The sequence below is a fragment of the Tetrao urogallus genome, assembly GCF_951394365.1.
Source record: "Tetrao urogallus genome assembly, chromosome: 1".
Lineage (NCBI taxonomy): Eukaryota > Metazoa > Chordata > Aves > Galliformes > Phasianidae > Tetrao > Tetrao urogallus.
In genome coordinates, this window is record NC_136813.1 from 20,318,105 (window position 1) to 20,453,920 (window position 135,816).

A 135,816-nucleotide genomic window follows, 5' to 3' on the forward strand; every position below is an offset into this window, starting at 1 on the left:
AAATTTATTCATTTTTGATATTATTTGCACCCAGAATAGCATAAAGGACCAGGTAAATAATTTAATAGAAATTGTGTTCTATTAATTACCATTTAGTTCGTAACCTCTGTAAAAGTGTGTTGTATGCAAGCTCTGTATGCCACCCACTGTTAGCTCGGAAAAAAAGAAGATGAAACTTTAAAATCGATCAGCTCGAAGTATCACTGAATTGACCAAAAGCAAAAAAGGAAAGAAAGTTCCCTGTTATTTGAATTAAACTTTGTCTAAGCGAAGTGACGAAAATAGCATCACGGGAAACATCTATAATTTAAGGAGCATATCAAACTTGCTCTAAACACAACCATCGCCTTTTAAAAAATGTTTGTATGTTTTCCTGCTAGTCAGAAGCATTTACATTTATGCAATTTTTTAATAGATTTTTTTAAAAGAAATTGTGTTAAAATGCCTGAAGTTTCAGGAGTGTATTACTTTAGGTTATTTACAGTATAATTTTTGTATAAAGTTCTGTTCTTTGAACCACAGCTTTATTATGGTACGCTACACTGGATACAGATACAAAGACACTGTTAAGAAGATTAACTAAACACAGCAGTTGTCTGGCATCAAGAGCTTTTCAAGTTTTACAGCCTGAATCTGGAGGGATAATGATCTGCTGTGCCTTTGCAGTCACTGCTTAGCCCAAAGTAATATTACTTTTGATAATACTCAATACATGAATATTCCTGAAGTAATTCAGTCTCAAAAGTCTGGAATTTTCCTCCTCAATTACCTTTCTAATATTTGGACGTGCAGTTGTCTCCAAACTTGGGTATTCATGGGATTTCTAGTTAAACACCTACACTTTGATACTGAAGACTGCCAAATACGTAGGAATTTTCTTTCTTAAAGCAGTAGTGAAGACTGTATCTATCCTTTCCCAGCACTGAATGTTTTAATAGCACTGGGTGCTCACCATGGAGAAAATGTGGAAACTCAAAAGGTCAGGACAGACTCTAAGCACTTGCAACTGATGTTACTGGCATCGATTTTAATAATTCTCAATATTTGTAGTTTTCAGAGAAGTTTTTAATATTTCTCTGTCCACTTTTGTAAGCTTTAAAATGATTCTCCGCCTTGAGACTTGCATCAAGGAAAGCAACTCTCATCACATCGAAAGCTTTGAAGACTAGGGACGTGCTTTACACATTTTAGAAAATGTGGTTGAATCCACATAAGGTAGCATCAGTTGTTGAGTTTAAAGGTCGATTATTGTTGCATTTGATCAAATGAATTTTAAAAGGAACATAATGTTTAATATTCAAACGATAACAGTTGCCAGAATGTTCTTTTTAATGTAAAAGGAACAGGAACTTTGAGAAGTGAACATTAAAAAAAGAAAAAAAAACAGTCTTTTATCATTAGCTCATGTATTTGAGGAAGAGCAGCTGTCTTTTATATGTTTTTTGACAAATCATATTGTAATTCTTTTGTACAAAAAAGAAGTACTTGTATTCTAGAAGAAATATGAAATGCTTAATTTATAAGCGGGCTGAGGTTTTTTCCAGTATTGTTTTCTTTGAAAATGAAAGGGGATCATCTGTTCAGTTGTGGGGTTTGGGAACCTTTGAAAATTTAATTTGTGGACCAATATTTTGTGAAAGTGTAAGGCAGGGGTAAAATAGGGCTTCAATTCTCATCCTTTTTAGACCAGCAAACCACCCTCTGCAAGACATGTCTAAATTGCAAACCTGTGTGTATTTGCATAATGTCAGTTTGCTTCAGCCCCTGTTAACCACAGGACTTGGTTTAAAAACAAAAAGGTAGACAGCTAATAAGTTTTCATACATAAATAATGTCAGCCAGAAAATATTTGGTGTCAGGCAATACATAACATGATAATTAAAAAAAAAAAAAAAAAGTTGAGCTTTGTTTTTTTTTTTTTTTCCTATTTATTTCATTTGGTTTGTATTTGGGAATGATTTAAACAGTCTGAAGTTTAGCTTGGGTGTTTTTTGGGGGAGAGCCCTTCTGCCCCATTTTAATTCCATTTAGAAGGTTGTCCTAAAGTTCTAGTTCAGTCCATTCATAGGAAGAATTATATGTCTGTATTTATAAAGAAGAGCCACCAGGATGTGTCCTTCTAGATGGGAAATTTAATTCTAACCTTTCTATTCTTACAGCTAAAAGCACAGGCGGGGCAACCTTTGAAATCATGTGATGTTGGTCATTTTAATTTTTGTACTGGTTTTAAATTCTGTTGCTGTATTTACTATATTGTAAATATTTTGTTGAGGGGTATCTATATATTTTTTGATTTGCCCTTGTTTCAGTAATTCAGGTGTCAACTCCTTCCCCTAAAAAGCACCAGTATGTTAAGTTCTGATGTCATGATCCCAATATGTGTTACTCATCTTTAATCCTGTTTTCATTCTTCATGTGTACAGCAGTATTTTTAATAAAGAATACCAGAAACAACGTGGCCTTTTTTTGACAACGTGAAGTATTCAAGTATTTGGATATGCAGCTTTTCAGCTCTTCTGCTGGAACTGTATTCTGTTCAGCCATATTTCTTCTGTGTTTTGTTTCCAGTGCAAAGTTCAAACAGCTGTGATTCACAAATAGTTTTTAGTGCTTGCCACTTGGAGTACATGAGTTATCCTAAAACGTACAGATGCTGATTACCCAAGTCACACTAATACACACTTCCTCAACTCTGAGTCAACTCAGTAGCAAATATATTATTTTTTTCTTGAGAATTTGCATGTCAAGTAATTGGCAGCTTCATCTAACAGGATTTCTTTTCTATACTGTTAATGTGCAGTGGTGAGATGACTTTTGGATTGACGTAGAAGAACTCACTCCAGTCCTGACTATGCTTATGTAACATGAAACTTTGTGCAATACATATGAAATAGTTGGTAATTAGTATTCATTTAGTAAGGAGTTCTTATCCCTTAAATTGCATTGTTTCTAGAAATTCTATTGTATGGAGACTTCATTGCCAGGCCTCTCTCCATCATATTTGAAAAGTCATGGCTATCATACAGTGTCCCTGGTGACTGGAAAAAGGTAAACGTGTCACTTGCATTTTTAAGAAAGGGAGAAAGTTGGATCTGGGGAACTACAGGCTGGTGAGCCTCACCTCCGTGCTTGGAAAGTTCTAGGAGCAGATCCTCATTAAAGAGATGTTAAGGCACATGAGGGAGGAGCAGGTGATCTGAGACAGCCAACATGGCTTCACCAGGGGAAGGTCGTGTCTGACCAACCTCGTGGCCTTCTGTGATGGAATGATGGCACTGATGGATAAAGGGAAAGCAAGTGATGCCATTTACTTGGACTTCTTCAAGGCCTTTGACATGGTCCCCCATCAATGTCTAAATTGGGCAGAGATGGATTTGAAGGTTGCATTGATCAGCAGATAAGGAATTTATTGGATGATCTTGGCCGGAGGATTGTTGTCACTGGCTCTGTGTCCAGGTGGAGGCCAGTGAAAGGTGTCCCCCAGGGGTCCATCGTAGGATTGGTACTCTTTAAAATATTTATCAGTGACACAGATGATGGGATTGAGTGTGCTCTCAGCAAATTTGTTGATGACACCAAGCTGAGCGGTGCAGTTGGTATGGGAGAAGGAAGGGATGATGAGTTTGTGAGAGGGATGAGTTCCTGGGAGAACAGTTTGTTGAGCATCCCTGCCAAGGTGAATGTGGGTGCCATTGTGGCTTCCATTACTTAAGGGAAGCTTATAAGAAGGAGGGAGATCAACTGTTTATGGGAGAAGGTGGTGACAGGACAAAAGGGAATGGTTTTTAATCTAAATCTCCCCTCTTGTAGTTTGATGTCAGGGGAAGTTATTCACTGACAGAGTGGTGAAGTGCTGGCACAGGCTGCCCAGAGAAGCTGTGGATGCCCCATCCTTCCCTGGAGGTGTTCAAGGCCAGGTTGGATGGGGCCCTGGGCTAGTGTCTGATTTAGTGGTTGGTAACCCTGCCTGTGGCGGGGGGAGGGGACTAGACGATCCAACTTGATGGTCTTACAACCCAAGTCATTCTATGATTTAAAACTAAAGCTGTGCTAAGCTCAGTGGGAGCTCTTGTCCTGTAGCTTTTCTTAGTAATGTGCAGCAAGAGCCGCAGAGCATCCTACAGCTGTAGGTAACATCACTGTGTTCTGTGTCTCTGGAGAAGATACCATGTCAACCTCCTTTCAGCATGGCTTGGAGATGCAGTTAAGTCATAAAATATGGCAGAGAGCCTTTGATAGACACCTAAGTAGAGGCAGCTTCTCTGGGCTGTGCATCTGGGGTGGGGATTTGGAGGTTTTCTGAACAAGAGTGAACAGCTACTGGGCCTGAGCTGCTAGCTTGTGACACTGCCAGTTCAGAACAGGCTTTGTTGGTGACAACTAGCTTTGTGTGAGCAGAATGGGGACCGTTAAGGAATATTTGTCACTGGGCTGATTTGTCTCCCCCCACAATGAAACAGTGGCTTTCTTGGAGGCAGAGTTGAGTTTTTGTCTCCAGACAGCAGTAAGCATTTCTTAGATACGCAGAGGTGAGTGGATTTCTCTGGCACAAGGAAGGAGTACAGGTGTCTGTCACTGTGTCAAGTTTGTTGTGTGGAGCGTGCTGTCTGTGCCATTGCTCCATGTTCCTATTTGCTCACAAGACTGGTGCATTTGGTGTTTTAGTGCTGCTCAGCGCTGAGCCATCTGTTGCAGTAATTTCTGATGCTGGATTAACTAATTTGGTAGATTCTTCCAAAAAGCAAACTTTATTGCATGAATTTAGTGATCGAATATGCTATGCGAAGACAGAAAATGCAGGATAAAATATGGGTTATTCACATCACAGAAACTTAGGGGATTCATATAAAAGTAATCTTTGTAGATCAGTTTTCTTAAATATTTATGCAGAAAAAGCATATTTATATATTTACATTGTGCAAACACTTCAGAGGTGCATTATCCCATAGTTAATTTTTTTGCTGAACTGGACTTAAGAAATTGTTTTCTGAATTTATTTTTTATTTTTACCAGAAAGAGGTGGTGCAATAGTTTGTATTTAAAACTGGTGATCTTTTGGGAAGGAGGAACTGGAACTGATGTACAGTTTAGAAGTAGCAATACATATTTCTTTTACTTGCATACACGAGATCATTTTCATTTGTAAATATACAAAAGATCGCTTGCCTTTAGGTCTGTTAATGAGTTAAGTTCACAGTTCTTAAACTGACTCAAGAGATCAGAATCCTATGTAACATTTTCAATGATTCAGTGCTGTTAAATGGCCAAATCCTTGTTAACATTGAATTCAAAGATAAAAGGGGGTAGTATATCCCTATGCACTTTGAAGAGGGAACATTCACGTCCTTTCTGAGATGCTATACAAAAATCTGTTATAAATCAATGATGCATTTTTAGTCCTGTACATATTTACTATTAACTAACCTAGAAATTCAACTGCCTTCATTAAAAAAAAAAAGCTGCCCTAACTCTCTAAACAGATTGCCGTGTCAGTTCTAAACAATCCCATTGCACTCTAGACACTCTCTAGAAATTAATACTTTGCTTTAACTATATGCAGTTTAGTAGCCATAGTGTCTTTTTCAGACAGAGTCCCATAAACAAAATATACTCAGTGCAGTGTTAGAAAGGCCATTAGATTTCACAGACAGAGCTTGGCTTTAGTGTATCTTGTTTGTTTCCAGTGTGTATGTTGGCACATTGACAAAGTGCAAAACTTCAGCAATATTTAGTTTACCTGGTTCCAGTAGGATTGACCAAACTGAGTTGATCTGCGTTCCCTCTTATCATAGTACTGGCTTTGATCTTAAGTTTTTTGTATCCTTGCAAACTGTGTTTTGAAATTCCTGCTTTGCAAGGCTCCCTCCCTCTTTTGTCCTCTGGAGCAGTAAGACGTGTGGTCTCTCATCCCAATCTGACTCATTCAGAGGAATGGCCTTCCCCAGAGGATCTCAAAGTAGCGTATGACCTGCTTCTTATTGTTCTCTTCTCAGAGCATCCTTCATTTTTCAACCCTACACAGATAGCCTCATAGACCCAAGCAATAGGGTGCAAATTCCAAGATGCTTTATGCTATGGACTCCCCCCAGCTGCCTCTCCCAACTGGAGGCTGGATTAGTGCAGCATTGCGTGCCCCTCTGCTGCCAAGGGACCAACCGTGAACTTGTTTTGTTTGTAATGATGACTGTTCTGGTTGTCAGAAGCACTGGGAAAGTTATTACAGCTATTGCTGTTCAGCATTAGGAAAGTCAAGGCCTAAGCAGTATTTTGCTATGTTTTGTACATGTATATAGTGGTCTGTAGAAACAAAGATCACTTAGATTGTCAATGATATCCTCTTAAATTTTAGCATAATTAAAATTACTTGGGTCAACATGTCTAAACTGACATTATTTTAGAGAAATCTTTTTAAAAAATGCATATTATGAGGACTGCTCTAAAAGTAATGCCTCCTATTTTATCATGCTGGTCTGTGACATCAGAGATGGGTGTTGCAGGTATGGCAGCAGAGGTTGAACCTTCCCAGCAATATTCTGATATGTATTGTGGTGTGACAGATGGCAGCACAGGGGCAGTCTGACAGGACGGCATCTGACATGAAAGTGTGTATAACACAAAGGTGCCATGGAGATCCTCCATGCAGAAAAAACGGCACCCACTGACATTCATAGAAGCTTGCTGAACATTTATGGAGATCAGACAGTGGATGTGAGCACAGTGAGGCAGTGGGTGGTGCATTTTGGCAGTGGTGACAGAGACATGAAAGAGAAGGCATCATCCACATGGCCTTGCACAGCTGTCACACCGCAAAATGAAGAGTCTCAACCAGCTCATCCACATGAACTGACCAATGGTGATGACTGTATTGAAAAATAACATTTTGTAGCTGAGAATTTGCTGTACCAAATACTGTTATTGTTCTCATTGTATCTGTTGTAGTTTCCATGAAAGAAAAAAAAGAATAGGAGGCATTACCTTAAGAGCAAGCTACATAAATCTTAGCCCAGAAACACTTAAATGGATGGCTGGGAGTGATGGACTACTGAGCTGTAGTCAGGAGGGGGAGAGTGGCACGCTTTCATTTTCTCCAGCACTGTGTTTCCGTGAGTGTATCTTCTCTTGGAGTCGCTGAGTTGGTCACAACTGAAACTGCAGAAGCTTCTCGGCTTTGCTATTCCAGAAAGCCCTGACTCCTTGCTCCTACTGACGCCTTTCATGCTGAAATAGAGCAGCATCGTTGTTAGCACATTTAACATGTACCAGCATTTGTTACAATGACTTAAGCAAAGACACACTACAGGAAACAGCTTTATAATCAGAGAAACAGCATTGATGCAGATGGGATTGCTTAGTGGGGCAGCAGAGCAGAGGACTGAAAGAGCCCTTCTGTGTCCCCATTCAGTCCCCTTATAAGCATAGATGCTGTGACCAAACATCTTCATTAAAGTGACTGTACTCATTGTATGTATTAATCTTGGTGCATACGGGCAAATATCTGAGCGTTAGCCCTAAGTTCTGTTGTTCGTTTGTGACTGCTGGAGAGCGAAACGTCATTGTGGGGCAAAGTAGTGTGCAGTGTCTGCCTCCTGAACTGTGGGTGCTGGGAGGGTCTCCGTCCTTTATAAAAGAAGATTGAGCCGGAGGAGTGAAGTAGTGAAAGGTCTCAACCTGCATGATAAAAGCAGAAAACTGCCAGCTTAGATGTATTCAGAGCCCCATACAGTGAGTTTTTAGGACAAGTCGCCAATGCTTTTGAGGAAGGGCAAAAGAGCTGGGTGTCTCCTATCTCTACCCGCTCTCAGCAGCGAATACAGACTGCTGGTTTTTATTTAAGGCATTCATGTCCCACAAAGAACTGGTTATCCAGTAGGCTGCCTTTTATACAATGCCCTTTAGAAGAGAAGGCTTAATGTCTTCCTAGATGAGCCGCTGCTTGAGATGCTGTTTGCCTCACAGCACTTTCTTGCCCTGATTCTTAAGAGTTCCAAGCTTAAAAAGTTCTTTCAAATGATGAACAAAGTTAAGGCAGGGAGAAGTTTCACGCTATTGAACTTAGATGCCGAAGCTTTACCTGTAGGCACAACAAGCCAGGACACTTTCCATCATTGATTAAATGTGAAATCCCAAGTTAAACCTATGTTGGACTATAATGCCTAAAATTAGATTCTCTCTCCCTCATGTTTATAAGTTCACAGGTGCTTTTGCTCTCTCCTTTTAGACGGTCAAGAACCTTGGCTGTCCTACTCTTGAATTCCATGTAAAACAGAACATCTGTGAAGACTTTGAGAACCCAGGATTTTACTTTTAACTGGCTTTCTTGGATCTTTAGCTCACAAGCCCATATGTTTTGTCGAGTGAGGTCTGTACAGTATGAAGCTTGGAGGGTCCTCCCAATCAGACCACTCCATCTTTGTTGGTAGGTGGATGGAGTTCATGAGGAGTCTTCATGATGAGTATTGCAGATGCATCGCATGTTTTTACATTGCGTCTGTTGGCAGATGGACAAGTGCTCTGAAACAAATTCCACAGCTATGTGACAAGGTTAGTCACATCCTCGGTGGACTTTTAAAATGGTTTCGCAAAGAAATGCTTCAGTGAGTCACAATGTAATTGCTGAGTCTTAAGGAGCAATGGGCTGGCAGAAGTGCAGTGTGCATGCTAACTTATGAGCCTTAAAATCACTTGGATCTTCTTATTCCTCATCAGGCTTTGCATCCTGTGAACCTGATTTTTCTTGCAGCCACACATCATAATGTTTTGTTGCTGTAGCCCTAGCTTATTCAGAGAGATTAATGCTTTAACAAACAATACCTCGTATCTCAAGGCTGACTGGAAGGCCTGAAGCAAGATTGTGAGCTAAAATAAAGGAAGCTTCAGTGCTACACTCAGCCCCTACTGAAGCTAACTGACCAACCTTTGTACCAGTAGAGTGCATCTGTTTGTTTTACCTTGAGTGCACTGGTGTACCTGGGCTCCCACAGAGTGCTCTGAGAGCCTGCAGAGTTGGGCATCTGTGGTCTGGCTTTGTACTGAAACAGAGCTTATAGCCAACAAAGGCTTTCTTTTGCTGTGAGCTACTTCCACAGTGGGAATGTAAATTAGAAAATATCTACTTGGATTTTAATTGAGATTGTTTGTTGGAAGGAATGGCTGCTTTTTCCCTGTCAGCCTGCATTCAGGATCTCAGTGAAGTAGGAGTTTGACTGTGGCTTTTGAGATGCTTGTTCCAACTCAAAAATTATGTTCTCGGTTATTTTTCTGGCTTAGAAATTTGCTTTGACTTGGGGGCTTGCTCCACCCTCAGAATTTTGGCTTACATGGGTTGGCCTTTTTCACCAATACTGAAAAGCTAGAAGAGAGGTGCAGCTGAGATTCTGCCCACTTGCAAAGAAATGGACCTCAGAGTACTGCTCTGTCTTTGCCCCTAGACCTGTCCGTTGGGATCTCGTAACTTGAGGAACTGGAAAGATTTTTCCCACTGTTTGCATTAACACCTGTTTTCACCTTATTGCCAATAGCAAGTCCAGGGCATGTGACAGCCATGTCAGTAGTTGGGCTCCCTGCCACCACCTGGGCCTGAAAGGCTCATCAGACCTTGGGGAGATGCTCCTGTCCTGTACTGAGATGGGGTGAATGAGGACATTGCTCCTCCTGTGTTGGTCTGCATCTGCATCCCAAACTTCAGCATTGAGGTGGATGGAAAGGGGTGAGGAGTGCTCCAATTCTGGCCAGGCATTGCAGTGAATGTGGTCAGGGACCACCTTCCTCATCCTGGAGCTGGCACCAGCTGCCCTGGCTGTGAGCTGTTCCTGCTTTCCGGGTTTATTTCAGGGTCATCCTTCTGATAATCCAGCAACCTCAACCAGCTCACTACAAGGCAAAGCAAGCAGAACAAAGAGGGCAGGAGCACAGAGCAGGACACTTGAGGTGCACAGGAAGAGGTAGCGCTATTGAGTTAGATCAGCTTACATGTGTGGATGTCTACAAGCTCTATCTTGTCCAGTATTCAGTGCTGTGTTTAGAGGTATGTATGTACTGCTCCAGCTTCACCTAAGTAAAAGATGCTTAGCTAAAAAGCTGACACTTTTAGGAATGTGTGCACACCAAGGGGTTGCTGTTAGCATACATGAATGCTTTTCAGGTGTAATGCTGCAGCAATGCTTGTTTAGCTTGCAGCCAGATGACCTTGTGTGTTCTCAGCCAACTGCTCTGTTCCCCGAGGATTTGTATTCTAGCAGGCATGGCCAAGTTCCATTTTTTTCCTACCCCAGCATTTTTCCCTTACGGAGCCGAGCAGGCTCCTTAAAGCCATTCCAGAGCAAAGGCTAGGCATGCTCCATCCTGCTTGTGCCACCCAGAGGAAGAAGCATTGTGTGCATTTCGACTGGGGAGGCCACGGTGTTGGCTGTAGGACTGAGAGCAGCGCCTGCAAGGAGCTGTGTGTTTTGGCTGTGCAAGCAGGCCTGCCTGCGTGCTCCCACCCCTGTGTATCTGTGTGCTTAAGCACTGCCCTCTTGGTCACTGGAGTTTTTCTCAAAGCACAACCTCCCCACCTTGGTTTCAGCTGCTGCAATTGTTTGCTGAGACAATACCAGGCTGCCTGGCGCAGAGATGGTGACTGGCCCAGCGTGGCCAGGCTGGCCTTGACCTCCTGCCAAGGTAGACCTGGGCCTTCCTCAGCCTCGTCCTGCTGTCAGCTCGGTGGGCCCAGGGTAGGCTTGGGCTGGCTGTGAGCAGAGAGCTGGAACCAGCTGCAGGCACTGCCAGCACTGAGAAATAAGCATTGGTGCTGGTACAGTGCGGTGCTTAGCACAGCACTCACTCCCTGCTTGGGCAGCTCTCAGGAATTAGGTGGAGGAAGGTGGCCAGTATATTACAGTGCTTAAAGGCAGGAAGAGAAATGAGGCCCTCACATCCATCTATTGTAAAGTTGCCTCTTTAGCATCCTGAGCCCATGGGTGTTAAATGGACCGTGCTTAGCTGACTCATGTAAAACAAGGGCAGCAATGGGAGCCTTGTCCCGGCTCGGGTGCCCTTGGGGACACGCAGGAAAGACCGCAAATCCTCCTCAGCTATGTGTTCCTCCTCCCCCTCACCAAGGGCTGGTTTCCTGTAGCCTCTGCCTCCGTGGCACGTGCCTGCCCAGCCTGGCACGGAGCTGATGGTCAAAGTGCTAACTGATCCTAAGGGCGATGGATATGGAAGGGGCTGAGGGCTGCTTGGTCCACTGAGGAGGGCAGGGTGTGGGAGCTGATTGACTCTTGACCCAACTGCTTACGCAGTTGGCCTTACTGGTTACTGGTTGGGCCAGGTCACATCCAGAGGTCCCTTTCCACTGCAGTCCTCTTCTGCAAGGACCATTGGCAGGGCCTGGGCGCACCACAGCTGATTTCATTAGGCCTGATTCAGCACAAGGATCTTGATTCCTTCTCTGACCTCTAACGTAAAGCAGAAGGGAGTATAAAATACAGACCCAAAGAGTGTCCACTTCTGCTTGCTGCCTGTCCACGTGAAGCGCTTCAGTTCATCTGAGGCCAGCACCATCCCGCTGTCTGCTTGGTAGTCCTTGAAGAAAACAGAAACCTATTAGTTGTTAGCTGTAAGAAACTGCCAGGCTTGATTCCTCTTTAATAGGTTTTCTTGTTTCTTTTCCAAACTGTCCTCATTATAGGGTGCAGTGAATGCATACACATGCTATTAATGCAGGTACAGAGTGATAAAAGAAAGGTGCCTGTAAGCAAGGTGAGAGTCTGGCCAGCCACCAGATCAGCCATGAGAGCCTTTTCCACCTTCCATCACAAAATGTGTATATTTTGTCTGTATTACTAAAACTGCCCACTCACTTGAGCAGCACAGTGCACATGTCCTGTCAATAGACATGTACCGAGCTTGTCAGCTTCATACCAGAATTGGTTCATTCTGGTGATCTGCGGGGGAAGCACGACCCCCAAGTCTCACTTCTGCACTAATATTCGAACAGACACACAAATCCAAAGGATTTTAAGCAGCAGTCCCATTCCAGTGGGATCCAGGCAGGGCTGCTGCCAACAGCCAGATCAGGAAGGGAGTGCTTGCTAAAAACAGAGCTGATTCTGCACCTCCTGTCAGTAAAGCTTGCAAAGCAGTACAACTCCTTGATTGTCTTTGTATGTATCTGCCATGCAAATAAAAAGAAATCAGTTGCTTATTGTTTTGCCAAGTGTCACTTACATTAAATACAAGTGTTTCCTTGATGGGAAGCTCTTCAAATGTCTTTATGCGCTGGGGTGGCTTTATTTTGAAAGTATTTATGTATCTGTTGAACAAAAAAAGAACAGCTTTGGGTGAGAGAGTGTGAAGTGCCCAAGCAGAACGGCTGTTTTTCTTTTCAATGTTTCTTTCTCTATCTGATTAGCAGCCACCATAGTGGTTTGCAAAAGGAGACCTCAGGGCTGCCCAGATGGCAAAGCTGCTGGAAGCTCAGGCTGTTTTCAGGGATTTCTCCTGCTCAGGGCCTAGCTGTGCTGCGCAGCAAGCTGCAACACCCATCAGACCACCCAAAGCACACTCTTAATCCTGCGTATCTCACCTCACTCTTTCCGTGCTTCGGCAGCTTGGGCTTGGAACAGGAAACTTCTCATTGCACAAAGGATCAGATGCAGGGGGAAGCCCACTTTCAGTTGTGAAGATAGTGTTGAGGGGGATGTAGTCCTTGCCTTCCTAAAAGTGGGCAGGAAAGGGCAGCGTTACCCCTGTGGACACAGGCCGGGTAGCATCCCATGGGCTCCCATGTACCTGTTGCACACTGGCCTGCAGCAGGTCACCCAGCCGCTTCACCAGCTCCGAGAACCGCGGCCGCTCGTTGGGGTTGCTCCGCCAGCAGTCCAGCATGATTTGGTAACTGTAAGGGCAAAAGGAGCATATGGAGGGTTAGGGCTTCCTTTAATGCGAGGCAGCACAGGCTCCAAAAGCTTCACATCGATAGAGTTAACTCCTGAGCCCACGCAATTTCATGAAGGTACTGTCCATCACTTGCCAGGGCCTATTACTAAAGAAGTGAGCTTTCCAAAAAAAGAGGCGAAGGATTTCTTCCCACAGGACACCAGGAAGACGCCATCAACTGAATAATTTAGCCCAGTAGTCATACTTTCTTTTTTCTATCCCTAAACCTTTCATTAAGCCTTTGAATAAAACACCTATTAACTGGCAATGTTTAAGTTAAGGCATCCTTAGATGACTTATATGAATGTGTCACTTCCTTGTGTTGGCTGAGCCAAGCTTTCCTTCCTGCAATAAAATATGTGGAAGAGCACTGTCACTGGGATAATAAAATTAGCCAATGGTTAATGCTTCCAGATAGATGTGGCTGGCTTGCATCCTTTTGCTGCTCCCAGAACTATTTTTTGGCAAGTGCTGCTATTTTGAGTCATGATGCAACACCCAAAAAGGCACTGAGGACATGTCTGGAGGGCAAAATACCCTGGATACTTGTGCTTCTAAGTGATATACCCCATGAGGTGCGTGTTTAATGTGCTGCGGTTCACTCTCATGGGAGCAGATGAGGGTAGGGCACTCCCTGCTGGGGGTCTGCAGACCTGGGGCCTCAGCTGATCCCTAGCTTCCAGGAATGCTGTGTAGCAGCAGCTGGCGGCAGGAGCTGATGGAGGCTGAGCATGGCTGGGAAGCTACGGTCCCCGTCACCTTCCTCTGCCACCAGACAGTGGCTCCAGGAAAGGGTGGGCCCTCACCAGTGGCATGTTTGCAAGGAAGCTTCTACTGCTGCTTCCGAAGTTCAGAAAATGTTCCTAATGTCACATTCCTCCAGCACTTATCTGTGCGCACGTCAGTAAATGCTAAACCTGGATGGGAATGGGTGACCTTCCTTCTTCTGCCCAGGCGAGCCGAGGCTGCGTGCTGTCCTGGCTGCACGGGAGGATGGACACTAAGGCACTGACCCTGCCTTCGCACAGTTGCTGTGGACCCCTGGCCTTGGGCCCACATCCCACCATGAGTGGCCCTCCCAGGGTCATTGTGCAGTTCATCCACACTGCCCCATGGGAAGGCCAAGAAGATGGCCAGGGCAATAAGAAGATATGAGACCATTAATTTTCTGTGTTTCTGTGGGGTGCTTTTTTGCAGAAGTTTATACATTATTAATGTTGCAAGGCAGCCCCAGAGGGTGGAGGGATGCAGGGCAAGTAGAAAAAGACATCTTACATCTCCTCGGTGGCTTGCTCTGGGGCACGCATCCTTGTGCCTTCCTTTAGTTTGCTGCAGAAGTCCTCATCTATTTGGACTCCGGGGTACGGAGAGGCACCTGGGGCAACAGTGGGAGAAGAGAATCATCCATGATTGCATTCATTTATCCATCCATATCCTTCCACCCATCCATCCAACCATCCACAATCGTCCATTCCATCCATCCATCCATCCATCCATCCATCCATCCATCCATCCATCCATCCATCCATCCATCCTTCCATCCATCCTTCCATCCATCCATCCATCCATCCATCCATCCATCCATCCATCCATCCATCCATCCATCCATCCATCCATCCATCCATCTCTGAGGTAGGAGGGGAATTGCCTCTGCGCACGAGGACTCAGCTCTCCTGGCGTATGACATGCAAGTAGTAGTCCCCATCCCTGCAAGGGCACCCAAGCACTTGAGTGTGCAGCATCTGCCTGCAGGGCACAGGGCATGGAGAACAGTGATGAAGAACTGATGATGATGCTAAAGCCCTGCTACTTGCAATGTAGCAGGGTCAAACCCAGGGCTATTGGTGGTGTTCACCTGACCTGAATGCAAGAAGATAAACATGAATTTGACTTGAGAAGAATCCCTTAGGAAAAGATAAGTCTGATCTCTCTGTGGTTTGGATCACCCCAAATTCTAGTTAGTTAATAAGATCCAAATGCTTGAAACTACCTTGAGAGTACTAAAATTGTAGCTTAAAATCAGATGACAGCACATTTGCATTGCTTCTCCAGTTTCTGTGGTTTTAAGGTACAGCCTGCTGCTGCTCATGGTATTTTATTTTTCTCTTTCCTGGAGAAAAGACGGCATCAGGAAAAGGGGAAATAAAAGAAAAAAAAGCCCCCTCTGAGAGCCAGTCACTGGGTTCCAGGAGCTGGGGCTTTTAGGAAAAAGCAGCAGGTATTGTGCAGCTGACCGTAAAATGACACTAGTTGGCAGGCAAACCAGCAAGTGTATTAAAGTAATAAATGATTGTTTGTCCTGCTAATTGTATCTTATTATTTCTCTGCTGTTCTCCTCATTTGTCAGTCTCTGTTTTAAACCCAATTAAGATTCTTCTGTTATGAAGGTCATTGTTATTCCCTTGCAGTGTGTGTTTTGTATCCTCTGTTTTCAGTATGGGGAAAATAAAAAAGAAGAAAGAATGAAGAAGAAAGCCTCAAAGGGTGTTCATGTTAGAATGCATGCTTCAGTTTATCCTGCAGGATCTGTGTGGATGTGTGCACCTGAGGAGGCTGCTGTGCTGGCAGTGGGTTCCCTTCAGGTATTTATAGGCATTGAGGAGATTGCCCAGAGCCTTCTATTCTCCAGGCTGAGCAGTCCCAGCTCTTTCAGTCTGTCCTCACAAGAGAGGTGCTCCAGGCTCTTCGGCATCTTCATGACACTATGTTTGACCCTCTCCACCACGTGCAGGCCTCATATGTTTTGAGAAATTGAGGGAAACCTGGGGTTTGGAATGGCAGAAAGAGAAGTGCTCTGATAGCCGTGCTAACCTTCATGGCTTTCAGCCTGGCAAGTCAGCTCTCTTGGAATCATAGAATCATTAAGGTTGGAGAAGACCAATAAGATCATCTACTCCAACTACCAATCTATCCCTACCATGCCCACTAACCATGTCCTTCAGTGCCACACTCACACCTCCAGAGATGGTGGAACACCACCTCCTAGGGCAGCCTATTCCAATACCTCACCACTCTGAGAAGAAATTTTTTCCTAATATCCAGTCTGAACCTTCCCTGGTGCAACTTAAGGCCATTACGTCTTGTTTGCTTCCTTGCTGATGCCTTTACAGACACAAAGAATTCCATTTCTCAGAGGCATGATGTGCACCATTCTCTCTGCCTGCTTCCCACCTTTGTCTGATTTCGGTTTTTCCTTATTAAAGACTCATGGCTGACATGACACACAGGTCTGGCTCTGGCAGCCTCTTCTTGGCCCCTTCCCAATCCCAGGAGCAGGTTTAACATACCCAAGGAAAATATCTCCCACAGCAACACCCCGTAGGACCACACATCGCTTTTGGTGTTGTAGATTTTATCAAAGATGGATTCCGGAGCCATCCACTTGAGAGGAAGTCGAGCCTGGAATGAAGTGGACAGACCTGACTATTATTTTCAGAGACTCAAAAGAATTTAATCCTAGATGAATAAACTATATATTGCAACTATATATTGTCATGTAAATAACTGCTATTCAAACAGGAACCTGTGGGATTTCCTTACAGGCATCCTAAAGACAGGGGAGAGAACCCCGTGGCCAAAGACAAATCACTTGGTGTTGGTGTTGGAAAGTTTTCAGATACTGCACCCACGGAGCCCCTCAGCACAGCCTGTTAGTGCCTCCTGAGTGGTCCTCAAGCCACGTGAATAAAGTTTCACAGCTAATACATAGTGCTGTCAGATTTGAAAGCTACTTCCAAGTGAGGGTACAGCTGGCAGATAGGTGAGACATGCAGGAGGAGAGCCTTGTTTTGGGGGGACTGGTTTCCTTGAAGGAAAGTCACTGGGCACAGGTGTCACACTGAAGAGCTAGCCAGGAGACAAACGTCAGAAGTACTATCAAACAAGAGCTATGAGCTAGTTGCAGCGCCGGAGCATTCTGCTTGAGGACAGACCTGCTTTCTGATATATGCCACATCACATTTGCATAAAAACGTGATGGCTTTCGAGCTCTTTTAAGTTCAGGAAATGCGAACGTCTTCAGAACGTTCTGGTGGACAATTTGAAATGGTATTATAAGCATTTGGATAAAGAAACAGCATCTTGACTTACATCTCCTTTTCTCACATAATCAGGATTCTTATAAATATCTCTTGCGAGGCCAAAATCACAGATCTTCACTACATTGTTCTCAGATAAAAGGACGTTTCTGGCTGCCAGGTCACGATGAATGCACTATAATAAAACAGTTTCACAATCAAGCTGCATTTCCTTAATCCTGCCCACAAATTTCCTGACTGTCTCCCATATCCTTTTTAAAAATAATGTTATTTGAGAGATCAAGTTAATATTTTTTTTTAGGGAAGTCAACTATAGTTACATGAAATTGATGCAAACAGTGATAGTTCTATTTAAAAAAAAATAAAATTTCTCAAGTCCCAAAAGTCATATATTTTTAAGCCTCTTGATGTTTCCAAGGAAAACGAAGATTCGTCTCAGGCTCCTACATGATGTGTGTTGAAATTGAGGAAAAAAAAAATCACACCTGAAAGATCGTCTCTGAATGAATGAGCTTGACCCACTGCCTTCTGCCATGATCCTGTGTTTATGGACTATGGAGACTTGGATAAACACATTGTTATATTTATAATGCTGAGAGGAAAACGGCTCTTCCTTTGGGACCTCTCCCAAGGAAGGTGTCTCTGAAACACAGACATAATTTCACCTCTATATCCCATCCTTCTGCAGGGAAAAGTCCCTGGGGCAAAGCTCACCTTTCTGGAGGAGAGGAACTCCATGCCCCTGGCCACTTGGAAGCTGTATGAAATCAGGTCCTCCATAGTGAGGGGCAACTTGTAGAGCTCAGCAGCATCTGCACAGGTAGAAAACAGTTTGTTGCAAAGCTCACTCATGAGGCAGTTATTTTCCCCCTCTCTTACTGATAAAATTGCTCTCATAAATTCAGTCTTCATAGTCGTATTTGAAGGTCAGCCCACTGTCACTGGAAACAAAAATAGTGCTTGCTTTATACCCCACACTCTGGACACTGCTGTGTTTTCCCCAAAGATAAGGAGCAGTCAGAAGAAACAATCACACATTTTCCTGTCAGATTTAGTAACCCTGGAAATAATCTTTTTTTAAATCTTGTACCCTCTGGACATGACCCTGTGAGTGTCTCCCACGGATGTTTATTAGGGTGATAAATGAGGAAAAAAATTTCAGGGATGCACAGTATGTTGTAAAAATATCACAGACCATGTAGGGACAGGAAGGAACTAATACCTACCCTCCTCGTCCTCCTCCTCATCGCTCAGACTTTTATCTTCCTGAAACCCAGAGCTTGCAAAGCTCTCGCTGCTGGTAACACTGGCCAGCCTTTGTTTCTTGCCTTCCATTGCCTCGATACCCTTTTTGTCTTTCGTCAGCTCTCCTTGTAGAGAGGGCTCCTTCAAACAGGCAGAGAAGAGGTACAACATCAGAGGAGTAAGAGAGAAGCCAGTCACTTCTTGTTTGCACCAGGAGAAGATGCTCGCCCGTGGCACATGTGGTCTCATCTCCCCTTGGGGTAGGGACCCAACGCCACGTGGTGGGGTTTTGCATAGCATTGGGTGGACACTTGCCCCGGACTGTGGCTCTTCTCAGCCTAAGGACATCTGAAAGAACCTTTAATTTCCACTTGGAGACAAGGAGCATGGTGGTTGAGTTGAGAAGAAGCTGACACAGTGCAGATGTCCCAGCCCTACCAAACTAGTGTTGGCTTTTGCTCTCAGACTGCTGAAGGACTTGCCTCTGAGCAGTGTTTGGCACAGGGCTGTAAGCCCAGGTTTCCAACAAGAAGCAAAAGTACTTGAAATACAGTTGCTGAAGGAACAGCTGTTGTCTTTTTCCTTCACCTAGTGCTTTCATGCAACAGTCAGTGGCAGTTTAATGGGACACATAAAGCACTGCTTGGAAAACGCTTTCTTTGTAATCTGGAGAGCACTCTAGCTGCATGGCCAGGCTCCTCCATGGCCATCTCTCTTCCCTGCCATGCTCCATCCCCCTTTGGAAAAGAGGCTCAGCCAAAGCCCTTTGGAGGGGGCTACTCCTCAGCATGCTCTACTGCTGCATTCACAGGACCTTTGTCAAAAGTAATGAGATGCCTCTGAGCTCTTGGCAAGGCTGAAAAAGGATTTTGAGCACTGCAGCTCTGGAGTCAGGTTCCTGAATGCCACCTCAGATCTTTTAATCTTCTGGGGGATTTGGCTGGATGTACAGTCAGGAACATAGTTGGCACATTTAGGTTCAGGTTTGTAATAAGAAGCAGGCAGCAGATTTGATTCAGAGGGCTGTGAGATGTGAGGACAAGACTTTAATCTCTTTTCCTCTGGGTAGCACTGCTCCTCACACAATAAGAAGATTATTGTCGAATCTCTGAACATTAGGATGTCTTGGAACATTGGCTCTAAATGGCATTATCTTGTTTGTGTTCCCAGCAGTGCTGAAATCACTGGGCAAAACCACTTCCTTCAGCTTCACTGACACGAGCCTCCAAAGTGACCGCACGCTCAGCAGGAATGGGTTTGTCAGCAGAGGGGCAAGAGCATGTGGGGACATTTTGGATAGGATTCACTTCCTCCCACTGGAGATGGCTCCGTCCACATTAATCACAGCAGGCTCTTTGCATAGGCAAGGGGGAGAAATGAGCCATTTCTTAATGCGTTACATCCTGCATCAAACATTCAAAGCTGGTCAGGTGAACTGCATCCAAAAGCAGTTTCTCTCCTTTGGTATCAGAGAGGCTAAGGAGACCAGTGCAGAGGCTGACATCTGCATCCCTGTCACGCTGGGTGTGATGAACCCTACCTGAGGCATCTGCCTCCTTACCTTGGTGGGGCTGAAAAAATTCCTCTTGCTTTTCAGATAGTTTGATAAATTCCCATACTTGCAGTATTCAACAATCACCATCAGAGGCCCTGGGAAAAAAGGAAGTGCATTTTAAGCATCGTAAAGTAATACGTGAGAGTTTTAGTTCTGAGAAGATGAATAGTCTTTCCTACCCATAGATATCACGTGTCCTAAAGAAGTAGAAAGCTGTTTGGAGGACACTGGACATGCTAGCAAAAACAGCACAGTTTCTGAAAAATAGGGATGGGCCTAATTTTGAGCGCTGTGTCATGACCCTGGGTCCTGAGGGACCCTCTGTTTCCTCTTTGGTCAGTCTGAGTTCAGACTGGAGTCCAGCAGCCCACACATCATCACTGAACTAAAATAGGTGACATATCTAAAATAAATGCCCACTCTCACTGGCTCTTTGATTCTCCTAGTGGAATATCATGAAGGACTTCACAATTGTTCCCTTGTGACTCATCACTCGGGGCAAACAGCTGATATCCCAGTCTGTCCAGATCATGTTTAACCTGAGACGTAGCACTGCAGTGGGTGAGATAAAAGACAAGTGGCTCCTTATTCAGCATGGTCCTATATTTGCTCTTCTCCTGTTAACACCCAAAGAGAGTTTAAGTAGGGAAAAGGATAATCACTTCATCAAATAACTGGAGATCTGTTTCTCTCTTCCTCTTTTCTTGCTGAGCACAGGATGAGCTCCAGTATTTCAAGTTAGTAACTGGACTTCTGGATGGAAAGCAACACTTCCATGGGAGATCGTTCAAACCATTTTCAATGCAGTGCACATTTTTTACCTCCATTTTTTGTGCAGGCTCCCAGCAAATTCACAATATTCAGATGATGGCCAATGTGGATCAGGATTTTGAGCTCAGTCATCAGTGCTTTGTACTCACTCGCTGTGGCCCCTTCTGTAAATGCAAAACAAGGTCAATGTGACAAGGCAAAGAATTGGTCCCGGTGAGCTTTACCACTTACTGTCATGTTCCACTGAAATAACTTTTATTAACAAATGCATTTCACATGCTGATATTAATTTCTATTCCTCCCTGCCAAGCATCCTATGAATTGCAACAAAACCCATAAAAAAAGTCAGGCAGTCAACTTCCTCCCAGTAGACTCTGATATATTTAGAAATGAAAGAATTTTTCACATGTTTTGTAGTTGCAGCCAAAAAAATGAATGCAAAAAAAAAAAAAAAAAAAAAAAAAAGAGGCTACAAGAGTAAAATTAACTCCATCTAGAGTAGCTTTTTTAGCTGACCTGACTTCAGCCAACTAACAGTTATATATTAGTCTGAACTAGTTAACTTTCCAAGGAGCCAGTGGTAAAACCAAGGCATTTCCAGAGGCTGATCAGTACTGTCCCCTGTTCAGGGAAGGGATGAACCACCTTTTGGAGAAGCTCCTCTGAATCTGTTATCACACAAGAAGCCTGGAGTATTAACATAGACTGGACACGTACATTTTAAATGGTTGAGCTGAGTAGACTACATCTTACTCTTTCTGAATATAACCAATATTAATTAATAGTAACAGCAGTGATGTAGGAAATCTCACAACTAAACATAAAAGTTTCTACTTAGTGTAGAGCAAAATGTTTCATTCTATCCAAGCAGTATTCTCCTGCAGAATTTTGTTTGGGCAAGAAAACAAGGAAAAAGAAACAGTGTTGTTTTTCATAGACCCAAGAGGACTAAAAAACTTGAGTGATGCCGAGAGTGAGAACTGTCCGGTGAAAAAACCCCGAGTCAGGCCTTAAGGGGCTTGGTTTCAACATCATTTTGGAAGCAGATTTTCTTGGTGACCCCCCACAAAACTCATCATCTAATCAGTAACTCACTGTTCATCTATCCCACCTCATGGGAATTCTGCATGTACAAAGCTCATGAATGCCTCTGTAGTTCCTGGATAATCAGGTGAGGACACAGGGCACGAGACAGATCTTCCCTATCTTCAGTTAGGGAAAAGTGCCCAAAAGTGAAGAGGCCTGAGGAGGACGCCGTCACCGTGGGCTCTATTCACAAGCAACAGAACTAAATAAGTGCCCAGAACAGCAAACTGAGGGATCTGCCTGAGGATAGGATGAACTGTTCTCATCAATGACAACAAAGGGAGTTTGAGCGACAAACTCAGAAACAAGAGCCTACTCTGCATGTGCATTTGTGAATCCCACCATGAAGGATTCTTGCAGCTGCCAACTGCTCCCACCTGTTCTAGGAGTACCTGCTATTTTGATGGTGCTGGCTGGCACAAAAAGCCCGTAGATGTGCATAAAGAAATGCTGAATGTGGCAAACCACTGCTGGATATTCAGTGAACTTATCTGTCTGTGTGTTGGCAAAACACCTGTTACCCAGGGCCAGGCAGTGACCCAGATGGCAGGCCTGCACTGAAATCAGTGACATGGACAGGTACTGGCCCTCTACTGCAGAAGTTATGCACAGGGACCAAAGTTTTAGTTTCCTCCCATTTCCCAGAGATGCTTACTGGAAGATAGTTGCTCCTTGGTGTTGCCAACAAGGCTTTTCTGTGCTTTTTGAACTAGAGAGAGGAGGGAGGTTTGCAACCTTGTCAGCTAAAAATTTCCCCCTTGGGGACAATCCTGGAGTTAGGAGCAGCAGGTGCCACTTGCACAGGTTCCCCAGTGCCCTCTTCAAATTGGTTAGAGTCTTCATCCTTCCTGCTCCAGTGATAAAGATGGCATAGAATGACTGGGAGATGATTTCACCTTGGGATGAGCACTGGTGTATGGAAATCTCATCACCCAGCCTGGGCATCAGCATCCTATCACCATGTAATGAGGATGCAGGTGGCTCAGGGAGGACACACCTGCACACCTGTTTAAATTGCTCAATCTGTTTAGCTTAATAGAAGGGCCTTCATGTAGAAAAACTGCTGGGCCCATCCTAATAGAAAATGTTAGAACGAGAAGCTAAAGCCAGACAGATGCAAATGAGGTACAAGGCAGTTGTTTTTAACAAGAGGATTAATCATCAGAACTAATGACCAAGGATAATGTGGAAGCTTCCACCCAAGTGTCTTCACATCAAGGTGGATGCCTTATGGCTCAGCTAAATTCCATGTACTGTGCTCAGTGCAGGGTCAATGCAGCATAATGGCTCAACACAAGATACACAGTAGTTCCCCACTCTGATTCCACAAAAGTCACTTTATTCTTTCTTTGAAGTAGTGGAACAAGATTTTAGAAAAATCAGACAATTGGGTTCTTGATGCATCTGAAACTTTCTCCTGTTCCACGTGACAATTTATCTTTTCTACTGTGGACATCATTATTTCAGAGTTCTGCTACTTGGATGGAAAATCCTGGTGGCCTTGAAACTGAATGTGCACATTTTGGATGTTTCAGACAGTAAGGGGCAGAGGGTAGCATCACACAATCTTGCTTTCAACAGAATCAGACTAAAAGTGAAATATGATATGATAAAGAGAGATAATTTTTTTCCAGCCCAGCTTGGCAGCGAGATACCTTTCAGCATTTTTACAGCAACAATTCTGCATGTTGGTGATTTCTTAATTCCAAAAGCAGATGCTTGTACCACCTTCCCGAAGGCCCCATGTCCAAGCGACTTTCCTGAAAAGAAAACAGATTGGAGAGAGACATTCTTGTAAAGAAGAAACTTTGTCAGCTAAAGGATTGATAAATAAGGAAGGAATTGGGAAAAAAAAAAAAAAAAAGTTCCTTACAATGAGTCCTGCATGTATATTCCTAACATAACATGGAGTTGTTTTGGTATTGTTTGGTGGTTTGGGTGGTTTTTTTTTTTTGTTGTTTTCAGTGGTTTTTGTTTGTTCAACATAATTAGACAAATCAGAAGACACAGAGTCACTGTAGGGAACAAGCAAAATGACTGAACATGATGCTAGGTGAATACAACCATTCCATGGATGAACACTGTCTTCTGACCCTACTGTTTCAGTCTAGCTCTGCCCAATTGTTGCCCCCATTCTTGAGCATATCTGTGCAGGATGCTCTCCCCTAGTAAAACCTCATAGCTGGAGATAAATGGTGGGTGCTGAGAAGCTTTTCAAATTAGACATTTCCATTTGCAAAATAAGATATGGAGGGGTTCAGTGAGATTCAGTGGGAAGGGACCAGAAGTGACAATTATTCATAGAATCACAGAACAATAGAATCACAGAAATGCAGAATCATAGAATGGCTTGGGTTGGAAGGGACCTTAAAGTTCATCTGGTTAAACTCCCTGCTTTGGGCTCAGGCTGCCCAGGGCCCATCCAGCCTGGCCTTGAGCACCTCCAGGGGGCACCCACAGCTTCCATGGGCAGCTGTGCCAGTGCCTCACTGCACTCTGAGTGAAGGATTTTCTCCTAACAATAACATAAGTCTCTTCTCTTCTAGTTTAAAGCCACTGCCCCTTGTCCTACCACTTTTAGACAGTGTTAGGTTGTTTCATGGTGGGTAGGATTCTTCTAGAACAGCCATTTGTGGCATGGTATCACTGTTGTGCTGAGCAGACCTTAGGAGAATAATCCAGGGGCCCTTGAAAGAAATCTGTAAACATAAATGAAATTCTCCAGCAGTAATATCTGATGGTCCTTTTCTTTCACATCCAAACACACTCCTGATCTCACGATCTTCACAGCCCCATTTGTGACTGCTGTATGGGGCAGGCAGCACTGACTTTGATACCATGCTCACACAGCCAGTTCTGATCAGTGAGATCTTGTCAGTCAATTCATTAGTAAAGAATGTTACAGCCAGGCAATTCACTTAGACTGCATTTATGCTTCACCTTCATCAGAATCCAGGTACCGACATGTCTAGCCAGTGTGTAACAGCAGGCTTTGACGAGCAGAAGAAAGGAGCAGAAAATGAAGTCCAGCATTCCACAAAAAAAAAAAACAAAACAACAAAAACCCACAAAGGAAAAGCTGTGACTCTGAGGCCACATTTATTTCTCAGCTGTGCACCTGTGACACAGCCATTTTCACAGGCAATCTCTTTTCTCTGTGATGGACATCTGAAGCAGAAGAGATGAATCACTTCAAAGGGGGCTGCTGAGTGGCTTTGACTTGGATGTCTACCTTGTGAGACTCCATAGCTGTGAGAAATCAAACCCATCCAGACACTCACAAGAAGAGAAAAAGAATTGCCTCTAGTTCTAAGATAACTAGATACTACCTTTTTCATGTGCAGCATTTCTAAGCTGCAATTCTCAGCAAACAGAAGGCGAACAGCAATGTTACTAAAGCAATGGAAAGATGAAGTGGAATACTCAAAGCCAAAAAACCTCTAACATTTATTTCCCCTTCAATGTGCAAAAGTGTTGCTTTTTTTACAGTAAATACAAGCCATGAAGAACTTCATCTACATGGCTGAAAATCACCCTCAGAGTGAGCCTTGGTGTGTGAAAGGCACTGAGTTTCATATACAAATACAAGTGGAGCAGCACGTGTTTGAAAATCTGTGGTCAACTTCTGTTCCAGCTACTGCAGACAGTTCATTCAGCACAAAGACCAGGGAAGAAATGTTAAGACAAAGTCTGTTTTCTTGGGAATTGATGTTCATCTTTAATGTACTGACTGCTCATGGGTTGTACCAGGTGAGGTTGCAGATTGAGGTGATGTAAAACCCGCTGTAGCTTCATTTAATCCATAACTTCAACAGTTTCCATTGCTGTTAACACTTCCCACATCAAGATAACCCATGCAGTCACTACTTGGAAAACACACAGGTTGGCTTATAACACTCTGCAGAGCTGCCAACATTTTATGAAGGAGAATGACCACTGGAAACACCACATCCTTCTCTAAACAGCATTTATGATTTAATGGGGAATGGTTATAACACTTAATGTATTGCTCTTTGTTACTCTGCTATTGTTTTATATCATGCTAAATCTTAGCACAGAATAGGCCTTCTGTGACTATCCACTGCATAGCTCAAACCTGTGGTTGATTATGTACACTGCATAAAGGATAAATGTAACACTAACAGATTGTCCTTGCAAAAGCCCCTTCTGCTGTCACACAGTAATTATGAAACTGTTAAACAGAGCAATTAAACAGGAGAATATGAAGATGGCCACCTGAGAGGCCAACTTTTCCCAGCCCTCCAGCAGCTTCCATGGCCAGGTTCAGTGTGTGCTATGACCGTTGCAGCATTTGCATACAGACCAAGGAAGCTCAGTGCTCTCCTTACATTTTCTCCAGCTGACTTCAGTTTCTTGGTGGAACTGAGAATCCACTGAAGTGAACAGGCCTTTCAGTCAAAGAATTTAGGATCAGCAGGTTTCTATTTCCATACAACCTTGATAAGGTTCTTCAAAAGATGTGTGGATATCAAAGTGTATGAGTAGCTGGACCAGAAGAATCAGCAAAAGGCACTTGCAAGTTCCATGCTCCATGGATGAGTGCAGAGGCTCAAAGATGTGCTCATTGCTCAGGTCCTTGGCTGTGGTTTGAGTCATCTGGGCTTCACTGTTGGTGGCTCCCTATTCTCCGTTGTGTGAATATGAGGGCTTGGCACACAGAGGATGGGAGCAGTGTGCCCGGCACAGCAGCTGAGTTTGGGGACATGGTGGGAACAGGGCTCAGGGAGCCATGTGCCTAACTTCATGCAGAGTGGGGCAGAGTCTGACCTCTGGTAGATCAGGAGCGTCGAGCCCAAGATCAGCATTTATGCTGATGCAGCACTGTACCGACTACATTGAAAGTGATTTATAACACCAGCACTCTTCTGGGTAATGAAAAGATGACATTTAGATCTCAGCCAGCCCAATCTACATGGAATGTTAATTATATTGATTTCCGTGGTGCCCATATGGTATTTTCTCTAACATATGTTGCTGTGCATGAAGGGGGAGTCCTGTCACACAAGTACTGCATCACACCTGTGGGCTGTGTGTATGTGTTGGAGGAACACAAAGCAAAGGAGACATGGGCTAAAAGCAGAGACTTGCTGCAACAAACACATACCTTTGAGGATAAGTAGGTGGAAAGAGAAAAACATGCATCTGATGCTGAAGGAGTTGCATTTCTAAGTAAAAATGTTTATAAAAAAACACAGAGGCATATTTTGCTCATGAGATGCTGATCCTTGGAGACTGCCAAGGTATTCAAAGGCTGAGCCAGCTGCCATGTAAGCAGGGCTTGCACTGAGATAATCTCGCATGCTGTGCATACCCGGCTTCACCAAATCTGGTTCTCATTCATTGTCAGCATTCTTTATTTGTTTACACCAGTTCTTCCACTTCTAGCTCGTTCCCTGGCCATCATTCCTCACCTCCAGACTCCAAACACCAGCCCTGCAAGATGTGGGTTTTTCTCGGTGTTTACATTCCATTTCTGCTTGATTCTTTCCATGGGATTTACACACAAATAAAGCATCATATAAAGCAGAGATCATGCTGTCCGGACATCAAGATCTTGGTCCATCATTGCAAGAAAACTATTGGAAGACTGAAGGCACTCCAACGCAAGGTTATGTTTCAGCATTCCCAGAATTGTGTACAACAATAATAAATGACTTATCCACATCTGGTCACCTTGTGCCTTCTATCAGGCGAATTAAGCATGGTGCTAATTGTACTCATGTTTTAATTATCCATAGTCCCCTATCCCCAGGGGGCAAGAAGAGTCTGTCATGGCTTTTAGCTGAATGCAGAGGTTTACTAGCCCCAGTGTAGGACCCATCTGATGCATGCCTGAAGGAACAAACAGCACTATAGCAACAGGCTGAGTTTACAGCTGATTTTTTTTTAAAGTATTGACCCTCTTGCTAAAGTCCCTGTGGTTTTTGGAGGGACTTCTCAGCTCTGCAGTCTGGTCCCAACCCTCCTACCTCACAGCCAGCTCCAGCCAGCAAGGACATCATGCTCCTGAGCCTGTGCCTCACATTGGGGCAGGTGAGCTGCAGGTTCAGGGTTTGTGAGGGTATTTATTTGTGTGTGGATTGGTATGTCACATTCCTGCACTTTATGGTGCACTGACAAGAATGTCTATAAATCTGCGGCACAGAGGGAAAACGGAGACGATGGGCTGGAGAGAGGAGAAAAGGAAGCAGCTGGGAGGGGAAGGCTAGAAGGGCTAATTTCTGCATAGTCATTTTCCAGTTCAGCGTGTAAGCAGGGAAGAAATTTACAGTAAGCCTCAAAATATAGAGACAAGGAAAGTCAAACAGGCACAGCCCGCTGTGATTCAGCCACAGGGGATGGGGTGCTCTGCAGGGAGCCTGTAGGACATGGTGCTGCATGTCCAAACCACATCCAGCACCCGTGGTCACATGCATAGCTCACCCAGCAGCCACAACCGATGTGCAGAATGCCAACATTACCTAGCTTCAGTCGTTCCCGTGCAATCTCCCACTTGCTGGCATCGTAAGGCAGACGTTCACATTGCTCATCTAAGGGCACTTCGTCCGGATCCATGATGATCGACAGGTAATGATTCATCTTTGTTTCAGAAAAATAAGGCTACAAAACAAGAATATTCCAATATGAGAAACAGGAGAACAGCACCCGTTGGCAGCTCCCTCTTTGGATCAGGGGCTCCCGGTTAATTCTGTCTGTGGGGTGGCACTGAACCCAATAGAGGGTTCAGTTATGCTACCTTTGGTTTATTTCAAAATTGCAAGCCTTTTTTTTTTTACATAAAAGAAACTCCTTCCTCTCTCTTTCCTCTATGTGATCCATCAGTTTCTTGAAATCAATGTGGGTCTGTATTAACATATGGTGTTACGACACAGACCCTCTGCATAATCAGAACTATTTTCTTCACATGACTAAACGTTGTTGTTAAAAATAACTTTTCTTCACGATTGTGCAAAGTGGCCATATGCAACAGATGGAGTTCAACTGCCTGTATTTATTGTTTCCATATGCCCAGCAAAGATAGGTCATATGTGGTTACAAGTTGTGCAAGAATGGTTGCCAGGAAACTGATGTTATACATTTCTGAATCTGTTTACAAATTTTTAGAATTTTTTCATTTCTTTGGTGCCATTTCTAACAAGTTCACTGAAATAATGGGATTTGGAGGTACTCATCATTACCTGCATTCAAACACATTGTTGGCAATGAATTTTCCAGGAGCTCAGTTTCTACTGAACAAATGGATCACCCACTTCACAAGAGAAATGTTAAGGAAAGTTGAACCTAATCTCAAAGTTTTCTGCAGTCCATTGATTTCCACTTTGAAAAATATTTTCCTTTAAAAAGCACTGAGATTGGCACTCTAACCCACTGGACTTTTCTCGACACACAAAGTGCTGATATTTCTAGAGAAAAAGTCTGTTTGCTTTAATTTCCTGTCTATAGGTTGGAATTTATGGAAAATCTGTTGACTGAGGCCACTGACATTCCTTTCCCAAAGCACATGGAAATGGCACAGAGATACATGTGCAAACACACACACACACATATATATGTACACTTCTTTATTGCTCTTCTCACTGTCCTCTGTGGCTTTCAACTTTCCTCCTCTATAGCTCGGGAGTACATTCCTAATAGTTGCATTTCCAGGCATCTGTTGGATACTGCTGGCTTTGTCTGCTTTGGTTGCAAATGTAACTAGATTAAAATGACAGTAGCTAACAGCTCCTGTTGCACTTGCCTTTCATCATCTCACAGCTAGTCCCAAGGAGGATTACAGTGGAGTTTGGACAAAAGTCAGGTGGCACAAAGCCTGGCTCCCAACCCTCCACTGTCCCTGGGTGGGTCCTGCATAAGTGGGATATAGATGGAAAAAGAAGTACATGAAGTTTTCCAAAAAACCAGCATCTGTTGGTAGGAATGTGTGTGTCTGACTGCTACTGGTCTCTTTAGAAGAGCTTTTGGGTGGACTCATGCCCAAAGAGCAAAAGGAGAGTGGGAAGGTGCAGAGAGCTTCATAGAATCATAGAACTGCATAGGTTGGAAGGGATCTTAAAGATCATCTGGTTCCAACAAACTTCCAGGTTTCTTTGTTCAGACACAAAGAATACCAAATCTTTGGCACAACTGGAGCTTTGCAACTACATTTGTAATGGTGAAGAAGTGTTAAATATATCATTTGTAACAGACAGGCTTTCAGAAAATTCTCTGTTTCTGAAGGAGCACAAAAGATTTTTTTCTACTGTGAACACATCATTCGTATACAAAATTTAATTTTAAGCTAATTCCAGACATAAATCATTGAAAGAATTTGTAATAGGAACACAGAGAAGACCGTAAACATTGACTAACATCTGTTGGAAAGACTTGTCTGGAAAGAAGACTTCACTTGTCATCTAGTTTAAATCCCTTGCTCTGTAGCAAGAACAATTATTCTTGTTAACAATCTAACAAGTGAAAAAAACCCAATAACAAAAAATTCCACATCTCTTGGCTAATTTGAAAACTTACATTTCTCCAAGGGCTGACCCCATAGCCTTGCAGTCCTCTTACTAACTATTTTATGATTTCTGGTGAGCAGACAGAACAAGTCCCACTTTTTCAGTTTCTCTACATCTGCAAAGTTTCTCCACAGCTTTAGTCTCTGTTTTTCTCACCCCACATAAAATTTCCCATATATTTCTTCTTACAAAAGCTTGCAGCAGCAGGAAGGCAGAAGCATGGCTGCCGCCATACAGAGTGGGTCCCGTGCTCTCAACTGTCAATAAGAGCTCTTGGTGGGAAACGTAAATCATGGGCTAGATGAGATAACATGGTTTTACCTTCCATGGGGAGCTCACACTGGAGCACACTCAGTGGCAGGGCTGAGGATGCTCACTGCCCCCCCAGCTGGGCAATGGAGGGCAGATGGAGATCGGTGTATTGGGAGTGTGGGAGAGGGGCTCATCCTGGTCTTCTATCCCACACTGGCCCACTACTTCTGCACACATCTGTACCCACAAATTGCTCCAAGAGCTTTCTGCACCACAAAGGATTGGATTTTCTGCATTAAGCTATCAGTGCACGATGTGCACGATTGCACCAGGCAGTGAGGATGGGGGCTATCAGCAGAAAGGAGCACTAAGCCACCTCTTGGATATGGAGGAAGGGCAGACAGCATCACCATGCTGATACAGAAGCATCTGTGCCAGAGACTGAGCTGCTAAAATGACTTCAGTGAAACATTGCTTTGCAAGTGATATAATTGTACCAGACACTATGCGCTAACCAGACCCCACCAGGCTCTGTGAAGATCTGTCATCCTTACAAGCTCCAGTCTTCAAAGACACTGAGATGCCAAACTCCCTTGGCCCAAAGGCAATGGGGATGCCTTTGGCAGGAGTCAGGCTCCCTGACGATGCCAAGCCCTGGCTTTGCAGCTCGCACTCAGTCCTGTGAGTCATGGTTCCGCTGCTGACTGCACAGGGAATGATGGAGAGCAGTGAGTGAATCCCATTTTTTGTGTTCCTAGCAATGCTGGTAGCCTAACAGGAAGGGGAGACAGGCAGAGCTGGGAGCATCCATCGCCACACTTACCCTCTTCAGCTTGCGTATGAAGAGGGTCAGCAGGAGCCAGAAAAGTGTTGCAGCCACACAGGTACAGGTCAGGGTTATCAGCTCCAGGTTCGATCTCTCCACTGTGCCTGGGAAAATCAAGCAGAAAGCATTTTAGAAAAAGACCTACAAAGCCAGGGACAGTGTGTGTTTTTCTGTCATTAAAATAAAATACCAGGAAGGGCCCACTCATGTTCAATGGGGCATTATCTCTTTTTGGACTGGAGAAAAAAAATGGTCTCCTCTGCAAAGCCATTGTGCTGAACGCAGCAAAAGTCACTAGATCCAGCAGCGAGTTTTGGGTAGAAGCCAGCCCTTCCTTGGAGAGCAGGAGGTGAAGCGGACAGGTGAGTACGTCACCACCCACGTGGTCATTTCCTTTTGAGGTGAAAATTCGGCTTTTAGCCAATTTTTCTCTGTGTGAGAATGTGTATGGATCTGCTCCAACCCCCCTGGGCACGTCCCTCATGCTGCTTGCTGAGCTCTGCAGCCCGGTCCTGGCCCAAAGCCCTGCTGAGGTGCCTGGCGGGTGATGTTGAGCCCATGACCTTCACATGTTTGGAGGCATCAGGTCTGGCAGCAGATTGTAGAGTCATAGAATCATAAAGGTTGGAAAAGACCTCTAAGATCATCTAGTCCAACTGCCAACCCATCCCCAACATGCCCACTAACTGCATCCCTCAGTGTCACATCTAAATGTTTCTTGAACGCCTCCAGGGAAGATGACTCCGCCACCACTCTGGGCAGCCTGTGCCAATGCCTCACCACTCTTTTTGAGAAGAGATTTTTCCTAATATCCCACCTGATGCTGGGATCTCATCTCATGCTGAGCATGGCACAGGCATCTGGAACCCCATGGAGTGTATTAGAAAGAAGCCTGGGGGCAGGGCTTCCTCATACCCAGGGCTAACCAGGAGTCCCCAGGTGAACGTGGGACCTGTTCTGCCCCCAGCAATGCTGGCAGAGCCCTGTTGGGAGTGGGGAGGGCTCTCTAATTCCCAGAACAAATCGAACACGGGGAAGGGAAATAAAAATGACAACAGCAGGAAAGAGAACAGCAGGAGAATACGAACATTAGGAATTTGAAGAGTATTAGAGTTGACTGACAGATCTTAATATATATATATATAAATAAATAAAATTCACTTCAGACAGCTACTCAGGGACTCACAAAACAGTTTCAGAGCAATCTGTTGCCATGCTTCCCCCACTGTATTTTCCTTCTGATTGGTAGCAAATGCAAAAAGAACTTCTGCTCTGCCTCTCGTTCTGATATAGCTTGTGGTATATAGGAAGCGCAGTAACTCTGCACAGGATTCACAGCAGTGCTGCCAGCTGTACCTGCAAACGCAGCTGCACCAATGTCACTGCTCCACCAAAAGTGCCCCATTCCTACACTGATGGGAACTACCCCGCTTAATTCACATGGTCCTGGGATCACAGCAGTGCAGCACTGGGCAGGGTGCTTGGGGACACCAAAGGATTCCCGTCCTTGGAGGTTTTTACCATATGACCAAAGGCACCTCTGACTAGAGGCGGTGTTGGCGCTGACTGTAGTTTGAGATGGAGACTGGATCCCTTCCAGCCCGTTCTGGTGATTCTCTGAGGTTGCAGGCACAGAAGTATCCCTCAGCGGTCTCCTTTTCGTATATGGTCACCATATAACCCAGGCTGGACCATGCTCAGTGACCAAGGGAGTCTCAGATATGCTTCATAGAAAGATACCTGATGACTTCAGAGTTAGTGTGGCCCAAAAAGTACAGCTTTCTAAGGTACAAATTCAGAAAGGTGGATAGCTACAGAAGCAGATAGCTACAAGAAAAGCAAACACCCTTTCCATTGTGTCAGAACTGTTCAGTGAATTCTTCACAAATGTGATGCTTTCCTCTCTCATCAGCAGGGATGACATTAAGTTGTAGAGCATCACCTCTAATAAAGGGCACTTTGCTGTACTCTTTTGATTGTTACAGCTCTGGGCTTAAGTGAGTGTGATGCTTCTTCTCTCGTTGCCCTTCTGCCACCAGCTCTGTCACCAGATTCCTTCAGGGGTGGTGTGCTGAAGTCCTCAGGAGAAGAAAGGATGTGGCCTTAATGGCAACACAGACCAGTGCAGCAGAGCTGTCTCAGACAGCTTGTGTCCCTATTGTGTCCAGCAGACTGTGCCACCAGGTTGGAGAGACATGCCCCTTTCTGATGGTTGCTCAGGCAGCCATTTGCTGTCCTTGTTCTGTCTTTTCACATTCACTGTCTCTTCAGTTCCTCAGCCAAGAGCAAATGGACAGCTTGCTCTGACATATTCACAAACATGGCCCCACTCCTCTCAGACAGCCCTACGAGCACAGCTTCCAAACCAAACAACGGCTGAGATTATTTAAAGACAGCCCTTGGATTCCACCATCCATTCATCCATCTCTGGTACAAAAATAACACATTGTTTTATCTGTGAGCATAAGAATGTTTTTTCAGAGGAAATAAAAAGAGCAGACTATTTCCTTCCTGACACATTTGCAAACTCCTCTCCCAACTGTTAAACACAGACACCAATACAAGGCGTTGCTCTGCTGCTTTGATCTGCAGCACTGCGACCCGAGAGCCGGTGGGACAGGGGGAAGTGCTGACACTGGTGGTGATGGCACGGTGTGCACCCTGGGAAAGGCAATGAAGGGGCAAAGCCTGGAGAGGGACCCCCATTAAAGCCTCAATCCCATTGCTGCAGGCTCAGGAGTGGGCTGGGAGGCAGCCCTTCCCCATGAGAATGTCAGGGACTCCACTTTGGATAAAACTGATGCATTTGGAATGAGTGAAAACACCTCCAGTGACATCCTGTCATGCGATCAGAAGAGAGAGCGTGGGAACACATTTTTCCTCATTATAGTAGATAAGAAAAACTCCCTATGCCTGTCTCATTCAGTCTCAAAGCTATATATTTTAATATGCTAGACTTCATTTCTTGCTTATTTAAGAGCTCCCATTGGAGTCAAGCAAGCACATTGCCAGTGATCCCTACAGGGCAAGTAACTAGAGAAGAGATCCTCCTGGCTGCGGTCTTCCTTCTACTCTGGTTCATGTAGAAGGAGATATGACTTCCTAGAAGCCTTCTGACGGAATGAGTGTGGTTGTAATAAATAGCTGAGATACAGTGGTACAGTAATCAATACCACAACGTACTACATTGTCCAAAACTATCAACTAGCAGGAGGCATCAGACAGCAACCGCTGAGGGACAGGTCATTATGTTAGTGATTACAATGGCTATTAAATCCTTGGCATCATTCAGAAGGAGATGAGTGGTTTTATGTCCTTGATTACATCTGTTAGGTCAGCCCACATGTATATATGTCTATCCTGACCTTTTAAAGTAACTTTATTGTATTATCAATGATGCCCATTAACTGAGACTACTAAAACATTCACAGCAGAAAATCCATACTGATTTACTAGCTGTAATTGTCTTTTGCTGTAGGGTACTATTGAAATACTCAGTGGTATTCAGATACATTTAGTAATTTTATGAGAACAACCACAAAGATATAATCCCTGCCTAAGAGACTGGATGGTAGCCAAAGTGTCTTTTATAAGGAGATACTAAATGAATTTAGATCTATTTACTTAACACATGCAATCAGTAAGTCAAGTTATGCCAATTTCGCACATGACAGTGACATAAATGGAGAACATGAGCTTATTTCCACTACCTCATAATAGATGAACCAAAAGGATATTCAATAAAACTGAATAGTCATTGAATTAACCTTATTTGAATACAATCCACAGTTGCTTTGGTGGAAGTCACTACCACAGGCGTGGCCCAGGCTTGGCGGAAGGCAGAACAACACCGGGTGTTTAAATGAAGAGCAAAGTAACTCAGGTAACAGCTACAGAAATAAGGAGATCGTACCTACTTCTCACAGTAAGTACCTTTAAATGTGGCCTCATCTAGTGCTAGCCTGAAGTCTTCTAGTTCAGTTGCATTGAAAATAAACAAACAAATGAATATATCCCAGGCCTCTAATTTCTGTGGAATTAAACCAAAATGAGAAAATGAGGGGGTAGGAGGGTGTTCCGTATTTTGGTTTTTGTTTGTTTTGATGATGCTAAATTTACATTTGTCTTCTACCCTGACCCGATCTTTGCTGGGTTGAAGCAATTCTTCTTTTTAGGTCAGTGTAAACACACTCTGAGTTAGCATTTCCTGTTGGGCTTCCTTTCCAACCTGGTACGTTTCCCTTGTGAGGACTTCCTTCAGATTGCTGCTTTCAGAGCTTGCCGCATGCTGCTCAAGCCATTCCCCATCCCTCCCAGCCACAGTAAGAGCATCCCCCTGGATGGCTAGCTCTTCCCATGCCACACCGTGCTTTACCTTGTACTGTGACATACGCTGCGCTCTCCACAGATCCCTTCAAGTTGGTGGCTATGCACTGGTAAAGTCCTTCATCCTCCTCTTTTACTCTTTCAATAAACAGCATTCGGCTTCCAGGCCCTAAAATTATTCCTGTGAAATGAAGTATTTTGCAATGAGCTGGAGCCAGGATATAAACATAAACAGTCACTCGTGTAATAATATCTGCTTCAAGTTCTCCTCAAAGGAAATCTGAGCCACAGACTGCACAGCGCGGTGTTATCCCCAAGAAAGCCAAATATACTTGGAAGTTTTGGGAATCTTTTGGAAATCTGTTTGCAGAGCACTTGTGTGTGTGAAAAGCTCAGCCCTCAGGGAGTGATGCTGGGAGCAGCTGGTGTCACGGGTGCTGATGGCACTGTGGCCTGACTCCCAAGCAAGTTCCTCAGCATGTCACTAAGTTCTGGGAGCTGGGTGGTCTCCTTGCTTCCTGCTGCACTCACAGGAACAGGACTGTCATGCTTCCCAGACCAGCTCCATGTGTCCTCATCGGCCTTACGGGCAGCACATTCACCCCAAATCCTACTCACACATGTGACACTGAACCCCTTATCAGAAGGAGATCAGCTTCTGCAAGGAAAGATCCCATGAGGTGCACCCTACGACGCAGGAGTTACCTGAAGTTTTCAACACCTCTCTTGTTCCAGCTTCCTCAACCCAGACTCCAGCCTTGACATTATTCCAGTGAATGAGGAAGTGGCAGGCAGCAGATTTGGCATCAGGCCCGACTTACAGACATGATATAGCCAGGAAATGTGCAGTCAAGTACACACTTGTGCATTTGGCTCCATCAGGACCGAAGTCCCATTGAAATGCATTTCCACCAGCGATTCCAGGCAGCTAATTAAAGTGCTCTGACTGACCCTATACAGATGTCTTCCTGGTTCCTAACCTTATGTGTTGCTTTACGGTCAAGTTAGACACATAACATCCACTCCAGAAGATAATGTGAAAAATTCACGTTACAACCATGTGGTCACTAATTTTAGTGACTGTGTTGGAAGTCTGCACATACTTCTAGCTCACTTTGACAAATACTCAGAGTTCTTCCCACTGCCTTTGCTCATGACACAGTAATTTCCAGTAGCGTAGGCCAGAACCTCAAACACAAGCTTTGTAAAAAGTTATTTAGGACTCCACAGGTTTCGAGTTTCCACAAAACAAATCTCCTTGAACATTTTTTGCTAAGCCTGTAACATGATGTCACTCTGTGATCCTGATTTGAATGTGGATGGATTCCCATGAGAAAGGTTTTGTCTTTTCACTCATTTTTATCTGAAACTTCCAAGGAACACTTCTACAGCTGAGGTGCCATTATATAGCATGAAATGATGTTTGAAGCTGCATTTGGACACAGCAGTAAACATCTCCCAAAGCTTTCCTGCAGTAGCAGAATGCCAAGAGGAAGCTCTTCTTTTCTGCTGCATGAAACTTGGATTCCCCTGGCTGAGGCAGACACATTCCATTTTTGGGAACCCATTAGATGGGATTAGTCTGATGGTAGGGCTGTGAATCAAGAACAGACTTTGCATGCCTGACAATACTCCCCCTGGTACTTGCACAGACATCACTTCAGCTTAGTGTTCTCCCATCTAGCTGTACTCTGACACCTGACACAGCCAAGACACCTGATCCTTAGGCTCCCTCTATAGTAAGTGGAGGGAAGTAGGATTCTCTGGAGATGACTCTTAAAAGATGCTGAGATATCTACATCTGTATTTTTCCCACTGACACCATAGGGACCTTCTCAGTGGTTGACTTTTTGGAGTGAGAAGGTAGAACCTAACAGACTTCTAATGCTCGGGCAATGCTGCTTATGTCCGGGTATCAATGCCAGGGAATCTGCACACGGTTACAGGACACAATAAAAAGGCTGTACAAGGTCAGAGCTCTCACCTGATTCTTGCTGTATTTCCTCGTGGTTTTTAAACCAGGTTATCTGGGGCTCGGGGATGCCATGAACCTGGCACTCCAGCATGGCAGAGTTACTGGTGTTCACCGTCTGATCCACAAGCTGCCGCAGCAGAGCTGGTGCCTCTTGCGCTACGAGACAAAACAACACTTCTGTTTTACATTCCTGTAACTGTGGGGCTTTATTATCCTCCCTACTAGCACTTGAGTGATGTAGGACCTCTATGACAATTGTACCACGTTAACAGTCCACAGATTTTATTTACCATCCTGGTTCATTTAAGAGCACCTGGTCTGGTCCCGTTACTCACTGGGAGTAGGCTGTCATGACCGATGGATACCCAATGACATTGTTTAACAGATTTCCCCAGTTCCATTGTCAACCACACTGGTTTATCAAAACCAATACGTTTGTATGAAAGCTCATAATTTTGCAGACAGGAGAAACAAACCGTGAGACCAGGACTGTCAACTATTAGCAGGACATCCTTGTGCCAGAGCATCTCGGATGGCACTAAGCAGTACACCGCGATACCCATAAATACAATTTGTATATTTTACTTACTTTAAAGAATACAGTTATGAATCATATTCAGTAAACCTGCACAGTTTAAAACCAGAAACGATGAGAACAGAAACATTGTGTCATGCATCCCAACATCTTCACAGATTTTTCCACTTTCGTTTTTCGGCTGAGTGCTGCACAGATAAATACGCCCATGTCCTCTGGGAGCCCACAGATGCTGGAAATGCAGATCCCAGGAGCCAAAGCGAAGCACCAGTGTACCATGCAGCATAGCAACGCTGCTCTTTTTTTCACTTTCTGCCAAAATCTACCAAAATCCAGGTGAACGCAATGCAATAAAACACATCCGTGACATTTAGTGACAATGTATATGTGAAGTGCAGCTCCTGCTGGATTGTCTCCCAAGTGAATGGAAGGGCATCTCCAAACACTTCATAGACGTCACAATGAAGTCATCTCCAGGAGAAGCAAAACGACAAATCCTTCCCATCCTCATTTCAGCATTTTAGCACTCCTTCCCCTGTTTCATACAGAGCTGGAGGGCGTTCTGACAAAGGCATCTACAGCATTTATACGCTTTATAGAGGAACAGTTTTCTGTGACATTGACAACTCCCACATGATTCCTTCTGATATTTGAGTTCCTGAAAAGCAGTGATGGAGAATACAGGGAGATCCCGAGCAATCTCTTGATGCAGAGGCACAGCAGATTCCCTTGAATTTCCCCAGACTTGCAAGAACTGAATTAGAGTCTTTCCTTTCGAGGACGCTGCCTGGATTAGTAGTTACTGACATGGTAAAATGTTGTAAAATATGAAATAGATCAAAATAAAATAAAAAAGCACTCTGCTGATATTTTCATTTGAACTGCAGTAGATATCAGTACACCAAGTACAATTCTGTCTAAACTTCTGTCATTCTGTGTTTGGAAGATTGTATTTTGTACTTTATGGAAAACTGACTGTCTATCAGATGATTTCATCTTCACAGTCGCTCTGTTACCAGATGTGAATGAAAGCTCTCCAGAAAAGTAAAGCACCTACATACCACCAGCTTATACAGCGTGGCTTACACAGCACAAGCCCTGTGGCACTAAAAGCTTTTTCATGCTTTTATTGTAGGCTACCTTTGCTATGCTTTTATCTCTTGAAATTAATCCCAGCATAGTGAACCTGCAACGGCCAGTTTGTGGCTTCTCTGAGCTGCAAGTCTGTAATTTCCAAGGTTAATGCTATTATTTGTTGCCAGCATAGCAGATGATCTTCTCACTTCACGATCAGCAATGCCTATGAGAGCATCTGTTCAGCACGTTCTTCACTGAACACCTACATAAACGATAAGGTCAACAATATTTGCCTTATAGCCAAGAGGGCAGTCCTCTTTTCATTGTCACCCTCTGTGATTTTTGCACATTTCTCATTGTTTCACAACAATCTGTCTATGAAAAGGCATCTTTTGACACGCATCCACATCCACAAACTGAGAAGATCTCCACATTTTGCATTCATCAATGATAAACGATGGACACCCCAGCCCAGACATCCGAAGTGAAGGCAGATAAGATGACACAACAAAGGCAAATCACACATTCTATGAGTTATTTGTGATTATTTTAATTTTTTTTATAGCCATACACTAAGGTTGGGTTTCCATATCAAGAAAAACTGTCTTGCTTAAAACTTAATTCCAGTCACCATTCACATATTTGCAGTAATTTCTCTTCTGCAATCAGCTGATATTTCAAGGATGCGGTCAACCTGAGGATTAGGTTTGCCAACCACCTGCTTCCTCCTGCTCGTTTTTGCAGCACAGACAAGCAGAGAGAGTTCCAAATGGGAGCTGTGCAGCCCTGCTCTGCTCGCCCCGAAGCCGAGGGCCAGACTCTGCTCTCAGTTGCCCCAAGGAACTTCATTGTAGGCAGAGTTTGGTCCAGGGAGGTGACAGGAGGTCACAGAGGGGAGAAGGGGACACTGGTGTCACAGTACACGACAGACCCGGAGCAGAACGGAGGAATACATTACGATTTGTTCATTTGGGGATATATTTTCCATTCTGTACATCTTTGCCCTTTGTTATAGTTACGTTGTTTGTCCACTTCTTTTTATTAACCAGTACAAAAATATAAATACAAGCTTTAATTTTAACACTTCAAAAAAAAAAAAAAAAAAAAAAGAAATATAATTCACACCCTTCTCCCTAACTAATATATTACACAACAAAAGACAGAGAAACTCCCCAAACCTCTGAGGTTCTCCCATCATCTGAGGACATCAAGAGCAACAGTAGTTTACGTCTGGCCACCAAGAACTGCTTTCCAATGAGGTTTCCCTGTGCCTCCCAGCATGGGCAGGTCCACAGGGACCTCCCAACACCCTCACACAGTGGGGCTGTCTGAGGCTGGCAGGACATTCACTCGGCAGTGAATTGCAGTGCATCATTGCAGCTCACAGCCATTTCACAGAGGAATAGACTAAGGGGCATGTCTTTTTTTGACCTACACTCATATTGTCTGGCAACTGGCTGCTACAAAGCATCACACTCCGGCTCCCAAGGCCATGGAAAATTCAGAATGTCCTGTCATCACCGCCCACCTTGCCATCAAATGTCTTCCCACAAAACAGCCTCTTAAGAAAGGGAATTTGGTATTGTAATTCTTCTGAAGACTTGCAAATGCTCCAGAGTGCATTTGCCCATTTTTTAAGCCATCACCAACAATTTCACTTGCTTTTTAGGCATATTTAAGGGGAAAAAAAAGAGACCCAGGTCCCTTTGCAAGAAGGTATTGTTTCTGGAAGCCATCACATAATAATGAACAAAAGAGCTACTGTATACAAGCAGGCTATAGGTGACATTTCAAGATAGAAATGATTATTCTTTTCTTTACTCTGACAACTTCCAGGTTATCAATTGTTTTCTAAGCATTTTAGGCTCCATGAAACTGGCATTACGGGGAAATGCTATTGTTTACCCTTTCACACTTGACAAAAGCAATTCCCACGTGAAAGACAAGTTTAGCCGTGGGACACAGTCTTGATACCTAAAGGAGGAAATTGTCTGGTGAGTTCCCAAGCACAAGAAACTGTCGTGTTGTCAACCTCTATTTTAGAAGCACAACCACTTTGTTCCTTTGCTGTGGCTATTTTGGTCTCTATGGTCTGTTTTGTTACGGCTTATGTAAATGCTATATAAATGATCAATCATAAATGTAACCAAAAATAATAAAAGCTATGTATTGTAAAAAAATAAAGTTATCAGATCTATTAAAAATAGTAACTTCTTCCTCATACAGAATTTATAATACACAGAAACATCTCATAGCAAAATCATGAATAAGGAAAAAAAAAAAAAAAAAGGAAAATGCTCACAAGAAAGTATAAGGTTGCCCTTAATTCTCCTTCAGCAGTTTGTCTGTCTGGTTCTTAATCCCCATAATAAATCCAATTGACATCTGATACCAAAAGCAATGAATATTTTTAATGGCTTCAGCTTGGGACCTGTATTTTTAAAAATGTATTAAATCTCTTACTGTGCTGGCTGTAACACTGTGGGATATTTCTTTTAATAAAATAATTACAACATTACAAATTCCTGTATCTTCAGGCCAGAAATAACACTCACACTTTTATCGATAGCTGTTTACATTGTTGAAGAACTGACTTTAAAAATTGACCAACACAGCAACTGGAAATCTACCTGAATTTATTTGGAGAAACACAGTTCATGTCTGTCAGTTTTTAAATCGTCATTATTATAAATGATATGATAGAGCTGTGCATTATATCGACATTTTTATTTCTTCCCTGCATACTTCCTTTAGAAGATACTTTCTAAGATTAATGTACTTTAGTGTAGAAAATAATTTCAAATAAATAAGCATTAGAACTTGCTCAGCAGGTAATATTTATAAGTCCATCAAGATCAGATTAAAATAAAAAATATATAGTCCAGTCAATCGCAAACTGAGTTGTGCTCATTCTGCGCATTAATGTTAACTTATTTAATGTCCGTGGTTGACTGAAAACAGCAGTTTTTAAAGTTAATCAGTTTATTCAGCTTTGACTTTTGACGAGGCCGATACCAAAGTGGAAGAAAAGATTGATCCAAAGTTTTCCTGATCACTCAGCAGGAGACAGCAAGAGAAAAAAGAACAATATGCAAAATGTAGCGCAGGGGATCTTCCAAACCCCAGCTTCCACGTGCTTTGTCAAAGCAGAAAATACCCGTCTGAACTCAACTGGAAGCTCACGCAAAGATTTTGTCTGCTATTCCTCCTACGTCCAACCCATGGGGGAATGTGCACCACCTCAGGGCCTGAAGGGTGGCAACAGCAATAAGAAATCAAGATGATATGAGACACCTGATACTGTTTAATGAGTCCTTTAATGTTTTACATTGCTTTGTGTTGTACAATCATTCCTTGTGCTCTTATATTTGAGGATCCGAGAGTAAACAGCCTTTTTGTTGCAGTGCTCACCTCTGATTGAAACGTCTTTCTTTTGAAGCACTTCTTTCCCCGTGAATATGTTCCTTGCTCGGCAGGTATAGGTGCCCGAGTGTGCCAGGGAAACATTCTTGATGGTCAGAGTGAGGGTGATGGAGTATTCCTTGAGGGCCTTCCTTGCTTTCGTTTGATTAGTGACTGTCCTCGGTAAAATCCAAGAAATGTCTTTGTACATGAATTTGTTGGCTGAACAGGACAATACCAGATTCTCTCCTTCAATGGGAACTTTTTCCAAACTTATGTGGAATCCACTTGGTACATCTGTCAAAAATCAAGAACACTTTTTAGATTATGTTAAGTGAATGAGCCAAAATTAACATGGCGTATATCACCCCCTTTATCAGAAAGTCTTTGAACTAATGAATGTCGTTGTCTTCCTGCTGAAGTCTCTCAGCTTTCCTTTCTCATGCTAGGCTCCAGCTTTTTGACAATTTGTCTTAGAGCTACAAGACACATGGGTTGGACATCATCTGGTGTAAACTGAAGCCGTTCTTGGAAGTACTGAGTTTGTATAAATGTTATGATAAGGCAAGACAGACTGGGGCAAGGTACCAAAAGGAGAATTATTTAAAGACAGCATGCTGGGACTATGAAAAAAGGGAGAAATTCCGGTCTCAGCTGCAGCTTGTGAACTGTGTAAGAGAAGATGAATCTCTAGATGGTGAGAGAAAAATACTGCGGCTACCGTACTTATTTATGTTGTTCTCTCATTATTCACAAGTAGTAAGATAATTTATGTCAATTTCTTAAATATGCTTAAAATCTGGAGAAATCATGGAATATGTGGTTATATGCCTGAATTTCCCCCAAAATAGAGGTATTTTCTTCCATGTACATAAAACACTTTGGCCACATGGCAGAAAAGCAGAGTCATTGCCCTCTGGCCTGACGGCCAGCTGGGTGTAGGCAGTATCAAGGCAAAGATCACTGTATTCAGACTTCTTGGCATTAAATGTAGGTGAATAATAGCTCTACCTGAGTGAAACCAAGGATCACTGCACCAACCATTTCCCAAGTGTGAGTATGACTTAAAATTAAGCGCAGTTCATAGCAGACAGCTCAATTCATCCTACAGCTGAAAGAAACATCTTTGGTGAAGTCATGTGGGCAACTGCTTGTAAGATTTACATCACTTGGAGAAAGGTGCAGACCCGTGGGCATGCTGGCCACCTCCAGCACCTCTCCACTGAGCCTCACCCTTTGAGCAAGGCGAGACATGCTGCAGGCGTAAGTGAAAGTAGAGGCAGGTTCCTGAGAGAAAACATTTCCAAGTTTTTCTCCTAGAATGCAACCTCTCCTGGTTTATTTGTAGCCAATATGCTGATAAAGTCATTTCCTTCTCCTTTCAGTGAAATCGGCTTTGGCCATTTTCAATTGTTCTCTCACTGCTAATTGCTACAGCACTTGGCTGTGAAATCGCCTTGAAATTGTAAGAACGGTTTCGTCTTTCATAAGGGAGAATTATGCCTTCTTTTCTTGTCTCTTAGAGCATGAACAGCTCAACACAAGCTTTGATTCAGCTCCATGCATGCAAGTGTCACTTCAGGCCTAATGTCACAGCAGCAGAGTGAAGACTAGGTCTCCAGTGAAGAACATCTCACACACTCTTTCAGCAACTTCTTTCACTGATTGACCAATCCACCAGAAAGCTTCTCCTGACTCTCTAAATCCCCTTATTGCAAATCGAGCTACCTTGTCTCCCCCAGGATCAACAGACATGATCTGTTCACCATTGCCATTCACAGAGGCCTAGCATCACTAGCTCCCTTGATTACCTTTGTGTCTCTTTTCTGTACTAAGTACTGAGTATTAAAAATAGGAAAAATGAACTCCTGTGAATCAGGTACTGAAGATCCCTCTAGATGTCTTCCAGGGAGGTATGCATGTATGCAATCCAAGGACTATCCCAATGCAAGCAGAAATACAAAAACATCATACTGGAGTTTAAATCCTATGTGCTGAATTGTTCCTTTCATATTTCATTGGGATCCCCTTTTTACCACTCCCCATCAAACAAAACAACACAAATCTTTAAATTTAATGAACTTATAAATAAGTGATTATCATCAGCATCCTCTTTGTTACGGAAGAGCATGTGGAGCAAGATTCTAGTCCCATTTGAGTATATGTTGACTGAAAGTAGTAAGATAAACCTATTGCTGTAGAATAAAAAACATATTTAATATAAAGCATTAAAATGTAACATCCGCTTGAATACAGTTCTTCTGTGTATGGGTAAAGGCTTACAGCCCATGGAGTCATGCAGGCACCTCCACAGGGCTATGCAACCCACCATCTTTGGATGAGTCAAATTCCAGAGATTCTGCTCTATCATGGGACCTTACTACTTCAGTTAGATGAAGTGAATTCTCTGCTTGATTGAACAATCGAGTTCAGAAGCACTTAAATTCAATCAAGGTGCAAAATTTTGGTTGTGCATAAGTGTTCTGATCTATAAAACTGCTGTATCTTAATCACATAATATCTGAAATTGTTCTGATATGTATTGGGAAAAGCAGGTTACTGGTTTGGAATGCTGCTAATTTTGGGCTTTTGCAGATGCCAGTGCTCAGAAAAGAGCTAAGAAGTATCAAGCAAAACTCTAAAGATGAAATTAAAGATCCCCCGGGTCTGAGGCAAATGAACTACTTTCAACATAAAAGGATAGTATGCCAGCATAACAATATAGTTGCAACTACTTCCACGTTGTCAGGTCTGGAACATTTCCTAGATGTGTCTTCTGTGAAGAAAGACTATTTTCTGAATAAATATAAGGACAAAGGCGAATGCACAGGATTCCAAGAGAATAATTTGTTTAAAGGCTATGAGCACCCTAATATATGACACCTCTCACCAATTGTTACAGACTCAGGCTAGCTAAATAACGTGGCAGGGAATAATGTAAAACAGTTTTATTTACTTTAGTGATTTGAAGCTTCCTGTGGAAATAGCTCCCAGGTTTCCTGATGGAAGATTTTGTTTATCTTTGCCAAGCACCATCAGGAATCTCAAAATAAAATGCGCTTAGTGACATTGGGAAACCAGGGAGATAAGGCTGAGCTGTTCCTGTTTTACCCTGTATAACTGCAAACACACCCATGAGCCTGCTGCGTGCCAGCAAAACAGCCCAAAATGTAGGGAAAGGGGCAGGCTGGAGGAAAGGGGGCTACCACAGCTGAATTTGGTATAAGGTGTTGTTGCAGAGATTGTTTTAGCATCAACAAGCAGGAGAGCTCAGAAATCATCTTTCCGTATCACCTGCATGTAAGACTCACAGCTGCTTCTGTACCCCAAACACAGGTTTAGGATTAGAATCAGGTTAGTGTGCCAGCACCCCAAAAATGCCCTTCATCTGATAAAAGCCAAAGGAAAGGAAAGCTACCAAGAGCCCTGGACTTCATGCCCTGTACCCTCAAGCACAGAGTGGAAAAAATACCACCCTCACATCTTCTGGAAAGACACATGCAAGCCCAGAAATAATGAGAAATGTACATTAATTTTAAAATAAGGGCTTGTTTTTTACTTGGTCCCTTTTGCTGCACTTTCTTGCACTAAACTCCTCACATTTGTCTTCCCATAAAGGGGCTGACAGTGCAGAACTAGGCCTGCTGGGATGGTCTCTGTCTTCCCACTGCCTTCCCAGCAGTCTTGACCTGTTGGGAAGAGATCCCTCACGACCCCACAGCTGCTCCACTGGAGCTTTTCCTGTTCCTTAAGACAAGGCCTGAGCGTGATTGCCTCCAAGAAATGGGATTCTTCCTGTCTCTCTCTACTCTCTGGGATCCTTTCTGGCTTGTTCCTCAGCAGCTCCTCCTCCTATAAGGGATTGTCTTTTCTGTTTAGACACTTTCTCCACTTGCACTCAGTTTTGTGTGGCTCAGGCTGGCTTCATATGGCGCCAGCAGTCCCAACAGCATGAGATAAACTAACCCCAGGCTGTCACCCAAGACCCAAAATACTGGTTTTGAACTCATCAGAAGTAAATACTCTGTGGTGTCTTCCCATTTCTTTCACACCCAGCACTATTTGGGCTCATGATTAGAATTCCCTCGCTATGTATTTCAGTGAATTTTGGAGAAATTACTCATTTGTTTCCTTGAAGTGAAACACAAGCAGTTTGGTTTCAGCCTGACAGAGGAGAATTATGATTATACCACACAATCAACTGATGCACTATGTGCACAGAAGAATGAGTCTAACTTCATTCTTGTAAGAACAACACAGCAGCATTGTTTAAATAAGCTGCCTTCAATCAGCACAACTGAGCACCAGCAGATGAGCAGGACTTTCCATGTCTCACAGCTTATGTTGCTTAGCTCCAAGAACTCAAAGGAAAAATGCTTTTCAGCATCACCATCCTATATAAAAAGATTGCCACCAGTCAAGCTGTTAAGAGTTTCCAAGCCGAGAAGACACTTTTCATGCCAGCCAATGCCAGAGCCTTCAAAGGAAAGTCTTAATATTCTGCATGTTCTCATGCAAGCTCTGGTATCAAAGAGAAAGATTTCCTTCAGTCCCTGGTCAAGATCTGAAAATGTGAGATCTAGGAAGGGAAACTAACCCATGTAACTCATGCCACAACACTAAAATGTCTCAAACAGTCATCATAACTTTGAAAGGGAGATCTGCATATTGCAAATCAAAATTCAGCTTTATTTGGTTCCAGGGTCTTCCATGTGACATTTTGAAGACTGATAATTAAGAGCTAGAGAAGTTCGTATTCATTATCTTGCACATTCAATGCGCAACAACCTCAGTGAGTGACTCTCAGCCACTGCTGAAAGTTATGTGCAAAGTCCTCACCTGAAGCTGAAAATACAGCTCAAACAGCACTTTAATTTAGGAACAATTATGTGTCAATATGTACTATTACAGCCAAAAAACTTCAGAAACAAAGTTTTTGGTTCACAAAATGAGTGTGGGGATGTTGCCATATTTCTGAATGGATTGCATTACTTTAATGACCTACCTTGGGAACTGTCATTAGATGAAGTGCTCTATGAACTACTACCGTTTTGTAATAAAATATTACACAAATAAAATATTTCACTAGAAAACAAATCCTTCTTGATGGCATCTGCAAACATCATGGTGCTAAATCATGCAGTAGTTACTCTCTTAAAATCACAAGGCTTTTTTTCCAGTAATTCCTGATGTCAAATAATTTCAGTTTGTTTCCAAACCTGCAAATTCTTATATAGTGATAGGTCAAAAAAAGGAACCATGCTAACATGATGAGTCTTAGTATCATGACCAAGACTACTTCCAAGACTGTGTCTCAGAAGAAGGCCTACTAGGTGAAAATGCGCTGGCATTGCATGTTTGGAGTGACTGCAGAGACTAGGTGATTTAAAAGGAGGAATTACAGGTTGCTATATTTGGGAGCAATTCGTGTCATGCAAGGATACTTGTTGAAGGCATGAGTCATTTACCAAATTTGGTGCCTTTCTTACAAATTCAAACCAGCTGCTGTCACAAACCCTTCCCAGGGACACCAATAAGCATGGGATAAGTTTACAAATGCATATATTGCAACAATACTCAAACTTAGCCATTTGAAAAATCCATCACAAATATAACCATAGGACCAGAGTAGATCATACCTGTTACTAGAAAGCTGACATTTCTTTCGGCTTTTCCTACTTTGTTGGATGCCACGCAGCTGTAGATTCCAGAAGATTTGGCTTCGGCTACAACAAGAGTGCTAGCAGTCTGCAAAAAAATAGAAGATATTCAGCTTTCATTGGATCAGGAGCTTGGTTAAAGCTTCCCCTCTCATTTTCCTAAGGTGACAGTCCTATTTCAGTCTTTCTATTCATTATGTGACAGATGCCACTGAAGATATTTAACAAAGAATAAAGTTTAGAAAGAATAATAGGAAACTCTCCTTGAGAGGCAATTATATTATCAGAGCTGTCATAGCCAAAAATCTTTGAATTTCTTACAGGTTGATTTATCTCTTGCTGCTAATGTGATGATAAGCCTCAAAAGATGAAGAGTGACACAGATGGTTTGCCCAAGGAGATGACCACCCTGTAGGCCAGCCAGACTGCAAAGGGAATGGATGGGGAGTGCTTCAGGCAGTTCAGTAATGCTGGAAAAAAAGTTTAGCACTCCATGTATTTCATTTCTCTTTCGTTTTCTCTTGTAAGTGTTAGATGAGAAATGACATGGGAAAAGAGAAGTTTACTCATTCTCTTTTGGACTTTCTCCTGTTCTTGAACTTAGTGTTTCTAAAACTGAGTAATAATACATTGCATCCCTTTACATTATATTCTAGCACCATCTTAAGAGCTTGGCATACTACATATTTTCATGAATATATATTTCATGATATATATCATTTCATGATATATATCATTTACAAGATGAGACCTTGGGAAGCCAGGGGATGATAACTGACATGCCTTTAGAAAAAAAACATTGTAACAATAAGAGTTATACCTTCAGGATGATGGAAAGCCACGGTCTAATGTCTTGGGCACTGAGTGAGAGAAGAAAGTTATGCACAGACAACCGAGGTGTCAGCCTGATATGGAGCTGAGACAGGGGGCATGCACTGGTGGGTCAGCAGTAGAACATGCTCTCAGATACAATAGCAGCTTAAGTTTCTGTCTACTTCCACTTCAGTTCTGCCATAAAACATACTTTGACTGGAGTAATGAGAAAAACTGGGATTGAGACAAAAAGAATTTGTGTGGCAGTGGAATCCTGTTGTCTGGAATTATTTATCTTTTCTAAAAGCATTCAAAGTAATTTTTGTGCAATTAATACATTCTTTCAAGATTGTCTGATTGGGGGGTTCAGAGGCAAGCACAAGATGATAAGTCAGTGCTAAACAAGGAGTTATCTTTGTTTTTACATAAGCTCTGGCTGAGCATTTGCCTGCTTCCTTGTCTCCTACTCTGAGACTTCATGGCAATCCCCAAAGTCCTTATTATATCCCTAAATAATGTAGACTTTCTGGTTTCCAAACATCCTTTGGTGGAAAGAGTCTGTTGCTTTTCCTCTTATGCAAGCAAACATAGTGAAGTCAAGTTGTTTGATTTTGGCTAGGTTGTTTATTTTAGAAAACTGCCTTATCCCACTTCAAAACTATTGACGTTAATGGCACCTCTACACTAAACTGTCTCAATGGCCACCTACCCATCCACTACTAAACAGCATCTCATTTCCACCTATAACTTTTCTAACTTACATTTTTGACTCTTCTGAAAGAGGCTCAGTAATACCAGATATATAATTATAGCCCTTAAAAAAAAAAGATGCTGTTTTGCTAAATTCAGTAGGCTGACCTCTTCAAATTCCTAATTATAAAGCATGGGTCCAGCCCTGTCTGTATTTTGTCATTCTCTTTCAATTCCTTCCAATTTTTAAACATCATCTCATACAGTGTGGACGCAGGACCCAGAGGCAGGATTACTGCAGTCATTTCATCAATGCTGATGAAATGGTGCCGAGAAGAAAGTTCCATAACCTATGCCAGATGGTTAACATGGGTGGCTAAAAGCTGCTTTTGCCATCCCAGTCTTTCCACAACAAAATCAGCCTTTCTAGTGTCACTTGGTGATACCTCAGAACCCCTTTGCCCAGGTAGCAATGATCTATGACCCAAAACAACACTGAAGGAGAATGAGACTTTCCATCTCTGACTCCAGGGCACCTGTCTTGATCCTCCTACAAACAGAACCAAAACGTTTCTGTGACTGAAATATGCGAGACAACTACTCCTCCCACAAGTACTTTAAAGTAGTGGATTTTTAGGGTAGCATCAAACTGTTTTTTTCCTGACATTATCAGGTCTTATTTTTTTAATGAAAAAAATACTTGTTTTATCTGAGTTTTGCTGCTCCATTCCACAACTTTGTGATCATTACTTCTATGATGTTCAGAACGACACTTGCAATCATATTCAAACAGCATGACTATAGTTACTGGCTAGACTGCTCATAGATTATGCCTTTTCTTGTATATTAAAAGACTTTACAGGACATTTCTAGGCACTAAAATGCAGTTATTTAAACTGCTACCTTGTTCCTAATGTTATTTTGGATTTGACTAACTTACATTGTCCCAAATGCTGCTCTGGGACAGGCTAAGGATCACTCCCATGATCTTTGGAGAGCAAGGGAGACAAATGTTTTGAACGCAGTCCTTAGCGCCATACCAATGCTATGTTTACTTGAGTAATACAGAGATAGCCGTAGCGTCTAGCAAAAGCAATAGTGACTTTGCAACAAAACAGGGTATTTTAGAGACAAAATGTCTCTGCATAAATCTTCTAGTTTATAAATAAGTCATAAGGATAAGATAACATCTGTTTAAACAGGTTGTGAGCCCTCCAGTGGTGCAGTCTGTGTTCTGCATTGTGGATGCCAGCCAAAACCCACCCGAGAAGCAGTGTATACAAATCTAAGCCTGGCACGCTGTTGTTTATTGAGTAATTATGGTTCTTAGGTCAGCCTGTGCTGCGTAGTTTTCCTACGCAGCTATTGCTGCAAAAGGAGCGAGATACAAATTTTTGCAGCTCTGTATTGCCTAGCTTTCCAACAAAGTTTCAAGCCATGGTTTTGCAACCACACTATATACAGAAAATCAGAACTGCTTGCCGTGATCAGAGTGCAGCAAAGGCTCCCTGGCATGCTTGACACATTGAATCTGCTCATCTGCCCACAAGCCCTATTTACCACCAAAGTTTTGATCTCTTCTTCCTGCACGCATCTCAGTTGAAGCACCATGCTACACGCTCAGTTCAGAGCCAGGGGCTGGGGAAATGAATCACACAGTGCTGCTGCATTTGCCAACAAATGAAAGAGGTATAAAGCAGAAAGCCTGAGATGGAAGAGGAAATTACAGATCTATTTGTGGTAGAAACTATTGAGAAAAAGACCTCAGAAGTCATTGCAAAGCAAGAGGATGATTGTTGTGGTTGGACCACACTGGTCTGGTCTTTCCCCTAGTGTGCCTGCTTGAATTTCTCTCTTACCATATACCTTAAGTAGAGGATTCCTACAGCTCCAGCTGATGATAGTGGAGCGAGTGGAAGTTTCAGCAAACAGTAAGTAGCCTTACTCTTTCCTTACTCCTAGAAGGCCTCTGCAGACACGTGCATACACATACTCCATTCAGAGATTGTTTTGCTAACTTCTCTAAATGCTCATACAACTAAAAGGCAAAATATCCTTTCAGCATTGAGCAGGTTAGTGCAAGTCTGACAAACACTGTTGATTCCCTTCTAGTTATGCTTTTAAGAAAACACATTTATTGAAAAAGTAGTTTTATCTCCTACATATATGCTCTCCTTATACCATTGGATTTATCTTTAGATAAAAGGATAATACTTAGGAAGATACATGTTGAAATATTGGCAGGACACCACTGGCTTCTTCTGCTTATGACAAAGTCATATCATCTGTGTGCCTTGTGCTGGAAAGAAGCATCAGTGCAAAACATCTGGATACATGCTTCACTTTCAGAACCACCACTATGTCCACAGAGTAAACACTAAAATGTCTACAATAGCAGGACATGAATGTGTGCAGATAAGCACTTTCTTCCCCTCGAGTCAGACAGGTAAATCACTGCCGTTTAACAGCAGAGATTCAGTTTCCCTCTGCATCACATTGCACTGTTGGGCAGGCTGAGACTGAGTTCTTCCATCTGACCCATAGGGAGATCATGATACAGATGGCTACAGATCCACAGGTACTTCCTACTCTCCTTTAAGGGCCTATGTTGAGTAAAATTGTGCTTCCTGCCTTCCTTATGCACCAAGGGAGGGGATGCGTTTCAGCAGGGAGATGCAGCTCAGCAGAGGCTCAGCAGAGCTCAGCAGAGGCTGAGTTCTCCTGGTTTTCATCTCACCAAGCTCTTGGCTCAGCTGTCACCTTTAAGACTTCTTTTTTAAAAGTGTTGACAGCAATTCTAGTAGCACTCAGGAAGGCCCCAAGAAAAGTTACACTGTGCTGAAAGGGAGGCAGGCTGTGTTCCCAGCACTATCCTTAGCCTGGCTTCCTAGGAAGTTCACACTGTTTGCCCATCTCTATGCAAGTTCTTTATCCTCAGCAACGTCCCATTTGCAGCCAGAATAGACAGATAAACTCATGAGACTTCATGAGTGTTTCATGAAAACCATCTGCCTGTAAATGAGGAAGACCAAAATGAGTGCTGTTGCAATGAGCTATTCAGCTCATTGTGTGCCAGTTAGCCAGCCCACATGGATGTGCTGGCTAGTCAGCTGGAATATCCAGGTACTCAAGTCAGACACAGTATAAGCTTTCTTGTCTCATCTGTAAGATGAAGACATTGGAGAGGGAGGCTTAGGGCTTGGCATAGAAGATGCTATAGAGATGGACTAGTCCATATATTTCGCGGCCACAGTTTTTTATCAGGTCCAAAAGGGATTGAACTCCCCCCACCCTAGTGTTGGACTGTCACACTTTCTGAAACTACCCACAGTCAGCATATGGGTGGATGATCCATCACTGTCAGCCAAACTAAAGGTGGACAAGAAAGAGCCTAATTTTGATCTTACAGAACCTTCCTACAGGGTCATTACTTTCCATTTTCCCTTAAGTCAGGTGGCTTTTTCACTTACAGAGGATTGGACCACTAAAAATGTGGGTCAGTAAAGTATTAATGCAGTGGAAAAAAAGACCATACATATAAATATATGCCTGATAAAACACAACTTCATGTATTAGTATTGTTTATACACACTTGCCCTCCAATCTACTATCTCCTTCTGTTGATATTCTCATCCTTTCTTCTTGACCAACATCTACTTTCATTCATCTGTACACACCTTTCTGGCCCTCTTCTGTACACTCTGCATCCCCAGGATCTTTGTACAGTCCCTCCTACAGCCCTCTGTGCAAGGAGTACTGCCTCCGTCTTTCAAAGCTTTTGATAAACCAATATGTGGTCTTCCCAATGCCTGCACAGAGAGGGCATGTATGTACGGCAGAGTTATCAATGAGTGCCTGAGCTCTTTGTATCTCATTGTTGTAGGTCATTTACACTTGGTATTATTACAAACCACAGATGCTAAGACTAATAATGACCAGCACTAGCCCTGAGCTACAGGTAGGAGCAAACTTTGATCGAGAACATTAAGAAGTGATGGTTTTTAGTAGCTGAATGACAAAAAAGAGTCTGTGATCTGCTTACAAGTCTAAGAATAGCTCAGTTTTGTAGGAAGTCGCTGATAATGTCCAACAAAATGAGAATGAAAACTTTGGGTGGGGGAATCAAATCAAGAGTTGTTTTATGATTAAGTATTATGACTTCTGTTACAAACTTTTTCCATTATACCACTTGAGTTTCTCAATGTCTGTTTAGAAAGGCTTCAACGGAAATGTTACTAAAACACAGTTGTCACGGTTTCTCTCTGTCACCAGAAGACAAGCTCAGGGCAGGCTTCCTGCATTACTTTAACCATACAGACACAGGGTTTGAGGTTTTTCTAACTTTAAAAATATACTTGTGGCTACCTTGATAGCCGCAGACAAACAAAACAACCAATCAACCTACTACCACAAAAGGCCAAGCTTTCAGAGGGACTTGGGTGTTTTACATACAGGAAACAAAGGAACTGGTACAAGGTCTTTGACTAAGGCAAAAACAGCTACCTTGAGAGCTAAAAGAAACCTTGTGAGCATTCCTCATTCATCTCTTCCCTTGATCACAATAATATCCTGTGGTCATCCCCATTTCTGCTTTCATGCTAACCCAGAAGTGCCATTTTTTGAGTCTCCCCATCAACTTCCTACTGCTTTGTCTCCTACTACTTTGTTGTTTCCATTGAGTTTGAGATTTTTTTACCATGCTTGCTATGCTCGGATGTGGAAGTGGGGTAGACACTGTTTAGATAGCAGGACTCCATTGATGTGGAAGTGCCTTGGAGAGCTGTTCTTAGCTGTTTGCAGTAGCAGAACTACTTGCAGTCACACTTCATCAGAGCCAGACACTTGTGATGACGTGCTGGATTCAATGAGCACAGTGCTATTAACAGTTTTACAATATTCCAGCCCATCAGGAAGGGTTTTGTCTGGACTGTGTCCCTTTGAGTTTGCTCTGGGAGACCAAGAATGAATCTTGGCCTGCAAAGAGTGAAAGCTATAGACTCTCACAGAGAAAGAAAAATATCCTGGATGCTCTAGAGCAGCTGTGTGCACACAAATCATGCAACTTATTTTGGCCAGGAACCCAGGCTTAGAGAGCATTTTCTACTTACAATAGCAGTCCAGCTGTGCCTGGAAAGCTATGGAAGAGCAACAGAAATAAAGAAACCTTTGAAACGCAATTCTCAGAAGTGGAGAGAATTCACTTCAAGCTAAATATTTGAAAACTTCAGATGATGTGCACATTTCTAGCAAGGATGTCATGCAAACCAGAAGACAGGCAGAAGCCTCTATCTGCAAGCTACATTCTTCTGAACAGCACTGCAACCAGGAAAGCTTGAAATATCTGGGAAAAGAGATTATTTCACTAACCTCCCTTTCCTCACAGGGATCAGAAGGGATAAAGCAATGCAAGATGGGCCTTACTTAGATGAACTAAACAGAATAAGATGAGGAAAAATAAGAAGAACTGCTATGTTTTGCTGTAAAACTTTCCACGTAACACATGCAGATATCATGTCTTCATTCATTTCTGGACAGATATAAAAAAAATTGGGACCGCTTGCCAAAGACTTCAAACAAAACCTGCAGTTCTGCCACAAGGACCCATTATTAGCATCTTCCTCCAGGGAGGAATTTCTTTGCTGTTGACTGGAAGCTGGTCTGACATTTCAGCCACTCCTCTTCTGCTGTCTTCAAAACACGCAGCACACAAGGAGAATGAGGTCTGGTTGTTAGATCCTGTAAGCAGAAGCTACCTAGAACCCTTCTGGGAAATTACTTGTTCTCATGAGTTTTTGTTCATCATTCCCCCTTTGGAATAGGCTCTGTCTTCCCATGCCACAAATGATTTCCCTTTCCTCTTGCAAATCTCTCCTTCTCTGTCAGTATTCATGTGCTTTCCTACAATAGTATCCCCCAGGAAGCCATTTACTCCCATCTTTGCCTTGATCTTTAAGCATATAGAGGGTGCCAACTAAATAGAGCAAATGCCTCACTAGGATCCAGCATATTCCTGTGCACTGGAACTGTGCCATGAACACCTGTGTACTGCCTTAATAATACAACAGCAGGAGAAAATTCAGTCCCAAGCACGAATCTTGGCTGCGTTCAAAGCCCTATTTATTCCACGGTGTGTGAAAGGGTCTTGGTGTGAGATTAATTATGATTTATATCCATTTTCACATGCAAAAGACTGAAAGAAGACATAAAGGAAAGAATACCTACATCCCCAGTGTCCCTAGAATTATGAAAAGTTTGTCGGTATCCTTGGAAATAACAATTCTAGCATAGGGTAGGCTTTCAGGTTTATAATTTCATCGGCTGCTCCTGCCTCAGACCAAGCCAATCGGTGAACAGCAGAGGCTGTGAATGTGACACAGCGTTGTGCACCAACTCCTGAGCTCCTCTGTGGCAAGGGCAGCCCAACCACATCAAACCAGCATCATGCCCAGCCAAGAAAAGTTCATCTGATTAGGGCATCCTCCAGGAAAACATGTTGATTTAAAGGTTTTGACTGATTGAGAATTCTTCATGAACTCTCAAAAGCATGACTATCTCAATCCTCCGTCAGAAGTGCCTGTCCCTCCCTATGCCTCATTGTGCTTGGCCTGGGCTTGACACCTAACAATGGACAGTTAATGCAGATGGGGTGCAACCCACCATGCAGTCTCTGAATGAGATCTCTCTTAAACTTTGTTTCTGTAATCTGGATTCATTTGTTCCTTTAAAATTTTCATTGCAAGACTTGGTCTTCTAATAACCCAGCACCACATCTGTGAATAAACTTTCAAATGAGGGTAAATAGTTTTACTCTCATAGGAAAAACAACAGGAAATTGTGAAATGGCACGAAATGAAGCAACGATGGCCTGAAGCCCTGCCTCTCTCCTCCTGAGGTGCCCGGCATGCTGCAGGCCAGCTCTAAGTAAGCTGAATATATATATTTAATTACACCACTTACCTTAATAGGACTGCATGCAGGGAAGTACATCTCTGCATCTCAGCATATAGATAACAAACCTCTGTCTTTGCAAATGTGGGAATTATTTGCATCTACACAGGTTTTCAGATCTGAACAACATACAAATACTGGCTTCCCCACTGTTACCTCAACAACATTTAAAAAACAGCTTCTGCTAACACAGAGAGATTATTTGCACCTAGGAATCATACCTTGTTTTTGCCCTCTATGATGGCTGTTCGCTCAATGATGCTCTGGATCCTGTTTCCTACGTTGCTCCCAGTTTTCAGGTTGAAAGATCCATCAGTGTGAGAGCAAAAGCCACGTCTGAAGACCAAAAAAAAAAAAAAAAAAAAAAGGAGAGATTTCACTGATAAATCTCAGAATGCACAAGCAAAAACTTTTCTTCTAGGAACAAAAATCATCTGAGGAAATTGCATGTGCTGCGATCAGCAGGTAAGGACAACTACAAAGTCTTGATCCTCATAGCCAGATCATTGGCTTTATTTCCACAGCTGCCCCCAGAACACTGAATTTCTGGAGTCGGTGTTAACATTTCATCCACTGTGGACCGAGAGGTCAGAATTTGCAATTGCAGCCTAATTACAGGGCTGTGTGAATCCTATAATTAGGACTCCAATGCCCCTAACTTGTCAGTCATTATCATGGTTAAGGCTTGTCTTCAAACTTGAGTTTATATTGTTTTTAGTCCTAAGCTTCAGACAATATGTATCTGTTTCAAGATCCATTCCATAATGTATTGGTTGTCATTTGTGCTCTTGCAGCCCAAAAGCCAACATCTTGGGCTGCATCAAAGGAGGACTGGACAAAAGGAAAAGGGAAGGGATTGTCTCCTTCTACTCTGCCCTTGTGAAGTTCCATCTGGAGTACCGTGTCCAAGCCTGGGGTGTCCTGCTCAAGAAGGATGCAGAGCTGTTGGAATGAGTCCAGGAGGAGGACATGAAGAAGAACAGAGGGCTGGAGCACCTCTCCTACAAAGAAAGGTTGAGGGACTTGGGGCTATTCAGCTTGGAGAAGAGAAAACCCTGGCAAGACCTTGTTGTGGCCTTCCAGTACTTGAAGGGAGCTTACAAGCAGGAGGTAAACCAACATTTTACACAGTCTGATAGTGACAGGACAAGGGGGAATGAAACTAAAAGAGGGGGGATTTAGGTTAGATGATAGGAAGAAATTTTTTAGTAAGTGGTGAGGCATTGGCACAGGTTGTCCAGAGAAGCTGTGGATGCCCCAGCCCTGGAGGCATTCAGGGCCAGGTTGGATGGGCACACGTGTAACCTGATCTGGTGGCTGGCAGCTCTACACGTGGCACGCGGTTGGAAATAGATGATCTTAAGGTCCTCTCCAACCTAAGCCTTTCCATGATTCTATGATTTAACATGTGTAGGTTTTTATCATTATCCTGAAAAATAATGTATTTTCTCAGTTTTGTTTGTTTTCTGCCCCATCCCTGGAGGCAGGGCCAGGCTGGATGTGGCTCTAGGCAGCCTGGTCTAGTGGTTGGTGACCCTGCACACGGCAGGGAGGTTGGAATTATATGATCATTGTGGCCCTTTTCAACCCAGGCCATTCCACGATTCTAAGATTCCATGATTCTATGATTTTTTTTTTTCTTTTTCCTTGTGCAGTGAAATGGCATATAATCAGAACACTCAAAACACAACACAGGTGTGGTTGTGGTAGAGCTAACATGTTTCCCAAAGCCTAACTCAGTACACACATAAACAAACACACAGGAATGGTTCTTACATTCTGTCCATCCCTATTCTTTGAGGATATTGAGTTTTGCTTTTCATCCAACATTTAGATATTGCTTGTTCAACTCAAGCATCAACAGAGGAGTTAAACTGTCCATCAGGGTCAAGCTCTCTCAAACAGTGTTTCTCTGGATTTCTCTCCATATGACAGACGAGTACAGTATCCATAATCAAGTAGTTCCGATGTGTGTCAGTGGTGAAAGGCTGCTGACTGCATCATAGCAACTGATGCAATCCTGACTAAAGAATGAGGTTTATTTCCTTTCAGTCAACTGTGTAGTTTGGTTGAACTTTTGTGTTGTTTACAGTATCAGTAAGACAAAGACTTTACACGCTGTCTTTAATCGTGCAGCACTGAGTCAAATCGACCACTGTCTAAGCAGATACTGCAGCTTAAAGAAAAAATGACATGTAAACTAACTTAGAATGTAATAATTAGCACAAATATATGATAGTGTGCCCAAATTCCTTAATATGCATTGAGAGTCTCAATGAGCTAAAAAAGCCAAAAACCAGGAGCAGGTCATGGTCATCCATGCATGGAGAGAGAACAAGGAGCAATAGCATGGGAAGGAAGCCCAAGCTATACAGCCACTTCTTCAGGCTTTGCTTTGAAGGCCAACTCCTAATACACGGTTGTTGAGGACAGGGTGGATGGAAGAGAGCTGCATTAGGACAGCCAATGTATTCAAATGAGAAAAAAAAAACAAAAAAAAAGCAAAAAAACTTGACATTTACTCAGAAAAGTAGTTGCCATTTACTTTGCACATATAACACTTTAAGAAGTCTGTTCTTATAACAAGACTTGAACACAGCTTGTATTGGTAGTATTAGCCAATAAAGTTCCATGCCATAGCAGGTGTCAGATGTCTAGCTGTAGCTGTCCCTGTTCATTGCAGGGGAGTTTGGGCTGAATGACCTTTAAAGGTCCCTTCCAACTCAAATGATTCTACAATTCTGTTCTCTCATAATGCCAGCACGACAAAGACACAAAGAGGCAGTATCAAGGGCACCTCCTTGTGACTGGGCACTCCCTGTACAGGCAGAGATCCATTTCATTTCCTTCTTACTCACTTGATCCTAACTCCTTTAAAAAAATGTTATTCCTCTGAAACGAGTGGAATTGGTTTGTTCCTTCAGAGAATTAACTTGCCTCTTTGTTATAATATTGAGAAGTTGTGCTTTTTAGAATAAAAGTCCTCATTGAGTCCCTTTTCAGTAAACAACAGAAAGAAGGTGTAATGCATGCTCAGAAACCGCATAAGTATCTCCAAAAGGCATTTCCAATCTATTTTCTTGCAGCTCTACATCCATAAGCTTAGTTATTACTATATACTTCCTTGAGAAGGACTGCACATATGTATTTAGGTTGCAGAATCTGAGGGATGAGGGCAGTGTAATGCCTTTGCCAACACCTAGCACAATGGGGTGCTGATTACTCATTAATACTGTAGTACAAACCACCACTATAATTACAATAACATCACAATTACAAGAAAAACACACAAGTAAAACACTAGAAATATTAGCCCTGGAGGCACATACATGAGCTCAATCGCCTTCACATACCACATTACCTGCTGACTGCGACGTTAACACAATTATAGCAGAAAATCAAATGCACTTAATAGCAGTTGTCCTCAGATTTAATAAAGAAGGAGTTGGAATCCAGCTGTGAGCACATTACCTGGCAGCACAGGGCATACAGCAGGAGACGCTCTGCGTTCTGCCACTTCACCCCACGCTCTGCTGGCTCAGCACACCTCTGCAAATCAGCTGCAGCACGGCTGCCAGGCAGAGCCTGGAACAAAATTCAGCCTCATTCCTCTGGATGCAGAAACAGATGCTTTCACTCCTCAGCTGCCAAATGCTCTCACTATAACCTCAGATGCACTAACATGGCTGCAGGCTCCCGCACAGGTTCCATGGGTTATTACTCTGCCATCCTTCCTCACCCTGCTGCCAGCGGTGCCATACGAAGCACTGCTTGAGATTAGTGGGCAGAAATGGGTCTGGGGTAAATGGGAGCAATGAGGAGCCCTATGTCATCTCCCAACAACAGGCATTCATAACCAAGAGGGAAAAGGCTCTATGAACTCAGATGTGGTCATCAAATCAAATGTTCATATTCAGTACAGATGCTTGGAAAGAAGAAGCAAGAGGGAAAAGATAAAATTGCACTCTGGCCAGGACCAAAATATTGATATTACCTTCCAGTTAATTCAGTTGATTTTCATGTTGTGCGTCGTTACACAAATCAGCTATGCATCTTTATGTCTTGTAAAGAAATTATAAGTTACACTGAACTATTGACTCAACAAAACAACAAGGGCTTCCAGCTTGTAGCAAAACCTGGTGTTACTTGCAAGGAAACCCCAGTGAACTTTGAAGCTCTGACTCCAGATATCCCCATGTTCCTGACGTGGTTTGCTGCTGGGATAAGCTTCGTTCCTTTGCATCTTCAGGAAAGTTAGCAGCAGGGTTACCATGAGGTTAATGAGAAAGCACACAGTGTGCACAAAGGCTGATAAGCCGATATCTGCCAGCACGTTTCTGAGCAGCTCTTACACCTGTTTTCCTTCTACACATTCCTGCTTTGTAGCTGGATATAGCTCTGCACATAGAGAGACTTTATATAAGAAATGCTAATGCTGTGCTCATACAGAGGTACACTTATAAACATTGTGTAAGCTCAGATCAAGGTAATTCTGTTCCATGTTCTGCTCTGAGTGTTCTGCCTGTCCTGGTAAGTGGTTTCTGACATGTGCCTGTGTGCATGCTCACATGTGCATTCCCAGCATGCATGGGTAAAGTGGGGCTGGGGAGGTTTGGGGAGGGATGCCAGGAGCAAGACGAGCTCTAAGGGCTGCCCAGAGACCCATGCAGTGCTTGCAGATCAGGGAGTTTGCCCTTCTCTGGGAGGACAGAGGGGGTTTATGCAACCGGAAGCAATCTGGGTTTTAAAAAATGTCTGTGATGTGTGCAGCTGGCACCAAGAGGGGCCGGGAGAAGTGGCCGGGGGGAGGGGAGCCAGCCTGCTGCTCAAGAATACATCAAGCCTTGAGGAAGCAGAGTGTGCCATGTTTGAAGATGCAAAGATAATCACAGTGCTGGGAACCGTCTTGTGTAGTGGAGGAAGCCAAACAACAAGAGGAAAGCAGCATATGCTCCTGATTTCGCACAGGAAGCTAACAGCACCTCCTGCCAAAGTGAGATAAGAAAACTCCCATGGCCTATTCTGGACAAGGCCATGGTTATCAACCTTAGCTTCACACTGTCCTCACTCTGCTCCGCAGCCCGCTCCCTTTCCTAATGAGTTTCAGAGCCCTCACCTCTATTAGCATACAGCATGCCAAGCACAATAGTGTGGTATATTTATAACCACTGATGGGGAAAAGTTTCCAGGGTAAGAGTGTACTTCATGTCATCTTGATATATTTCACTGGAATGGGACTACAAACCAGCTCCAAACTGAAGTCCTGCCTGTGAAACTACTGGTATCAGAATAAAAGTAGTTTTGCCTGCAGCAGAGCCCAGGAGCTAGGGTACAGGGCTTGTCTGATGATTACAGATGCAACTTTTTGCATGACAGAGTCCTACACAAAAGACTCAAGCCCAGCTTGTGCTCAGACACATCTACTTGTCCGTACTGTAGACAGTGCCACAATGCTTACCAGTGCTCAACTGGTGTCAAATATCAGCATAAAAGCCTCAATCCCCATTTCAGATGGAAAAATAACATTGTTGATTTTATCATTTCAGTTCCTCCCTCCTTAAGCCATCCTACACCTTCACAATCCTCTCCCAGTGTAAAATCCCATTCAGTTTCCTAAATATTCCTGTTGGCAAAGACACCGTCAGCCTCCATCACACGTCTATTTGTTGAGGTCATATGTGGCAATTACATCTCTAGGAGCAAGAGGAAGGCATCCTGTAACCAACAGTAACTATTTTTGAGAGTGATTAATATCAGAAATGTTTTGTTTTGTTTTCTCAGCACCTATGCCTTTATAGGGCAGCAATTGACTCTTTGCAGTGGCAGGGTGGCATTGTTACGAACCCAAGTTGGGCTGACACGTGTCTTTCGAGATGCAGTGATGACGACACTACGTTCAAGACAGGAACTCTGGAAGTTCCTGGACTTGTAAAGAGCATACAGGAACTGTTTCCCACTTGAGGTTATCAGAAGCATCTGAATGTCATAGGCTTTGCCTGCCCCGTGCCTTGGAAGTTGGTGCCGTGCAACTGGTGGCAGTGGGCTGGCGTGGCCACACGTCCAGGGGAACACTGAGTCACAGTGAGGCCGGAAACAAGAGAGGGAAAAATAGTAACAAGGGCTGTAAGACGTGTGTTCTGGAGGAGGGGGAACATGCCCTGGCTCCCCGCCAGCTCTGGCTACAACGTGATAATGTGCTTGTCTCCATTGGACCTGCAAGTGTTACCATTTCTCCATCAAAAATAACTAATTCCAGGTTGAAATGCTGGCTCAACTGCTTTGGGTGGGAAAGGATTTCTCAACATCCCCAAGCATTAGGCTTAGTTGGAACCCTGGTGCAGTGCATAGTTGTCAGAGTGAGGACTGAGTTATTTTTGTAGGATGCTCTGTGTCAAAATTGAGGTGATACGTAGAGGGAAAGCTCATTCTTTAGGGAAGACTCCAGATTTCTTTAATGCCCCATCCTTGCAGTGAGCATCTTTGGTACTACTTCATTAGAAGCAGGGTGTATGGCACTCACGGCCTCACTGCATATCTCTATGGCTTTATGGAGAAATAATATGGAGATTTTTATGGAGAAGGAAAGTTTGCCACTTGCATACTGCCTTTCCTGCTGTTAATCTACATGCAACTAGATTAATGCATGGTGCTTCCTTTTCACTTTTACAAACTTTATGGCTTGTCCTGAACTACTCCAGGGCACTGCCATAGAAAGATGGTTGATCAAAGGAAGCACGAAAATCAGCAGCAGTCCTACCTGTCCCATCCTTCACTCTTTCATCAGCTCATGCTTGCATTCCCATGGAAAAAAAAACACTTGAGACCCCTGAGCATTCAGTATTTGGAAGCAGTTTTTCTGTTTGGATTTTTTTTTTTTTTTTTTTTTTTTTGCACATCCTGATGTGATCTGAAATTTTCTCACCTTGACTTTCTTATCAGATAATTATATTTTGCTTCTTGACCTCTGTTTCCTGCTTCACGCTGCTTAGAGGTTTTCGCAGACACAGAATATGGACACATTTCAGCCAATCCTTCCTTCCTTCCTTGTCCACCTCCTTTCCCTCCTTGCTAGACTGCAATGATTCTCACTCCCATGTGGTCATTGTGACTCAGCCTCCACTTTCTCCCGCCAGCCATGTCCTCCCCAGAGGAGCTGCACATTGTCTGGAACTACAGAATTTCCCAAGGATGGGGTTTTTACAAACCTAGAACTTCTTTCTGGGAAACGGTGCTTGATTTTAATAGTTTGTGGCAGTTCTGAAAGGAAGAGATCTCCTCCAATTTGAACGAGCAGCCTAAAACCTAAAGGGAAAGACCATGACACAGCTGCACACAATGTCAATCTGCTTTTACTCTTTTTCTTCTATTTCCATTAAAAAAAAAAAAAAAAAAAAAAAAAAAAAAAAGAAAGAAAGAAAAAGAAAAAGAAAAAGCAGCCCTACATATACAGCCTAGAACTTTATTCAGAACTTTCTGGAATAAGCTATTTTCTATGTACAAGCCACTCCTAACAGCTCACTCAACTCGGAGGCATACCTTCATGCCTATATCCTTCCAAGATCGAGGTCTATCCAGCACCTTCCTTCTTATAATAGTGAAATTCTCTTTCCTTTTCTTTGCTGTCCTGACTGGATCCTCCTTGATCTACAAAGGAGCAATTCCTTTCTAATCTATTTACACCATCCTTAATTCTCTCTGCCTTGCTGACAAGCTGGAAGCACAGTGAACACTCTTTCAATTTTCCAGCAGTCAGCAGAGAAGACGAAAGGGCTAATGTAGCACTGAGGTTGTGTTTTTCAAGATAGTTTTCAGCCTCGCTGCAAGTAGGAGTCCAAAAGGAGCTCTGGGCTGACTGGAGACAGAGACTGGAAGTGGAGGCAGAAAACAAGGGATGAGAAAGAATGGAGGGAAACATTTTTAAGGAGAGAGGGGAGTTGATTAGAGGGAAAACAGGAAGAGAAAACACTGACAGACGTGGACATAAGACCAAGGATCCTTCTACCCCATATCCTGTCTCAACAATGACCGTAAGCAGATGGTTGGGGATGAGTAAGAACAGGACTAACTTCAGATACTTCCTCCCAATACTCCCCCAGTCACCAATTATTATCAGCTCAAGAACTTCCTGCAAGTGAGGCCACTTCTTCACTTAAGTATGTCCCAGTGGATTTCTCTTCTACAGCTTTAAGCAATCTCCCTTTGAAGCTAGTCAAACTTTTAGCACCCACAAAACCCTCTAGCAAGGAGTCTCACAGATCTGCAACCCACAGAATAGACTAACATCTCCTTTCCATTCTGAATTGCAGTCCTACTAGTTTCATTTCATGATCCCTACTTCTTGAACTGGAAAAGCCATATACATCTAATCCCCAGAAATCTGTGTCCTTCACAAGTCTGAGAATCTCTGTTGTATAGCTCACAGGTCATCTATTTTTTCAGGCCACAAAGCCCTGACTTCCCTCCTTACTCGTCCCTCAAACACTCCTCTCATTCCCTGAAATTCCTTTGATTCTACTTGTTGCCCTTCTTGGTGTATCTCGCTGTTTGGATGCATCCTTTTAGGTGAAAGGATCAAAACTGACCTTACTATAAGAGATGCCAGTACTTAATGGATTTATGAGGAGTTACCATGATACTCTGTTTTATTCTATTCTACATAGGTCACAGCAAAACTAATGCCTCCTACTTATTTCTATGAAAACTATAGCAGCTACAAAGAGCAAAATAACACTATCTGGTAAGGAAAATTCTCAGCTACAAAGCACTGTTTTTCAACACAATCACCACCATTAGCTGCGTATTTTCACCAGCAATGAACAACAGCCTGCATGCTTGCGCTCATAAAAATCTGCACTAGTGGAGGTGATCCACAGTTGCCATCACCACTGTGAAAAGCACCCTTCACAGTCTCACTGAGCTCATGTCCATTGCTGGGTTTCCATAAGTGCTCAGTGAGTGCTGATGAATGTTGATGGGTGCCATTTTTTCCCACATGGAGGAATCCCATGACACAGCTTTACCTCATATGCACGATCACCAACATCCGCCTCTGATGTCATGGGCCAACATAATAAAATACTTTTGGAGCAGACCTTGTACACTCCTGGTAATTTTTAAGCTTGATTTGTTTTTTGAGCTGCTCCTCATTGCCATTGCTTGCACAAACGCATGTATCATAGTGCTCAGCTCTCTCTGTATATCAGTAATGATCAGACAATGGTTCATCATTTTACATGAGAAAGTGGTAAAGTTTTCTGCTATGCGCATCACACACATTTATCTTCAGTGAACTTCATCTGGCACTTTATCAGCCAGATACTCAAATCCATACCATTCTGCATTTCTCTACAATCAGCTGCCATCATCAAAGATCTGAATTACTTAGTATCATCAGCAAGCTCTGACACCTCCTCACCACCATTTCCAGGTTATTTCTGTACATGTTGACAAGCACAGACCCCAGCACCAGCTCTGAAACACTTCACTGGTAGTCTCCCTACATGGCAAGAACAGGCTTTTCCCACCTAACCTCTGCTTCCTATTTTTTAACTGAATATTTTTCTTTCTGACATGATCTTACCTCATACAGCATGTCTCCCCAAAGCCTTCTGCAGAGAGTTTTTGAAAGGAATAGACGTAAAAGGAAAAAGGATGCTAGTTGAAGTTTGTATATTTTTGTAAAAGGTGTCCAATAATAGCACTCCGTTTATAATCCCTCCTGAGCCAACACAGTTTGACCCTGGGCCCTACCAGCCAAGAGCCCCTGCTAGGACAGAAGAACATTTCTGGCTGTAGGGTGAGATGTACCCATGTCTCAGACACTGCTCTGCCCCATGGAGAGTTAAATATCAAGCAATAAGCAACCACCTGCATGACCCACATCTTCCTTTAGGATGGGTGTCAGACCATCCTCAGCAAAGCCAAGAGGTCATGCTGTGAAGGAAAAGATACTGGGGAAAAAATAAATGACTGACAAGAAGGTAGGCGAGACAGGGTTTAAAACAGGACGTGAAGCAGAGCATCAGGAAGTTACTGTAGTCCTTATATATTAGGTTTGATTCATTGCCAGTTAAAAAAATTACTTGAGAAAGATAATGCTAAAATATTTTCTATTAGACTTTGAAAATTTTAATTTAAAGCAATCTGAAAATTAGCAATACCAGAATTGGAAAGCTTAATCTTCTGGTTCAGCTATAATCCATGATAAAGCCTTTGAGAGCATTTACAGCTTGCAAAGTAAATTCATCAGTGCATCCACTACAGCACCCTTGAGACAGACTGTGGCAAACTGTACTGCATGAGTCATACGTATTTATCAGGCTTATTTTTCCGTATGTGTATGCCTGGGCTGATTCACATGGCATTTTGTAAGTAAAATATTTTAAAAGAATTTTCCAAAATATTGACTGAGGACACCAAAGCTGTCCTACCAGCTGTTTGCAAACACAAACATGCACTGGCTTTTGCCTCATAGAGAAAGTGGAGAATGTGATGCTTCAGTGAACTACATAGTTGCTCTGAGACAGATCAGACTCTATTCTACTCCCTTCAACCTCAAGCTCTTTGCAAGTCTGTGGTGCAACGGTGTACTCTCATTTTCATTTCTCTGCATTTTTCAGAAGGAAAAGTGAAAATGACATAGCTTGATTTTTACTTTCACACATCTATCCATTTCCACAGCCACAGACAAACAAAGGAATAGTAGGCATACCTCTTGATGTACCCATTGTAAGTATCTTTACACTACCAGATCACTGCAAGAGGATTTTCTTGCAGTAGGGAATGGAAGGCACAAAGGTCTCAGCCAGCATGAATTTGGAGCTGAGGATCTGGCCACATGTCAAATTAAACAAAGGCATTTCTACACTACCTGTTTATTAATGGCATCTGACCTACTTTCACCAGCATTAAGGACTCAGACTTCCCCTTCCTGAAAATAGAAGGTGGCATGGCGAACAAAAACATTTGCTGTGGACAAACTAATGGGCATCAATGTTTGCAGACATCCACAATTAAATTTGGGTGGTTCAGTACATTTCTAATTAAGTACAATTAACATTTGTGCATTTTACATACCTCGCTGATGTTCCAAACCTAGTTTCCCCTGATAATCTATCCAAGCACATCCTAATCATTCTGCCTTTCAGTCCTTTATTAATGCCCTGACATAAACAATGCAGAAATGCAATTAGACTGCTATGCACACATGTCCCACTTCCTCTTTCTGAAGCTGGTGGGAGTCAGGCCATGCACTTTTGTGATGACAGTTCTAGGCACTCTATCTCCATGCAGGTACCAGCTTTCCTGATTACTTTCTTTTTGTAGATATCTTCACAATGCCATTATTGTTTTCTTCTCCTTATGCACACACACAAAAATAATAATTTTAAAAGCCCAGAGAGATGCAATGGCAAAGTCATAAATTAATAATCTGACATTTGGTTTGAGGCTAACTGTAACTGATAGCTCGAGGAGAGAGGGAGGCAGCAAGGTGATGGGAGAGCTGGAACACCCAAGACAAAATTGCACTGCTGCATCTGTCTGCACATTCTGGAGGGCTGATGGGTCAAGTCTTGGGAAGAGCACAGTGAAGGTCTCTCTGAAACCGCCTTCAGATGATACTGCACGAGAGCTGAGGAATCCAGTGCTTATACTAAGCAATATCAATATCTCACATGCCTCTCTTTCTCTGCCAAACTCTAAGATAAACACAAATCTGCTGATGAGATTCAGGTCAAGACCCATTCACATCAAGCATGTCTCCATCATGGAGACGCTTATTCCACAGCCTCAGAGTGGATGGGTCATAGGCAGAGATCAGCCTTGGTGGCTCCCGAGAACCTTGGCAAGCCGTGCCCTGGCTGCTCCTCCACAGAACTCTGCCAGTAACCCTACCTCAGCAAAAACAAGGCCAGAAATACAGGAGCACAGAGGCAGGGAGGCTGCTTAGGCAAGAAGTTAAGGATGGAGGTCATCAGAGTGCCTTCTTCTATATGCACTGGGCAGTGGATAGATTTATCTGCTGTATCTGCTGCCACTCTGGAGTAAGCTGACACTGAATAAGATGTTTCTTGGGAAAACGGCACTCATTTAAGAATGTCTATTCTTTCACTTTTTAATTGCATTTTAACTCATTCCATCTCTCCACTTTTGCCTGCCATATCTGAATTTGTTAGATCTGAATATCCTTTTAAAAAAAAAAAAACAAAAAAAAAAACACAGAACTTTAATTTTTGCCCTAGACAGTTTTTCTTGACTTTTCTGTGCTTCCTTGCTGGGATTTAAAATTAGAAGTTAATCTTTCCACCATCTAGCTAGCTATCTTCTATTTAACAAAAGGTTATTTAATGGTAATAGAGTTGGCTAAGCAAAGTTATTTTAAAAGAAAATGAAGAAGATGGAATTTCAATCATGTTCTCAGTTTTTCTGCATTCCAAAAAGTTAAACTTATTGAGCAATTTTACAGCACTTTTTAAAAAATGTGCTACCAGGAAACTATGGGAACTGTTACATTTGGCTTGTCACCTGTTACTGGCCTGAAGAAGGTGTTTAGCAGAGAGTTATGGAAATTGACTGTACTAATTACAAAGCATTGAAATATGCCTGCATTTCATTTTAATCAATTGAATTCACTGAGTTATTTTTATATTTTTGAAGCAGAAAAACTGTCTGGAACAACAACTTGAAGAAACAGAGTACTTAATGGTTTCTATTAAGGAGGTCACAGGCAACAGTCATTCACAACTACAAATGTCTCATTTATGCACTGTGAGTTGTTCCCTGGCATTCAGTGATAATATTCCAGCAGTGTAAAGTCAAGCATGTGTATTAATCTTGAAGCCAAAAGATCTGTGCACTGCAAGGTCTTTCAGCAGCCAAATGTATATCCTGAGAGAGTGAGCTTTGTCCTTTGGCACGGGACCCAGAAACTCAATACAATATGATGAATAATGGTAGCCTGCATTGGTTTATCAACTTAAGGTACTATTTTTTCACCTGTGCACAGAAATAGGCATTACCTGTGAGCACAAACAGAGCAACATTTTGTCCTTGGAAATCTAATATTGGGCAGATAAATCCAAAGCAGAGATGGGAGAACAAGACATATTTCTGATCTTCTTCACAAAGTACCTTCATCGTTAATCTGTTGCTTAAGCAAGCATCACCTCACACAAGGAGAGAAAAATGGTGAAAAAGGTGGAATTAAAGGGTTTTCCCATTCTTTAGGGAGAAGGCTTGTGCTGGCCATGCCAGCTGCAAGACTTCCTGTTCTCCTCCCGGAGTAAGAGATAAAACGTAATTATTCAGGTGTTCCTATCATTTTGTGACACTTGTCACCGTATTTTTCACAGGAAGTCACTCCAGTCATCTTAGGCAAAACATTAAAAATTGTGTTCTCCAAACTGCTTCTTCAATGAGAGTTTGAAGGATAAGGAAGGGGAGGGTGCAAAAAGAATTGTTATAGAACAATAATGAAGGCAATTTGGAAACAAGATTGAAACAGCCTTGTAACAGAGCCAATAGCTGATGCTTAAATCGTTACTTTTCTCCTTTGATCACCTGTTCAAACACACTTCTCATTAGGATTTAATTGAGTCTACAGTTTAGCATTTTATTAAATACCTGCTTGAGGATATTAATTTTTACTGCTGACGACATGATCCATGCTGCAGAGCTTGTTAATAGAAGGAAATATTTGACAGTGGAAGAGCCTCACTTCTACTCTCAAAGAAGAGCCAACTTTTACCACAGACACACGGTGATTTCAGTCCAGAGTATGTATTAATATGCATAAACTCTTGCAAGAAATTAAAAGATTTAAAAAGTTCATATATACCTTTCACAGGGATTATACTTAAAAGACATAGCAATTTCTTTTATCTTACACCTCATGCCTACAAGGCAAAATAAATAATTTTTTGGAAATTTTTTTTTGGACCAAAAAATAAATAATTTTTTGGAATTTTTGGACCAGTGCTTCAAAGAGAACATAAAAGAGAGGGGAAGTGCTGCCCTTACCTGTCCTCGAAATTGACAATTTCAGGTTTTACCTATTCCAGCAAAAGGAGAGATTGCTAGTGCCACCTCTTGGTGAGAGGGGCACAGAAAGCCATTCATTTGCATTATCGCAAAGTGAGATGTAACGGAAAATACAGCACGTGCTCCCAAGAAGAGGTGACCAGCACTTACAGGGACCCCTAATATGAAATACAGTGATTTTCCTATTTCGTCTTATCAGGTGTCTTGTGTTTTTGCAGTTAAGTACCTATATCAATGTTTAAGCATGTATGTATGTATAAGTTTGGCTGGATTGACACTAAAACTCAATTCTTTGGAAGTGTTAAAGAAGTTAAATCCCATGTAAAGCGGTCACATTCAAATGAGACAGAAAATATTGAGTTCTTAGCTTTCATTAGGTTCTTAATATCTTTATTGTGCTATGCTCCAAATATATTGCATGTTTCAACTCTAAAACAGTAGCTTAATGCTACTGTTAGTGTTAGTTGTTAAGACTCTGCCAGATGCTGGCATTCAGGAAGAGCTTTGGATAAATGAGTCAACATACAAACTTGTCATCAGACACAAAGTTCAAAGCAAAGCTTAAATATAAAAGAGGATTTAATCAAGTGCCACATCAGCATCAAATAAGCCTGTATGATGCCACTTATATTTTACCCTGTTGAAATATCATCAGAGAATGTTGTGCAGCTTTGTCTTATTGAACTGAACCTATGAGTCAATGCATTGTAAGAAAGATGTGACCTTCATATAAAGAAGGTTTTAAAGAATGTTTCTGTTGAATTTAAAAAAAAAACCCACACAGTGCAATCACTGTATGATGACAAGAGCATGGAGAGAAGCAAGGAAGTTTCCTCCATGAGAAAGAATGTACACTTAGCAAGACATTGCCTGCAAGGCTTACGTCATAAAAATTAAAAAGCAATTATCACTTCTGAACACGGCACGCATGAATAGCAGTGAACTGTAAATGAAAATAAGCAACAGCATGAAACAATGACTCTGGTCTCTACTCTCAAATAACGATGTAAAAAAAAAACCTGCATTGTTTCTGCGTGTTTACTTAAAAATACATTGATTAAATATATATGTGGTTTACTAACTAAACAATAGTCACAGTGAGCTTTATTCTTAAGGTAATCTTTAGGTAAAAATGGAAGGGAAGACAAACTAAATATAAGTAAAGAAGCTGTCCTACCTTGTTTTAGAATGGTTTTGTCTACAGGGATACCACATCCATGTTATTTTTGGCGGAGGAATACCATACACGGTGCATGTCAGCACTTGTTTGCTGCTCAATAAATACAGATTTGGATCAGGGAATGATGACACAGCATTTTCATATATCTGGGGTTTCACTATAAGAAGTAAAAATTGGAAAGCAATTAAAAGCAGCTCATTTCCAATGATCATGACAATACTGCATTCCTGCAGGGTGAGCAATCAAAAAAGTCCCCAGGAGAAGAAAGAAAAACAGCAGGACAAAGTCGTATCAGATGAGCAATTACTAACACATTTAAGTAATCAGGAACTAGCACATGACTGTGGAAGATACAAGACCTTCCAATGGAAACCAGTGTCCATTTGCTGATTTCAAGACAGGTCCTTCATCCCCACACCTCGGGCTTGGATCTGTTTTCATGAAAAAGTCCACAGCAACCTGGACCATGCAAGACGAACTGTTCAATGACAGCTTAGTTGTTTATGTTGAGAAGTGTGGGAACAAGCTGCAAACTCACCATTTACTTTAAGAGTGACTGTAAGATTCTTGGATAAGTTCCACTGTCGTAAGCTCAATATTATAGTGTAGTTCCCAGCATCTTCCTCAGCAACATCCTTGATGATTAATGAATAATTTTTAACCATGTACCGGGCACACTTTTCAGCAGCAGGCAACCCATCTTTTAACCTGTTAAGAAGTCCAGAAGTAAAACAATTGAAAAATAGAGCTGCTTTAACAGTCTATGCTTCTTCATTTCCCATTTCTTGATCTTTGGGCAAGGACTGAATTTACCAATTAATTCTGTTTATCAGAATCTTACCAATCTAAGATTTGGTTTGCCTTCCCTTACAGATTGCTGATATATATACAGCACTTCTACATGTTAAAATTGATAAGGATCTGATAGGGCTCTATAATACTTGAGAGTTTCTGAAAATGGGAACCATGCCTCTGAAGATCCCATCTTTCCGTGCTTGTGCTGTGTTGTCTAGAAGACAACCATTTTGACTACAAGTTGGTCACACAAATAAAGGTTGCATCACCCAGCACCAACCATTTCTCATGGCTTCATTATACGTCCCAGGACAAAGTATTACTGTAGCCTAAGCACAGCTGTGATTTGAGGAAGAGGAAGAGTAAGTAGATTAGATAAGCACTTAAGAATCAGATATCCTGCTATCATAGAGAATGTTTTTAAAGATAACAGAAAATCAACACAGAAAGAGAGAAGTGTTACTTCACACACAGATTCCTGAATAAGCAGATATTTTTCTATTCAATGTTTAAAATATGGCAAAAAGCACCTTTTCGTAGGTTGTTTAATGAAGACTTACATGATGTTAGTAGAAAAGTGCAGCCTCTTCACTGTGATCATGGGCTTAATTAGATTGATTCTTGTGTTCTAGTGTTTACAGAAAGCTCTTTCAGACAATAGAGAAGCCCTAAAAAATGGTTCTAAAGACCACGGATTTAGGCATTTCACTGTACACATATTTCACAGAACTACAGAATATTTGAGGCTGAAAGAGCCTCCGGAGATTGCCTGTCCACCCCCTTTCTTAAGTCAAGGTCATCAGGTTGTCCAGGACCATGGCCAGTCAGATTGTAAACATCTCATGAGATGGAGAATCTGCAGCCTCTCTGGACAACTTATTCTAGTGTTTTACCAACTTCACAGTAATAAATAAATTAATACTCTTATGTTTAACTAGATTTTTTTTTCCCCAGAAGATGTAGCTGTAAATGTGCAGTCAAGAAGCCCAACCATTAAAGAAACAGAAAACACCACATAAACGACAAGCATCGTCTTCACTTTCATCCATTAATTTTCCATGTGGAGCTACAAATGCAGAGGGTATTGTAAAAATAAAACAAAATGTTTGGAACAAAAATAATTGCTGGCTGTGAGTAACATGAGCTCTCACTGTTCGTGTATGTATGGTTTGTTTTCTTAATCATTCTTGTCATAGACTCTTTGTTAAAGTTCAATGAATTGAGCCAGAGCTATTGCTATTTAAAATTATTTAAACAACAACAAAAAAAGCCCCAGCACCTTGAGATCACAAGTAGATAACATTGTTTTATAGAAAGGTGGCTGAGTTAAGACAAAAAACTGTTTAAAAGATTCCTTAGCTCAGTAAACTTGAGCCAAAGTGAAAGCTCTGGTCACTAATGTGGACCTAAAACTGTCAGATTGCCATATAAAAAAGCCCACTTCCACTGCTCTTCTCATAGTCCATGGCTGTATGAATCAACTCAGTCACTTATTTAAATAAAATTTTCTTTTCTCATTCTGTCTAAAAGACAAATTCAGATCTGCATGATGTAGGATGCACTGATTCAGTCAAGATCTAGTAAATACAGCTTTAGACTGTCCACTGATTTCAGTAGGAGACGTATCTAATGTATTTGAGGACCTAAAATTTAAACTTTCCAGGCATTCTATTTAGAACACGCATAATGGAGATGATGTTCTTTTAAATTCTTAAAACTCAGAAAGACCCTGAAAAGTCCAATCAAACTCTACAGTTATGCTGTCCCCATTTTATTGTCATTTTAAGGGGTTTTATTAGAATATTTTATCAACGTATCATTTTTCATTTAAGAAGAGATCTAGTGTGTATATGTTGGAAGTAATTGTTATCCTACCATGTAACCTCTGGCAAGGGAAATGCCTTCACTTTCATTGGCAAGCGATAGGATTTTCTTCCTGCTACAGCCTCCAGCATAGTTTTTCTTCGACGTTTCAAGTTAATGAATCTCTTATCTTAAAGAAATAAAAGGAAAAGAGTGCACTCATGTTAATAATTTTCACCCTGAAAAAAAAAAAAAAAGAGTTGCTCTTCTAAAAAGAAGAGGAATCCAAATAAAAATGATCTTTATTATGTTTATTGTTCCCACATGGCAACAGCAAGAATATAACCAGCCCTCCTAAAGAGAAGAATGCCACAAATATAAAAGAAACTGAGATACAATTCCTAAGCCATGATCTACATAGGAAAGATGCACTCTTGTCAGATTCACATTATGCTTCAGTCAAAAAAAAAAAGAAAAATGCTCATGGTATACAGGAAGATGAACAGATGATCTCTTCTCCCCTGAAGGCTGAGAATCACTGGATGTTCCAAAATAAAATATTTGTTTGGAGAGGAATTAAGTGATCTTCAGAGAAACAGCAAAGGAAAAGACAGAAATTTTCTCTAGCATTGGTAAACAGCTGTTTCATCCAACAAATATATCTTTATCACTTCATTGGAAGAACCTCAACTTGCTGGAATTCATTCTTTTCCAGTTGTATTGCCCCCTATTTCAAACTCTGATGAATTGATGCATTTCATTGGAGGTGAAAAAACAGAACATTTCTAGAACACATTTTTTTTTTTCCAAAAGGCAATGAAACAAAATAAAATATATAAAATGTGAAAAAGAGATTGAGTGTCCTTTGACAGTATCTACATTGCAATATTTACTCACATTATGGATTGGATATGGATATTGCCTATGTATTAAGCACCATATTTAGTCACATTTGCAGCATGCACTGAAAAGAACACGTTCAAGACAACTCAGTAATTTAATTGCATAAGTCAGGATATACCTAAAGACACAACTCTGATTCAGCAAACCCTTATTCACATAGTCTTTTTCCAATATGAGTATCCCATAGATGAGGCTATTTACACAAATAAGAGTTTACAGGCTAGCTTCAACAGCTCCAGCTTCTCTGACTTGTTTCAGTTTTGTGAATGGTTTAGCAGCTGTCCTCTCCATGTAGAGCTAGTGTGTCTGTTTCTTCTTCATGCTGCATATGGAGCAGTGGAGCAAGTACTGTAGAAGAGGAACTGGAACTGTCAGAACCAATTGAGGTATCACAGGTCTTAGCAGGAACAAGTGATCAAACTAAACACTAATGCATCTACTGTCAGCAGGACAAAACAGTCGTGGAACAAAAGGCATGTATTTTCACTGGTCTCCCTTTTTTCTATCTATGATGGCCAGGCTAGAAAATTCTTTCCACTTTTTATCAAGATAAAAAACTATTGAGTGACAGAACTTGGTAAGCAAGCATTTGTTATTTTACACATTCAAGGTATTTCTTACCATAAACTATGACTGTCGTGTTGACTAATTTGTTTGAGGGTCCACTCTTCACATGGCAGGCATACTGGCCTTTATCAATATCACGAACTTTGTCAATAACAAGAATACTGTAAAAAACATTGGCTTCTCTATTCTTCTGGTCAATGCGCTGTGTTACAGAACCTCTCTTCATGGCCTGTTAAAGTAAAAATTAACATTAAAGAGCTGAATCAAATTTTCATGAACATGATGATTTTCAATTGGCTGCTCTACCACCAAGTTTTAAAACAACGTATATCCAGACACTTTTGCACAGGTAGAACCTGAAAAGGTTGCCTAAAATTTCCAAAGAATCAACAATAAAAATAGAAAGTAACTTTATCTGGCAATTCATACTTCCATTCAAGTTGTAGTAGCATCCAAACTCCACCTTTCCAGATGAAGACCAACCCATCTGCACAGCCTGCCATAGTAATGTGCTCAGCTCCCCACCACTCTTCGCCCAGCATTGCTCATGAAAAACCCTGAGCTGGCACATGAAAGGTAGTATACAGCTTGGCAGACATATAGAAAATAAGGGCTTTAACACAAGAAGGGGAGAATTCTGGAAGCTATAGATGGAGAAGTGACAGAGAAGATTTGGCAAAGGAGTAACAGGGTGGAACTGAAGATAATGCGAGGCTGAGGAGTTATTTCCTGCAACTCCCCCTCAGCCTTTGGCCTCAAAGTTTATTTAACCCAGGACATTGTTGTGGTCTTATAAACACCAAACACCCTTCAGTTACCGTCCAAATAAAACCCAAGCAGAGTTTCACAAGTGTGATGCTATGCTAAGACTAGGTAAGGCAGCAGTGAACAAATCCATATATTTGGAGCATTTCTTGTTGCTAAGTTCTTCATTTCTGTGGGGAAAAAATGCCAAGGAAAATGCCTACAACATGCAAGAAATTATTGCATTAATCTTCCCTGCATAATGTATTCATAATTTTAGCTTGCGATTAGGCACAATGAGTGACATAATAAATGATCTTGACTTGAATCATCAGCATAAATCAAACTGACATGAAAGGAATGGGAGTTGTAAACCTTAAACTAATGTCAAATTTCTTATCAGCTTTGCACAAACTCCTGGCAGTTATTCTATAAGTGACAAATATTTATGAGGATGCTCCCAACATGATGGGAGGAGAAGTACATTCAAGATCATTCCTGTAGATGTCAAAACAAGTGGATTGTTCATGTGACACTTAACAAATGAGATTTTGGCTAGCTAAATCAAAATATCTTTTCTAAACATGCCTGAGTGGGGTGCCTGACTGTCTGCCAGTCTTTGAAATGAATGTGTTAAGAAAGACAGCCTCAACGAAAACTTTCAGTCACAAGAGAGAGCCCCTGCCTGGGACTGAGTGATAAATTTCTATCGTTTCCTCAGGTCGAAAAGAAGCTTGCAGGGATGAAAGAATTCTAGCGCTCACCCGTGATTATGCAATATAGTAGAGTACATTGTGTAAACATGTTTACTTATTCAATTAACCACCAGAAAGAAAAGAGGGGAAAAAAAAGATCTTAAAAGCCATGTCAGCAAGGGTCATAGGGATGGAATGCGAAACATGGCAAGCATTTTGAGGCAGCATTCTTCCTTGGATGCAAGATGCAGGGTGATCTATGGGAACACCCCATTACTCCCTTTCAGCCCCAGCACTCACCTCCCCAGGATAAGTCCACGTCATTTGCACGCGGGTGTTCCAGGCTGCCTTGACTGTACAGTTGATTGCCAGGCTGTCTCCCTTCAGCAGCTTGACAAGGCGTGGGGTGCTCAACTTAATGTCAAAAATTGTGTTGGCTGCACATCATGAAGAGAAGGAGAATTCAGAAACATCCCCAGGGCAGAATGCCTTCCAAAAGCGGGACAGCAGGGAAAGCCACTTACTCTCTCGGTGCGTTAGGTACTTCGTGCTAAACTTGTGCCCACCGATGGTCGTCTCACAGCTCAGGAGCCCTATGAATCTGTAGGTTGCCTCAGGTATTCTGAAGCCTCTCATGCTGTCCCAGATTATCGTTTTGCCGTCAGGAATTAGGGTTTCTCTGGGAATCTAAAAGTGGCAAGCACACATCATAAAAACAACTTATTCTCATGCCACGCTCTAATCAAAACAAACTCCAAAAAAAGGAGTGGGAAGAAAAAATTTAAAAAATGTCAATCAACGTAGAAAGAATGACATTTAATTATGCAGATTTTTCAAGTCACATTTTCATCACAAAGTAGAGGAAAAAATGTGAGTGAAGAAAGTGAACGTTTTATTTATTTCCAAGATTTCATTATTTATAACAGGATGTAATTTAAGGCACAATAGATTGACACTATCATTAGCCTCAGTGCTTGGGCTGCTATTCTGTTGGCTTCCAGTTGGCAGCAAAAGTGCTCCTCTTGGAGAACCTTTGCAATTAAGTGTCCTGGTGTTACCACAGAGACACAAATACACATTTTTTCAATGGCGGTGACAAACGGACTTAATTTGCTGTCATTTTGTGGCTTTAACAAATTCCCGGCAGGATTCAATCTGATTTGCCTCAGGTTTATGCTGTCTAAAGGTCTAGACTGTTAAAAAAAAAAAAGGCATTAAAAAAACCCAACGTGTTCCAGAGCTGACACATCACAGAGCACACATCTCTCTAAGTCATTACATACAACATGAGCTCAAATTTCAAAGCCACAAAGCCTTCTCAGGTATGAAAACCACAGTTCATACTCAATGAGGAAAGTCATACTGAGTACTGATTTTGAAAGGACACTTTGAAACACTAAATAATTCCAGAGGAAAAGTGTTCAGCACAAAAAATTGGCACTTCCAAGTCTCTCAGAAATTAAGGACCCAGCAAGCAATTAATGCAAAACCATCAGATGTTTTATAAACTTATGACCCGAAGTCTAATGCAGACTAAAATATGCCTGTGTGGGATCAAGTGTCGACTTTGTCAGCAGAACAGTTTTTCTTCAGCATTCTTTGATTTTTAAGCCCCATTTTAATAAGAAATAAAAAATTTTGGAAAGACAAAGGATGACATGGACACTGAGGCTCAGGCAACACCTCTTAATTTCACATCAATGTTTGCTGTTACACAGCCTTATTGACAGAATAAATGCCACTACTTGGGTAACACAGAGATCATACATCAGTACAAAGCCTGGTTACAAATCTACTTTCATAAAGTTTGCTTTTATGGTGAAAATAACTTTTATTTTTTATTCTTTTTTATTTTTAAGACAGCGTATAGAACCATAGAATTGCTCAGGTTGGAAAAGACCTTAAAGATCATCAGGTCCAACTGCAACCTAACTATACTACCCTAACTGACAACCCTCTGCTAAATCATGTTAGCACCACATCCCAACAGATTTTAAACACATAAATCACCTCCACCTGTTTTTTATTAAAATCAGAACCCAGTAAATTAAAGAAATGATCAGATTATCACAACTCGTAGCAGAGTTTTAATGAAATAGTGTCTTAAGCAAAGAGCATATCTATTCACTTCCATCCCTGGGTCAGCTTGTAGACCAACAATCTCTCTCTCTGATCCCAGTCTCATGGCATCCCTCTCTTCACCTTCTTCTCCTTAATGTGAGCAGAGGTCTTGCATGCTGGCCAGCCCTCTCTTCTCCAGCCACAGCCAGCATGGGTGGCTGCCAGCTACCTGGTGCCATCCTTCATGGCAGAGCATCCCACAAACATCCTCTGTGCTGCCCACACAGTGTGCACCGCAAACTGCCCTTGGGCTCACCTCAACTTGTCTCAAGACATTTCCTCCAACAGAAACACAGGATGAATCAAAGGAACAATAATTACAGGGAGCATAAAAGTGCTGAGGTAGAATTCTTTATCTTTACAACAGCTGATAAGATATTATAATAAGCACGCAAATCACAAGGGAAGTGTATGTTACACACACATAACTAAAGCCATTATATTATAGCCTGTTGGCTACCATTCAACCATATCTTGGACTCTAAGAATTCTTTTGCCATTCCTGTCTTAAAAGCAAATATCCAAGCTTTGGTTTAACTAGCTCATAATCATGCCTTCAAGAGCTAGATTTATGCTTCTCTGCTTCAGTGGAAGAGAAACAGTTTGAGCATATTCTTCTACATGTTTTCATATATGTCAAGAAGATAGAGTTAAGACAGAGCCTCAGAATCTCTCCAGATTGATGTTTCTTGGCAAATGCGTTAACTCTATATTAATTATTTACTTGAAACTTCTCTTTCTTACCCATCTACCCTTTGCCATCCTATTGGTTCAAGTGATTGTTTCCCACTCCCATAGAAACACAAAGCTTGATTCTACCATAAGCAGAAACACCAGCGTCCGGGAAACCAGCCAGAGATATGGCATTGTGGTTACATGGTGTTGTGATAGAATGGGACAGAGGATCCTAGGACCACAGAGTAACTGAAGTTGGAAGGGACTCTGGGGATCAACTGGTTCACACCCTGCCAAAGCAGGGTCCAGCAGCTCACGGCCATGCCACAGAGCTTGGCCACCACCGTCCAGGAGGTCCATGGAGCAACACTGTGCTGGAACAGCACGATCTCCACTGAAGCAGCAGAAGAAAAAGCCAGGTGAAATAACAGGTTACAAATGGAAACCAGCAGATAGACAAAGGCATTCAAAGAAGCCATTTGTTGTGATGGCTGCAGTAAACATGGAATTTACTCTCTACATACTGAACTGTATATACCACAGTGCTGTGGATCCCAGAGCAGTATTGGCCTTTTGCCTTTTTTATTTCAAACTAGACTTCAATGAATTTTGTCACAGGCTATGCCTCCTTCTTTGCTTGATACTAGTCACTGACATTTTTTGTGTGTACGAAGTGGCATTAACACAGTACTATCACAAGGTTTTGCATATGCACATATGATCAAGAGTACGTAGTCAGTGTATGGTTACATGTCTGCAAAGGCAAAAAACATCTGAAAGTAAAGCAAAACATGCACATTCGAGTGTTGAATGTTTGTTCTTTCTTTCATGTTCCTCCTTACACCACTTTGGGAAAGATGAGGTGGCATTATTAAGAATCAAACTGTCCAGATGTGTGGCTCTCAACATCTTCGGGTAATTATTCTTCTCTCTTCTTGTTCCTTTTATTTTACACCAAAACATATTTAGTTCTGTTCCTGCTAATGGTGTTGTTGACTTTATGACAGAGAATCCAAAAGTGGAATAAACAGAGGACTAAACTATCATACCAAAGGGAATGCTTTATCCATTTAGAAAGACAAGTTGAAATGAAGAAACAAAAGAAGTGCCTACATTAGTTGCAAAAAGTTTCATCTTATTTTAGGAATTTTGAATGAGACTGTTAGAATCATACCAATAGGAACAATTGTTTCAGATGCTGTGGATATCACTACTAAGCCTAAGGTCAAAACCATCAATTGATTTCACCGTTTCATCATACAGTGAGGTAGAGAAAGGGCTACCAGCTACAGCAGATATAGATTGTAATAGGACCTGAAGGCTGGTTCTGAAATAGGAATGAAAATCTCCATCCCTATTTCCTTCTTCATTTTTAAGAATCCTACACTGCATACGATTCTCATGCTATGCAATACAATTTGTACGAGTGTTCAGCCTGGAAGTTAGAATAATGCAATATCTCAAAAATGACGATCAATGTAATGATGCAGTTTTAGTAATAAAATCATTTGTAGTGTTGAAAATGGATAATACACCTTTCCCACATTGTCCACTACAACTATAAAGTAGCACTGCACAGGAACAAGGTGCTGGAGGCAGTGTTCATGCAACTTTACTCATGAGTCCTTTCAAAAGAGAGAGATTACAAAAAATATTCCATATTTTGACTCCCTGGCAATATAAAATACAGAATTTAATGAAACTAATGCTGGGATTTTCTTTCTAGCTCCAGAGGACTGCATTACGGGGACAATGGCTTCTTCCTTTAATGCTAAATGGAAAAAATAGATTGGCTTTTGCCAGCTCTCCAGAAGCAATATACTAGCAGATGGGAAATGCATTCAGTTCATCTCTTAATTGTAATGTGAGGAAAAATTTGCTGGAATCTTCACACATGAATGTCACAGATGATAAATAAAGTAAGATATGATGTAATGCATTGTAATTTACATAGTTCAGGAAATGCTGGGAACACATTTCTTTTTCCTGGAATGCAAAACATGTAAGCAACCGATCCTTTCTTTCAATACTTGGCTCCACCTCCTCTTTCTTCTTCCCAGAGTATTACATCTGGTTTTGATGTTGGAAAGATGCATCACCACAACCCCGATCTAAGGGCAAGCTGATAAAAGAGAGTAGATGTGCCTCAACCTCCTCCAAATAAGGAGAACGATTTGCTTTTTACATTGTTTCATAAGACGAGAACACTGAGGGGAATTTTCTCAGCTACAAACTTAATATGCTGAGATTTCAGATGCAGCACCACAGTGCCCAGATAAGTCCTCACTTTACATCACGCATCCTACAGAAAGCCAAGTCCTGCTTACTTGAGATTCTATAGCCACAGAGTCTTCTGCATCATCCAGCTCTGGTACAGCTCTTGCAAGTGTGTGTGCATGTGTGCGAACATGTGCGCAGTCACATTACTTGGAGCTACTTTCTTTTCTCTGCACTTAGGTTGCTTTCAGCAATCACATGCTATTCTATCATGAAATAAATAGCTACCTCATAAAAGTGCTGAACATTGGTTATACTATGTATCTATGTATAGAACTCCATATATATATAAATATAAATATTTTTTTAGAAACATCACTGGCACCTCCACATGATTTTTAAGCCAAACAAAAGAACTGAAAAAAGAAGCACCATTCTCTGTGCTCAGATTTTCTGTAACACCATCTCAAATCCTGCACAAATTTCTCTACAAAGAGAAGTTGTGTGCTGTTTGATAAGTGCATTTGGACAAAAAAAGAAGCAAAGTTGAAGGGGAAAGGAAAAGTTTGAAGAAATGTTCTATGCAGACTCAGCACATCTCCAGGCTGTTCCAGCTGATAGGAGTAGAGGAAAGAGGAGGTAGGACAGGGGAAGAGGAGGGAAGAAATTTCTTCTTCTAACAAGAAATTCCCTCCAGGGCTTGAGAAACCTTTCTGTTCAGAAGTTAAACTTCTTAGTAACAATGGACCTTCAATAAAAATGTACAAAACACTGAAGTTTAGAAAACTCTCATGCAGTGTAAGAGATCTGGCGAAGCACTTTTTTAAAATACGAGACCAATCTGCCTGAGTTGAAATACTTCTAAACATGCTGGCACCCAGAAATCTATTTAAAAAAGACTAAATAGTTGAAATAGCTCAAAATCTCCACAATAGTTCTAAACAACAACAAAATGCAGCATCCACATCAGCAAGAACACTGTCAGAGTATGCTTGGATTGCAGTACCTTTTTTAACGTGACAGCAATGTTTGGTGCTGTGACTCTGCAAGGAATGATCATTTCTTTTCCCACCGTCATGTGTATTATTTTAGGTATATCACTGTGCATCTCTACAAATGGATTGCTTGTATCTGCAGGAAAAGAAGAAGAAGAAAAGGTTAATATATGAAATCTTCAGAGAGTGCATGGAAATTGTAACAGCCTGGAAAGATCTGATCAATCCTATTTATAATGAAAAGTCCTCAAATTACTCTTCTGCTTACTATTATCTAATCAACTTCAGTAAAGCATTACTGAATGTTTGAAAATACATTTATCTCTAAATGTCAACACCAGTACTTCAGTATCTCCTTTAAAATGCAGGGGAGTTTGCATACATTTTTTCTCATTATAGCATTGTATCTACTGCCGGAAAACGTCTTTCTTTCTTCAAGGTGTTTCTGGAGAAGTAGTTATGAGATATAAGCTGAAATTCACTTCTCAGGAAACATTACGTAAGACATGTTCATGCTCTTAACAAAGAAAATCAATGGCAGAAAATAAAATCACAAAAAAACAACACACTGACTTTGCTATGAACACTGTTATTCAACCATATTTCCAGCTACACTCTCAGAATATGGGCTAGCAAGAGTTAACTGTTCTTCTCCTTCCCTCCATCACAATACCTATATATCTCTTTTGTGATAAGGAAAATGCCAGGAAAGCATTTATTTCATTCAACTCAATAACGAAAGCTTGGCAGAATAGTTTACCGTCCCTCGAACAACCTCTTTAACAAAGGGCATTGTCATAAATAGCTTGCACTGGGAACAAGGAACACTGCTGCTGCTATTGTTTGAGCCACTTAACAAAGAGGGGCTCAAGCCACCAGCTCTGGCTCCAAATCTTCTTTGCAGGTGTTGAGATGTGAAAGTTTGGTTTGACTCAAAGTGCAGAGAGACTACCTCCAAATTCATGTAAGTTTTGACTTTTAATTCTTGAAAAAGTGGAACACTTAGATCTTAGCTCCACGCTTATCTATGGCTCCAATGTTTTTTCAGGCAAATCCTATTATTTTCACTCAGTCAAAAGCCATACAAAATAACAATGGAAATCCTTCTTGGAAAAGAAATGAGTATGACCAGCAAGAATTGACCCTTTACAAAACCTTAAACAGTAATGCTACCAGAATTCTGCATATTGACCTGTGTTCACTCAAGTTGTTCTCTAAATGCATCACCCTTTCTTCTCCTTCATAAGAACAATCTGCACTTCCCACTGTCATAATATTGTTCTACCCTTAGGATCTTCTCTCTTATGATATGCAAAAATACTTTTGTTTGAAACATATAATAGGAAGAGAAGCAAATTCTACCCTAATATATATAAGGGAGAATCCTAAGGTCAAGTATCTTAAGTGTACCCCAGGATACTGAAGAAGTTTTCCCAAAGAGGTTTTGTGAATTTGTAACATACACTTTGTGAAATGAGGCTAGCACAGTGCTTTATTTAACAATAGGTGTTAAACATTCGCCGAGATCGCAAAAGGAACTTATGAGTAACAGAGGATGCATATGTAATAAAGAGTATTCTAAGGATGTGTTAGGCTAATTTCCTTTGCAATACGATACAAGGAAAGACCAAGACTGAACCTGTTTGTAGCGTGGTGAAAAGAACTTTTTTTTGTTTTTTTTCATGGGTCACAGCCATGGAAGAGGTCACCTGTCCCTTAACATCAACAGAAAAATAGATTTACTGCTCCCCAAAGACTTGTTCGTCTTTGTCATAAAATTAAGAGCTCCAGCCCCAAACCAGCAAGCTCTGCAAAGTACTTTCCTGTATGATAATCTCCAGATCATTCCAAGAGTGAGGAAGAGCTGCTCTGGAGATTAGCAGTGCTGTCTGCAGACATAGTGTCACCACTGACTGATGCCAACAGCGAGGCCATGGGGGCTGTGCAGTTTAGACCTCACAGGATTCCTGTCCACCCAAAGTCAGGGACAGGAAATGAGCATAAAACACCATGTTTAGGCTTTTTTTTCTCCTTTTCCAGTAGCAATGCACTTTCACGTTTGGAGAAGTCAATGAAGTGCTTTATAAAAGTCAACAAAATGCCATGGCTCCTCTAGGTAAGCTTTAAGACTTGGTGACAACCTTCCCCAGTAAGTTTCTGCAGTGGCATGCCAAGGCACAGGGACAGAAGGAGCCGACTCCATGCCCTATGATTCGCGTGCAGAGCTCCTATTGACATCACTGGGACTTCCGCCATGGGCCGGAGGGCAATTGATGGCCCCAAGTGCTCCAAATGCCTTCCTGCTTTTGATTAAAAGGAATACACATCATGTTTCCTAGCACAGTTTTGTTTTCATAATGAGTGTGGAGGCTTTTCCTGATTCCCTTTGATTTTATTCTCCTTCCGTCTTAATGGCCATTAGGGGATACTCAGTACTTTAAGACAAGGATCTGCAGCAGGGTCTCCCAGCATGGTGCAGGCAGAGCTGAACCCACAGCACCAGAAAAGAGTACATCAATGACATGGAGTTCCTTCTCTCACTTAAATAATAGCACATCTTGCTTCTTTTTTCTTCTTTCCCTCCCATCACAGCTTTAGCCATAGCCAGTGGCTGCTGCTACACTTCCTCCCAACTCTTTCCTGCAAGGAGGTAAATGCCATATTTCCCCTTCCTTGAAAGTTGGCTGGGAACACATCTGGGATGACCCAAACTCCTGCCAGTGGTCTTCTGAGCCAGCTTCACATACTTTGAGGTTCTGAAAGTTCCAAACATAAAATAGTCTGCTCAGGGAAGCGGTGGAGTCACCGTCCCTGGAGGTGTTCAAGAAATTTGGAGATGTGGCACTGAAGGATGTGGTTTAGCTGGCATGGTGTTGATGGGTACGCAGTTGGATGACCTTGATGGTCTTTTCTAATTGCAGTGATTCTCTGAAAAGGAATATCATGGATCAACCACTCTTAAAGACTACATCTGAGTTTCCACATTCAACTTCATTGGGATCTGGAATACAACTGAGTTGATCTTGATCTTTGAGGTTTTGTTCATTTGTTTAGCTTCAGAGTTGCTTACAAAGGTAGCAAGGTGAAGGACGGATAGACAAAATTTTTACATACGCTCGATGTTGCTTTAAATGTCACTTTATAATATTTTTAACTGTGCCTGTAATTAACGACTGTGTAGTGGTTTGACCGTGTTCCTTACAATATCTCTCACTTAAAATCAACATGAAACCACAATGAACAGTCATGAAATCATGAAATCTGACGGTTGCTTGCTATATTGTTAAAGAATATAAATAGCAGCTTTTTACAGAGCTGGTTGGCAGCCAGGTACAAAGTTGATAAGAGGCTTAATACAAGCAATATTATGTCTGATATCACTAACCTGTCTAGGCTATTCATGGGGTTTGCACAAACAACCAAACTAGCCAACTCTGAAATGTCACACTCAGAAAAGATGGTGAGGTTCTTTATTTCCACATGCTTCAGCTACTGTGCCCGTCTTTGTTTTGTTTTTAATAATCTGAGCTATGTAAGACAGAATGCTTACACATTTGCAAGAAAACTCTCTGCAGGAGTCTGAGCTCCTTGGAATCTATTAAGTTTGTCCTTCCAAAATACATACTTACACTTGGCTCATCATTAACTTTTTTTTTCAGGCCAGTAGAACCAAGTCTCCTCACATTCACATAAAATCTTTTTCACTCATGCATATGCACAGAAGTATAAACACATGAACTTCACGAAAGTTAATCGTCCAATTACCAAATTCTCCTTCCCTTTCTTGGGATTTACCTTGACTAGCTGCTGACTGCATCAATAGGGTTGTTCAATGTAATGAACTTTTTTGGACTGGGAGTGGATCTCACCTCATTTACACATCTAAAACATAGACACCCCTTTCTGAGCTACACAGCCAAACCAATTATGGTTCAGTTCTGGAATGGGAACTGACCTCACCTGACCTGTTCCAGACATCTGTTTGAGGCTGAAATTAATCATGCTGTAGGAAAGGCATCTACTTATCTACTTACAGATAGTTGACTATGATCCTTAAGAAAAAAAAATCTCATTTTGTATGGGGATAAGCATGGGAAGCACAGTGCCTTTCTGTAATATGGCTTTTCCACTCTTGTCTTGCCTTAAACTGTAAAATGATACTCTTTCTAAAACTTGAAGAGGGATATTATGAGCTATGAATTAGTAAACATAGAAGTCAAGAAAAGAAATCAAAAGAAAAAAGAGGGGAATACTTCATATCTGAAGCACATTCAGATGCAAAGCATTGCTACCATAACTGCAGTGATCTCTAAGCATGGTTTGTTTTCCTCTGGGGCCAGTTACACTATGCTATCATCAACATAGGTCCGTAACACACTTAAAAAGTGGCAGTTCTTATGAAAAAGTACTCTCATCTACTTTAACCAGGAAATTCACACTGCAGTAATTACCATGTTCAGAAAGTTAACTCTAGAAAGGCCATTGGTCATTAGATCATTTTTTCAGTTACATCCCTCCCTCATGATGGATCATCTTGAAAATGGATTTCCATTTCAGTGGCAGCCATAAGCCCTGGTGAGGAAGTGAGACCTCAGAGAGCTGAGTGTGTCATTTAATGCTGCCAAAGCTCCTGAACCTCCTCTGCTCAACACAGTGAAGCACGATATGAAGTCCATGTAGACACAGTGACATTATAGATGTATAGCAATTAGTGGTAATTTACATCAGGGAGTCTGAGAAAGCTTGGTTTTCTAACAGGAACCTCATGAGTCACTAAAAATATGTCTATGTACTCAGTACAGATGTAGCACAGTTTAATCCCAACTAGTTTCCTTTTCATAACAGAGGTGCTATCACATCACTGACTCTGACAGCATAAGCCAGAAAATACAGCTCATATGTAAGAACTGTGCCAAAAGCAAAGAAAGAAAAAGCACAAGTTTCAGCAACAGCAGGTTGTTTTATGGGTACATTACTTCTGAAGAAGGAAAAAGAAAAAGATGTTCTTCTTTACTGTTGACATTCAAGGTATTTTGTCTTGCTGCTGCTTCCATCTAAATTATTTTGACTTTGAAGCTTCTCGTCTTAGAGACCCTTTTGGGGAACTAATTTGATGCCCCTCCAACCCCCCTGCTCGACTTTAAGGGTTTCAGGATTCAATCTACTCAACCTAAATGTTAAATCCATACAGCTGGATCTAGCTAGCAGTCAACAACTGGACCTCCCAGGGAGACAGGACATGGTTTGCCTGGCTAGAAGCAATTCTAGAGTTTGAGAAGGCACTCAAAACCCCGGATATTTTGGTTCTCCAGAGTCTTATATTATGAAGAAATTTGATACATTCAATAATTTTAAAGCCCTTCTTTTTGGAGTGTCCAAATTGAGACACATCTGAAGTCTATTATCCAAAATTAGTGGACATGTTTGATATTCCAGTTATCAGTAAGTACAAGCATAGCTCTCAGGACCTTTTGTTATCCAGCTCTGATTTGCCTCATTTGACTGAAATCCTTTCAAAGGAAGACATCCCACCTAAGACTGTCCTCAAGATTCTTCAACATGTCAGTGAGGAGAAACACCTATCAGAAAGTACTTTTTTTTTCTCTCTGTTAAGCACAGAAAGAAAATAGACAACTAACTTAGCACAAACGTGTGATTTTAAAACAGAATATTTTAATTGGTGCTCAACTGAAGTATCAGTAAATGTCTTTGCAAGGAAAAGTATGTGGCCAGAAACATGCACAGTGGGAGTGTGAGGAGACAAAAAGAGAAGAACTGTGACTAAGTGATGGGCTAATATCTGAAGTCAAGTACAACTTCTCTTAAAAATTCTCTGATGCAGTAGAACTAAAACATTGATCTCATGTATTAATTGCTGAAAGCTAGCTTCATCACAGGAAGTAGCAACGATTAAACTTGAATCAAATTCAGTTCAAATTCCTGCAATTATCTAAACTTGCCATATTAAGGTAATTGGACTTACTTGCTTTACTGTTACATCATGGGAACAGGTGATCAAAGGCAAAGGAAGAAAGAGATGAGAACAAAGAGGACTAGAAATTTTTGAAGAAGAAAGAAAATGAATGAGCTCCAACAATTGGAGAAGAGTGCCTTGGAACTATGGGAATGAAGGCAGACAGAAAAAAAAAGCCTTTAGAAACGTTGTTGGGGAAATCTGTGTAGGTTTCAAACTAGCCTGCTCCCAGTCTGGGGCTTTTAAACTGTCTTTTTTACATAATGATCTCTTTCCAAGTAGAAAACTAACCATGTCTTACTCCAATGTATACAGTGAGAATTCATTACAAATCTTATCATTTAATTTACAGATTGCAGTTGTGCAACAAAACAAAGATCAGAGCAGTTTTGGAACCAGCACAGTGGAGAAATTGGCACAGAGGCTTATGTTTCATTTTGGATTTTTCCCATGGCTCATGGTAGAAGTCAGGATATCAGCTTTCTTAGAGCAAAACCCAAGGCTCTTGAGAAGCTTCATTTCCCTTGCTTGATGCCTCAATCCCTGAGCTGTGCGTGGCCAAGGATTGCTGTGGCACTCACTCCACTGTGCAACTCAGTAGTGACCTCTCCAGCTAAAAGCAGGGTGGTGTCAGGACTAGCTCCTGAGCAAAACGTCACCAGCCTGCTGGTTCTTGAATACCCAAACACTGCATTTCATCACTTCAGAAATGTGTTAAGACATCCCAAGACGTGGGATTTGCAGTTTCTTTCTTATCACCTTGCATCTCGTTTTTGTCTGCAGAAGCTCGCCTTCTGCTGTAGCATATTATCATTCCTGAACAAAAGGATTTACTGGATTTACTCTGTTTCTTTTTTTTTTTTTTTCTTCTTTTTTTTTTTTTCCTCTCCCCTTAATCCAGTTCATTTTCAGTATCATTCTAACTACGGAAATGAATAACGTTTTTAAAACAATCAGTGATGACTTCCTGTACAAACAATATCAGCTTTCCTGATTTGGACCCCGTGTTTGTAAATAGCAACTATTTGTTCTCATCTGCAGCATGCTAAAACATGGGAAACAGGCACCTTGGGGATCCACATGGAGCTAATATGGGAAATGGACTGACACAATGTCCTGCCACAGGAAACAATACAAACCGAGGAGGAACCTGACTTTTACAAATGTTTATTTCCTAAGTACCCAAAATCTTCTTTAAAATAAAACTAAACTCAATAAAGATAGTCTTAACAGAGCATTCTACCATCCTCTTTTCTCTGCCACTCAACCCAGGTTAATTGAGTTTCATGTATGCTTACACTTATATTAAGTGATGCCTTATTTTCTTCCCAATGCTAATGGAACACTGATCAGAAAGGGTTACTTTCGGTACTCAGAGTCTTGTTTCTTTTCAATTTGCTCAAAATTTCTCCCTGAAATTGTACCTTTTCTCTCCTTGGGGCAGAGTGGATCTTTCAACAGTCATTACACGAGCAGCCTCCTTTACCATCAGTAGATTACCGAGCTCATATATATACTTTGTGAGACACAATTAACATTTACGTGTTAAGAAATTGTCTTTCAATCAAAAGTTTTGTCAAATTCCAAAAACTAATGTGCCAAAGATGTCAAAGCTTGCTAGAGGGTAGTCCCTTCTACACTTTACTGTTTTTGGTCAGGAAAGGAAGGACGAAAACATAGTCTAAAGTGATTCCAATGGCAATATCAGTGTTTAATAGCCACTCTTAAAAAAAAATCAAATTAATTATGGCATTCAGGTTTTCTGCTTTATCTTTAACAGATTTTTGGAGGGAGCTCAAGGTTGTCCAAAAGCTATTTATTTAATGACTACTTGTCTACTGACATGCAAATTAGGCAGATTAACTGATTCACATATATCTAATTGAGGTTCTCTTTTGGTTGCAAGGAAGCCAATCACAGCTCAGAAAGCAGTGAAGAGTTAGTATGACCAATTGTGTCTTCAATTTGTAATAATTCAGAATCCAGAAAAATTAACATGTCAAACAGAAAGGAGAACAAGAGAACGTGAGGGAAACTCATATAATATAAATTGGGTTAGCAGAGAGGTTCTCAGTCAGGGTCACAAATGTCCTTGCTCTTCTCAATTCGTAAATGGAGAGCACTGTGGGTAGATCTCAACTAAATATAAGGTCCAAGATACGAGGTTCAAAGAGGTCCCATGGTGGGAAACTCAAAGAAATTATTCAAGAAAACTGTAAATTTCCCTAAGCGGAAGCAAATGTTGATTGCTAAAAAAGATAACCTTCTACTTTCACCATGCCTTTTTTGATGCATCTGTCATTGGATATCCAATGAATTGCAGGTAAGTAGTTGGGTGAGGAAAATACTACAGTGTATTTCAGATGAAACAGATCTGGATGAACAGTATGGATTATTCAGTAAGTATCAGTAAGGCAACCCAAAATAATGGGGAGAGCTATCTTATTTTCTGTCTCTGTAGCGAGTGGTCCACTTGGTTCTGATTTTCCATAGCATCAGTCCTGCTCTCTGTGTCACAGACTGAAAACAAAGGCTAATTCACTCTGATGTGAACTCATTAGAAGCAGCAGACACATCATTTGGAAAAGTTCCAGTTGCGCATTCTCTCTAACACAGGCTTCCAAAATCTGTGAATCCTGATACCCCATAGTAATCTGTTAACTTTTTGCTTAAAAATTTGAGAAAAACTAAAATATATAATACAGTGATAAAGTTAAAAGTTTCATAATTTCTTCTTATACTGTTGTTCATTTTTAATTCAGATGTTTTGAGGAGTGTCTGATTAATATCCTGGAAGAAGACAGGATCAGAAAGCAATTTCTGTTATAGCCTGACTGACCTAATTCCAGCATTTCCCATATATTGCACAGTACTTGTTTGCTGAACACAATTCTGTATTTATTTTGAATCCAATTATTCTAGATTTTTACAATTGGTGTAACATGAGTTGCAGAACACTTTTCTGAATGTGACTTGCATGCAAATATTAATTTCCTGTAGCGTGAGAAAATTCAGTGATCTAGAAAAACAGCTTTAGCACCTTTCTGTCTAGCAATGCACAGTCTTAGGCAGGGTAAAGTGGACAGTGCATCAGATAAATGGTTTTCATCAGTCATCTTCTGATTAAGACATGATTTCACAAAATCACTTCTAATGTACTTCCACGTGGAGCTCGAGTTACTCCAGGGGTCCAGTTGGGTTTGGTATTTTCCTTTCTTCATTTCATCGCAAATAACAAAACACGCTTTCCAAAGCTCATAATACATACACAAATTAGTAAATTATCATGACATCTGTGAAGCTGAAAATATCATTCAAAACTCTACTATATAAACACAGTTGATGTGCATTTTTTATCCATTTTGCTGCACTGAAAAAAAAAACAACCCAAAAAACGAAAAAACTAAGAAGCATTAAAAAAACCCATGATCTTACCATTGATAAATACGTAGACTATAGATTCCCTCTTCTTTTTCACTGGACTCGTCGGGTATCTGCAGCTATATCTTCCAGTGTCATTTGCTTGAGTTCTACTCAAGGTCAGAGTGCTGCAGGACTGTGTTCCATTCCTTCCACAGGCATACTTAGTTACATTCAGCCTTTTGCTGTCCTTACTTAGAGTTTCAGGCAAAGACCATGAATGAAGCATTTCCCCCCTGCAAATACAGATAAGGAAGCAGAAACAATTATGTTGGGCTGCAGTGATACAGCTCCAGTTCCCAAGCTTTCTGTTTTATTATATTAGGCTATTTCTGGGGTTCTCTTTTATCTTGTTTTCCAAAAACAACAAGAGAAACAACAAAGAACTACTAAACAATTGCCATTGAAGTTCACTCCCCACCTTTCCCCACACCATTAGGTTTCTTTTTTTTTTTTTTCTATTTTTTTTAATTTCAGCTACAAAAAAAAAAAAAAAAAAAAAGGAAAAAAAAAAAGAAAGTATCAGGTATATGAATTCTCAGCCAAATTATGAGAAGCCAGCTCAGCTGGTTACCTGCATGTGAGATTTAAAGGCTGGCCTGCTTGAACAATGTGCTGTCTGCCATTCACGCTCAGCACAGGAACTTTTAATTTTGATCCTGAAGTCGATCCTAGAAAAACAAAGAAGAAAGGCATTAACAATGACAAACCATCCAGCTCCAAGCCCACTCACATTTAGGACGCTACACCGGAAGGAGAAAGCAAAGCAAAGGAAGTGCCTCCCTTACCACACATACTCCTCTCCTCTAGGCAAAATCATGCTTCTCTGACTCAGAACTTGTATCCTTCTAAGAAAGAATCACTCAGGAAAGCAGGAAGACATGGAAGCAATGCAAGATTTGGTCAACAATTTTATTCTCAAGTTGTTCACTGAGTAAATCTTGAAGAAAGCTCAGGACCTTGTGTCTGCACAATGAACCAGGGAAGTGTGTCCTCCAGCACTGCTGGCTGTGTTTCCTTAGGAAATGCTGCAATGGCAGCCTCTTGAATAGTTGGCCACAACCAGACATTGACCTCTGAGATCCCGAACTCTCACTCAAACACCTCACTGCAAAGCTGAGAATGCTTTGGAAGGAGGCAAAGGGGATTTAGGACCTTCCCTTCCTGTCTCTGAAGGTCACAGTGCTGTTGCACTATAGTCCCTCACTAGCTGCAGGCTTCCTTAGGTAAAGTGGTGACAAAAGATAACTGCACAGCAGTATGGTAAATTTTAAGAAAAAGTACCAGACATGCTGCTTGCTGAGAAAGCGAATGTGCCAACAAATCTCCCATCTTGGCCAGACCATTCCAGTGTGATGAGTGAAACCCTGCATACCTGAGTATCAGTATAGCATGGGGTGGCTTGGGATGCTTGAAAACATCAAGGCAGGTTTCTTGCAAGTTGCGTGTTGGCAACTTTTAGAAAGTCAAAGGGAAAGTATGGACAGAAGAACAGAGGACTGCAGGATCTTCTTGTGCATTAAGCCAACAAGTGGCAGAAAGGTGTAATGCTTTATCTTTGCACCATAATAAGCTATTGCCACAAAAGCTGTCATGGAAAGCAGAGAAAAATGAATGGCCAGGCAAAGAAGCAGTCCTTGATCTTACTGCCTCGCACTGACAGCAAAGTCTTCCAGAATCAAGGAACATAAATATTTTGCAAGATTTAAAATCACTTCAAGTCTAAACCGTGACCTGACTGCAATTTGTGAAGATTTTAGTGTTGTGAGAGAAGATTAGAGAGTACTCCAACTCACTTCACTCCAAGAGAAAATATTTCATTTTCAACACATGAAAGCAAAGGGGTTGTGTAAACAAGGGTACTGTGGATTTTCCTCTAGAACTCAGTCAAGTGTATCTTGAGTTTAGCTACTTCAAACCCTTCTAAGAGGTTTCTACTGCAGCCAAATACCAACAGCCGTGTGTATCACACACAGTCGAAATAGGTGAGATCATGTGGCTGTTGTGAATGACCACTGGGAAGGCCAATCTTCCACTGACTGTAGAAGGAACTATAAGGCAACAATTCTAGCTGTGAGTTTGGCCACTAAATATTGAATAGACAAACTCTGTTCAAATGGATGCTCCAAATTCAGCAACTTTTACTCGGCAGTTATGCATCTGAGGATGGGAACTCCTTCAGCCTAAGAAAGAGCTAGAAAGCAAGTCTCCACTTGTCGGAAGTGATGCTAAAGTACAAGGATTTTGTATAAAAGGTAAGGGGGTGCTGCCTTCATTTGCTCTTGTTTAGTTTTTCCTAGAAGTGCCAGCTGTTTTCAATTGTCAGTAAGTATTTCTTACTGTAGTGACATTCCTTCATATACTAACATCCATCCCTGTTCAGAAGAAAATGTAAAGCGTACACTAAGTTATAGCCCACTTGAATAGGCTTCAAGCAAGGGCATAACAAGTTTTCAGAACAAAGAGAAGTTTTCAGGACTTTACCACAAGCATTACCAGAAATTTGAATAGTGATAAGGTACAAAAACACAAAGTTCCCCAAGATTAGTCTAGAAAAATCAGACCTTGACCTACAAATGAATACATTCTTCCAGCTGTTAGCAGGAGAGAGAAAGGATGCAGAAAATCTTTGAAGAAGCAATTTGTTATGTGGTACCTTGCAGGCGTACATTTTCCTCACCTACCATTTAAGGATCTCAACTCTGAAATTGTGGGTCTGCCAAATAGCACACTGTGCTTTTATGGGGTAGTCTCTTGCAGATGCATGCAACCTTTGAGTCTACTGACTTCCAGTTCTGAAATAACATCCCTGAAGCTAAGTGCCGAGAACCTGACTTGTACTTCCCTCATCATCTTATCAGAGGATGGGATGCTCCATGCTGGGTGCAGGGCTTTGCTCGGCACTGCAGGAAGCACCCTGCCAGCAGCAAAGGCAGCCAGCAGCAGCATGTTTGCGCTTGACCCATGCCAGGACCATGAGACCAGACTTGGGAATGGGGGCTCTGTTGTTTTCCAAGTCTGCCAAAGGTAAAGGGCAAGAAAGCATCATAAAGGTTACAAACCTTTATCTTGGTAGCTCTATGTAGATATAAGAAAAGACTCCCACATACAAATCTCAGGATTTGTCTTAAATTAAGCATATGGAACATGACAGCTTGGTAGTGCAGGGCTTTAGAGTTATTAAAATCAAATGAAAATTAAAAAATAATAATCTTTTCATCTTTACACTTCGGGCAAAAAAGAAAGCCAGATATGCCAGGTACGTATTGAAGCTTTTGCCCTCTTACACATACTACATGTCTCTAGAAGACACCACAGCATTTGTAAATATTATGGGTGTGATTTTAAGGAGTGCCTAGGTTTTCTCTATCTTTGCTCCCCTTGCTATAAGCCAGAGTTTCACCATTGATTCCAATTACATTTCAGACACAACTACAATATTAAATCACATTAATACTCAAGACTTAGTATCAGTGAATTTGGTATCATAAATCAGATTTTTAATGTATTCATTAATTTAGCTTTCCACTAACAAAGAGCTGAAGAAAAAGATGATATTTCCGGCCAAGACAAGACAATACTTATACCAACAGAAATGCTTAGTCTGAAGAAAAATAACTTAATTGGACATCCTACCTACTTATGGGTCATTAGCTTTGTTACATTTTTAAATGCTCCAAAACTGATGCAGAGTACAAATGCAATGGAGTTTGACATGTTTATTAGGAAAGAAAAGGAAAGGAGAATAGCAAGGAAATTCCCACTGTCGATATTTAGAACTGGATTATGCCTTCTTGGTACCTTCTCTGGGCATTTTACTTGACACCATCTTTTCTGAAGGGTCATGGCTCAACAGGACACATTCACTTATCATTATGCCTGTCACTAGGCGACCATCAGCAACCTACCCTCACACTGACCTACATTGGGGGGTGCAACTTCTTTCCAACTGACAACAAGAGAACTAATTAATCCTGATAACTGAGGAATCTCTCCTCATAAGGAGGAGAAAAGGGTCCTGCATATTTTATTTGGTTTGGAAGGCTTAGTACATATATATGTGAGAGTCAGTCAATATGATATTGCTTAATTAACAAGCAAACATCAATTTAGACTGCAGAAATTAGTCTGTCTAAAGTTAATTATGGAAGGAGTTTTTTCTTAGTGAAAGCAGAGGGTGTAATCTATAATTTGCAAAGAAACAAAAGAATGAGCTTTGTTCAACTATTTTCTGCCTTGCAAAAAAGCAATGCTCTTTCTGAATTAATGGAACTTTGAATTATTCGTTAACCAAAAACACAGACAAAAAGATAAAATAGCTGAACCTGCACATATTTTCCATGATGTGCGAGTTCAGTTCTACAGACATCCAAGTAGCCACACATACATGATCAACCTTCCACTGATTCTGGATAAATTTCAGTTTCTCCTAAAAGAACAGATTCACTGAACTCAAAATCAGGATCACGTACCAGATTATTGCCTCTGCTCTAATTTTTCCAGCTGTACTTTTAAATTTTCTTTTTATGAACTTTGAATTTCTGTTACCTTAGACTAAAGAAAGTAAATTCAAAGGATAACTGTGCCTTAGTTCAAAGAAATAAACTACATTAGAAGTTATTAGAAGCTGGCCTGAGGTGAACAGGCTTGGTGGTCTTCAACATCCTTTTCATAATTTGAAGCTAAGTGATCTTCCAGCCACCACAATTATCCTGAACACGTTGACTAATCTGTTTTCACCTGCACAATGAGAGGTTAAAGAGAATGTTCCGTTTATCTTTGCAGCTTCAGTGTATATGAAGAATCTGACCTCCTAGGTTTAAAGTGCCATCTGTGAGCAATAAAGTTATCCATCAAGAAGTAATTGCTTCAGTCATCGTTGGATTTGCACGTGTGTTAAAGCTGGTTAAACATAACCAATTCTTTGTGATTTTTACCACCGAATACCATCTCCTCATGATTCAAACACATTCTGCAAAAATGTATTTTGCATGAGACAGTTGTGAACTGGAAATGGAATGCACATGGTATCTTAATCGGGTCTTCACCTCTCCGTGCTCCTTAAGTTGCAGGTCATTCAGATCAAACGCAGCCTGGGACTTCACTTTTGCTTATGACCACTTCCTTGTGAGTCATCCCATTGAAGGGAATGGGGACACCCACACATGTGCAACTAGTAGGAAATTGTAGAATCTGGCCAGAATGCTTGGGAGCACTCAGAGGGCTGATCTTCAGTGTGTTTCCAGTGAAATAAGTTAATGACCTGCACCTTAGCCAGAACAAAGCCACAAGTGAATCTCATACAGGGTGCGTGGCTTTACTTCAATTTGTAAAATCTGGGATAGTGGGAGCTTTCCTTATTTCAAAGTTCTCCTTCTAAGCTGCTGTATCACCATCTCTTCTAAAGGTACTTCAGAGGAGGGCAAATACAGCCTTTTGTTTTTTTTGGTCACACAGTCTTACCTATCCATAAGAACTTTGTTTCTATCGTTATGCCAAATCACTCTATTTAAAACATAAAACAGAAGGAGAAAAAGGAACTTGTAAACTCCAAAGAGCTATTTTAAGCTGTGGTTAACATCCTATCATAACGAGAATGATTGACCAACAGTTCCCCATAGTTTAATCAACACTAAAATTCCCACCAGCTTCAATATTTGCATTTATAAGACAAAAAAAAAAAAAAAAAGTTTCTAGGCTGAACTGTATCAAAAACTTACTTGGTGACTGGAAAAAAAAAAAGGACTGTTTTTGTGCTCCAAACATGAAAGTCTGGCTTATTTTTCCACCAGACAAGAAGAGAAGGTATCACCCCATGTAATGGATCATAGAATGGCCTAGGTTGAAAAGGACCACAATGATCATCCAGTTTCAACCTTCCTGCTATGTGCAGGGTCGCCACCCACCAGACCAGGCTGCCCAGAGCCACATCCAGCCTGGCCTTGAATGCCTCCAGGGATGGGGCATCCACAGCCTCCTTGGGCAACCTGTTCCAGTGCGTCACCACCCTCTGTGTGAAAAACTTCCTCCTGCTACCTAAACTAAACCTCCCCCATCTCAGTTTAAAACCACTCCCCCTTGTCCTGTCACTATCCACCATCGTAAATAGTTGTTAAGGAAGCCTTTCACTTTTGTGACTGCTGGTAGCAGCTGCTTGTGCCTCCCCATGGCAGCAACAGCCCCATGCCATGTGCGCTTCTGGGATCTCTGGAGTTTGGACACAGGCAGCACAGCCTTGTTCCTGAACCCAGAGGTGAAAAGAAGAGCATCCTCTCCATTGTCCATCCTCAGGCACAGCCTCCAGAAAATGCCTACAAGCCATGAGCCACCAAGGCTCCAGCAGTACCTCAGGTCTGTCAGGTGCCACCTAGGCCTGTGCTCCAAAGGAAGCCTCATAGTCCTTCACACACCTGATTGCACACCATGTTTATGAAGCAAATCCAATCCGAACACCTAAACTTGGCAGAAGAGGAACTAGGAGAATTTATTTGCCATGGAGCATGCAGGGAGGCTTACAGTGTCAGCTGACCTTGATGGTCTTCCAGCTGATCAACCTCCTTATCCAAAGCACCAAATCATAACCCTTATTTTGCTCCAAGCAGAACTTTGCAGGTTCATCAAGGGCTGCAGGGAGTGGTGAGGGTTAACAGACATAGGCCCATGGGTCATGAGGTGGCTTTGTCCCTCTTTCCTGTTTGCTTGGTGCAAGGAGAGGCACTGTGCACACTGGCAAGCAGGAGCACACTGTGGGCAGGATAAGAGCTTCAAGATGTCTCACTCTGTGGATCTGTGCCTCTGCTGTGACTGATGTGCTCTTGTTTGCTTTCAAGATCAAGAAAATTGTCAGAAGCTATTCACTTACAAAACACACACTGATTCACGAAAATCATCTGTTCATTGATTTATCCCTTTCAGGCTCAGAAGAGACATTCCAATTATCAGGTCTGATGCTCTGCCCAGCACATGCCCCATGATTTCTAGATCTAATGCTTGAAGCGGATGAATCTCAAATGTAATTTAAGAATTTAAGATGCCATTAGGATGCAACAGTCAGCCAATAAAATGGATAGGTTAATGGACTGTAGACTGGAGAGTCCTGTGCAGGCTAAAATGCCTTGACCCTGACTCCACATCCTGGAATTAAAGATGTCAGCAGGGCAAATGAACTCATTACTGCCTGAGATAGGTCTCCACTGACACAAAATGAAACCAGTGTGTCCATCTCCCCTCAGTTATGGATCTCGGAGCAGGAGATAAGAGTTTATATACCGTGTGTATGTACTTTCTGTACATAGATGTGTAAACATGTTGATACGAGATTAGATGTTGCAGAAGCAGGGCATGACACCAAGTGCCCAAAAATAGAGCAAGTGCAATTCTGATAGCACTTCATTAACACATCTGAGCAGGATGCACTGCTGGACCAATATGGCCAATAGCCATAAATGTAAACAAACATACTTCCCCAATATCCACCACATATTTTGCCAGTGTTTAGCACCAGCTCAGTGATTTAAGATGCTCATGATAATGCCATTCTCTTTTAGTAGTTCATTTAGATATTAAGAAAGATATATTTGGAAATGTAACAAGCTAAAATCACACTTGGTTAGGTACAACCATTTAAAAATACCACCTGTCATACCCAAGCATCTGGAAAGCCAGAAGGATGGCCAAGGCAAAGCAGTTCAATGCATTGTGTCCAGGCAATGTCTGCTCAAATGGCACTCAGACCACCATTTCATCAAACTTTGTTTCCTGTTCACCCTAACATGACTGTTAGGCCTGGACCTAACAAGGCCAGTTAAAAATTAATTTTGGAATTCAGCATTCAGGGAACCTGAGTGAAAAAAACAAAACCTTAGTTTCCTCTTCCATCTATCCAAAATTTATTGCATCTGGAAACTTAATATCTGAAACGAGAACCATTGTCACAATCTAGCATGACAACGGTGCTTGTTTCATTGGCTACATGATGAGAAAACCATCAACAAACAAGAAGCAAAATCAGCCATGGTGACAAACTTTTTCCCATTGAGTATACAGAATTGAAAATGGGAATCCAAATGTATAGCCTAATGCCTCAATTACAAACTATTAAAAACCATTACAAACACCTCCATTGTAAACACATGTCAGTCTTCTCATTAAATAACATGGTAGAAAAGTACTGATACAACATAAAGGCAAAGAAAGTACATTAAAAAAACACAATTCATTCTAAATTCCTATAATCAGGTATTTAAGGGAGTAAATTATTTTTTATTTTTCTTACCAAATTACATTTCTTTACCAACTTGATACTTAAGATTTGCTACAGATTTTCTGACAAGAGAAATTAAGTGATATAGTAAGATTGGACTGGACTAGTGATTGAGATCGATGTTTCAGAAGGCAAATGGCCTAGTTGTCTATAATCTGCCAGCTCAGCCAGCAAAATGGCCCTACCAAATCCTCTGAGACCATATTGTTCATTAAGCTTTGCACACAGGAATAAATTCAGAACTAAGTTAAATAAAACTTAAAGCTGCCAGGTATTATTTCTGATGTTCTCTCATTACAGACAAACCAGCCCATAAATCTCCAAGGAAAAAAAGAAGACAAAGTTGTAAACCAGGTTTCTAACCATCCTGATGTAATCTATAAAACAGCTAGAAGCGGTGGAAATGAAAAAATAACTAGTGCAATGCAACAGTTTAAACCGGAGAGGTGAGTAGAAAAAAAGGGTCCATACAGAAGATTTTTTTTCTCTAGGACCACCTCTACTCTGAAGTTTAATTTTGATTACAAATTAATGAAAAGTAATGCAAGAAGATCCAGAGTGAGCCTCCTCCTAAAGGTGATGTTATGGTCGGACTGCTCCCTCTGGCTGACAGTTCCTCTGGGCTCTGCACTGGGGCTCCCTCCATACTTCATCACAAAGTCAGCCCTCTCACCAAGGGCTGGTATGAAACAGGTCAGTGCTTCAGCTGGTTTTGATAGGCTTGTGGACAACAGATCAGACAAGGTGAGGACAGCATTAGCAGAACAAATCAGATCATGTTGGGCTTTTTTGGCAATTAAATTGCATATAAAATACAAAGTCTATGGTAGGTGCATATGCAGAAATCTGGCAAGCACATCTGTGACTTGATTAATGTCAGAAAATTATAATAATTAATGGTTAGGATGAATGTAAACTGTAGCACTGCCTGAAACAAAGGCAGGTATTCACACCAAACCCTACTAGCACAGCAAAAGAAGAAAGTCTTCTATACTGCACAACACAACGCAATATAATCCCACTGTAGTATATCCATTCACCATAAACAGACAACACCTCAATTTCAGCAGGCTAATTTTGGTTATCTCAACTCTCAGTCTCACATTCCCTTAGCAAATCATCGTGGATTGGAGATCATACTGAAATAAATAAATAAATAAATAAATGATTAACAAAATCCTCTCTGAAGAATTTGTCTGAGTAAATGCTTTTTGTGCAAGGTTTCTTGAGCCTTCCCTGAAGATTAAATGTCGGACACCATCGAAGACACAACATGGAGCTACTGGGAGCTGACCCAGGATGGCAGCTCTCACGCTTCTCTTACTGCTGGTCCACAGTGACCCCGAGGAGAGGTTTTTCCATGGAGGAAGGACAATGGGAACAAAAGGAAAAAAGTTCTGTGGCAGAGAAGATCCCACAGGAAGGACGCCGGGGCGAGCTGTGTGAAGTTGTGGAATGCCTCTCACGAAGCGCCCTCATGCTCCTCCCTCAACGCTCCCCACGCACTGAGCAGGGGGTCCCGTTCCCAGAGCTTCCCGAGGGAGCTTCCCAGGAGGAGGACATCTGCTCAGGGTCCCCACTCTCCAAGGGCCACTGTGCCCACTCACCTCCGCTTCCGGGCGTGGAGCAGAAATAGTATCAACCTATTGCCCTAGTGTCTCCAAACCACTGAAATCCTGGAAACTGTTCCTTCCTGAGCACCTCCCTGAGCTCCTACAACAGCAAAGAACACCTTGTTTCAAGGCAACAGCTCCAAAAGTGGGAATATGACTCAAAAGGGATTGTATGTATGAGGGTTTACCGCCAGATATCAATGGATGATAGAAGGGTATCCCTATCACCTAGCAAAATACTGAAATCGCGCAAATAGAAGCCGGGGTCAATCCCATCACACTGGATTGTGATGTAAATATAGTCTATGGCTGACTTAACACGGGGTAGAGACAAATTGATTTGGTTGTGAAAATCAACTGAAGTTTGCAGAAACAACAGGGACAGTAAAACCAGGTCATTGTGAATGTGAGCCTTTCTCTCCTTTGATAAAACAAACCAAACCAAAGTCTAGGGTAGAAGATGAATAAATCAGTCAACTACTTTTCAAAAATCAATCACAGTCTTGAGTAACACAGAGGTGTCATTAGCAATATCCTCTTTCTCTCCATGACTGTTGACATATCAAAGGTGGCACAGCTCCAGCCACCAGCGTAAAACAAAACAACTACCAACCATGATGCAAAGCAGAAGAAACAGTCATCTACACTCCCAGTACAAACTCCTCCATACGTCCTAATAGTTCAGGACTTCCATTTCAGGCAATAGGACCCCCGACATGCAGGTTTGAATTTTTTCTCCCACACCCTAGTATTTCTCAATACTTGCAGTTTTGATTATCTCTGGCACAAAGTCATTCTGCCAGTCATAATGGGCATGACTGCACCACGTTTGGCTCTGCAGCAAGCACTTGGCTTTCACTTTTCCAACTGCTTCTTGCTGCATACATCACTTTCTTTTAACAACATGGATTTGTACGGCACTGACTCCAACCACAGAACAATGAAACTGAACTTGGTGAGAGACAACTGTCTGCACACCTTCCTGTCCACCCCTGAACCAGCTTTCAGATGAGCAGTTCCCTCATGGTAGGATGAGAAATCAGGTCACTCAGAACTGGGAATGCTGGGAAGGTCGTTCCCCAACTGTGGCCTGCATGTAGTAGGAGTGCATCACAACAGCAAAGAGAAAAGAGGCAGGTGCTGCCCATGAGTAGAATCCATGCTAAAGTACATATAGAAATGATTTCCCACATTCCTACAAACATTGATAGAGGGGGAAAAAAAAGCAACAGTCTGCGGGGGGCAAAGAAGGACACAAAGATGAAGCATGTCTGAAGGGAGCAGTTAGCTGCTGAAGATGTCACCCCAATGGGAGAGGTTTGCCTCCAGCCACAGAGGTGGCAGTGGTGGCTGAGCACACAGTGCTGCAAGGCAAGGTGCAGAGAGCACTCTCAGAGCAAGGTGGCTTTCCATTCCCTCAGGGGCTGCAGCTGGAATTCCAGCCCCTAGTTTTAGGGAATCCAAGGGAGCAGTTTTGCTGATAAAGCATCATCACAGCCCCACTGGACACAGATTGCTGAAATGCCAAGCCTTCTCCCTCATCTGCTGCGCCTCTTCCTTTCCCAATGTCAGTCGGACACAAAAACTAGCGACTTGATAAATATTTGTGCTTGAAGTTTCCAAACCACATTAAAGTGTAAGGACTCAGCAACTGTCCTGAAAATCTGAACAACTTCCTTTGGTCCTATACACCCACACAGTGCGAAGGGCTACTGGTTTCAGTCTTTGCAGCATCTGACAATAATAGCTTGGCTTGTTGGATTTTGTTTACATGTAAAAAAGAAAAAAAAAGAAAAACAACAAATGACAACCAAACTAATCTCCAGTTCTTCCCAATAACAATTTCCTTTTAGGGTTCTAAATGTTCTGGGTGATTCTAGATATGAAGTTCTTTCCTAGGGTACACGCCAAGTACTCATTTCCTTTTGCATGAAACATAAAGAACTTGCTGGCTTAGCCCAAAGCAATTGCTCTGGATTACACCAACCCAATGAGAGGGTGAAATATGGATTTCTGTACAGTATGTGGGCACAGCACCTGCCTGGTAAAACAGCGGTAAATAATTTAATGGATTCTCTTCAGGAATGCAAAAAAACACATGGCAATGTATAAAACTTCTTAAAAGCCGGTGTTGTACCATAAGGTCTAACTCTTCTGCCTAACATGAATGTAGCTTGTTTTAGGGAACCCAATTTCCATAAAGATTCAAAAGTGGGAAAGTCCTTTTTTCAGCACTCTGTTGAAATTTCCAGCCCTAATCCTAAATTAGACCACTGTAGCTGCACGTCTCTGCTTCTGTTTCAGATGAGCACTCAAATCACATAGGAACCTTAACGTACGAGCTTCAATCTGATCAGCACTTTTAGGAAAGTCAGGTTAGTTATTGCAAGAAATTAACCTCAAAGCAGTTCGGATTTGACCTAGAATTACTTTCTTCATTTTTTGCAGCTGACCATGAAATTGAAAAGTCCATCGGTCGCTGGAGACGTTGATGATCTAGTTCCAACTGGAATAACTCAGGCTTGTATAGTGGTGTCCACAGATAAGGTTGTAATATATCCTCTTTATCTTCTAGCTGCTAATTGTGAGGTATTGCCAGGGTGCTGACAGCTGGAAATAAAGCTGATTTATCCATCCCATGTTTCTGGAAACACAGACACATCATCCTCGATTCAGGCTGAAGAACCTGATCATTTCAGGATTTAAACTCAGCTCTTTACATTCTCAAATGCTATTGATTAAAATTATTGTCATACGAGGTCTGTGACTAGGAGATCAAACCTAAATATGGCACTGAAGTCTTCATGTCAACCATTGCGTGCACAGTCTTTAGCATAATGGTATGCAATATAGTTTGTGGAATACAAACAATACATACAAACGATGAAAGAAATATATGTAAGTATTGCACAAAACAGAGACTTCTTTCCTCTGATAGTTGAAATACGAATGTGCATAGAAACACCAGAGGGCTGAAGTGCTCAAGACTCCTGAGTCAAAGAAACATGATTTCTATTATTTCTTTTATCTACTTTTTCAAACGGAAACTTTTAGTTTTCTTGTTGTCTGGGGGAAATTGGAATTATTAAATAGCCATATACAAGTTAAAGATCATCTCTTTCTGTCCCTTCACCATGGAGGTGTCTGTAACACCTGACTCTTTCTGTGAATATTCTCCAGTACCAGTCAGTAAATGGAAACTCAGCTGACACCTGCAGAGTCTGAATTACAAGAGTGAAGCATTGAGAACACTCAAAAGGGAAGTGCTGGACAGCTTGAGTGAGAGTTTCAGGTAAGTAGGCAGTGAAGGAGGGTGAAATGGGAAGGAACACCTAGAGATGACTTGCAGAGAACATTCCACCACTTCACCGACAACTCTGAAATGCTGTATGCCTACAAGAGCTTCAGTTCTGACCTAGAAGAAGCTTGATCGTTGTCAACGCTATTGCTTTTTTAAAAAATAAGAAAGAAGGAAGGCACAGCAAAGTCGAAGATGTTTTCAAAGTCTGAGCCCTGGACTGGAACTATATCTCCCATACTTGTAAGAGAGGAAAGAAATTTCCAGCAAACCAGTTGTGAAGGCATTCAGCCACACAACCAGGAGGCACCATTCCGTACCTACTGCACTTGAGCCACCTCCAGGGCGTGTGTCTCCACTGCCCAGCAGCCAGCACACCAGGTTTCCCCTAACCAAGCCAAGCCTTTCCCATTGGAGTTGGCGTAGGGTGCGTGTGCCGCTGACAGTGCCTGGAGCAGGAAGGTGAGCCAGGGTCCCTTACAGCGCCTCAGTCACTGAATCCACCTTCTCCCAGGACAGTGGGTTTGTCGCAGTTTGCACAATGGGAAACCTTTCTGACAGGAAAGAGGAAGCCAGTGCCCCAGCACAGCTCGGCACCGCGGGAGCCCATGTGGGAGAGGGACACCGAAGTTCAAGCTCAAGCTGTGAAGGAAGCCTGGCAAGGATTTCAACCCATGTTTCCTGTATCCACAACGAGAGTCCCACGCCTGTGTCTATTCCATCCTTATGCCAAGGAGGGCACAGCAGAGAAAAAATAAAGCAGGGAAATTAACACTTCCCTGGGAGGAAAAAAAAAAATATAGAAGAATACCTATATGTCTATAACAAAGCTGATGAATCAGCACTTCCCGAGCAGGAAAATGTCTCGGCGGCATGGCCCCACCAGCTTTCCTCTGGGCAGCACTGCAGCACCGGGGCCACTGCCACAGTACTTAGCCCCTAGGGGGACACGCTCCCCCACAGGATCACAGAATGACAGAATGCCCGGGTTGGAAGGGACCTCAAGAATCATGAAACTTCAACCTCCCTGCCACATGCAGGGCCACCAACCTCCCCATTTAATACTAGACCAGGCTCCCCAAGGCCCCATCCAATCTGGCCTTGAACTCCTCCAGGGATGGGGCATCCACAACCTCTCTGGGCAGCCTGTTCCAGCACCTCACCATCTCTCTGTAAAGAGTTTCCCCCTAGTATCCAACCTAAGTCTTCCCTCAACTTAAAACCATTTCCCCTTGTCCTGCTGTTATCTACCCTTTCAAAGAGTTGATTCCCCTCCTGTTTGTAGGCTCCCTTTAGGTACTGAAAGGCTGCAATGAGGTCACCCCACAGCCTTCTTTCCTCCAGGCTGAACAAGCCCAGATCCCTCAGTCTGTCTTCGTAGGGGAGATGCTCCAGTCCCCTGATCATCTTTGTGGCTCTCCTCTGGATCCTCTCCAACAGCTCTCTGTCATCCCCCGATCACGGCATTTTTTTTTTTTTTTTTTCCGAAGCGAGAAAAGCCGAAGCAACCAATCCCAAAAAACATCGCCATTAGGCGCAGCGGATTTTTGCAGCGGGCGCGGAACCATCCCGTCACACGCAGCTCCGCGGGATGCGGGCAGCCCCGTCCTGCCCCGCCGGGAGGAACTCGCGACGCGCTCCCTGCCCTGCTCGCATCGGGGGCACTTTTCTGCCTCACGGGCAGAAGTGACTCTTGAAAAACAAAGCGGGCTGGAAAGCAGCCTACCCCGCGACCAGAGCTTGCTTTTCCTCCTCGAGGCACGGGTTCGGACATCGCGACGACCCACGCCGCGGAGCGGCTCGGCTCCCCCCGGCACCCCGTCTCCGCGCCCGCCCTGGGAACGGAGGGCGGCGGTCGGGCGGGCAGGTGCCCACTGGCTGCCGCGACGCGGCGGGGAGAGCCGCCGATGGGGAACGTTCCGGGGAGCCTGAGGCCGGGCGGGGGGTGGCGGGGGCCGGCGGACTCCTACCTGCGAGCAGGAAGGCGGCTCCCAGCAGCACGGTCCCTGAGAGCAGCTGGCGGGGCATGGTCCTGCCCGAGGCGGCGAGGGGCTCTTTCCGTGGAGACGGCAGAGAGGCGGAGGCGCCGACCGAGCTCCGACGGGCTCTCCTCGGTGCCGGGCTCCTCCCGCCGTGGCGGAGATAGCGGCGCGGCATCAGCATCCAGCGGCCCCGCAGCCCTCCCCGCCCGCCCCGTCCCGCGGAAAGGGAGTGTCCGCGGCCAGCCGCCCTGCCAGCTTCACCTCCCGCGGACATCAATTAGCGGCCGGCCCCGGCTTCGCTGATTTATAACTTCTCCACCTCCCACCGCGCACCCCCTCCCGCCCCCGGCACATCCTCCGCCGGGAGCACGCCCTCCCCGGGCCGCCTCCCCGCCGACGGCGGGCACCGACCGCTCCCTGCGGGGCTTTCGTCCCGACTCCGGCCCCGCGGAGTTTCCAGCCCGACCGGCTGACCCCGACAATCCCGCACCGCCCAGGTGCGGTGCTCGGAGCTCCCCAGGGGGGACTGGGAGAGCGGCCCCGAGCGCACAGAGCGGCCAAGGCAGGGAGGGGCATTGCTAGCGCTTTCCCCAGCGCTGAGGATGTCTCAGGAGCCTGCCCTGGCTATGGAACCACAGAATTAGGTCTTTGGCCTGATCCGGTGCAGCTTTTCCTATATTTTTATGATACAAAGGAAGTCTCGAGAGCATCTGTACAGGGCAGGTAAATGGGATCAACCCCTGCCTTAAGGAGAAGGAAATGGAGACACATCAAGACGCTAGGCGGCTGGTCCAAGGCCATAGGAAGCTGGTGACAAGAGCCACAAATAGAACGCAGATCTTTTGCATCCCACCAGATCATCCTGTGCTACAAAAAGGATGAGAAGCTGGTGTTGTTTTTAACTCAAGAACTGTTTAACTTTCAAGTTTAAAGTCGGTGAGAACGTTTCCTGCATGCTTCTATCCGACTCCTGTTCACAAGTGACACCCTGAGTTAAGAATTTCAGGCTGCATTTTCCAATCTTCCTGCTCCCAGCTGAGACCTTGGAAATAAAATAGTTATGGATATCTTCCCCCTCATCTGCTTGCACCATGGGGGGAAGAACCCAGAAGTTTTTTTTCCCGAAGAGGATGACTCATGACAAGTCACCTCCTCCAGAGGAGAGGATAGCAGCTGGGAAAACAGCCGCTCAATGAAGACAGTGCAGCCAGAAGTAGGAACTAGGACACTGGGCATCCTGACAGCTCAGACCCCCTAGGAGCCAGGGCTCCCGTGCACAGAGCAAAGGGAACTGAATGTCCCTGCCTCTGACCTACCCAGTGCTGAGTACGTGCTGAGTCTGAGATGATGCTGGCCCCATCACAAGCTCCATGGCCATACCACACCAGCTCCACACCCTCTTCACACCTCCTACATCACAGCTGCATTCATTCATGGCCTCCAAAGACCACAGCACTTTGGCAAGACGCACCTCCTTCCTACTCCAAAGGATGTCCTCAGCTCCTGACCCTCCCGAGGAGCTGAGGAAGGGCAAACCTGAAGACCTGCTCGTAACCCCTCATCACTCTCCTTGTGCTAAAGTCCAGGGGAGGAGACATGGAGCTTACATGAAAATTGGAAGACCTCAGTATTGAGATACAGGGAAGAAAGAGGCAGTGGACATTCCCATGAAGCAGAACAAAAATGCTGTAGGAATCTTGTGCCTCGATGAAAGGCATCTCTGAAAACTTCGTTTGAAGCATCTGGATTGACAGACAGGGCAGTTCCTATTTTTGTGTATTATGGTATAATTGTGGCAGAGTGAGAACATACTCTGCAGAGTAGCTCAGGTGCTATGGCTGTACAGATAGCCACCGACCATAGGCAGTGTAAGCTCTTTATATCCAAACCTCAGGTGCTGGTTGGGTCAGAACCATGGTCTGACACTAAGAAGCAAGTGGAATACACGACAACAATTTTTATCCTTTGGAGTTTCAAGGCAGTTGTTATGTTTTCTTTAGCTGTGAATTGTGGAAATGCTCCCCTTTCTAGCATTTATTAAAAAGGCTATCACTGTATACTTGAAAGGAAATCAGCCAAATTTAGAAGCTGAGAGTAAGCACTCTTTGAAATGTATCAGGCAAACATCTTTGCTTCAGGGCTATTCATCTCCAGCGCTACAGAAGCTGTGACAGACTGAGAAGAAACAGCCTTTGCAGTAGACATCATGAGTTTTTCACGTTTGCTCAATGCCCAGCAGCACTGTACTGCTGTGATGAATTTCACCCTGCTCTGCTTGTGCCAAGCCTCCTGCCTGAGCAGCCCATACATCTGGCACCGAGATAATCAAGTTGTCAAGCATCGGCTCCCCAGTGTGCATCCCTTACCACTCCCTGGCTAGTGAGACTCACTGGAACAACACAGAAAGTGAGCAACAGGAAATCAGATTGAAAAGACGAGTAGTCGGGGCATTTGGTTGGAAAGGGGCCAAACCCAGCGCCGCGATCCGCCTTCGGCTGCAAAGAAACACAGACACCACCCTGAGCACGTAGGACCTCTCACAGCTCAGTGCTTAACTGAGGCACAACCTCATCTGCTCCCTGCTGGCCTTTCTGACTCTTGAGTGTCTGATTTCAAGAGCTAGGTGGAGTGGAGGGTCCTCTCAATCCGGATATGACTTCGTGGAGTTGCTAGGACGCATCCTGAGGTGCTGGATTCTGCTCCCCATTGGAAGCAGAACACTTGGAACATCCTAAGGTTTAGCCAGGTCTTTTGGGGGGAATCATGTGGGCAGTTACAGTGGACCTGACAAAAAAATAAAGAGCCTGGAAAATGCTGCTCACATCAGTAGCTGATAGGCTCCATACCTGACCTGACTTTCCAGTCATGGAAGCAATTTTTTTATTCACATTGGTGCCCAAAATAGTTCCCTGTGTTACTAGTTGCAATGCTCAGAGCATTACCTATAGGTTATCACAAGTATCTGCACAGCAGGTTCCTGCCCTTAGGATAAGGCTGCATGAGACATAGCTGAGGGACATCTCTTGATTTGTTTGGTCCCTATACTCCCAGAGACCTGGCAGGAGCAGCCGAGATGTCTTGGAGATGCTTTCAAGCTCCAGCTGTTGGGAAAGAGGGAAAAATGGCAAAGCAGCATAGATTGGATCTCCCCCTGCAGGTTTTCCAGCTATCTGCAGTTGCCCGCTGATTTCTTTTTAGGTGTACCGACAATTTAGGGAAAGGAGTATTTTAGTTGACTGCCTGAAAGCATTAAGATATTTCAGTCAGTGCTCCCTGCCCACCAGTGGGAGCCTCCCCCTACCCCATGCTGTAGTCCCTCACTGGCACTGGCACTGGCACAACTGTTTCTGGAGTTCAGTATAAGAGAGTTTGATGAAATAATCCAGAGTATATCTTGCCTGCTTTCTGTGAGGGGCTGCTCATACCGTGGGTTGTTTTGTGGATAGGATGTACAGCACCTTCCCACAAAAGGAGATGCAATGAGCTGGGATAGCTGGAAGAATATTGGAGCTTTCCTTAGTGATCCAGCTACTGGGGACCGCAGCCTGAAGCAAGACCCCAGGTGAAATAGGTGCATCCTACCCAAAGCCTTTCTCTGGCTCTTTTCCCTACTCTTTTCAGTGAGCTTTTTTTCCGTCAGCATTATTTTTATTCCCTCTGGTTCCTTCTCCCTGTGGTAGAGACAGAGTTGAGACAGCACATTATCTCGTCAAACCCATTTGCCATCGATATTATTATAATTCTAGCTGTTGTTGTCTGGATTAATTATGAGTGAACAAGAGATGCCACTACATTCAAAGCTGCATTTAGACCAAGGTAAATCTACTTTATTTTCTTCAGTATTGTGAAAAGAGAAAGCTTGAAGTCTAAAACACGCGCATGTAAGTATATGTGAAGACAAAAAGTACAGCTGTGCTGGGCTTTCCTAGACTCTTTGCTCTGTATCTGGGCAAGGTTTGTGCCAAGGACAACCAAAAGTTGCAGGAAAGTGTTAGTGATTGCAGGACAGCCTCACAGCACTGCTACTCATCGTTCAGAGCAGGGTGCAACAGCTCTGAGCACTGATTGTGTCACCCCTTCATCTGCACTTCTCGCCATCTGCATCAAAGCTGGATCCTGCTTTAAGGGCAGTGGAGCAGGCAGCTGTCTCACCATGGCAAGGAAGAAGAGGCAATGGAAGCTCATGCTGTGTTCTTTTTTTATATTATTGTTCTTATTACAGTTAGACAGAACCACAGAATCACAGAATGGCCAGGGTTGGAAGGGACCTCAAGGATCCAAGGATCCATGAAGCTTCAACTCCCCTGCCACATGCAGGGCCACCATTTAATACTAGACCAGGCTGCCCAAGGCCCCATCCAACCTGGCCTTGAACTCCTCCAGGGACGGGGCATCCACAACCTCTCTGGGCAGCCTGTTCCAGCACCTCACCACTCTCTCTGTAAAGAACTTCCCCCTGACATCCAACCTAAGTCTTCCCTCCCTCAACTTAAAACCACTTCCAGTTCATAGACAACCGGCATGAACAGTTAGGTTGTTCACACTTCATTGGGAAGTTAGGAAGCTAACAGTAAGAGCTCCAGCAGCCCTTGAGGGTGCTCTGCAGACACAGAGAGAAGCTTTTAGAGGAGTTCCATGGCTGAGGTCAGAGTTTGGCCAAAAAAGTCAGATCCTTTGCTGATTAAAAAAAAAAAAAAAAAAAAAAAAAGAAGGGAGAAAGCTAGAGGTGAAGGTCTGCCTTTCCTGACCCTGGAGTCTGCCTTCAAACTGAGGCTGTACCACCGGTCTCTGTTTGTGCCATATCTCTATGATGTATATGCAGCAACAGCTGCACCCAGTCCTGTACCACTGTGACTCTGTGTGACTCTGTCACTGTCCATTTCTCTACCTATTCCTCTCCTCTTGGGTCCACATGGCAGCATGCCAGTGAGTCTGTCCCTATTACTGGAAGCAAAGTCTATTGCAATACACGTTTTCTTTCAAAATACAACACAATTGGTTTTATATGTGTATTCAGCAATTTTTCACTAAACAGGAAAGAAAAAAGAGTGGAACAAGATTTTTTTTTTCCCCTGAAAAATGCAAGTACAATAGAAGAATGCCAGTAAGCATTTCCACTGCATGCACACGTACACGGGCTGGACCCCCCTTGCAGGCAGGCACACCTGCATCAATATGGGAATGACCCACTTGGGGCTGCCTGGGTCAGTTTGGTAGGGATGCAGTGTGCTCAGATCATCTTCCCTGCTGCTCAAACCTTGTCCCACACTATTGCTTCTTCACTTTATCTGGGAGAATATATATGATGCCTTTCCCGAAGCCATTCCTATATGGATGTACCAGGATAAGTGTTCAGAAAGAGGCAAGACCACATGAAAAAAGCAATTGCATCTCTTCCCTGTGGAATCAGTCCAAGGTCACTGCATTTCAGTGGGAAAGACAACCAGAAGGTCAGCAAAAGAACCACAAAACCAAACCAAAACATGTCAAAAAGGGAAAACTACCCAAGAAAATATTGGGTCATAGAAAGAAAACCAGCCTTACAGTGCAGAGTTCTTTTCCTCTTACCACCCCAAACACTCGCCCTGGAGGAACAGTGCTTCCCTCACCATAACACAAAGCAGCTTTCCGAGCTGGGAGCCGTGCAGCTGCTGCTCACAGCAGAGCTGGTGACTCAGGGATATGCACGAATACCAACGTCCTGATTATTTTGGAACAAACCAGACACAAAATGTGAACAAAAGCAAACAGCAATCTGACCGCAGAAATGATGTTCACAGGAGCATCTAAGGAGGTGCAGTGGGAAATGTGGGATACGTGCAACACTTTCAAGGTCTTGTAGCACTGGTGTAATGCATATGGTTATCCCACACATCCCAAACTGCAGGGCTCATGTGATCCTTGCCCCAAGTGTTTGTTCACTTACAGAACTGTGAGCAAAGTAGTTGCAGGAGAGAAGATTCAGGGCACAACTTTGGAGCTCTGGTGATGTCCAACTAAGCCAAATCAGTAGCAGTGTGACTGTATCAATGTGACTGGTGGAAAGAAAGAGAGAAGAAAGAGGGCCCACTGCACAGTTTACCCAGAACCATGCTGCTTCTCACTGCAAGCAGCAAGGAGCAAAGATGGGGCTTTACAGGGGAAGAAGAACAAGAGCTGCTCCAGCCTGGGAGAATAAAATAACTTCTTCTGTAATGCACTGCAGTTGTCTTCTTAAAAGAAAGAGGAAAAGAAACAAACAAGCACAAAACATAAAAAAAAAAACAAACCAACCCACAGAACTGGAAATAGGATAAGTTAAAAGACCATTTCACTTCCAGTTCCATGAGATACTTGTGGTGATGAAGGAGGTCATTACCTACGTGATGCAACAGTGTCATTTCCATGCTATGAAATTAGTGTCTTTGGTTCCTCAGTGAAGGAAAACCATAACCAGCAGGTCAGCACAACGTGGGGACAGAAAAGGACTGCCTGCTGACTTGGCAAGCCTCAGAACTTCCCAGCTGGCACTGAAACCCCACCTGGGAATGCTTCATCATCACTGAGTCCAGCAATAGTATCCAGCATGGGTCTAGCAGGGAGGATGAGATTAGCTATGAAGAAGCTAATCTCATAGGCAGTGAGGCTGCTGGTACAGTTTACAGACATCCCCACCTCTCAGAGCTGCTGACCTCAGGAGGTGCACCGAAGCTGTTGAAGTTGCTGTTTGTGAAAGAAAAAAGGCAAAAAGAGTGGACCAGAAAACTTCAGTGGTGGGAATTCTGGGATCCCCAACCTGCAGGGCCTTCTTGCTAGTCCCAGCAAAAGATAGACAGCAGGACAGGAAAGCCAGAACTGAGCTACAACCACTGAATCAAACCCCACACTTGTCTGCACACTGCGTGGCAATGAAGACCTCATCATTATCTCTGGATGCACTCAAGGCCAGGCTGGATGGGGCTTTGGACACTCTGGTCTGGTGGGAGGTGTGCCTGCCCATGGCAGGGGGTCAGAACAGGATGGGCTTTAAGGTTCTTTCCAACCCAAGCCATGCTGTGATTCTGTTTTATTATCTATGGTTATCTGAAGAACAGTCATCCTAAGGGAAGTCTATAACACTTTACACACAACTTCTTGAGGTGAGGCTCACCCCAAAGGTCTACATCTATACTGGGTCTCTTTTAACCCTGTACTCCCCGTGGCTGTGCCCCTCCGAGCGTCTTCAGAACTGGCTCAGGAAGGCATTTCATGTTTTGTCACCAAGAGTGAGGCTGTTCTAGGCAGGGCGTCAGGGCTCAGCTCTTCCCCTGCACCCAGAGGATGCGGCGAGGAGGCCGCTGCCGCTTCCCTTCCCGAGAGCCGAATTTCCCGGGGTGTGTACGGTCAGCAATAAAAAGAGAAACGCACGATCCAAGTTAATTTTCCACCCCCGAAAGGAAATTCTGCTTCCTGTATTATGCAAGGCTGGTGCCAACAGCACTGACACAGGAGTCTATTGTCCTTTGCACAAAGCCATGGTGGGGAAGGACGCCTGAGAAAATAGTCCTTGTGCAACAGCAAGGAGCTTTTGATCTTTGAGAGAGGAAAAAAAAAAAGAAAAAAAAAAAAAGAGAAAATTGGGTGCGTGCTGAAGGCTGGGAGGGATGCAGGGTTGGTACTGGCACCCTTCACTGTGCCTCCAGTCCCACACACACACCCACGGGGCTCCAAGTGCCTGTGAGTGCCTTCCCTTTTCCACACAGAGCAATCAGCTGACTTCAGACCTGCTTCCTACGTGTGCGAGATGGCACAAAGACACTCAGGACTAAGAGCCCCTTCCTGCCTCCCAGCTCATAGCCCAGTTAAATGGGGCTTACAGAGCCTCCAGTGCTGGGAAGGAGCTCCTGGTCCCCCTGCTGGGATTGGAGACACCGTAGACTCCTCACTCTGTCCTGGGGGAACAGCTGCCACCCTCTTTGGTGCAACAACCTGGATCCCTTCAAGCTGGTGCGAAGGCCAGCTGCAAGTCCCAGTGGCTCCTCAGCAGGAAAAGATAAGTTACATCTGAAGAACCACAGTGCTTCCAAGGCACTTTGGGATGCATTTTTTCCTGTTAGAGGCTTTAAAAATATCATGCTTTTCTTTTGCTTAAGTCAGTAATAAAGGCTGGAACACTTTATTCCAACTGTAGAAGCATCATCTCGGTCCAAAAGAAGACATTTCAATAGCTTGGTTCATTCAGTGCTGCCACTTCTTTCTCCTCATGCTCTCTCTTGATAAATCATTCTTAAAGAGTTAATCTTTCCTTAAAAGAGCTCTTAAAAGAACGTTTCATATTCTCAAAATAGTTCTTATAAACTTTCTTATTAGTTCTTATAAAGGCGAGTTCCTGCCTTTCTTAATGGGGCACCGAACCCATTTCCAAGGGAAGTCCACATCCAGCAGGAGCAGCGGGGTCAGGCTCTCGCTCTGGCTGTTTTCTGGCAGCTCTGCCTGCAGGATGAAGATGCTTTGAGACTAAGTATAAATGATGTCTCATTATGAGAAAATGCAAAACCTTTTCTTTAAATGTTTGCCATCAAAAAGAAAACCTAGTGTTACTCTTCAAATGTGTACGCAGGATGATGTAAAGGCATTTTAGGGAAAGAGGATATGTGGAAATTTCAAGAATAACTATATAAAAATAGAAATGTATTTCATGTCCAAGAGCAGGTTTCGTTTAAGAAACCCTTAAATCTTGCTCAATGTTTTTGCCTCCTTTGTTGCGAAAAAAAAAGAAAATAGAACAAAAACCCCACAGCAGAACACTCTTGCCTGGCTTCGCAGTGGCTTGCAAGGTGCTCTCTGCTGAATACAACTGGTTGCAAACAGTGCTGAAGACACCAGTGGCCCTCCAACACCACAGTTGTCTTCACACACCTTTACTCCCCACTGCCAAGACTCAGATTTGGCTCTGCTGCTCCAAACACAGTGCCTGACCCCAGCCTATGGGATCCATTTCAGCCCAGCCCCAGCAGTCAGCAGGCAGCTCAGCTCCCAGGCTCCTTCCAAGCAGGAAAAGCTGTGCTCCTGCCCCTGTTACGGCCCGCCCTTCCCCCAGCCCTTAGATGTGAGCAATTCAAGTTTATCTCCCACAGACTCTGCCACAGACTCCTGTTATCTGGAATGAGCCCCAGAGGCACAAATCCTTAAAGGCATTGAAGTGCCTAACTCCCATCAGAATGAGGGATGTCGTTGTCTAAACACCTCTGATAATCACAGAGTTGCTCACGATTTGTGTAGCAGAGAGCACGTCAGTACCTGCAGGCTGACACAGGCAGGGGTTCTTTGGTTGTTACCGCTGTTGCTGATTCTGCTATCACTCAGCATCCGTGCTATGGGGTACCCGAGCATCCAGGAGCTGGGATTCCGCTGAAAGACTGCATTCAGCTGCCTTGTGCTTTGAGTGACGCCAGAAGCAGATTCGTCACGTTAAAGGCATGCTTCTGCTGCCCCTTCGATGATGGCTGATCACTGGGTATCACACGATCCACACTAAAACCTCTATCACCCAGCTATGGAAAAAAACACTCAGCCAATCTTGGGTCCCCACTGAGAATGGGTTGGGAACAGGAAGGATGCTGTCCTCGCACCCAGCTATGTTGGTACATGTCTGAACTTCTTGTGGCAAAACACAAAGTATGCTTTTGAATTTAGAAATGTGGGAAATGGCTCTCCTCTGCTGGATGCAGCCAGCAACAAAGTTAGGATGTCTATCATTTGGGTGAGATGGATGAGGATTATTATGAGAGGAAATAGGCACAGCCCTACGGGATAGGATACACCAAACGAGCACCTAAAAATAAACTCTTTGTTTTTCCTGTTCCGTGAAAGCTATTGTTGAAGTTGCCACAGAAATATTTCATAACCATGAAACAAAAAAAGCCACCAGGGAGGTAATCTCTCCTTTACCTGTGATTTCTCAGTACAGTACAAACTATGTAACATTTTCAGTGCACTTGAAGAAGTCAGTGCTCCTGGATGGGGAACAATTTGTAGGAGTTTATCATCATTATCACTCCAAAAAAAACCAAAACCCATCATCACTATTGACAGATACAACTCAAACACTGTAAAGCAGCATCTGGCTGAAGTTGTCAGTCATCTGCTTTGTGGGCGGTACATTTGCAGAAGTGTTTTAATTTGAGAGGTCCTATCCATTTGAAATAATCTGCCCAATTACACACAGTATGAGTGACAGTGTCAGAAAATGAATTGTCTTGGTCAGGTCATCAGAATGAATCCTTCCACAGACAGACACGTCATTCAGTCCCTTTCAGTATACAGAAGGATCAGGAGTGTTAGAAATGTAGTGCTATGACCACAGGAACGAAGGAAACCTGGTTTCCTATGTAACTTGAGGTTTCTGTGTTTGAGAAAGTGTGAGATCTGTGCAGTGCTCTTCCCGTGGGTGAGCAATCATAAGGCATTTAAATGCCTAGTGAGCCCAGGAGCTCGCTGATGACTAATGAGGTATGAGTTCACACTGAAGTCTTTCCCTTGGTTGTTTCTCGTATGGGTTCTCTTTGCTCTGCCTGGCCCTGATTTTCATGAAATCTGCAGAAAGACAATTAGCCTTAAAACGAATTCCTTTATATCAGCTAAACTGATTCCAAGGGGCTTTTTTGATGAAAACCATGTAGGTACACATAGGTGCTCACATACTTTAATTTCTTTAGAAAACTGCTATTTGCATACACTTATTGCTGTTCCTGCTCTTTCTAAAGAAAAACTGTAGCAAAACCTTATTCCTTTTCTTAAGAGAAATTCTTCTCATTTCCAACCTAAGTGAAATGCCAATTCTGTGGGCACTATGAAGAGAAGAGCAGAATATTGCATGGTTAAGAAAAAACAAAATGCACAATTATTTCAGAAGACCAAATTCAGAGAAAGGCAGCTGAAAGTTTCCAACCATCAAAATTGCACATTGTCTCAGAAAACAGTTGCACAATTGACACAATGTGCAAAAATGACACAATTTCACTATGATCTATTCAAAAACAAATGTGTACATCTAAAAGTGAATGTTTAGTTTTACGCTTCACAGGAAATGTACCCACCTCTGTTTCTGTTCTCCCACCCATGCATCCTAAAGCTCTGTCCAAAAATTAATAGATGAAAATTCGCAGCATTTATGTGAGAGAAACTCGCCCTGTTCTGAACCCATCTCTTCCACTGTGAGAACTACTGAGGGCATGGGAAGTCTTTACCAGCCTGCCTGTCCAGGATGGAAAACCTTGAAGGCCTGTGATGTGAAGCATTTCTCCCCTGAACCTTGCTGAGGAGACAAATGCTTACTTATTCATATCTTTTCAATGGCCCCACCATTTTTGACAAGACACTGCACCACTGAGTGACATGGTTTAATGGCATGGTGGGGATGGCTTGGTAGTCAGACTAGATGATCTTAATGGTCTCTTCCAACCATAATGATTCTGTGGTTCAATGATTTTTGGCGTACACGCAGGGTTCAATTTTGTTGCCAAACACAAGTGTCTGATCTCACCTGTGACAACCTGGGGCATGGGAGTCATTCACTCAGGGATAATGCAGGTAAAGGATGCCCAGTCCCTCAATTGCAACATCCAGAGCATTGTCTGTAGGCCAGTGCCTGGGCAATGGAATGGTCCCTCAGGCTTTCTTAGTAACATATCTCAAGAAGCTGCATCTTCTCTTCTGGCTAATGTTAGAGATAAGACACTGATGAGTTCTTTTGAAATTTGTTGTGTTTTAATACCACTTAATACCTGATACTTTCTTAGGAATTTACTTTCAAAGGCATTTTTAGGCGTAGATTTAGATGAAGTCCTTGTAATGATGTTTTTCTATGGCATACATGGCCTAGAGAGAGCCAAAAGGAAACACAAATCACAGAGACCAAAGTGGGCTTTGGTTCACCTGTCTGAAAACCATCATCGCAGCAGTGGGTGCAGATAGACCTGGACCCACAGCAGAACTATCATTAACTTTTAAATTGGAAGTACTGAGGGGTTGCTGAGTTTAGGTGACTGAAAAAGGCATCCTGGATCTGGAAACAGTGTAGTAGTGTCACTGAAGCTGTTTCAGAGCAAAGGCACTCCACTGCAAACTGCCACAAGTGCTACTTGGTACAGCTTGACATGAAACACCGATAAAGTTCATCACTATACCATTATACTGTACCATAATACCTAAGGTATTCCCAAACATGTGGCTATGGTGGTTGCCTATATGTCATCTTTACACCTATAAATTGACTGAGGAGTATATCTTGTTTTGTTTGCTTTTTTCCCATTTAACACTATTCCAGGTTTGGGCAGTCTTTTGTTAATTCTAAGAGTACTCAGCTTTTCAGAAAAAGGAAGAGATTATGAGAATTTCTTGTATGGCTATTACAGTTCTTTTTTCACTTGGTGAAAAGTAGGCTAAGCTGCTTTTATGTTTATTCTCCCTTGATTCATTTGGCTTGCCTGCTTGAGCGGAGAATGTGTGTGTGTGTTCTTCTGGCTGAAATATGGAAATTAAAATTATTCTGTGGTTTACTGTTCCCAGAATGAAAATTAACTCACAGGCAGTAGCTTGAGGAATTGCGGCCGAAGAACTGATCTTCTGTGCTTCCCTTATTTGTCATCAGTAGTTTTTCTTTATTCTACTTTGGACAATATTGCAGAAAACTCGTCTGAACAGAACATAACACACACTCAGATGTCACAGTCACTTTGGTCGCCTCTCTTTGTCATTGTGTTTACAACTTCCTTTTATTTAAGAGAACAGAAACCTGATGATGTTTCCTCATTCACTACTACCAAGGCTTTTAAGTATTTCCCCATAAGTTAATCCTCACCTGCGCCTTTCTTGTGATTTTGTTTTGCACGCTTCAATTACGATCAGAAAAGTTACAGCATTCGGTATGGTATTTCATTTTCAGCTGGCATTCTTTAAGAGCATTCTTCCCACAGCCTCTCTCTCCCCCTCATGTTCTCAAGGACTCATCTGGTTTAATGCGAATTTGCAAGCCAGGAGATGGTTGATCTGACAGAGCATTTCACTTTTCTCTCACAAGTGACCATAACCCCTTTGGTTACATTTTCATCTTATTTTTTCATAATCTTTTTTTTTTTTTTTCCCCACAGTGCTTTGGTTTTTTATTATTTATACATGGAGACTTTTATCTGCTTCTTTACATAAAAGGGGTGATGTCTGCTCTCATTTGTCTTTTTCCTTTGACACTGCTCTTAGTTATCTAGTCCTAAGTTCTATCTACCTACAAACCATAAGTAGGTTTTGCAGGGTCAAATCTATTCAAGTCAGCTGAAAGTGACATGAGTGACCTGGCATCTTCCCTTTTTATTTTATTTTTTATTTTTATTTTTTGTCTTTTCTTTTTTGAAAGGAAATCAGAGAATAAGAAAATAAAATAACTATGTAATACAGAATGTCTGTCATAGAACAAAATATAGAGCGCATATCATCTGGGTAAAGCATTGTAAGTACAGATTCATTTTTTGCTCAGTCTCTCTTTCAAATTGCTGCAATTACAGAAGAAAAGTGTCCAGGTCGTAAATCTCTTCACCCTTTTAAATGTTAATGGCTTAAATCATTAAAACTTAAAAAATTTTTGAATAGCTTTACAAAGTACTTCCTTAAACTTATGACACAGCCACTGTTCCAGAACATAGCAATACATCATTTTAAGCTTCTCTGCCTGGTGTTTTCAGCTACTAATTAAAAAAGAAAACATGAAGTATGTTGACAGACAGCAGTAGCTCTGGACACAAAGGCAGAAAAACAATAGTAGCATGATTGCTATGGAAATGGAAGTAGTCATTAACTAATCACAGGGAAAGATAAGACTGACATCAGATTCACAGAACACAAGAAAAACTAATGCTGTAGAAACAGGAAAGATGTGAAAAACAGTTCCATAAAAATCAACAGAAAAATGCTCTGATGTTTGTATTAGGCCTGCATTTTCTCTCCTCTCTTCTATTTATGTTATCTCCCCCTCCTACTTTTTAATCCCTAATTAACTAAATATTAATTAAAGCAATGGATCACAAGTGGATTTTCCTTTGAGTCTATGGATTTCACTGGAGTAGCTGAGAGATTCTCCGAACAAAGAAAGTGCCTTCACAGAGAAGGAAACAGTCATTAAATGACGGGCTTAAGGATGCTTCAGGATCTTGCCAATGATCGAGGTGTTCTATGTCAAATGCTCATCCAGGAAAGATACAAATACCCTAAAACTTGCTGTCAGATACAAAAAATGTTAGAGAAATAGATCTGAGAACACCTTCTGAAGGAGAACAATGTCATTATTAACTTTCACATGCTTCAAAAATAAAGACAGGAAGAAGGCTGAACTCAAATCAGTGTGTGATTTGCCTCTCACAAGGGAGAGAAATCATCACTAATGCGGAGATTATGGTCAGTATCATTCTTGAACCTCAAGAAATGTAAGATCACAAATCCAAACTTCAGATTGGATACTATGAGAATACAGAGAAAAGTGATACCTTGCCAAACAGTGTTAATGTGGTGAGGGAATAGATGCACCCATCAGAGCCAGAATTTCCACAGAAGAGTAACTGATGGTGTTGGAAACCGACCTTCAGAAAGTATCGCGTTCTGAAATTCAAGACTTTTGGAGACTGTGATGCAAGCTGCCTACAAAATTACGCAACAAAACCGTCTCTGACAGTCTGTAAATACTGTAGTTTCTTCATAACTTCTTGAGCAGCAGCAGCAGGGGATACAGAGATGACAGTAATGTCAGGAGGCAAGACTGCAATATGAGGAAGGCCAGTCCCTGACTGTAAAACACAGAGACTTTAGTGGTAGGAAATGTTGAGCTAATGAGGAAGAAACTTGAGCTCAGCCCACACAGTTACTGTAGAACTGCCCTTCCCATTCCTGCTAGCAAAAGCCGTACCTTCTTCATCTTAGACTTTCAGACAAGAAAAATCAAACAAAGCAAACCAAAATACAATCAGACTGTAAATGAGTGCACGGGTTTATCAGGTGAATGCAGAGGGTTTTGTTTCCCCAGTATCTGGTACACAGTATGCACTGATGCCACATCATAGGTGAGATGCAATATTCTCTCCTGTAACATGGCTGCAAAAGCCCAACACTCTTCTAACCTTTCTGGAAGCCCTTTTGTCTTTTGTCCTGTATTGCTGGTCTAAAGGGAGAGTGGAAAAATTCCAATTACATGTAAAATGCATGTTTGGGAGGGGAAAATGGGGAAAATATTCTGAAGAAGTCACGGTATCTCCTGCTTAAAATTTCTGCCATCATTGTAACTATTATTATGTATTATTCTGTGCGGCTTCATTCTCTGCTTCACTTCCTTTAGATAACGTATCTTACCATACTAGGTCTACCTTACTATTTCATTTTTGCCTATCTGTGTGCTCTGTAATACATGCAAAATGATGTGAAATTTCAATAAACACTTCGGAAGACCTTTAGTGAGCCTCTCTTTTCTTACCTTTACTTGCTGAAACCCATCCATGTGAAATATACCGGAGCAGCGCTGTGAATCACAGAATGGCCTGGATTGAAAAGGACCTCAAAGATCATCTAGTTCCAACCCCCTGCTATGTGCAAGCTCTCCAACCACCAGACCACGCTGCCCAGAGCCACATCCAGCCTGGCCTTGAATGCCTCCAGGGATGGGGCATCCACAACCTCCTTGGGCAACCTGTTCCAGTGTGTCACCACTCTCCAGGTGAAAAACTTCCTCCTTATATCTAACTTAAACCTCCCCTGTCTCAGTTTAAAACCATTCCCCTGTGTCCTATCACTATCCACGCTCATAAACAGCCGTTCCCCCTCCTGTTTATATGCTCCCTTCAAATATTGGAGGGCTACAATGAGGTCTCCTTGGAGCCTTCTCTTCTCCAAGCTAGACAAGCCCAGTTCCCTCAACCTTTCTTATAGCAGAGCTACTCCAGCCCTCTGATCATCTTAGTGGCCCTCCTCTGGACCCACTCCAAGAGCTCCATGTCCATGTGAAATGTAGGTAGTAACTCTAGCTTACCAGGGAAATGTTTATTTTTCACACAGAAAGTAAAGATACAATCTACTTAGCAGCCTGATCTGAAGTATTAATATAGAATTCCATATGATTTTTTTCTGCTTGCACACTTCTACCTTGTGACAAAGACTCCTAAGAGTGACACAAGCTGAAAAGCCCATACTACGGTTCTTGTCTTAGTTTGAAAGCACACTTCCTTAGTTCGAAAGGTGCTAAGAATTTACATTGTTAAGTTAATGGGAGGTACAAATGTTCTGCATCCTTTGGAATAACAGGACATGGTTGCCCACTTGGTTGTCTGGTTTTAGACATCTATGGCTGAAGCAGTTTTACAAAGTATATCTCACAGGGTCAGGACTCCCAAGAAGGTAAGCCAAAAGGAAGTGGCAGCTGAAGTAAGAGGTAGGATATAGCCTCAGAATAAAAGGGATCAGCACAGCATATTTTTAGACGCTTGGGAATGAGGTCCAAAAAGAATAAAACTGTGCAATCAAGGACACTGCTTCCCCTTTCAATCACACACACACTCTCTATATTGTATCTAATCACTCACAGTTATGGAGTCATTTCCTTAGGAGTTCTAAGGGAATCACTCTGGGATTCCAAAAGGTGTAAGCAATGCATTAATTTCATTCTGTAGAAACTGACATCGGAAGTCCCTGACCAAAATGTTCAGCATTTAGAGTATGGTATCATTCTTCCAGTCCCTTTGCAGTTTTACACCTGGTACAAAAAGGATGCACATTAGCTTAGAAAATAAAGAGAACAGAAATTAAATTGGCCCTAAACTGATAATGAAACCTTCCATGACTTTGCTGTCACGCTTAGTTTAAACACAAGTAAAAGGAATCTTGGCTAATCTCTTGTTTCTGAGAAAAGGACTGTGCAAGGAAGAGTGGGTGGCTGAATAAGATCCCACAAAATACCCAGCGTTTGTGACATATAAGGCAAATGCATTGAAATGTGAAATGAAAACTCTGTGTGTTATCACTGAGTCACACATTAAGATGTGTTCTGTTGACACAGAACATTAAAAATATCAAAAGGATGATATAATGCCAAGAAAGCCCTTATAGAAGCAGCAGAATGTAAGAAACTTTAAAATGATTGTGCATAAAGAGTGACATCATGCAACATCCCCACGATCTGGCACTTACGCTGTCACTAGGACACTTAGAACAACAAGTAAAGCCATTTTAAGTCAACCACTTGTTGGCTGAAGCACAGCAACCAGATATCTTTGTATTTCTAATCAGCATTAATATTCAAAACTCCTCTTTGCTTGAAAAAATCAGTTCAGTTTTACATGGCTGAGCTCTGAGTGTGATAATGCAAACTAGACAAATGCTACAACACAGGCATTGCAGCAATAGGTGTATATGCATACATTAACATATAGAAGGAGACAAAATGATTGTTATTTCATTTTAGAAGTCACTATGCTCTGGGGCACAATTATCAGGCAATAAATTCCCACATGCTACTGAAGATTAGAGATTAGTGTTTGCCAGGCAGAGAGTAGAAAAGCATTTACACCTAATAAAATACGATTGATTAGCTGTTTAAATAATAGGAAATGTCAGTCAGGGTCCACAAAAGGCTATGAATAATAACTAAACCCATCACCAATAAATGGACACATGCTTAAAAAAAGTCAAATACTAAACATCTAAAAGAGCATTAGATGTCTGTCAGGTAATACAAGAAAGAGGGATGCATACATAAATGATGAAAACCACAGTGAGATGTCGAAACAACAGTGAGTGGCAGAAATGTACTGCAGTGCAGTAGCACTTGTGTCTCTCCAGCCTGTGCATCTACTCTGATTGATTCTGATTGGGCTATCTCATTCCCTTTTCCCTTTATATTTCTCTAGCTTTACGTTTCAGAGAGGATGAAGCAAATACTCGGCACCTGCAAAAAGACCAAGAAGAGACAAACAGCAAAATTGCCAACGGGTTTCATGATCAGGTCTTTTACTAAACACCTTCAATCTGAAAAATTTAAGTTGCGTTGCTCAAAATGGAAACTATGTTATGAAAACATGTCTTCTCCAAGCCTAAAATGAAGTGCAACATAAGTTATTGTTTTTCTGGAGTACTTGAACTTATCAGTTCCACCAGGCACAACCTCTTCCCAAAGCACTCGGCATCTGTCAAGAGCGCTATTGCCTTACAAGGTGTAAAATCAGTAAGTATAGAGATGTTGTATAGTATTGTATGATCAATAAGCATACAGAGAAGTTTGGCTGATAAGATTATCACCTTGGAAAACATAATCAGAGATCAATGAAAAGTGCTCACTGGTGTTGTAGGCTTGCAAGAAACTTCAGAGGGAACAATCTCCAGAGAGAGATCCTTCCTTAGTAGCGTCAGCCCTTATATGGGGTCTAGAAGAGGTGGAGCCAGGCTCCATCCCTTCCAGTCACACAGCTGAATCGCCTTCGCATGTTCTCCCACGGCTGACTCAGTGCTCGCCTCAATCAGAGGCTCAGGGCGCAACTCAACACAAGGACAAGAAGGATTTGCACAGGAACAATCCATTCTTCAGCTAGGGCTCCTGGAAACATACATTAAAATAACACATCACATAGCACTGACAAAACAGAATAAATAACCTAATGTCGTTTTGTAGCCAATAAGGATCGGGAAGCTAAGTCCAAAAGCAGGTAGCATGTGCTGCTTCTGGGGGATTTTCTTATTCTGGATTCTCATCCATGGCAGGGAAACAGCTCTTGGGCAACAAACAGAAGTGATCTCACATGGTTATGAATAAAAGCAGGATCTGCACAGTGGTTGTGCTATTTGTCCACTTTGCTGCATTGACTGCTCTGCAGCAATATTCCCCTGCAGCAGTGAATTATAACCACATGCTGCATTAGCAGGGGCACAGTCTATAGACTGAGCAAAGGAATTTTCCCCTCATCTGAACTACTGTGTTATACGGGCATTTTTCAGTCCGAACACACAAACACTACAGCAAGACCTGCAGAAGAACTACTAACATTTTTAAGGGATTGCGGTATGTGGCATAGGAAGAGAGGGTGAGCGAATTGGACTCTTTCAGCTTGCAAAACAGAAGGCTAAGGATGAATCTGTTTGCTCTCTATCACTATAATTATATAACTGTAATTAACAGGTGCTTATAGAAAACAGATTTTTCTTGCAGAGGCAAGTAGCAGCCAGGGAAGATCTTGCTAGATATAAGGAAAAAATCTTCTTGGTAAAGCACTCAGGTAGAAGAACAGGTTCCTACATAGTCCTCATCTTCAGAGATACTCAAGGCCCTGAACAACACGGTGGAATTTCAAAGGTGATGGGGGAGGGGTTTCAGACCAGGTAATGTGCTAAGACCCTTTATAACCTAAATTATTGTGTAATTTACAAGATTGTGACAGGAGCACAATAGAGGGAAGCACTTAAGTCACACAATGAAATCCAGTTAAGTTGCAGTGGTATTTAAGCATGTGTTTGAATTATTTCAGTAAGAAGTAAATACAGCTGCACTACATACAAAGATAAAGTTCCTATATATAGCTTCAAAAATTTGAGAAGAAGGGAAAATGTTCTGTGTAGTCTGCCAGGTTGAATACAAGGAGGTTGTTTTTCATTTCCAGGATTTAATATAAGCTCTTCTGTGTTAAATAACTTAATCTCACTGTAAATCAGCTGCTGACTTATTAAGTAACAGGATAAATCCATTAATACTTAGATATTTTGTGAGTCCCACAGATAATACTAAAATTAAGTTCAGAAGGAGAATCCAGCAGAGCAAAGGATAGAATACGTTTCCTCAAGTTTTGAGTCACACACCTCAGTATGAGTGTCATCGACAGTAAAGCAAGGAGGTTTAGCTCCAGGATAGACATCTACCACATAGACATCTGCATTTGGTTAGAAAGATCTCACCCAGGAAGTTGTGATGTAAAACTTCTGTCTCTTGCCAGAGGCATTCAGATGCAGCATTAATCAGAATGGAATCGGAAGTGGAACGGATGTACTACATTACAAAAACACATGATAATGTCTGTGCTAAAAACAACAACAACAACACAAAACAATTGTTATTACAATCACAAAACTTCCTCCTGTGAATTCCAAGAAATAAACTGCTGGACGAAAAACAAATGGTTCAAATGAAATTGAGCTAAATCTGAACTCTGATTGGGAAAAATACCTTTGGAATTGTTCTGAGACAAATACATTGACTGCTACGCACCCTGAAGAGATCTTTGCTGGTCCTCTATACTGTGCAAATCCCTTACACTTTATAAATCCCTCTTCAACGTACACTGAACTATTGGAATGCCAAGATCACCACCGGATGAGCCAAAGCTTCATCCATACACCTACTAGAGATTGCACCTTTATTAAAACCTATCTGCCTGTGCTTTCCATCCACCCTAGCTAGATCATTGCCTCACGGGATATGGAACAGTAAGTGAAAGAATACAGAAGCAAAAGTGAACCTCTGAACTCCAACTTCTCCAACTTCTTCACTGAGATGTAGGCAACGAGTCCTCTCAAAAGCAAATGGAGTTTGCCATCTTGTTGCCTGCTGCCAAGTCTGTTTTCCTACCACATTTCTAGAAAGTCCCAGCTGAGCTCTCCTGATGTGTCACACTTCAACGTTCTTCCCTGAATTACAATTCCTATTAGCCTGACAATCTAATTAGCATAGGGAGGATGTACACACGTTCTACTGCAGCATTACTTACATTCTTTAAGCATGCATCTGTGTATATAGTCTACGCCCAGGGCATTTTAAATCCATATCACTTGCTCATCTGTGACAAAGGCTGTAGGGCTGGCAAACAAACTTTGCCTCTTGAGTTTTTCTTATGCTCAGATTGTAAACAAGTTACAGTGGAAATGTTCCTTTTATTCTCTCTGCACACCACTTAGCAGTGTGCAACCTTTGTCCAATATCAGATTGCCTGCTTCTTTTACACCAACACGAATAGCTAATGGCTATGAGAAAAATTGTGTGTGTGCGTTTGAGAGAGAGAAAGCCCGAATGAGAAAGAAATGACTGACAACTTCAGAAAGCAGTAAAATCTGTACATATAAGGACAAGTAAAATCCAGGAGAAAAATTGATCAAAATCTGTTGTCAAACTGGAAGATCTTAATGACTGGATGTAGTTAAAAACCATTAAAATCACAATTGGTTGGGTCCTGGGGAAGTCATATGGTCCAAGCAAGTAAGAACAGCAAAGAAATCACAAGTGTGTGCTGATACAAGGCCATGGGCAATTCCCCTTGGGGTATCCAGCAGAACCCACTGGAGCTGCACGTTTGAAGCGTGCGCGCTTCCTTACGCCGCTGCCTGGTTTCCTCCTTGCTGCATCCAAGAACAATGAAGCGAAGGGGGCTGAGGGCTGGGCAGCGCTGAGCCTGTGGGACAGCCCGAGCCAGAGCTGTCAGCATTTCCACTCTTTCACACGCGTCCGAACTTCAGACGGGGATTACATCATTTTAGCCACTTTTCTCACATTTAAAAAAGTCAAAATTAGTCAAAACAAAAACAGCAGCCATGTGTGCTCAGGGATGTGAGCGGAGAAATAAGAATAAACAAATCTGCTGTCTTGCATATCCTACCAGCAGTTCGTCTCAGCGTGATCCTTAAAACCAGCAGGGTGCCTCGCCTCAGCTTTTATCAAATAACATTTATAGGACACCCCATATTCCCTACCAGTGGACCACAAACAACCAACAGGGAATTAATAGGCCGTCCTTTATTTTTGCAGTGTTAGGATCCAGCTTACTCAAAAATCCTATGGTGCGTTTTCTTTTGTTTTGTTTTATAGCATGGGAAGGAATGAACGAGAAGTGACCCATTCAGGCTTACATGTAAAAAATCAAAGCTCATATTGCATGCATATTTATGAAGAAAAGTCTGTGACAGCATAAGAACAAACACCCTTCACTGTGATTTCAGTTCTGAATCTTACTTCTTGGACACAAGTTTGCTCTAAAGGCAGTTTTAAGGGAATGTCCATTTTGCAGCAAAGGAAGAGGGATGACAGGCTCTAGTACGTCTAGACAGATGCGTTCAGGGATGTTGTCCCTAGACAGCAGAGGATATATGGCTTTTAAGAAGGACAAAGATTGGCTTTGCTATAAAAGAACAAGCCACTTCCTGCAAAGGAAGATGCACTGATTTTTTAGGAAAGCTCCAAGGAACAGTGACCTAGTGAGGAAGGAAGAGGCTGCAGTGTGAGGACTAAACATCACCTACCTATTAACTTTGTAATTAAGGCTCATGGCCTGTTATAAATGTGTCTTTGTACAATCTTCACCTAGATGTCAAGAAGCAAATGCTTTATTTTATGTATTTATTGTTTTCCACTTGTTCTTTTCTCCTGCCTGATAAAAGTCATGTGGAACACACCTGTAATATGGATTTCACTACTGGTAGGCAGAAAGACAAGGCTGAATAAGGAAGCAAAAGCCTCTGCATTCAGAAAACAAAACAAAACAAGACGAAAATAACAACCAAGAATTGTCCCTGCTAACGAGGGGGGATTTCCCAATGAATGCCATGAGTCTGTGCTCATCCACTGACTCCTTAGACTCCCAGAGTTTCGAGGAAAAGCTGGCACCACTATATTCACATAATTTGGATGGAAAACAGGAAATGTTTTCCAAAATTTTAATAACATATTTTGCAGTATCAGAATCTTACATTCTCTTCTGCAATTCTGCTGTGGCTTTTAACTTCTCCGTAAACTTACTCATTGAATTTCTTTCTTTCATCTCCCCAAATGAAGAAAATATTTTAGAAGTACTATGAATACTAGTGTAGTGACCAGTGTTTTACCTACAGTAATTTCACAGCTTGTAGTTTCAAAATGCTAGGAAAGATGGGGGGAGTGGGAAAGAGTAGGGGTGAGACAGACACAAAATCCACTGAACAGAGAAATAATCCTGAAATCCACTCTTCTCCTCCTTATCACCTAACATTCACCTCTTATTATGTTCATATATGCCAGACAGTTAGTAATAGATAAGTGTATCTAAGAATGAAAGACAAACACGTAATTTTGTGCTCCTTATCTCTGTAATCTTCATTCAGAGGAATTCTCTTCTGTTTCTGGAATCTGGGGCAACTTTTCTGGGAATGGCAGCAATAGCAAACTGCAGTAAACTCTAAGCTATCAGTCCCCACAAGTTGTGTGAGTTGCAGCTGAACGTAGAGCAGATGAAGATACAAACTAACAGCTGATTTTTCCCTAATGTATGTCACTAGACTAAAGAGAAGTTCACAGCACATTATGTATGAAACTGAGGATTAACAACTTCATGAGTCTTTAAGAAACACCAACAGAAAAAGCGTGTGGAAATGTGGCATTAAGACAGAATATTAGGTTAATGTATTAGCTTCTCATTTTTAGAGTAGTAAAAAGCTATCTGAGACTATTAACAAAATGAACCAGTGATCATCAATTAGGGGATGTTTATCTCGAAGATATTGTGCAATTTTCAGTCTGTCTTCAAAAATCATCATGGGAAAGTGCAAGGGGACGTGTTTGGGGCTGGGTGTGAGGACTGCTTCAAGGAAGGAACAAACCTTTCATCAGGCACAGCCAAATATAGGTGAAGTGAAATGCCGTAATACATCTGACATCTGTAATCCTTTATTTAAAAAGCAGGCAAATGCTGATACGTGAAATTTTGGAAACATACTGGATATATTTTGGTTTAAGAATCTTGTGGTTACCACTGGAACAGCAGAGGTATAATCTCTGTATGGCATCTGCATGTGAGGCCTGAGCTCTTGTCTTGCATTCACAAAAATGGGTGTGAAATGAGAAAGAGAATGAACATATTCAGAAACCTCTCCTGAACTGTGGGGGAAGAGGAGCTGAAACATCTTGCCACCCAATCTCAGTGCTGCTTCTCAGCATACAATGAAAATTAAGTTGTTTCTCTTGGACACCGGGCAAATCCACGTCATCTCATGACTTTAAAAAGAAAATTCTTATGTAAATCATGTGCCCTGGGAAGCTATAATACGGCACACCTTTCAGGGCACAATTCTTATTTAAGCTCTTTAGACACAAGAATCCCAGAGGAGGAGGCTCCAGACATTCTTCCTTCCTTTCTTTATCAAAGGATTTATTTTTTTCATTTTTTTCTTTATGGTCAGCATGAAATTCTCAAACAGAAGCCAAAAAACCTACAGCATTTTACTACAATTAGATTTAGTAGGAAATTAGCAGGAAAATAAGAATTGGGGGAAAAAAAATCATGGTTTTAATGTAGATATTGTTGTTCACGAGATCTGCTGTAGATTCAATTTCTGTGTAGATCACGGCCCCAGAAATGAGCATTCTGCCTCAATTTTCAAGCAGAATGAGAAAGTAGAACATGGTAGCAAGACTGACTGGTAAATCTGAGGAAATCTGTATAACTGGAAATCTGTATAACTGGAAATGTCTATTTCCAATACGGCAGAAAGAAATTAAAAGCTGAATGGGCAAGATTTAATTTTCTAGGTGATCATCCTCAAGTACTCAAAGAACAAGCACAGGAATTGCAAATCTTGCAATAAATTGTACAAATGTTTATTGGTTCTAACTATTGAGCACTAGCACACCTAGGACCGATATTTATGAATGAGGAGGAAAGAATATTCTAGATAAGAACAGTCAACAGTTTGAATTGCCTCAAAGTGGGATGGATCAGGGTATACTGGAGTTCCTCAGAGTCTGGTTTTAGGACACTTCTATATAAGAGTTTCTTATATTCCATGACCAATGGCTCCACAGAAAGTAGAAACCTGCTAATTTAAGTTAATGGTAGCCCAGAAATTCAGGAAATCACAAACCAGAGGAACATTAGAGAAATCATGCAAAGATTACATGAGACCAATAGAAATGCAACAGAATAGAACAAGGTCATTGACAAGAAGTTCAGAACAAGAATCTCCACAGCAAACTGGGAGCTTGCCAGTTAAAGAGCTCAGATGAAGAGAAAGTTTGAGACCAGCCTAAGAAGTGTTAATGATGCAAATGTGGTCCTGTATTGTATGAGGAAAACTGCAGTAATGCACCTGTGTAGATGCTGATGTGACTTCATTAAAAAAACCTGCAAAATTCTGATCACTCACGTTCAATATATATAAAACTGGAACATGTTTTGGGAAGGGTTACTGGGATAATCAGCCTGGAGACTTTGTGTTCTCTCCATGGAGAAAGAGCCTTGCAAGATAAGAGCCAGTGTAGCCACAAGAGCAGAGAGGTATATGCCGGCTGTAGAGGATTTCTGGCTGAGAAGAAGTTTTTATGATCAGAGCAATGAGGTTCCAGCACGGTTTCCCAGCACAAGAACGGTAAAGGAAGAATGAAGAGGAACAGGATCGAGTTAACTTAATATGCAAGTTTATTAAGATGTCAGGAAATAATTATATAACGTGGCTTTTTGGAACAGCAGTGGACAGGACTCAGTGAGCCAAGAAGAGCCCTTGAATCCAAATGCGATCCTATGTCAACCTCCCTTCCCCTTCTGCGTCTCCCTTGAGCCCGTATATTACTTTGATCTGCCCACTCAGATCCTCCACCACAAAGGTATCCACACAAATTTACTCTCAGAGGAGGATATGACAGTCTCTCATGAAATATCCACTGTATACATTTCCCAAACCCTTTCAGGACTGTTTGCTCCTTTGAATAAACGGCTTGGGGTTTGTTTTTCCGGTAATCTTTTAAAACTCTAAAAAAGTCCTTCTGAAGGAGAAACCACACAAGTTTTCTCAGTCCATTTGCATCTTCTTTGTTCCAGCTTAAATCTAATTCTTTTAAATATTTGCTTGGGGTTTTGTTTTTACTAAGTTTCCTATGAGCCCAAACCGTAACCTCCTTTACAAAAACAGAGTTCCAAATGTCTTTGAGAACTGAAAATACGAAATTTGCCTGGCAGTGCTATCTTATTTCCTTTCTCTTTACTTTTAGTTCAGTGCTCAGTTAAAAAAAACAACAACAACAACAAAAAAAAAGCAACCAACAAAACACAACACAACAACAACCCTCTACAAAACTGTCATGATGTGTTTAAATAACTTTTGCATAAGCACATTTTTATCAGTTATCTGCTGCATCGTGTGGACTCACAGTAAGGAAGTATGAATAATATCATCATAGAATCATAGAATTGCTCAGGTTGGAAAAGACCTTAAAGATCATCGAGTCCAACCAGAACCTAACCATCCTACCCTAACTCTAACAACCCTCCACTAAATCACACCCCTGAGCACCACATCCAAATGGAAAATGTATAATTGTACTTTCTGGAAAACTGAACAAAAATAGAATTCTGAATACACAATTTCCTTCATAGAAACAATTTCTTAACTACCATCACATTTAAAATATAATAGCTTTGAATTTAATAAAAGCTCTTCTTGAAGAAGCACCGTAATAATTCCTCTGGTACAAAAACAGTGGTTCTGTTTTGCTTGTATCTTGACTCAGGGAATCTATGGGGCCTCTGCATCCATGTGGAACCCTTGGGAATTCAGGAAAGCTCTTTACAAGTGCCAGGGTCCACAGACAAGCTACTTACTGTAAGCTGCTGCTTCTGTTGATGTACATGCAAGCAAACTGTAGTTTGTGAGTCATCAAGTTCAGACCTAAGCTTGGCCCAAACTGGCTCTAGACACACTTCTGCTTTTTTGCTGGCTAAAACTAAGCAGGTTGGCTCACGTCCTGAGATGCTCAACACATAATTACCACGGAAGACTTGAGCCTTAACTGTTTCTAAGCCAGTCGTTACCATTCCACCTATGAGACAGACTACAGCATTCTTAAGAAGAAAACTGTGGTTGGATTGGACACTTTTCTGCCTCTTTTCTGTTTTGTTTTTAAAAGGACAGGAGAAGAACATAGAGACAAATTTCAGCTAACAGCTTCTTACGGTGAGAAGAAATGCTGCATGTAAAGAGATATATGCTTCTGCTGGAAATGTCTGCTCTCTATGTAAAATGCCAACTTTTCATTTTGGTGATTGCTGGCTTATGCATTGTCTTCAGCTGTGAGAGGAAAGTGGGGTGATTTCTTATTGTCTCGCTGCCTACTGGACATGGCTATGACTCAGGGCAGTCTCAGCCACCCCTCTTGCTGCTAGTCGGTTTAGAAAACTCTTAGGGGATTTTTTTTCCTGCACAGTAGCAGGAATGGGAAGTAATGTTCCATTCAATTCTTTCAGCTGCAACTACTATTAATTATGTTCAAGGTTTCCCTTAGGAAGACACTCTCACAGGAAACGTGCTCTTTTCCTCACCTATATGCACAGGGTGGTTATGTTTCTGAGAGGCAAATCCAGGCTGTCCAGAAGGACAACACGTCTTTCTGCGGGTTCTCATGAGGCGGTGCCAGAGAGGGTTTACGGAGTAGTAATGAAAACTGTGGAGGTTACGCACTGAGCTCAGGCTGGAGGATTAATTCAAAATTAATATTATTGCACGGAGATGGTGGAGCTTGATGGAAATCCATAGCGAACTGCATTTCCCCAGGTACCGTCCGTGTGGCTTCAGCTGTTACATCCACGTTGCTTTTTAACTTTTGACCCTGTTATTTTCGTCCTTCTCGCAGAATCGCCAAGCGAAGGGGAAAACAACTTACCATCTGCCCGCAGCAGCCAGCGCTGCCCAGCCCGGCAGGGGCAGGGACAGGGGTAAGGGTACGAGTGGGCCGGGCAGGGAGCGGGGCGCCGGGCGGCTCCTGAGCAGCCCCTGCTGGCTGCGGGATGCGCATCACGAGCACGGGAAAGAGGCAGCGCGGGCTGCTCGGTCTCAGCAAGAGATGGCTGCAAATGAAGAAGGAAGACTTCTTAGAAAAGCACTGACAAGCTCCAGAACAAGTCAGCACTTCAAGA

At 42.3% G+C, this 135,816-nt stretch overlaps 1 protein-coding gene across 1 annotated transcript; it reads right to left on the reverse strand.

The window, feature by feature from the left end:
- Positions 1 to 7,013: 7,013 nt before the first annotated feature.
- Positions 7,014 to 107,969, reverse strand: FLT1 (fms related receptor tyrosine kinase 1; the record flags this gene model as incomplete). Its single annotated transcript, XM_079548440.1, has 30 exons — positions 7,014 to 7,218; positions 11,474 to 11,565; positions 12,211 to 12,295; positions 12,569 to 12,699; positions 12,775 to 12,880; positions 14,197 to 14,296; positions 16,209 to 16,320; positions 17,011 to 17,133; positions 17,673 to 17,770; positions 18,185 to 18,344; positions 19,765 to 19,853; positions 20,580 to 20,693; positions 23,271 to 23,375; positions 28,098 to 28,236; positions 31,210 to 31,316; positions 35,588 to 35,719; positions 37,523 to 37,669; positions 42,537 to 42,824; positions 48,167 to 48,275; positions 56,860 to 56,974; positions 71,856 to 72,015; positions 72,397 to 72,566; positions 74,529 to 74,646; positions 75,981 to 76,155; positions 77,666 to 77,802; positions 77,890 to 78,052; positions 83,385 to 83,509; positions 92,783 to 93,003; positions 93,342 to 93,438; positions 107,912 to 107,969. 30 exons carry the CDS (start codon positions 107,967 to 107,969, stop codon positions 7,014 to 7,016), a joined length of 3,981 nt encoding a protein of 1,326 aa, XP_079404566.1.
- Between the last annotated feature and the right edge of the window lie 27,847 nt (positions 107,970 to 135,816).